Source organism: Moschus berezovskii, chromosome 2 (genome assembly GCF_049115385.1).
Source record: "Moschus berezovskii isolate FMDL1 chromosome 2, NW_MosBer_1.0, whole genome shotgun sequence".
Classification (NCBI taxonomy): domain Eukaryota; kingdom Metazoa; phylum Chordata; class Mammalia; order Artiodactyla; family Moschidae; genus Moschus; species Moschus berezovskii.
The window spans coordinates 67,517,482-67,637,958 of NC_142461.1; the positions used below are offsets into that span (position 1 = coordinate 67,517,482).

At 44.2% G+C, this 120,477-nt stretch overlaps 1 protein-coding gene and 1 pseudogene across 5 annotated transcripts; both read left to right on the forward strand.

The window, feature by feature from the left end:
- Positions 1 to 7,986: 7,986 nt before the first annotated feature.
- On the forward strand, positions 7,987 to 113,866 carry CCDC93 (CCC complex scaffolding subunit CCDC93). Of its 4 annotated transcripts, none has more exons than XM_055398932.2 (25): positions 7,987 to 8,184; positions 12,642 to 12,755; positions 14,727 to 14,821; positions 22,362 to 22,473; positions 26,361 to 26,459; positions 27,211 to 27,267; positions 40,058 to 40,158; positions 40,747 to 40,764; positions 46,755 to 46,791; positions 49,020 to 49,112; positions 49,386 to 49,436; positions 50,320 to 50,406; positions 80,292 to 80,408; positions 84,181 to 84,243; positions 92,427 to 92,500; positions 93,288 to 93,369; positions 94,172 to 94,243; positions 95,488 to 95,541; positions 97,141 to 97,203; positions 100,369 to 100,477; positions 102,446 to 102,528; positions 104,939 to 104,976; positions 106,599 to 106,683; positions 108,902 to 109,015; positions 113,463 to 113,866. In XM_055398932.2, the coding sequence occupies exons 1-25, from the start codon at positions 8,143 to 8,145 to the stop codon at positions 113,514 to 113,516; spliced, it is 1,914 nt and encodes a 637-aa protein (XP_055254907.1). In that variant the 5' UTR covers positions 7,987 to 8,142; the 3' UTR covers positions 113,517 to 113,866. The 4 variants fall into 4 exon arrangements, with proteins under 4 accessions (XP_055254907.1, XP_088685057.1, XP_055254908.1 ...); XM_088828931.1 differs by having other exon boundaries at positions 7,988 to 8,184; positions 49,389 to 49,436; XM_055398933.2 differs by lacking the exon at positions 40,747 to 40,764 and having other exon boundaries at positions 7,988 to 8,184.
- On the forward strand, positions 51,345 to 84,196 carry LOC148778545 (large ribosomal subunit protein eL42-like; annotated as a pseudogene). The gene is made up of 4 exons (XR_016035256.1): positions 51,345 to 51,375; positions 56,320 to 60,925; positions 80,292 to 80,408; positions 84,181 to 84,196. The product of XR_016035256.1 is annotated as a large ribosomal subunit protein eL42-like (transcript).
- Positions 113,867 to 120,477: the final 6,611 nt, after the last annotated feature.

The window sequence follows — 120,477 nt, forward strand, 5'->3', positions numbered from 1 at the left end:
CCCCTATTAGAATTATAATTTTTAGGATGGTATTTATAATTTAAGATGATTTAAGTGCCAATCAATGACTTCTATGTCATTCCATTTGTAGGTGGAGCAGATTTTTGTTATTTTAACAAATCCAACTAAACAATCCAGAAACACAGCTGCAATCTTTTGTCTTTTACAAGAAATGTAAAGGGTCTTAGGATAAAATTTCAGAAATATACAACATAATTATGACTTTCACTTGTAAATTATTTCCATTTTATTTTATTTCAAGATAATGAAAGCATAATATATCTCTACTTAAGACTATTTAAGAAGTCTCTCCTACTGACCCAGAAAAACTTATTTTTTGGTCTCTCTTCTAAAGTAATTTTGGATTTTCTCATTTAGCTACACATGGAAACTTGACAGAACTGTCATTTCTTGGAAAATGTTATATAAATGCAGTTTATTTAGAAGTACATTTCCTGAGTCAGTTGTTTCCTCTCCTACCATTTCCAGATGGTGTAAGGGTTGGGTTTCAGCTATTGCTGTTTACTGGAATCCCCATAACATGAATGGCTTTCCATAACATAAAATGGTAGGAGTTTACATGAATAATCTTGCCACTGGGGGACATCTGAACCTCAGAGTCCATCTCTGTAGAACAAGAGCTGAACTGACTCTACCGATAAGATGAACATGTTTATGACATACTTTTCTTCAAACCTTCTGATACCTGTCCTTGTGCTTAGGTGAAATCCAAACACCTTGGGGATGGTCCACAAGGTACTGGATGGGTGGGGAGCGGGGCCCCTCCACCACTGCTCTCGGGGCTCCAACCCTTCAGGCTCACCCAGCTCCTCCCTCCTTCACCCGCACAGGTCCCTCAGCCCAGAGGCTTTCCCCTGCTGTGCCCCTTACCCTGCCCAGGCTTAACTGGATGTCATTGGAGTAATTCTCACTGACTTTCCACTTCAAACCATTCCTCCTGCTCCTTTGCATTCCACCTTTAAACCTACCATCTACCGCACTTATTTCACCTACAGTCATGTAGTTTTGATGCGATTAGTTGTTGACTGTGCACGGTCATCTTCATTTTGTTGATTTTATGTATCCAGTGTATTTCTGTCAGAGATTTTGGGTGCTTGTGACATCTGGAGGGACAGTTCCTCCTTGTGTGGTGAATGAATCAGACTACACTGTGAGGACAATGTTAGCAAACAACCTCCAAATCTCATTGCTCACTGCAAATACTGACAGCTCTCTCAGGGAGTTGGCTGGGCTGGGTTTGGCAGGGTTGGGTCTCAGGTCCTCTCCCTTCTCTGTTTCTTGTTCAAGAGCCCAGGCAGAAGGAACTGTGGCTGCCTGGGTATATTCTCATGACGGACAGAATGAACAGAAGGATTCTTAGTATCTCTGCCCAGAACCGGCACAACCTCATATCCTCCCACATTCTTCCAGCCAAATCAATTCTTTTGACTCAAAGTCAATACAGGACATTTGACATCCATAGTAGCTGGATGCTAAATTGTTGGTAATCCCTCCCAGTCACTGTGAAAACTGCAAATTCTCCTTGGGTGCTGATCACGCCCCCTCACCCCCACTGAGAGCCCTTCTCAGTGACTGGCACATAAGCAGACATTCAATGGATATTTGATATCCATTGGGGACAGTTTGCCAAACTTCCCTCCAGAACCCTTGAAAATTTTACTCAGTGATGAGAGAGTGTTACAGCAATTAGTTTAATGTCCTTACAACATTATTTCTTCCATGCAAAGGTTACAACTTTTTAATGTGAAGCTTTGGATTTTTTTCTTTTCATATACTTAGTGACAATTGCTTTGAGTATTTCTCAATTCAAGTCTTCCGCTCATTTTTCTATTAAGTTTTTCTTCCTCATTTGCAAGAACTCTTGTCAAGGGTAAGGAATATTTTCCTAGTTTCTCTTTTAAATGTTTTAATGATTTTCTTATGGGCAGACATTGCTAATATTTACATATCTTCGTCTCTTATCCTTTTCCTTCCTGGTCTGCTGCAGTGAACATTTTTACTGACAACATGGTGTTGCACCAAAAGCGTATGTACTATAATTTGCCCATTCCCTTTTAGTGGGCTATTTACATGGTTTCCAGGTTTTTCTCTTATAAATAATATTATGATGAAGACTACCTTTTTTTAAGGTTTCTTTTTAATGTGGACCATTGTTTTTTTTTAGTCTTTATTGAATTTGTTACAATATTGTTTCTATTCTGTTTTGGTTTTCCATCTGGGAGGCATGTGGGATCTTAGCTCCCTCACCAGGGATCGAACCCACACCCTCTGCGTTGGAAGGCAAAGTCTTAATCACTGGACCACCAGGAAAGTCCCATGATGAAGATCTTGTACTTAAGTCTTAGTAATGGAAGTATCACATCCAACGATATTTTTTCAGTTCTTGATACAGTTTGTCAAATTATTACTGATACTCTGCTTTCTAGGCCCCACACTCTAGATTCCCCCACCTGAGAATCAACACTTCAGATCTTCACCTCCTAGTGAGCCACACCCCAGGCCCTGCTGATGAACCCTTACCAGCCAGCCTTGTACGGCAGCAGGCAAGGTGAGGTGGGATGGGGGTGGGGTGGGCAAGAGTGGGTCTGGAGGGGCAGAGGTTTCCAGAGCATCCCAGATGCTCCTTCTGCCTGGAATGCTCTGCCCTGAGATCTTCCCATAGCACCTTCTTGAGACTGGAGTCTTTCCTCAAATAGCTCCCAAGAACACTATCCTGACCCATTTATCTAGAAGATGTACATGCTGTTGGATCTAAAAGAGCCTCTAACTCCAACGCATTATTCCCTATTACATTACACTGTTTCTTTTTCTTGAAGACCACTCACACCTATCCAATACTAACTTATTAATTTACATACTTAATTGCTGTCACTAATCATCTCATCTGGTTTGCTAACTGCAGTATATCCAGCATCAGGAAATAGTCTCTGGCACAAAAAGAGTGGTTCTCGGATTGGCTGCTCAAGTGAAGTTTTAAAAATTCACTTCCTCCCCCAAATAAGAAATGTATAATGTTAAATAATTGGAGAAGGAAATGGCAGCCCACTCCAGTATTCTTGCCTGGAGAATCCCAGGGATGGGGGAGCCTGGTGGGCTGCCGTCTATGGGGTCACACAGAGTCAGACACGACTGAAGTGACTTAGCAGCAGCAGTAGCAATGTTAAATTATTTTATCAAGAAAAAGTTGGATATCATTTTCTACAGGAGATACAGAATATAACAGACATTCTCAAGCATTTATTCATTCCTGTGTAGCTGGATCTTTGTCAAGTCCTTTCTAATGTTGCTAATAGAGTGTGGTTGTGAAAATGATGGAAACTGTTGGAATTCTTTAATAAAAGTATCATGTTTGGAAAGATGCAGTAGAACTCATCCAAGTGTGTGTGTGTGTGTGTGCATGCACATGCTGGGTTGGGTCTGAAAGCAGAGGGGGTTATGCTTGCTTGTGCATAAAATAGAGTGCGCTAATGGTGCACCATTGGTGCCTCTATTTTTTACTATAGAAATATGACATGCTTAATATAGGATGTGTGTTATAAAATTTTACTGTGTGAGAACAGATCAGCGTACAATTAAGAATTTTCAAGAAGAACTCACTTAAAGACTTTTAACTTGCTTCAGTTCAGTTCAGTTCAGCTCAGTTGCTCAGTCGTATCCGACTCTTTGCGACCCCATGAATCACAGCACGCCAGGCCTCCCTGTCCATCACCAACTCCCGGAGTTCACTCAAACTCATGTCCATCGAGTCAGTGATGCCATCCAGCCATCTCATTCTCTGTCATCCCCTTCTCCTCCCACCTCCAATCCCTCCTAGCATCATACTCTTTTCCAGTGAGTCAACTTGTTGCATGAGGTGGCCAAAGTATTAGAGTTTCAGCTTGCTTATGGATCTTCAATTTTGTGTGCCACAGTAATCTAAAAAGAAACCTAACAATAACAATGTAGTCACTAAATACTATCATGTTGCCCAAGTACCTATACCTGCATTGTTTTGTGTATAAACAATATATTCCAAGGGAAAAATTCAATACTCATGTTTCCTTCCAGATCAAGTAAACCAGAATTTCTGGAGGTGGAACCCAAGATATTGGTAACTTTTAAAACTCCCTTGGTGATTCTAAATTGCAGCCAAGTTTGACAGCCACCGATATAAAAGAAACTCAGGAATATTTGTTGGATTGATGGTTGGATGGATGAATGACAGAAGGATAAAAGAACACTGTGAATCAGGAATCTGAGGCTCTAGTTCCAGCACTGCCAATAATGTGCTATGCATCTTAAATTGTCACTGTACTTTTCTAAACACCCATAGCTGCCTTCTAAGTTCCTGCTTCAAGACTTCACAATTCCCCTTCTTGGTTACAGCAAGGGGCCTAGAGTGGAAAAGCTGCAAGAAACATGAGGACAGCATGTTTGAGGCTTTATAAAAATGCACCCAGAATAAAGATGATCCTAACAGAAAGCTCTTTACCATGGCAACCTTTTACCTAGAAAAGGAAAGCATTTGCAAGGTTCCTGAGAATCTCACACTTAGAAGAACATCACACATCTCTGTACTGGATGTGCAGAGGAGGGACAAACTGATCCCTAATCCCCAAATATCCCAGTTGGGAAGTAAAATGTGTGTATGTGTACCCTGAGCCAGAAGAAGGGGAGAAATGCATTTATCTGAGTCCCCACAAACCTCCTTCTGATATAGTCTGTTTGAAGCCTTCTCCAAGGTAAACATGAGCTACTCAAACTTTCTTGACTGCTGTCTTGGCTGACTTGCTGAACCTTTGAAAAAAAGGTGGGGGTTGGGGGTACACTGCCACCCTGACTCTGCTACTGTTAGTCTACACAGACAGCAAAACAGTATGGTTTCTTACTGGGAAAGATAGCTGCTCATGTTTACTTAAAGCATGACAAAGGCATTTACAACAAGGAACTCCTGTGTGGCCTACCTGATTCCTGTTAATTTTCAGGCCCTATTCCCCAGGCTGCTTTAAGTAGAGCTTTCTGCTGTGGGAGTTAGCGCTATCAGTCCCTTGGCATCAGTACCTGCCTGGTCATTCAACAGTGGCTACAAATTATCCAGCTTTAGTCCCCCTCATCCTATGTCATCTCAGGGAAGGACAGTTTTAAGACTACAAAGATAACTTTCACACCAGTAAAGTAATACTCAAAATTCTCCAAGCCAGGTTTCAACAGTACGTGAACCGTGAACTTCCAGATGTTCAAGCTGGTTTTAGAAAAGGCAGAGGAACCAGAGATCAAATTGCCAATATCCTCTGTAGCATCAAAAAAGCAGGAGAGTTTCAGAAAAACATCTATTTCTGCTTTATTGACTACGCCAAAACTTTTGACTGTGTGGATCACCACAAACTGGATAATTCTTAAAGAGATGGGAATACCAGACCACCTAACCTGCCTCTTGAGAAATCTGTATGCAGGTCAGGAAGCAACAGTTAGAACTGGACATGGAACAACAGACTTGTTCCAAATAGGAAAAGGAGTACGTCAAAGCTGTATATTGTCACCCTGCTTATTTAACTTATATGCAGAGTGGTCATGTATGGATGTGAGAGTTGGACTCTGAAGAAAGCTGATCGCCGAAGAATTGATGCTTTTGAACTGTGGTGCTGGAGAAGACTCTTGAGAGTCCCTTGGACTGCAAGGAGATCCAACCAGTCCATTCTAGAGGAGATCAATCCTGGGTGTTCATTGGAAGGACTGATGCTAAAACTGAAACTCCAATACTTTGGCCACCTCATGCGAAGAGTTGACTCACTGAAAAAGACTGATGCTGGGAGGGATTGGGGGCGGGAGGAGAAGGGGACGACAGAGAATGAGATGGCCGGATGGCATCACTGACTCGATGGACATGAGTTTGAGTGAACTCCGGGAGTTGGTGATGGACAGGGAGGCCTAGTGTGCTGTGATTTATGGGGTCACGAAGAGTCGGACACGACTGAGCGACTGAACTGAACTGAACTGAGAGTACATCATGAGAAACGCTGGGCTGAATGAAGCACAAGCTGGAATCAAGATTGCCAGGAGAAATATCAATAACCTCAGATATGCAGATGATACCACCCTTATGGCAGAAAGCAAAGCTCTTGATGAGAATGAAAGAGTGGAAAAGTTGGCTTAAAACTCAACATTCAGGAAACAAAGATCATGGCATCTGGTCCCATCACTTCATGGCAAATAGATGGGGAAACAGTGGAAACAGTGACAGACTTTATTTTGGGGGACTCCCAAATCACTGCAGATGGTGACTGCAGCCATGAAATGAAAAGACACTTGCTCCTTGGAAGATAAGTTATGACCAACCTAGACAGCATATTAAAAAGCAGAGACATTACTTTGCCAACAAAGGTCCGTCTATTCAAAGCTATGGTTTTTCCAGTAGTCATGTATGCATGTGAGAGTTGCACTATAAAGAAAGCTGAGTGCCAAAGAATTGATGCTTTTGAACTGTGGTGTTGGAGAAGACTCTTGGGAGTCTCTTGGACTGTAAGGAGATCCAACCAGCACATCCTAAAGATCAGTCCCATGTATTCACTGGAAGGACTGATGCTGAAGCTGAAACTCCAATCTTTTGGCCACCTAATGCAAAGAACTGGCTCATTGGAAAACACCCCAATGCTGGAAAAGATTGAAGGTAGGCGGAGAAGGGGACGATAGAGGATGAGATGGTTGGATGGCATCACCGACTCAATGGACACCAGTTTGGGTAAACTCCGGGAGTTGGTGATGGGCAGGGAGGCCTGGCGTGCTGCAGTCCATGGGGTCGCAAGGAGTCGGACATGACTGAGCAACTGAACTGAAGAAGTTATGAAAGTGGGCACCTTAGACATTGTTTCGCTGGCTTCTCAGTGGATAAGAGAAAACTGCCACACAACAGAGGCAAAACTGGTCTCATAACACCATAATTTGCATATTCAAATTTCTCAACTTACTGCTAAATATCGTTAGCAATATTTTCTAAGTATATTTTAAAAGGAAATGGCCGTTCATACGATGCTTCCAAGCTCTTGTATACTCTGGTTCCAGAGAAATCTCTCCTCTGACAAGAAAACGCCCAGGAGTGCAAAAGGCGCTGAGAATTTCTTCAAGGCAAACATTAACTTAGTACCTGCTTTTTAAGACGCTAGGGATGCAGAGAGGAACATGCACACACACAACCTCTTTGAGTTCAAGGGACTCACAACCTCACACTCCTCATTCGGCCCCTCCGACCCAACACACTCACAGAGGAAACTTTTCAACAGGAAAAGTTTTCACACGTCACCTCTTTCTTCATCGCTTAAAGAAGAAAAAATTAATTATAGAGCTGGTGCCCAAGGCTTATTACATAACTCCTTTATAGAAATGCCATTCTCTGGGACAGACAAGGTGTGCTTCAGGTAAATGGTGTAACTAAAACGACATCATTACAGGAGTTGCATCCACATGAGATGACTTTCCTCTCACGAAGAACATGAAACGGAGGGTGGTTAGGGTGAGTGAACACGATGCACTCACTGGCTGGAGGGAAGGCAGCGAGCCTAACAATCCTTTTTTGGGGACTCGGTTCCCTGGTCCGTATATCAAGAAGTTTGCCCAAGTGCGTGTAACTCAGGGAACACCCCAATTCTGAACTAGAACCAGCCCGGGTCTGAATCGCCAAGTTGATCATTGCTCAAGCCTTGATCCGGGAGCAATCGGGCTTCCGAAGTCCGGCTCGCGGAGAGGACCAAACCCACTTGGGGCATCCGATGCCCGTGAGAAGCAGAGAGAGGAGGCAGGATGCAAACCTTCCCCAAGATTGAGGAATAATCCTTTTATAAAGCACCTCGCAGGAACACGCAGATCCCCGGCGCAGGGCTACGTGCGGCCGGGACAGCACCTCCTAGCCGCCTAGGGTCCGGGCCTCGCCCGGGGCTGCCCTTGCGCAGGCGCAGTCGCGCAGCGCTGCCTCCCCAGCGCGCATGCTCCGCCGAGCCGCGGCGCTCCGGGCTCCCCGCGGCGGCGGCGGAGGCGGCGGAGGAAGTTTCCGCTCTGCACTCCACCCCGGTAGCAGCTTCGGGGCCGGGGACAGCTTCCTCCGGACGCGCCGCGGGCTTCGCAGCCGCCGCAGGGCGGTCGGACGGGATCATGGGGTTGTCAAAGGGGCCGGAAGGCCAGGGTCTCCCGGAGGTAAGGACCCCCTCCTCCCTCCCTGACACGTCCGGGTTTCCGAGCGAGGGCCGAGCCTGAGGGGTCGCAGGCACGGGGAGACCCGGCCGCGTTTAGGGCTCCCCGCCTCCTCTCTCAGGTTCGGCCGCTTCCCCAAGCACCGGCCCGTCCGCTGGGGGCCGAGCTAGTTCCCCAGTGCGGACATGGGCGGAGACCAGCTTCAAACGGTGCCGGGTCTCCGGGGACGGAGGGAGCCTTCCCTGGCCAATACCTGCCCCGACGCTGCCCCGGGGCCCGGGGTCCCACCTCTCTGGCTCCCTCCGGCAGTCTCCCCCCGACCCCCGGCGCCGCACGGCTCACCCCGAGGACCGAGTCTCCTGCGCCCAGTAGTCACGAGACGCGCGCTGGGACGGTCCGGGCTCTGGTTGTGCGAAGGGCGGTGACCTTGTCGCCGCCTCCCCGGGCCCACGGGGTCCTGGCGGCCGGCACCCGCCGCCATGGTGTCGGGGGGGATTGCCTCCCTGCGTTTGTCCCCACGCCGGGCCAGGCTGGCTGGAGGAAGTTTGGGAGCCGGGCGCGCGCCAGGTCGTGTCCGGCCGGGTCAGCGCAGCGCGGGGTCCGCGGTGGAGACGCGCTCTCCGTCCGTGCGGAGTGGCCGGGCGGAAACGTCGCTGCTTCTCCAGAAGGTAGAGCTGGCGCCTCTCCTTCCAGAGGTGTTTGTTATTAAGTACTCAGTCGATCCCGAGGGACAGGGTGATCAGCGGTTTCTGGATTTATACACACATTATCTGGGAGAAGAGGGAAAGTGCATTTCCTTTTGGCTGAAAATATCACTTAGCTAGACGGTTTGCATCTGTGCTCTCTTCCAGTTGATTTACTCAAAAACTAGTCTAGTTTACTAGATTCTTGAAAGAAATGGAGTCCATGCTGCGCCTCTGTCCCCTTCCTAAGGTTCCGAAGCAGGTATTTGTCAAAGGGACTGATTCCTTGACATGGTGAGTGGTCCCTTCACACTTAACTGCCTGGGGCCAGTCTTGCTTCTTTGCCTCCCTCCCCAAATCCTTAGTTCTTAAATCTCACTAGTACCGTTTATTGAGGGATCATTGTTCTGTGCATAAAAGCTGGAGATGCAGTGATTGCAGAACAGACTTAATCTGTCATTGTTTGCTCCCAGAATGCATATCCATTTCATCATTTTCAGAAAACCTAGCAAGTGTAATGTCAGAACCCTTCTGTTAGGTAACACTTGACATGCGAGTTGCTTTGATGGACCAGGGTTTGTGAAGACTAGAATCTGTTCTGTGATTTGATTTGATATTTCTTTTTTGCCTTTTTAAATTCTAGGCGCTCGTCAGGTTTTTTGCCTGGCACTTTGCTGTGGACTCTGTCTGATCTCCCAGGTTCTAACTTAAACCCCTTCAATTCTTTGCCTCAGTGTACCACCAGTAGGGTCTTTCTAGAAAAAAAAAAACAACTTGCACCTCCTTTGTCCTTTGTTTAACTCTTCACTGTCAGGAGACTGGGTCTAATTTGTCGCTTTTCCAAGTTCCAGGCAAACAGGAATCACTTAGTTCAAAGACTAGTATGTATGAATATGAATAGTATGTGTCATTAAGCTGTCACTAGTCTGGTTATTTCATTAGATTTAATTATGTTAAAACGTTTATGTATGTGAAGGAAAGAGATAGCTAGACGTGGCCCTGCCTTTCAGCTTACATGAACTATGGTCTAAGACAACTGACAGTTCGGTGTTCCTAGTTTAAGAGCTTACAGCATTCCTTTTTATTAGAATTTTAGTTTTAAGAGTTGGATGTGTAACCCAGCCTGGTGATGTTTTATGGCTTCAAGCTGGAGTATTCTTTCATTCACTGCATATTAGCTAGTGACCCTTTTGCATTTTGTTTTAATGTTAACCTATGAAGTGGATTTGGTGTCTTATTAACATTCACCATTCATTGTCTTGTGCAAGAAAATTACTTCACAAGGTTCATTGCAGAAGTACACTTCTCCATTCTGGGAGTGGGTGGATGGGAAGTGTGGGCCATGCACGCTCCAAGATGTGGGCAGTGGGTGCCCATTAGGTACAAGGTGTGGCAGGGAGGACCCTCCTGGGTTGTCCTGATGTATTGTCCTATTCTTGGAAGTGTCTTCATGATACGTGATTGAACAAATGAAGGATTCCTTTTTTACATCCCAGGAGTTTTAAGAAAATACTTATATTATCTCATTTTCCTTTTCTATTCTATTTTTGTGAACCATAACTGTTCTTTATTTTCTCTTATTTGAATCTCTCGACTTGTAGATGGTTCTCAACCATCACAGACCTTTTGCAAGGAAGAGAAGGTGTGAATAATTAATATTTATTTTTGCATGTCTGCTGGGAATTAGTGAATGCTCACCTTCAGAATCTTTGCTAACCTGGACCAGTGTCATTTGAGAGGGAAGTGAAATGAGCAGTGTCGCAAGGCTTTCCCCTTCATCACCGCCTGTTGCAGGAGATAAACAGTCTCTTTAATAATTCCATGTTCAACTATGTGTTAACATGTGTGCTCTTTCTCCTGAAAATTTGTATTTTAAAATAAACTTGACTTTCCATTATCAGTGTCATGACTATGAAAACATGTTGTTAATACATGACTGGCTTAGGTCGTGAAGCTTATGTGATTGATGGTTAAGCATGTCATTCCATATTTAATAAGTGTGTCTTTGGAGCCTAATGCTGTTCAGAACAGAGAGATAAACATGGGTGGCTAATAGATGGAATATGTGCCACCCCCAACCCAACCAGCTAATAGTCTATTTGGAAAGACAGGCATGCCGCTCAGAAGAGGTTAGTAATTGTATGAATGACAGACTATAAATAAAATAGAAATGCAAAGGAATGACCATTTTAAGCTGCAGAGATGACATTGAATGGGAGCTGGAGTTTGAAGGTGGTGTCTGGGTGGTTGGAGAACATCAGGAGAGCGGTGAAGGAATGAGAATGAGCAGGGCTTGTTTAGGTTGGCCGCAGCTGTGTCTGGATTGTTTTGGTGGGAGGTAAAGGCTGGAGAAGACTCTTGAGAGTCCCTTGGACTGCAAGGAGATCCAACCAGCCCATTCTAAAGGAGATCAATCCTGGGTGTTCATTGGAAGGACTGATGCTAAAGCTGAAACTCCAATACTTTGGCCACCTCATGTGACGAGTTGACTCACTGGAAAAGAGTCTGATGCTGGGAGGGATTGGGGGCGGGAGGAGAAGGGGACGACAGAGAATGAGATGGCTGGATGGCATCACCAACTCGATGGAGGTGGGTTTGAGTGAACTCTGGGAGTTGGTGATGGACAGGGAGGCCTGGCGTACTGTGATTCATGGGGTCACAAAGAGTCGGACACGACTGAGCGACTGAACTGAACTGAACTGAAAGGATGGAGCTGAAAAGAGAGGTTGCAACCCAAGATCTGAAAGCAAAACCAAGACATTTGGAACTTATCTGGTAGACAATGAGTGATGCCTTAATGATGAGGTCTGGGTGCTAAACTAAAGAGGGGTGATGAGAAAGCTGTGATTTAGGAAGGAATGAGCAGGATAGACTATTAGGGAAGAAAGATTGAGAGGCAGTTACCATTATCCTGGCATGACATGCAAATGGAAGATAGGATAAATGTGAGTTGCATAATTAGGGAAGATTTAGCAGGCATCGTTGGCTAAGGGAATAGTCAAGGTGGATATGAGGCTATGAACCAGGGTATCTTGACTGTTTTCTTTAGAGAGGCAATTGTTTATTTTCTGCAATAATGGAAGACAGGAAAGGCACAGTTCAGTAAAGTGTATGGAGGCAAAAGTACTAGTCTATTTAGATGTATTGAACTTGGAGTTAACAGCCTGGAGTGAAGGTAGGATATAAATAAAGAATGTTTCAATCAAATCCCTATTTAAGTATATCAAGTAAATATTATTTTTAAGGCAGCCCTGTTACATGGTAGTAATCACCCTGTAATATGTCTGTGTTGAAAGCCTTCCTTGTATTTGCTGTAGAGATCAAAGTGCAGAGGGGGCCACATGATTGAATTCTTTGTTCTTGCCCCTCTTGTCAGTAACTTCTAGAACCAAGATGAGTGTAAAGTTCAAACAAAACAAACCACCTGTTCCACCTGAAAGGAGTTTATCATCCAGTTGAGAAGCTGCTGTATAAGTCACATGTTAGGGAACAGGGTGGTAAATGTGCTGAAGTCTTCCTTTCCCTGGATTCCTTCAGCACCTGCTGAAGTCCATACACCGGTGCATGTCTTCTCCCCCATCTATGACGATTAACAGCTTGTTGAGCAGGGACCTTGTTCTGTGTGACTCTGGCAGCACTGTGTCCCCACGCTACTGCATGAGCACAGTGATAATTGCCAATATCATATGCTCCCTGGCAGTGAGGCCGTGGTATCAGGGAATATACCTGGTTCCTTTATTCAGGGTGGCTTTGACCAGCCTTTTGCTTTCATTTTAGGTAGAAACAAGAGAAGATGAAGAGCAGAACGTCAAGTTGACTGAAATTCTGGAGCTCTTGGTTGCAGCTGGGTATTTCAGGGCAAGAATTAAAGGCTTATCACCTTTTGACAAGGTAAGAGGAAATCTTTCTAACCATTAGGCTAGTCTTTGTCAGGATGTCATGGTTTACCGTGGCAGTAGGGTATTTTTTGTTAGGACGGCATGGTTTACCGTGGAAAGGAAGAAGAGACTGTATTTTTCTTTCTCTGTATCCATGTTGCATTTCTCCAGGATTCAGATTCATTATGGAAGTGTTTGTTTCCTATTAAAAGGAAATAATCATGTATCAGTAAAATATACCTTCAAGTCCTTGTGTGCACGAAGGTTGAGAAATACAAATAAGAAAAATAGTTTCTCTTTTCAAGGAGCTTAAAGTTTGAGTGGGAAAAAAAAGCTTGTAAGATAAAATAATTTGAGTTAATAGGGAGCTATCCCAAGTTGATAAAGAATCTGCCTACAGTGCGAGAGACCTGGGCAATCCCTGGCTTGGGAATATCCCCTGGAGAAGGGAATGGCTACCCACTCCAGTATTCTGACCTGGAGAATTCCATGGACTGTATACTCCATGGGGTCACCAAGAGTTGGGCACAACTGAGCAACTTTAACTTTCACTTTCATCCCAAGTTGGGATGCTCACAGATAGTTGCCAGGTATTCTCTGGGCTCTGAATGCTAGGTTTGGAGAAGGAAGAAGTCGCTATTGGATGAAGTCATTTAATTCAACAGAACCTTGAATAGTTCTTACACATAAGGAATCGTAGTAGGGTTGAGACCACAAGGAGAAGAACAAAGACCTTGTACTCAAAGAGCCTGACTTCTGAAGAGTAGGGAAGAGAGACAGTAAACCAGCGCATGTAGAATAAATGGCACAATTCATTAAATGCCACAGTGAACTGTACACAGAAGTGAAGCATCCAGATCAACCAGGACATGCCAGGCAAACTTCCTGGTAGAAGGAAGCATTGAGTTCCCCAGTGGGCCAAAGCCCTGTCTGCATGTAACAGGTTCTTTTGTAATACAGATGTGTAGGTCTCAGCCTGTGAAATTCTGGTTTGTTAGGTGTGGGCTGGGGACTGGAATCTGTATTTTATTAGGCATCTCACATGAGTCTACAGTATAGCCAGGGATAAGATTCATTGTTGATCTTTTCTAAGATCAAGCTGTGTCTATAAAGGTTTTGTTTCAAATGGATTTTTAGCCTTGGTCTCATTTGCATCTCAGAGAAGTCCCATGACAAAATAGAGTACAGATTCTCGTCTCCTTTAGGTAGAAGAAAAAATGGGATGTATGGAAATTAAGTAACAAGCCACAGAATGTCCCGCCTGCTACCCACATATCTGGTCCATAAAACTCGTAATTCCTTTGCCGTCTTGCACTTGACTGTAACTGGATTAAGGCTTCTCTCAGCTGAGAGTTAATGTCCGTCCCCATTGGTATAAAGAGAATCTATGCATCATACATCAATTTAGTCTTAGAAGGTAGCTTCTCAGTCCACTAGCCACATGTTTCAAATGCTCAGTAACCATGTGTGGCTGGCAGCACCATACTAAACAGTGTGGATCCAGACTGTTCCTGTCCTGGCAGAAAGCTTTATTCAGCAGTGCTGTTTAGATGGGAGAAGGCAATGGCAACCCACTCCAGTACTCTGGCCTGGAAAAATCCCACGGACAGAGGAGCCTGGTAGGCTGCAGTCCATGGGGTTGCTAAAAGTCGAACACGACTGAGCAACTTCACTTTCACTTTTCACTTTCGTGCTTTGCAGAAGGAAATGGCAGCCCACTTCAGTATTCTTGCCTGGAGAATCCGAGGGACGGGGGAGCCTGGTGGGCTGCCGTCTATGGGGTTGCACAGAGTCGGACATGACTGAAGAGATTTAGCAGCAGCTGTTTAGATGAGTTGCAGTGGATGGAGCCAGGACACATATTGTCTGTCTCTGAGGATACACAATTTTGTATATAAAAACTGTTTCTATTTTATCTGCCTTGCACTTCTTCCTTTCTTCCCAAACTAGGAAGAGAAAATAGGTATTTTTTTATGTCTTGCAGGTGGTGGGAGGAATGACCTGGTGCATCACCACTTGCAACTTTGACGTGGATGTTGATTTACTCTTTCAGGAGAACTCTACAATAGGTCAGAAAATGTAAGTTATTGGGCTTTCCATGGATGAGCCTGAACAGTGAGAAAGGAGATAAATCTTGAGCATTTGCTGTGTGCCAAAGGTTGTGTCAGATGCTTCACTCATGGACTAAAAGAAGCCAAGGTCACACAGCTAACACATGAGAGTCATCTAATATTATAATGTTAATAGGCTATTTCTGGTGTTTTTTGTTGATCAAAATTTCTGTTGATCACTTGAGTATCTCCTTCCAAAGGCATTGAATTTGGATGGAAGTTGGATAGTTGAAGAGAGGGGAATTCCCGCCCTGTTGCCTCTGCATAAGGTAGAGCCTCACTTTGCCTGTGTCCTTACCAAAGGCATCCTGGAAGGATGCCCTGGCTGATCTACTGTAGCTCATCAGAGACTTGGTGATTTCATGAGATCACTGGGATCCCAGTTCTGCCCAGCCCTGCCAGTGGGCAACTGTGTGACCTTGGGCAAGCCTTCCTTTATGTATAGAAAGAGAGTTTGTGATCTCAGATCTATAGAATTCTGTGATTTACTTACTCATTTTTCTGAAGCCTTGTCCTCCCCTAAATGGATTAAAGATGGTTTATGAGCATGCATGGGGGAGCAGTAATAGTGGAAAAGTGAAGCAAAACAAAAAGGGTAAAAAAGGGAAGGAAAGGCAGAGTCGAAGGTAAAGACCACAACTATGAGGAGCCAGAAGGCCCTGTTTTCCTAAGGATGGGACACAGATTTGGCTGAAAAGAAGAAAAAAACATGAAAAGAAGAAAAATTATCCAATTTATACTTTCCATATAGTAGAAGAAAAGCAAATCCCTGGGAATCACCAAAATCCTTAACACTAAGACCAAAAGGCATTCTTGGCTCCTCGTTAAAGACTTCATGCTGTGTGACACAGTAATACTGTCGTCAGTGCCCGGCCACGAACAGTGGGCGCTGCATCCTGACACCTGTGTGTGCGGCGCTATGGCATCATGTCCAGCCACCCACAGAGAAAAGTTTACTCAGAGGGTTGCAATGGAGTGCAGGTGTGTGGCTCTACTCCCGATGATCCAGTTCAACCCAGCAGGGGAGTATATTCTTGTTCTTTTGTTGATTTTTATTAAGGTGTTACATACATGAAGGTACAAGAAACATTCAGATACTACCAAAGGGAGCAAAGCATGCAGCTGATGTCTCTCCCCTTTTCCATTTTACACCCTAGTTTTATTCCCTGGAAAGAGTCATCTTTGACTGTCTAGGTTTTAGATTCTTCATTGTGGTCACTAATATGCCTCCACCTTTGTATACACTGTTTCATTCAAGTCCAATGAGAGGAGGAAGTTGGCTCACCTGTGCCACTTACTACATCCCCTTTGTCTTCCAACTTCCACTCTTAATTATTATCTATCTTTTCTATGATCGCTTGCATAATTTTGCTCTACTTAAGCTTCTGTTTCTTAACCCATCAATATAAAGTAGTTTCTCCTGTTTATAGTGTTCTATAGTAGCAGTTAAGTTGTCCACGCTTTATCTACAGGTAAATTCTAAAAGTAAATCTGTAAACAGTATTTGTAATAAGAACTAAGACTTGTGATGGGGTCAGAAAAAGAATGGTAATTTTCTGGACCATAATGGTGCTGTTTAAAAGAGAATATTCGAAGTATTACAGTCAAAAGCAATCATTTTTCATTTATTCATTGACTCAGCAAATATTTATTGAACCCTTACATTGATAATGTTCTGGATGCATTAATGAAAAAACGCGCTACCCTTATGGAGCTTAGAGTCTATTGGAGGAGACAAAAAAACTAATCTAAGAAATAAGTACAATATGTGTAGATATATGTGCTATGAAAAAAAACTAAACCCAGGAAATGATGTGAGGAGAGACGTACTGTGGCAGGCAGTTGTGGTTTAAGTTGGTGTCTGCTTCACTGCGGAGAAGGAAATGGCACCCCACTCTAGTACTCTTGCCTGGAAAATCCCAAGGATGGAGAAGCCTGGTAGGCTGCAGTCCATGGGGTCGCGAACAGTCAGATACGACTGAGCGACTTCACTTTCACTTTTCACTTTCATGCATTGGAGAAGGAACTGGCAACCCACTCCAGTGTTCTTGCCTGGGGAATCCCAGGGATGGGGGATCCTGGTGGGCTGCCGTCCGTGGGGTCGCACAGAGTTCGACACGACTGAAGTGACTTAGCAGCAGCAGGCTTCACTGAGAAAGTAATACTATAGTTAAGACTTGAGGGATGAGGGTTCCAGGCAGAGGGAACTGCCAGTGTGAAGGCCAATGCAGAAGCTTGCCCAGAGTGTAGTGTGGTGGGGGGTGGGGCCATGGGGAGGGGGCAGCAGCAGATAGAAGTGCAGAGAGGTCATGGGACAGATCAGGTAGCTCTTTGTACATCAGGTTAAGGACTTGGGGTTTACTCTGCATCAGGTGGGAAATCCATTGGTCGGGGGGGCACGTTGAGCAAGGGAAGAACACAGTATGTTCTGTGTTTAAGAAGGACCCCTCATCTGAATACTGAATTAGAGGCGTGAAGGTGCAATCAGGGAGATTCTTGAGCGTGTTACAGTAATCCTCTCCTGGACAGTGGGCCAGTAGTGTTGGCATTCTGGATCTGAAAGGTAGAACCAACAGGATCTCATGGCATATTTGATTTAGAGTGTGCGTAAGAGGAGCGTGGAGGATGACTGTGAAGTATTTGGCCCAAGCAAGTGGAGGTGGTCTCTGCAAGTCTTTGAGAATCAAGCACACTGCATTTTGCTTCATGTTTACAAAGCTTTTTTCCCCCCTTGTGTTTCTGATTGCCTTTTTTTCTTGTTGACAAAGAAGCATGTACTTTTACCTGTAGCTGAGATTAGCCAGCTTCTTAATCAGTCTGTTGACTAACATGAATTCTCTGCCTTCTCAAGTACACTCTTGGTTGAAGCCTCTTTTTGTTCCAATTTGAACTGGTTGCCTCTTACACCTGTGGCACCTCTGATGTTCTTGGATTTCTTTGTTTTGCATTCTTTTTGGGCTAGGATTCTCAATCTGTATTTCTGAAATCTAAAAAACAGTGAAAATGTTGTTTTTTTTTTCTTTTTCTTTGAAGTGTGAATGTAAAATTTTAATTGGAAGCAAAACATGACCCAAATGACTTAAGGTTATTTATGGTCTTTATTGATCCCACTTATGTGAATATTCATAAGTTTTGCTACAGAAGTAATCATTTCTTTGATGATAGGATGCTGCTGTGGATTTCAGTGGATCTTAACATAATACATAGTTCAGTTCAGTTCAGTCGCTCAGTCGTGTCCGACTCTCCGCGACCCCATGAAGCACAGCACGCCAGGCCTCCCTGTCCATCACCAACTCCAGTATATACCCCTTAATCTACTAATCTGCAACATCTGAAGAATTGTGAGTTCTGAAGCACATCTGCCCCCACAGGGTTTGGTTAAGGAGTTGAGGGTGTATTGTTTTTCCTGGTAAGTACTTGATGTGAAAGCAAAACTGGGGACAGGGTTTACTCGTAAAGACCCAGCAGACTCCTAGCAGATTCATCAGGCAGTTGAGTCTTTATTATCTGTAGGAGAAATGTCATAGCCTCAGGGCACTGAATTATCCAAAATCTTTTCTGTTTGGTTTTGGGATGTGTTCTGTGTTTGGGGTCCTCCCACGAAGTTTCAGGTTTGGTTCAGTTCAGTTGCTCAGTCATGTCTGACTCTTTGTGACCCCATGGACTGCAGCATGCCAGACCTCCCTGTTCATCACCACCTCCTGGAGTTTGCTCAAACTGATGTCCATTGAGTCTCTGTTTGGGGACCTCCCACGAAGTTTCTGGTTTGGTACAACTCAGACTAATACTGCTGTGTGCTTGCAGTGCCTCTGTGCATCCCAACTGATGCGGGGGGGCAGCACCATCTCTAAAGTACACACTTGCCTCATAGGGCATGCTTATCTTCCATTTGTGCTCCATTGGGGCACAGATGGGCCCCATCCTTCTTCTTGATCCTTCTTTCATGTGGGTTCCCTGAGCTTCCCCTCTGCATCCCCAGTTTGTCCTAAAATCCATCACCACAGAGTGCTATGTTCCAAGGTCCATGAATAAGATTTTAGGCTTATAACCAAGTTCATTTCTACAACGCACATCAACACACATTTATTAGGCACCTGCGTACAGAGCACTTGCACTTTATTATTTAACCTTCATAGCACCCCTTGAGTAGGCAGAACAGGGATTATCCCACATTTTATGATGGTGGGGTTGGACCAGAAGGACCAGGTGGCTTGCCAAGAGTACCAGAGTGGGTGATGGAGCTTGGAAGTTAGACCCTCGTTTAACTCACTCTCTTTCAAACTTTACAGTGGAGACGGAAACAGTGCACTGAACACTTAGAAAACTAAAGGAACCAAACTTATCTCCAGTAATGAAAAGTGGGTGTGTTAAAAGCATAGACTGGGAAACCTGTCCGGTGACCTCTGCAATTGTTATTTTCCCTGATTTTCAGAAAGTCAGAGGATCTACTCTGAGCTCCAGGGAAAAGCCAAATGGAGACTGGTAGGTTTCTGCAGGAAGTCTTCCTGACTTTTGCCCCCAGGCCGGCCTGTTTTCTCCCACATCTCCACCCCTTTGCAGTAATGATGCCTTCAGCTTCTTCTGCATGCTGCTGACGCTGCACACTTGGTAATCATTTCTGGGAGGCAGGTTTAACAGGGTTGTAAACCGCAAAATGACCCTGGGCATCCTTCCCTCAGGGCCTTTATGAACTGGGAGAGTGGGCCGTCTCTGAGGAGTGGCCAGGGAGAACCTTGCCTGAAGCTGGAGGGTTGGCTGGATGGTGTCCCAGCCTCTGATTTTTAAGCTTCTGAATGGTTATGGACTATCAGTAACCCTCCCTTCGTAGAGCCACAAATCTGTAGCCACTAGAGGGAGCTCACCTCCTGCCAAACCAAAATGTGACTTGGCTAGGTGGTCCCGGTGTGAGCGAATTCTTAGACCTGCCCAAGCAAGGACTGGAAGCCAGAGTGTCACCATCTTCACTTGCTAAGCTTGGAATCTGGGGAGCAGAGCCAATTAAGCACCCATTTCTTCCCCTCACAGATTTCAAAGAAATTAAGGAACAAGTCATGGGAGTCTTATGGACATTAAATTAAAAAGTAAAACTTATCAGAGAGAGAGCTTTAGATAATGTTGCCAAATGAGTGTATCAGTCTTTTCTACCAAACTGTCCCATTTGGACCCCAGGAGGAGCTGGGAAACCTCTGGCTTCCCTACTGGGACAGAGAAGATACTTGTGTCCTGAGGATAGGCTACTCAGAAAGGAGGGCCCACAGGGCCTCTGGGAGTCAGATGACACTTTGCTTCCACGCCTCAGACCTTTTGGATGCATACACCCCGCTTCTGTTTGCAGTGAACATGTCCTCCCGCATCCTCCCCTCCTGGAAGGTGGGTAGTCCTGCCTTCTGTGAGTGTGTGCAGTAAGGGAGCAGACTTCTCTTAACATGTTTTTCTCTTAACATACTGGACTTGATGTTATGATTATGACTGCATTCAGCAGTTTTAAAGTTGGTCCCGCCTGGTGAAGGTACTGTAGATATAAACATGGTTGTGTAGTGTGTTCTCTGGGGAGCCTTCTCTGGGAACCATTTGGCTTCTGTTCCAAGGTTACTTAGTTCCTACCAAGAGCGAGGGCATGCAACGTGCTAAGGGAAATTTAAGTTAGATATTTTCTCTTATCTGGGCCTGAGTTAGGTGTTGGTCTTATGGGTGTCTGTCTCCTGGAAAGGATTGTGGAACTGCAGAAAGACAAAAGTGTACAAGATTTCTTTGTACAAGACATACCTTTTCGGTAGATAGACCCAAAACTTGCTGTAATTGAAGCCTCTAGTAAAAACCTGCTGACCTTGTAACCATGGCCTTTATCTGTTAGAAAGTAGTCTGATACTTGTAGATGAGGCAACTCTGGTTGAAATTTTTTAATGTCTTAGATGAGGATATAACCTAAACTGTCCATGCAGGCTGAGCCAGGAGCCCCCATTTCTCCATATGGCCCCATAAGGCCACAGCTTGGACTATTTCTCAGAGTTCCTAGGCTATATACCATGGCTTTGTGGGTTAGCAAGCCCACTGAAAACCTCTGTTCTCTCTCCTCTTGTATCTGATCCGACTAAGATATAAGAAATAGAAACTAGATAATCAGAGATCAAATAGCAGCTGATCACAGATTTAATCTGTGGTGAAATGAACTTGCACACAAGTCCTTCTTTCCCTTCTGCCATAAAACTGTCCCACCCAGGCCAGGGCTCAGCTGGGCATCCAGTGGGGGTGGGTGCTCATCTCCTGAATAAGGTCAGATATGCTCTGGGCTTCAGAGAGCCTGCTTCCTGCTCTCCTCTAGCCACTTCAGGGGAGGACCAAGCAAGGTGGAGGAGAGAGATCATGTCCCTTGTGAGAAACTGAAAACTCCTCTTCTCTGGAAAAGGAGTGGTTCCTCCAAATCTAGGATTAATTTTAGAGTATCAAAATTAAAGGCTATTGTTTATTTCAAAAATATTTCTTAACAGAGTAGAAACTTCAAATTTTTTCCCCCACAAGCCTGAGATCTCATGTTTTGTCTTAATATTCTGGGCACCTGGCACAAAGTCTGGTAATTAATTTGTTGCCCGGATGATTTTTCAACTTTCCTAGTGGCTCAGACAGTAAAGAATCCGCCTGCAATGCAGGAAACCCAAGTTCAACCCCTGGGTTGGGAAGATCCCTTGGAGAAGTGAATGGCAACCCATTCACTCCAGTATTCTTGTCTGGAGGATCCCATGGACAGAGGAACCTTGTGGGCTACAGTCTGTGGGGTCACGAAAGAGTCAGACACAACTGAGCAATTAAGCACACACGAATGATATTTAGAACATTTTTTTAAAATGTTTAAGACCTAGTGGTTTCCAGACTTTTGGAAAAAGAAAGACAACAAAGTGAAATGTAGAACATGCAGCACTAATAACTTTTAATTTTACCACATAAGTACTCTTGCCTAGAAAATCCCGTGGATGGAGGAGCCTGGTAGGCTGCAGTCCATGGGGTCGCTACGAGTCGGACACGACTGAGCGACTTCACTTTCGCTTTTCACTTTCACGCATTGGAGAAGGAAATGGCAACCCGCTCCAGTGTTCTTGCCTGGAGAATCCCAGGGATGGGGGAGCCTGGTGGGCTGCCGTCTATGGGGTCGCACAGAGTTGGACACGACTGAAGTGACTTAGCAGCAGCAGCAGCAAGGATGTTTTAAAAAAATAACTACTACCTCAAACACCACCATAACTTCATGAAGAAATGCAATATTTTCTTATAAAAAGTAGGATGAACATGATCTGGGAATTAAGGGTGAATGCAGTTTTCCTTATGTTGCCTTACATACACACAGGTCTAAATTGTGCTTATTTTTCTCACTTTGCTGTCAGCCAGGAGAAATGTGGTCCTGGTCTGGTATTGAGAAGCCCTGGATCCCTCTGGAATGCGGCTCAGGTGGTAGAGTTATCTTAAGAGTCACTTAGTGTGTACTCACTCTTGGCTTGTTGTTTTTCTCTGAGCAGAGCTCTATCAGAAAAAATCGTCTCCGTCCTGCCAAGAATGAAATGTCCACACCAGCTGGAGCCCCACCAGATCCAGGGGATGGATTTTATTCACATATTTCCTGTTGTCCAGGTGAGAGTGTCTGAGGGGTTTCTTGTCCTCTGAACATTGGCATTCCTGTTAACGGGTCTGGCTCTCAGGCTCTCTGGCCTAGATCCTGGATCTGATGGGTGTGGCATGGATTTGGTGGCCACAGAACATTACTGCACTCCTAATGTTATCCTCAGAAGTTGCCAGTATTCAGTCTACCTTCATTCCACTCAGCCACCTGTTCTATCTTTGAATGTTTCTCACAAGTAGCTTTTCATTGCCCTTCTGGGAGGCCCCCTACTCTGGTTCCCTTCTGTCTCTCCAGCCTCAATTTATTCTTTTTTCTTTGTTCTTTACATTCTAGCCCCCCTGGCTTTCTTTCCAGTTTCCTCCCACATACTATACTTCTTTCCTGTCACGGGGTCTTTCTCTCAGCCTAGGAAGCTCTTCCCTTCTCTCCTTTCCTTCATCCTTCAGCTCTCAGTTCCAGGTCCCCTCAAGAAAGCTCCCCGACCCCCAGATCTAGAGTAGGTTCTTTTGCTATATTCTCTTATACAGCGTATCCCTACCTTCACAGGGGCTTTCCTTACCATATTTGTGACCATGTGCATCAAAGTGTCTGGTTATTTATCTCTGTTTCTCATGGGCAGGTATCAGGGCTCTCCTGCTCCGTCCTGTGTCTCTGGCACCTCATGGAACATCTGGCACTTTGTAGGCATCAGTCCTTATTTGAGGATTGAATTTCTAACAAGAGACTTATCTCTACCCCAGCTTTTTTCTGAGGCCCCGTAATGAAGTGGCTCATGGTGTACAAGTCCCTGTATTCTGTGCGGTTTTTGTGTCTCAGCCTTTCCTCCGGTACCGCAGAGAGAGGAGGAGTAAAAGGCCTCTTTGTTGCCTGCTATATGGACAGGACTTAGCCTCAGGCCCTAATAGAGTTCCTTGAAGCATCTGTTGTAATCGCAGTCTTACATATTGCTGAAGCCTGAAGTGACTCATAGTGGATAATCAGTTTGCTTAAGGGCAGAGAACTAGTGAGTGGAGAGGCAGATTCCTCTGAATTTTTCCTTGTCTTTAACCCTGAACATTCCCCCTCCACCACCGTGCAGCCACCCAGAGGAAAGCCACACAGCCCCTGCTAGAGAAGTTCAGTGATTCTGTGAAGGTTATATAGTGTAGCAGTTAAGAGCCTGGACTCTGGACACTTTCTGGGTTCAAATCTTGACTCCACCACTTTCCAGCTGTCTGATCTTGGGCAGATGTCTTAACTTCTTACCTGTTAAGTGGAAAATAATAATAGCACCTACATGATAGAATCAAAGTTGAATAAGTTAATATGTGTAAAGCACATGGCTGAAGGGCTAGCCTGTTTCAGTAAGTGCTTTCTAAGTGTTGCGTAGTTGTTTCTGTGGTAGTTACTGCTACTGGGAATCTTCCCCTGAACTAGACTTCAAATTAAATATGATGAAATTTGTACATTTGAGGCTAGTACTTTAACTCAGGATTTGACATGTATGTTCATTAGAGGATGGTACCCCCATCCTTTCGTGAAAATAGGAAGTAGGGACCCTGTGGAAATTCTTACAGAAACCTCCAACGCTATCATGTTGTGAAGTTGTTGCCTTTTCCGCCTCAACCTGGATCTCTTGTGACTAGACTTTACTCAATCCTGTGCTAGAACTTGGAGGACCAAAATGATAGTCCACATATGAGAAGAGTGTGAAGGTGATTTTCTATAGTTGGTTTGGGTATCCTGAGGATCTGATGGTCTGTGTTCTGAATGGAATGCCTGAGGGCTTCCTCCTGTCTTGTTGTGAGAGCCTCAGCTAATGGTTAACCAGCCTTCTTAATTTTGTGGAGCTACAAAATTGTAAAGCAAAAATGGAGGTTGATCTGTGGTTGCCACCTGTATTTTGGCAGGCAAGGACATTGTTTAACAGTTATTTTGCTTTTTCTATCATTTCTTGAAAGAAAGGCTATTTAACCCTCATTCTGAGAATAAAGAACAGTCTTTCCAACTGAATACATTTAGCAAAACTCACCGCATGCCTTTGGTTTTGTTTCCTGTTTTGTTGGACACCAATGAGAGAACAATTGTGGACCAGTCACCGGGACCCGCTGAACAGGTTTCTTGTGTGGGTCGGAGGTCCACCACCCTAGTTTTTGCTGTTTAGCACAGCTATGGTGACTCTGAATGCAGCAGGATAGTGGAAATGGCTTCCAGCTACTTAGTTCCAGGTCACGTGTTTTTCTCCTACATGAGGCATGTGAACCCTGTGAAAGTAGATATTTTTCTCGAAGGCTAGGGGCCTGGGCAGAGCTTGGCTATCCTAGAGGCTCCCTCCGCAGCTCTTCAGGTTGGGACTCCGAGACAGAGCCATGGTGTCTCTAAGGGAATCCTGTGAATCAGTGGGTTTTGCTTCCTCATTAGAGCGTGTTCTCCAGGATCCAGCCAGGTAATAACTCACTGTAGACCTAATTAACAGAGGCAGATTTGAAAAGGCAACAACTGTGAAAGGCCAGAAAGTGGATCTCCAGGTGGGAAGGAAAGCAGAGTGAAATTGAGTTGAGCAGTGAGTCAGCCTCCTGAGATGTCCAGGGTCCATGCTGGGTTGTGGGTGAGGGGCTGGAGTAGCCCCAGATGTCGTCTGATCCTCGGCCCCTGCACCCGTGGATTTTAGTCAGTGCCTGAGGTTACTGTTTGGAGTTGGGGCGGAGTGGACTGATAGAAACAGATGGAGGATTCTAGCAACAAAAGAGTACTCCTAGAGTTACTTGAGGCCACTGCTTTTGTGGGCAGTTGCTTCCTGGCAAGTCCTTTACTTGAGTTGCCCGCCGTTGCTGAGCAGGAGCCCTGTGCTGTGTGCGGCTCTGCCCTCTGGGGCAGCACAACCTCTATAGAAACTGCCCCTGAGATGTTGTAGCTTCCTGAAGAGAGCATGGCACCCCCCCACAAAGGTCTTCAGTAATAACGGGCATGAGTGCAGAGTCAGGAGGAAAAGTGAAGGTTGTCTTTGTATTTGCATTGTCACGCTCAGAGCGCCTGGGCCTTCCACAGGCTGTGGGGTGTGGGTGTGTGCAGGTGTATGTTTCAGTTCCCTGGAGCTGTAAGTCAGCAGACATGAAGAGTGGCTCCTTGCACATGTCAGCTTCCCATGTAGATCTGGGAAACATTGCGTGAAGCCCAGACGTGCCATGTCCTGGTGGTGGACCTTCCAGGTTATGGCCAGCAGCTGCTGGCTATGGATCACTGGACGGATTAATGTTGTCTCTCTGAGCTTCCAGTTCTGTAAAATGTGGTCAAACAACCTTACAGTGTTGTTTGAATGCTGTGAGTGCTAGGCTACACCTGAGGTCTGAGGCTTGTCCTTGGTATACCTGGTCTCAAATCTGAATATCCAAGGGATTTTTTTCACCTATCAGACAAGGGTTACACTAGGTATTCTTACTGGTTCTCTTTCCTTCCTCTGGTCTGTGGCACAAGCAGCCTAAGACGGAGCGAGTTCCATTAAGGTCTGCCATTAGACGCAGGAGGCTTTGGGGGACAGCTGTGTTTGTGTTGGGCTCCAGTGTTTACAGAGCCATCTGGTACTCGTGTTTCATTTGCTCTCGCAGTCGCTCTCTGAGGTGAAAGGAAATGATACTCTGCCCTCCACTTTAGCAGAGAAGGAAACTGAGGCCTGGGCACCTCGAGCAAGGCTCAGAGGTTCCTCTGAGGCTGTCAGCGTCAGTCCCCCTGATCTCAGCATCCAGGTGACCAGTGGCTGTTTTCCCTGCAGGGCAGTGTGTATTGATGGTTGCTTGTTACCTGGTTAGTTCGTGTTCTGTGATTTAGGTTCAGGACCTGTGCCATCTCTGAGTTGGTCTTTACCCTTTACTTCACCGTGTTTCATCCCCATCAGCTCACATTTCTGCACTTTCTTCCCCAGTGGCTGGTGAAGCGAGCTATAGAAACAAAAGAAGAGATGGGTGACTACATCCGCTCCTACTCCATATCCCAGTTCCAGAAAACCTACAGTCTGCCTGAGGTTGGTGTTCTGCTCTTTTCTTGTCCAGCTGAGAGCCTGAGTGCACAGTTAGGGACCCCTGGAAGAAGCAATGTAAGCTCAGGCTCCCCTGTGCTCCTCCCTAAGTGGATGGCATCTCTGCGCCCACCTGGTCAGCACTGAAACTGGACCTCCTGGTTCATTCGAATTGCCCTCTTTGAATGGGCACTGAGTGCCAAGCTCTATAATTTTGTCCTTTTCTCTCAATTTTGGTACTTGATCCAGACCTTTTATTAAATTACAAGAACATGAGCATATTTCTATATAATTATATGAAGCTTTTCAAGAGACCTGTAGTAGCAGTTGAGTAACCATCACAGCAACAGTAACTGCTGATTTCTGTCAGATGCCTGCTACATTCCAGTCCCAGCACACGACATGCCTTCTGCTTGTTGATCCTCATGATTTCTCCCTGTTTTACAAGTGGAGAAGCTGAGGCTTGGAGGTGAGGTAACTTGCTGAGGTCTCAGAACTCAGAGGATTTGAACTGAGAACACTTGTTTTCATCTCTATACTCTGTGGTCCCCTTTTTTCTTACCAGCTGTAGGGATCTGTTTTGGAGCCCTTGACAGAGGCCGTCACTTTTCTCATGCTCAGTGTATTCCAATTTGTTAGAAAATTGAGACAAAGTTGTGATGAGAAGTCCGTTTATAAGACAGATTGCTGAGCAGTCTAATTGAGTTTCAGTCTTTATGCAGGATTTGTTTCATCCCTGTGTATTCTTGTCTTGCAGGATGATGACTTCATCAAGAGGAAAGAAAAGGCCATCAGGACAGTTGCTGACCTCTCTGTGAGTTCCCTGCCCAAGTTCTTCTGTCAGGGAAGATCATAGGGTCATAGCTTCCAAGTAGCCCTTTGATTTAAATCGCAGAAGCCTCTGCCCCCACCCCACCACCACCACTCCCTGAGGTTTCTGTCTGTGGGGATTGCCCAGCAGCTGACCTCAAGTGCGTGAGTGAGGGAGGCCCTGCCTGCTGTGCATGCATGCCCAGTATCTGATGCCAGCATTCAGGGTGGAACGGGCCACAACCACTGCCTGTGTCTTCCTTGGTTCCAGTTTTCCAGACTCAGAGCCCTTCCTCATTTGTGCCAGCGGTGACTATAAACTTCAAACTTCACATAGCTCCAGAGAACCAATGACGATCTAAAAGTGATACAGAGGTGATCACTGCCTTGGTGGCTTTGGAAGGGCCGCTTCTGACCTTTGTGTGGGGAACACCGAGATGACCTTTGTCCCATGTGCAGTGTGCCTCAGCCATAGAGTCTGTATCCACATGCCCAGTTACCCAGCACAAGGGCCAGAGCAGAGCTTTGGGCCTTCTCTAAACACTCAGAGCCAGAGCCCAGCAGAACCTAGTCAGCGCCACCCACTCCTCACCCCTCAACCTTCCTACATGAAAATGAAGGCTCAGTGCCTAAGTTTTCTTTTAGAAAATAATTTATTGAGTTATTTTGCCTTTTTTTTTTTTTTAACTTTAAGAATAAATGTGTAATCTCCCCAGGTGAATACTCTGAAAAGAGTAACAGTAGCTTGATGATGAAAGACATGAAATGCTCATTTAAAAGTCTCGTCAGCTTATGGTTATAATTTGTATCTTCCCACAGTTCCATTTGGGAAATGTGAGGTATGGAAAACCTTTAAGCTACATTCTGAAGCTGGATGTGGTTTTCAGATTTGGTGGCAGTATTAAGTATTAATAATAATACATGATAGAACTGTAGAGTAGTTTTTTTTCCTGGTTGTGAAATAGATGTTCAGTTTAGAACATCTTTAAAGTTTTCTTTGAAAAAGTTAATCGATTAGAGGAAAAAAGGTCAACCTTAATCTAACAATATAGAAACAGCCACTTTTGGACATATTTCTTTTGTGTTTTTAATGTGTATTTTTATAGTGAATTAGAATTATACTTTGAATATAAATGTATAGTTTTTCCCTACTTAACCGGTAGAGCATCATATGCTGTTAAAGATTTCTCCTGATCGCATTTTCATGACAAATAATAACAAGTTGGTTGGGTGTGCTATTACTTTCCCTTGTTTTAAGTGATGCTTCATTTCTGAAAAGAACTGAGAATTAGATGACAGTGTTACCTCAGATACAGGGAGATGGGGAGCCAGGAGCAGGAGAGGAAGGGAAATTCTCTTTTCCCCATAAACTCTGTCCTATTTGAATTTTATACTAAATCTCTTATCACCTATTCAAAAACAGTAAAGTGAAAAATTTGTTATTTAGTTGCTAAGTCGTGTTTGACTCTTTGCAACCCCATGGATTGTAGCCCACCAGGCTTCTCTGTCCATCAAATTTTCCAGACAAGAATACTGGCGTGGGTTGCCATTTTTTTCTCCAGGGGATCTTCCTGACCCAGGGATCAAATCCAGATCACCTGAATTTGCAAGCAGATTCTTTTCCACTGAGCCACCAGGGAAGCACAAAAGTTAAAAAAAAAAAAAAGAAAAACCATTTAATGTTTATTGAATATCTTCGAGTGTAAATCTCACTTGGAGCCCTGAAAAGAAAGTGAGAAACATTACATTTTTTGACTGTGTCACCAAGAATAAAAAGGCCGGTGTAGCTGTTGATTATTCTATCAATGAAACTGGGCCTAATGTCTCTTTACCTATTAAACATTTCAGTCCTCTAGAGACATATTATTTTCTCTTTTCATTTGTAATGGAGTTTTTAAAGAAAATTGTCTTCTGCTTAGCAATGTGTCTTAAATTCTTAATGGAATTTAAGGAGATGATGACAAATATGTAGTGTCCAAACAATGTTCTAAGCATTTGTATGTAACTTATCTAGTCCTCACAACAAGCCTATGAAGTAATAGTATTTTTTTTGACAGTTGAGGAAACTAAGGCACAGATTGGTTATGTAGGTTGCCCAAGGTCACATTGGTGATGACAGAGCCAGGATGCAATAAAATGCTAGATAAAATGCTGTCTGCGGCTCTTTAGAAAGTACAAGATACAGGAAAATCAAGATACAGGAAAATGGAGAAAAAATTGGAGGTCTCCTTTGATTAATAGTTCTAATTGCATACTTTATTTCCTTTTATTTTATGTGTGAACTTACTCCTCAGTTGACTGCCAGTACATTTACTGTTGTTCAGTTCAGTTCAGTTGCTCAGTCGTGTCCAACTCTTTGCGATGCCATGGACTGCAGCACACCAGACTTCTATGTCCATCACCAAATCACATCTGTACATGACCAGTATGCTGTCTAGGCTGGTCATAGCTTTTCTTCCAAGGAGCAAGTGTCTTTTAATTTCATAGCTACACTCACCATCTGCAGTGATTTTGGAGCCCCCCAAAATAAAGTCTATCACTGTTTCCACTGTTTCCCATCTATTTGCCATGAAGTGATGGGACCAGATACCATGATCTTTGTTTTCTGAATGTTGAATTTTTTTTTTTTTGTAATTAATTTATTTTTTATTGGAGGCAAATTATTTTACAATATTATATTGGTTGGCTTTGCCATACATTGACATGAATTCGCCCCAGGTTTACATAAGTTCCCCCTCCTGAACCCTCCTCCCACCTCCCTCCTCCCTTTATCCTCCCACTGGGTCATCCCCGCATGCCAGCCCCGAGCATCCTATAACATGCATTGACCCTGAACTAGTGATTTATTTCACATATGACAACATACGTGTTTCAATGCCATTCTCCCAAATCATCCCACCCTCACCCTTTCCCACAGAGTCCCAAAGACTGATCTATACATCTGTGTCTCTTTTGCTGTCTCGGACTTCACTTTCACTTTTCACTTTCACACATTGGAGAAGGAAATGGCAACCCACTCCAGTGTTCTTGCCTGGAGAATCCCAGGGACGGGGGAGCCTGGTGGGCTTCCATCTATGGGGTCACACAGAGTCGGACACGACTGAAGTGACTTAGCAGCAGCAGCAGCATACAGGGTTATCATTTGCATCTTTCTAAATTCCATATATATGCGTTAGTATGCTGTATTGGTGTTTTTCTTTCTGGCTTACTTCACTCTGTATAATAGGCTCCAGTTTCATCCACCTCGTTAGAACTGATTCAAATGTATTCTTTTTAATGGCTGAATAATACTCCATTGTGTATATGTACCAAAGCTTTCTTATCCATTCGTCTGCAGATGGACATCTAGGTTGCTTCCATGTCCTGGCTATTATAAACAGTGCTGCAATGAACATTGGAGTACACGTGTCTCTTTCAATTCTGGTTTCCTCGGTGTGTATGCCCAGGAGTGCGATTGCTGGATCATATGGCAGTTCTATTTCCAGTTTTTTGAGGAATCTCCACACTGTTCTCCATAGTGGCTGTACTAGTTTGCATTCCCACCAACAGTGTAAGAGGGTTTGAATGTTGAATTTTAAGCCAACTTTTTCACTCTCCTCTTTCATTTTCATCAAGAGACTCTTTAGTTCTTCCCTTTCTGCCATAAGGGTGATGTCATCTGCATATCTGAGGTTATTGATATTTCTCCCAGCAATCTTGATTCCAGCTTGTGCTTCCTCCAGCCCAGCGTTTGTCATGATGTACTCTGCATATAAGTTAAATAATCAGGGTGACAATATACAGCCTTGACATACTCCTTTCCTGATTTGAAACCAGTCTGTTGTTCCATGTCCAGTTCTAACTGTTGCTTCTTCACCTGCATACAGGTTTCTCAAGAGGCAGGTCAGGTGGTCTAGTATTCCCAACTCTTTAAGAATTTTCCACAGTTTGTTGTGATCCACACAGTCAAAGGCTTTGGCATAGTCAATGAAGCAGAAGTAGATGTTTTTTCTGGAACTCTCTTGCTTTTTCAGTGATCCAACAGATGTTGGCAATTTGATCATGGTATCCTCTGCCTTTTCTAAATCCAGCTTGAACATCTGCAGGTTCTCGGTTCACGTACTGTTGAAGCCTGGCTTGGAGAATTTTTAGCATTACTTTGCTAGTGTGTGAGATGAGTGCAATTGTGCGGTAGTTTGAACATTTTTTGGCATTGCCTTTCTTTGGGATTAAAATGAAAACTGACCTGTTCCAGTCCTGTGGCCACTGCTGAGTTTTCCAAATTTGCTGGCATATTGAGTGCAGCACTTTCACAGCGGCATCTTTTAGGATTTGAAATAGCTCAGCTGGAATTCCATCACCTCCACTAGCTTTGGTCATAGTAATGCTTCCTAAGGCCCACTTGACTTTACATTCCAGGATGTCTGGCTCTAGGTGAGTGATCACACCACCGTGGGTATCTGGGTCATGAAGATCTTTTCTGTGTAGTTCTTCTGTGTATTCTTGCCACCTCTTCTTAATATCTTCCGCTTCTTTTAGGTCCATACCATTTCTGTCCTTTATTGTGCCCGTCTTTGCATGAGATGTTCCCTTGGTATCTCTAATTTTCTTGAAGAGATCTCTAGTCTTTTCCATTCTGTTGTTTTCCTCTGTTTCTTTGCACTGATTACTTAGGAAGGCTTTCTTATCTTTCCTTGCTATTCTTTGGAACTCTGCATTCAGATGCATTTATCTTTCCTTTTCTCCTTTGCCTTTTGCTTCTCTTCTTTTCAAAGCTATTTGCAAGGCCTCCTCAGAGAACCATTTTGTGTTTTTGCATTTCTTTTTCTTGATCCCTGCCTCCTGTTCAGCATCACGAACCTCCCTCCATAGTTCTTCAGGCACTCTGTCAGATCTAATCCCTTGCTCCTATTTGTCATGTCCACTGTATAATCGTAAGGAATGTGATTTAGGTCATACCTGAATGGTCTAGTGGTTTTCCCTACTTCAGTTTAAGTCTGAATTTGGCAATAAGGAGTTCATGATCTGAGCCGTAGTCAACTCCTGGTCTTGTTTTTGCTGACTGTATAGCGCTTCTCCATTTTTGGCTGCAAGGAATGTAATCAGTCTGATTTCTGTATTGACCATCTGGTGATGCATTACTGTTGTAATAAAGAATTTTTATGGATGTTTATATTCTTCTTTATCTACTGAAAGTACTTCTTATTTCCAGATGCTGTCTTAGGTTTCTTAGATGAACTCTGTTGACATTAATTTCCTTTCCACTCACCCACCCAGCTCTGCACACACTTCTTGCAACCTTGGAGTGAGAGTCCCAGGAACTTGTCAGAGTCAAGTGCACATCCCTGTTATCTTCTTGTGACCCCTGTAAGACATAGAACATCTTGCTGGGTTTTGTTTCCCATCACTCTCCTTGTAAAAAGAATGAGTGTGAAGTGTAAAAGTTGCTCAGTCATGTCCACCTCTTTGCAATCCCATGGACTGTAGCCTGCCAGGCTCCTCTGTCCATGGGCTTCTCCTGGCAAGAATATTAGAGTGGGTTGTCATGCCTTTCTCCAGGGGATCTTCCCAACCCAGGGATGGAACCCAGGTGTCCTGCATTGCAGGCAGATTCTTTATTGTCTGAGCCACCAGAGAAGCAAGGAAAAGGAATGAAGTCTTTCCTACATTACCAGGGTGTGGTTCTTTGCAAGTGTCAGGTTCTGAAGGATGTTTTATTCTCCTCCCCAGTTCTGCCCTCCACATGGCTCATCACTGTTTCTTACCTGCCCCTTACAGGCCAGTCTATTCCGTAGAATCCAAAATTTAAATTCTGAATGGTAAATTAAGGATTAAAATTCAGTTTAACATATGGTGGCAGGTTTCTAGACCCAGCCTTTTATAAAATATGAATGCAGCTACCGTGTACTGATTGAATGCCTTCTGTGTGCTTGGCATATAATTTGTTTACAAGCATTATCTCATTTAGTTCTCATCAACACTCAGGACTTATGTGTTATTGTTCCATTTTATAAGAAGTTGAAACTGAGAAAAGCTAGTAAAATCCCTGAACAGTTGCAGAGCTGAGAAGAGGCAGCCAGGTTTTGATTTTCATCTGACTCCTCAGACTCAGCAGGTGCTGGCGCTTCTCTGGTTTTCTCACTCTTCACCTGGTGTCTTATTTCTCACATATCCCTGACACTAACTCTGCAGTAATGTTCCTGACTGATTTCAGGACCTTGGGATAGTAGTCATCAGGGTCCCAGAAACTCAAATGAATGCAGAGTGGCTGGGTGCGCTGCCCTTACGAGGGCATCTACTGTGCCTGCCCCACTGAAGACTGTTTGTCTAGCTGGAGAATGGATGCCAAGTGGAGACTGTTGTGTTGTGTTGTCTTTTTTCCCATCTATTAACATGTTTCATTGTGCCTCAACAAGCCGACTTTACTCTTGCTTAGGTATAACATCCTTTCAAAAATAAATATTAAACATTTTAATTTTTTCAAAAATTTTTAGCTTATTCTTATCTTTAGCCATCTTTGTAGGACCGTTCCAATTTTCTGCCTTTGTCCTTGGTTGCGTGACTCATCTGTATTTTTTGGTGCATGATTTTTAATTTTACGAACGGTTGTTTTTCTTATATACTAGTGCTGTAGTAATAATAAGGAAAAGTTAGGAAATGGAGAAAGAGTGCAAAGACTGAATCACCCGTGATACCGCCAGCCAGGGATAACCACTGATACTCCAAGTAGGAGACTGCAAAAAAAAATAGCATGATACTGTATATTCTGTTTTATTGTGTCTTGTTTTGCTCAAGAGTATAATCAAAGTTATATTTCCATGCCAGTAAATAAACCCCCACAGCATTTTTATGGTTGAACATGACTCATTGTGTGGTACTAATTTAACTAGCTTAGTTTGTTTTTTGGGTTTTGTTTTGTTCTTTGGTTTGGGTTTTTGTTTTTTGGGTTTTTTTTTTTGGCTATTATGTAGAACATCCCCATAGCTAACTTTTTTTCTTTTATCTTTAATTATTTACTTGGGTTACATTTCCTTGAAGTGAAATTGGTTCAGAGGTTATGCCCCAGTCTGTAGGACCTCTTGCCAGATTGCCTGGCAGAAAGGCTGTTGTGTGAACTTTTAACTTCTGAGCTCTTTTTGTCTTGGCCTCATTTTTCTTCCTCCTGGGAATTATTCCCAGTACTTCTGCTTCACCTTTGAATGTATTCTTTTCTTGACTTCGCCATATCCCCGTTTTACAGAAAGCTGACTGGTTTGTAGAAGGCCTGCTTGATGGGAGGTGGTATTTTCAAAGGATGTAACAAAATGAAACTGTTGCCACCCAGGACAGTCCCCCACTACCCCTTCCACTACAGCAGTATAATTGCTCCTGTGTCACACCTTATGTGCTATTTTACAGCTTGCTTCCTCCTCTTCTGAGCTGTCAGCCGTCCATATTCATGAAGTACCTGGGACCTGTGCAGTGAGGTCTTTTGCTCCCTCTCAACCTTGTGTAAAGAGCAGCTGTGAAATTTTATCCAGAGCCCCCCAAAATATGTTTATTTACTATTTCTTGGGCATTTTTTGGTAATGTTTAGAATTTTGTATAAGACCAGAGGGGACAGAATTAAAAACAAAAACTTCTTATTGGTCCCCTAAAAGACTATATAATTTAAAACTCCACTGTGCTGTTCCATAGAAAACACCATGAGGAGGACCTTTCCACCCAGGGTGTAAAATGTACATATGGCAAATAAGAAAAAATATGTGTTGCTACATTTTATTAATAATAGCAAAAACACACATGTATGTCTATCTTAACCCTTAATGGGTGTCAGTTCAGTTCAGTTGCTCAGTCGTGTCCGGTTCTTTGCGACCCCATGAACCGCAGCACGCCAGGCCTCCCTGTCCATCACCAACTTCCGGAGTTCACCCAAACCCATGTCCATCGAGTCGGTGATGCCATCTAACCATCTCATCCTCTGTCTTCCCCTTCTCCTCCTGCCCTCAGTCTTTCCCAGCGTCAGGGTCTTTTCAAATAAGTCAGGTCTTTGCATCATGTGGCTAAAATATTGGAGTTTCAGCTTCAACATCAGTCCTTCCAATGAACACCCAGGACTGATCTCCTTTAGGATGGACTGGTTGGATCTCCTTGTGTCAGATATGTTAAATAGATAGATTGACTAATTCTTTTGTCTCTCTCCTTATACCTGTTTCACAGATGGTAAACCTCAGGGGTTAAAGTAATTTGTCCCAAACCAGACAGATAGCAAAGGGGCAAGGATTAAACCCTGTCTTTCTGACTCCATGTGTTCATTCAGTAATAGTATTAATAACTAGGTATGCACTGTGTGCCCAGCTGCATTCTAGAGTGTGAGGTGAAAGGAGGGACTCTGAAGCTGTAAGGGATGCAGGGGACTTTGGGGCTCATCAAGGGGAGAGATGTGATGGGTCAGGGTCAGTAGCACCACAGGCTATATTTAGGCAGTGCTTTAACAGGTTTGCCTGCAGGGTGGGGAGGCCCTCACAGTGTGCAACCATCCTGAGGCCTAAGCACAGGGACCACAGTCCAGAAGGGGAGGAAAGACAGCAAGGGAACCCAGGGCAGGGGTGGGGCAGGAAGCCCCTGGTGGGTTAGAGATATTTGAAGGACAGCTGCAGTCTGGGGTTTTTATAGTCTTGGGCTTCTCCTGTCTGTGGTTGAGAAATGATGGGGCAGTTTTGCAGAGCATGCAGTGTGGACAGGCTGTAAACGGCTAAAACTCTGCTTAGTGAGGCATCTTGTGAATAATTGCGTGTGAAAAGAGTTGGAGGGTTTTGAGCAGTGGGTCTCAGCGTGCTGTGAAGAAATAAACCTAGGAGTCAATATATAGAAGCCATCTTGGCTCATGTATACAAAACAGCAGCCTCTTTCTTACCCACCGAGTTAAGCTGTTGGTACAGTTTGATGGGGGTCTGAAGTGGCACTTAGGCCAGACCTCACAGAGCAGAACGCAGACCTGCACAGCGGAGCTCTTGTAAGAGAGAATAGCTAATGAACAAGATGTAGGGGATGTCTGGAGAAAACCTTCCTCCCCAGCTAACTTTCCTACCCACAGACATGACTACCATCCATCTGCCTCATCATTCCTTCCACTCAGTTCCCAGGGGCTTCGTTTTTGTGGTGGTGGTAGTGGTGGTTTTATTAAGGGAAAAGTGAAGACAAACATGTTTGTCTAAGAATAATTTTTTTCTTAGGGGATGTTTTAGGGCCCTGTGCTTGCTGGTGGGAACATCAACGAAGCCCCTTTAGGTGGAAGGCAGTGTTTGTTCAGCTACTGGTGGGCGGAGGTATCTGTTAGAGTCAGGTTTGGGCTGCCAGGTGAGCTCTGGGAAAATGGGATGTGCTTCCTGCAGAGTATGGTGTGGTCTGGCCCCCTGGAGCTCTGGAGGGCAGTGGCTGTCTGTGGCTGTCTTGCTGCCCACTGGTTATTTCATGAAGGAGTTGCCTGCCTGCTGTAGCTGAGGGGCAGTGACTGGGGCGTTGTTGCAGACACAGCTGTGGAGCTGAACTCTTCCCACCCCTTCCCCGCCATTTGGAATGTGACCCAGAGGAATGGCTCTGATGGGTGAACCTGACTTGTAGCCAGTCCTGTGAAGTGGAGAGCTAGGCCACTCACTGTACACAAGTCTCTGCTTTGCAGAGGGGTCACCTTAACTTTTTAACCCCAACCACACTCATGTTTCCTTTGTCATATGCTGAGCAGATGATCAGAGCTCAGCATGAAGGGTGATCACAGTTGAGGTAGGACACATCATGCAGGTGCTTGAGAGTCTCAGTTCTGAAGTCTTCTCTTTCATTTATTGCGTTTGTAACCATGGGCAAGCTGTTTAATCTTTGTGCCTGTTCCATCATCTGTATACATAAAGATAACTGCCCTCAGGGTTGTGAAGGTCAAGTGGGTAGCACATACAGAGCAGTATATGCCTGACACATACCACACATTCAATAAGTGATAACAATTACTGTTACTACCACTGTTAATGGCCAAAGAGAAATTGATGTCATGTTTTTTTAGAAAGCATAGTTTAAAAATAACTTCTGACTTTAAATTAGTGATGGAATTATGCTACCAACTCATTATCTTTTCAGGGTTAAAAGAACACAAAGAATGAGAGACTAGGAGTCTCCTTCAAAATCTGTTAGTCTAATCCTCATTGTGCACGTATGGAAAAAGGTCCATTGAGGGAAACTGCCTTTCCCAGGGTCATATAGGTTGTTAATGGCAGAGACAGGACTAGACATCAGGGTTCCTGACTCATTTCTTTAAAGGGTGACTTAGTGATAGTTCTTTATACTTGGCCTGGGAACGTTTAGGTCCTTTACTTAAGCAAACCATTGTAATGATCCATGTGGCCACTTCACATTGTATAGTCTCGTGAGATAGCTCAGCTGAAGTGACTAGTGGCTGAGGCAAGTTAGTATAGTAGGAAACCTTGGGACTAGCAACCTGGGTACCTATTCTAGCAATCTTGGACAAATTATTTGTTCTCTGCTTCTTTTGTAGCAAGGTAGAGGTAATATTATCTACTCTGCTCCTGCCCACAGTGTAGTTAGAAAATGCAAAAAGTGAGATGTATATGAGGTGCTTTAAAGTATAAGGAATAATTGCACAAAGGCCAACATTGTCATTGTTTGGCTGAATAAAAGGTCCTTGTGCTGTTGGTTTCAAGTATGCTGTTGGTTTCAAGTATGCTATTGTTTTGGAGTCAGTCCTTTTTTAGAACCCAACTTCCTGTCTGGGTCATTGACTCTATGAATGGTAACTAAGGAAGGTAGCAGTTAAGCTCAATTATATAGTGCTGCTGTAATAGTAGAGCTCCATGGAAATTAAATTGTACACAGTAACTGATGTCACACCAGTTTATTATGGTTTTCATTTCCCCATAAATCTGATTTGTTATTTATAGCTTCCTATTCATGTTCATGTAGGCACCAGCAGCAAACAGGAATACTTGTGGCAGCAAGTTATAACAACCCTCCAGGATCATCCCAGAACCTGTTTCATTTCTTTTGCAGAAAATAGTTGAAATTATAGATGTTACAGAAAGGATGTTTTTCTGTGTTTGAAATGTTTCATAATAAAAAGTGAGATGATAATAAAGTTAACCAGAATTATCAAGAGGGGAACGATTTTGATTAGCCTAAAAGTACCACGGTCTGGAGAAGCCAGATAGTAGTGCTTGTCCTGGAGATGTCCAAGTGGAGATTTTGTGTATGTGTTTGTGCTGAGTCGCTTCAGTTGTGTCCAACTTTTTGTGATCCCGTGGACTGTAGTCCACCAGGCTCCTCTGTCCATGGGATTTCCCAGACTGGAATACTGAAGTGGGTTGCCATTACCTTCCCCAGGGGATCTTCCCGACCCAGGGATCAAACTTGGGTCTCCCACATTGCAGGCAGAGTCTTTACCATCTGAGCTACCAGGCAAGCTCTGCCAGTGGGAAAGAAAAGATCCAGGGACAAACTGAAATACTTTGCACAAACAACTGCCTACTTGTACCTGGAGCCCTGAACAGATATTATTAAGGTATTATTTGATGCCAATTGGCAGTCGAGAAGGACATATATTTGGAGTAGCGTGGTAAACCGGGTTGTCTCAGGGTGACAACCTACATTAATTGAGCACCTACTGCATGCCGTCTGCTTTGTTAGGAAACATATATATGTGCAGTTTCAGTATGTGTCCTACACAAGATGGATCTATGTTTATTTCTGTATTTATAACTAAATAATACTCTAATAATTTAAAAGGCATTGGAAGTTTATAATGCATTTTGTGTTTTATAAGGTTTTTTTTTGAGGATAAACCTCAAACACTTCTGTAAAAATATATATACCTCTGAAGGGTTTATATCAGCTTTCCTTTTTTGGTATTAGAGTTTAAGAATTTGAGATTTCTTTTGCCATGCAAGAATTTTTTTTTTTTTAAGTATACTAGGTTAACATCTATATCGGTGATTGTTGCAGTTTATGTCTCTGGGTAGTAGAAAGGTCTGGATATGTAGTGACTGTGAAAAATTTGTATTTCTTTCTGGAAAATTTTATTAAGGGATGAGAAAGATTTGAATAGAGATAAATCTTGCTTTTCAAGGCAAGATTCAGTATTATAGAGATGTCAGATCTTCCCAAAGTAATCTATAAATTTGGTGTGATTCTAATCCAAGCTCAGCAGTTTTTCATAATGAACTTGACAAGCTGATATTGCAATTCATTTGGAAGAGAAAATGTGTAAGAATGTCCAGGAAATTTGAAAAAGAACAATGGAGACAGGATATTCATTAAACAAGAGGAATTGCAGAGGATAATATTGACACGTTTTATGAATGTATATGTTTGCCATTTTAAATCAAGGAAAGTATAGACTATTAAATTTATGATGTTTAGGATTCTTAATTTTCCATTCAATGAAAAATATATCTATACATACCAACTTTTCACTATACCAGAGGAAATTCTGAATAGATTAAAAGGTTAAATATAATCTATAAAAGTAACGTATAAAACAATCCCTGAGTTAGGAAAAAAGATGATTGATGAATTTGCATGAAATATTAAAGTGTCATAGGATAGAAAAAGCCCCAGCCAAGGTAAAACAAAGTTGACAGCAGTGGCTTGGGTGGAAGTATTTGCTGCAACATAAAAAAAAGGGCAGACCCCTTGAAGGCAGCCACCCCATGCCAGCTGTTTACCTGCAGGGGAGCTGTACACCTGCCACCATATGGGGAGGAAGGCCCGCCCCTGACAGGCCTGGCCCGCCTCTTCACCCTCTGTAATTCTCCGCCTCATCCACTTCTTAGGATGCTTACAAACCTCGTCGGAAATACAAACGCCAGCAGGGAGCAGAGGAGCTGCTAGATGAAGAGTCGCGGATCCATGCCACGCTTTTGGAGTATGGCCGGTAACGAAGGGGACCCAGTCTATAAGTGTCTATTTGGTAAAACTGTTGAAAAGAAAAGCTAATTTAAATCACTTCATTGGGATGAACTTGGCTGGTTTTCACCTGGTCAAGTTTACAGTTTGAGGCCCGAGATTTCCAACACCGAGTAATTTTCCCTCCGGTGTTGAATGAATCCAGTTTCTGTAGGTAGCTTCCCTGATGGTGGTAGAGGCCTGATTTCTGAAGTTCCTCCCCCGCCCCAGTTCTGCCCTCCTCGGGGAGTCAGGGCGTGTGGGGGTGTTCACGGAGGCTTGGGTGGGCTGCCCTCCTTGCCCCTGCCATTTGTAAACGTGTTCAGGGAAACCGCAGTTAGAGCAGCTTTACTTTGTGTTAGATACTAGTTTTGGTTTCCTGTGAAGAATTGTCCTGACCAGAAAAATGAAGAATTTAGAGGTTTGTTTTGTCACTTCTTAAAAATATCTTTAATTTAAAAAAAAATTCTTGTGGCCTCAGTTTTCACTTAAACACACAGAGTGCCTCTCCTTGTTGAATTTTTTTTGCTTGACTCTGGGTATTAACCTTCCTTTATGTCCTGCGTTTTCTGCTTAGGGTCACTGAGTCCTTGATGTGAGTATGTCTCCTGGTGCTTTCCTCGCCTGTCATCTGAGTGGTTGCTGTGTGTTGCTCTGCTCATAACCCAGCCCTCACTGGGGGTCTGGAGCTAACGGCACTGCCACTAGCGTCTCCGAGTGAGCATCTATGGCTTCCCCCTCTAGGATGCTGGAGAGAACCAGCAGAAAATTAAGGTTTAATTGCCTTACTAATTCCATCTCTCAAATGGAATTGCAGTTGCCGCTTTTTGTTTGTTTTTGAGAGTAATGCCAGCTCTTAAGAATGAAAGCTAGTCCGTTTCATTAAAAGGAAGTTGTTAGTTCTGGCCCTAATCTAGATGTGAGGGCTGCCCCATGCTCACCATTTGCTGCTGTGAATTGAACTCCTCTTCTGAATCAGGCACCTCCATACCAGCTCCATAATTTGCAGGGGCCAATATGAAATGAAAATGCAGGGTCCCATGTTAAGAGTTGTGAGTAATGATTAATCATTAAGAATTTCATGACAGCAACAACAACCAAGTTTCGGGTCCTTTGGGGTGTGGGACCTTGTGCAGCTGGACACTGTGATGGGGGCTTTCTAGCTACCCTCCAGCTGCAAGAGGGCAGACAAGGCTGTGCTGGTCCACATGACCCAAAGCTGGAGAGACAGCCTCTGCGAGTCTCACATGTCCTAGAGCCAAAAAGAACTCAGGGAAATGTGTTTTTTGTTAGTTTGTATGGTTCCTAACTTCATTTTTTCCAGTATCCAATATGTGTCTCATTACTCACCTTAGTTCTTGTTGGTAGGGTCATGCTAGCTTCTGATTTCTAAGCCTGGGGCAGCTTCTTGGTGAACGCTGTTCTTTTGTTTTTTAGGAGATGGGGTTATTTTGCTTTTCTATTTTTATTTTTTTTAGCTTTTCTGATAAGGAGGGTGAATTTGTGAAGGTGGGGAATTCTGGTGGTTTATTCAGTTCGTTCCCCTTTTTGAGAATGATGAAGACAGCATTCATAGAGGTTAAAAAGTAACCTGCCCAAGGTCAGCTGTTAACTAGTAAGCCTCAAACTGGAGCTTGAGCTCAGGTGTGTTGGACTCCAAAAGCATGTTATCATCATTATCTAAAAATGTTGTTTGAGCCTCTGGTGAGAATTTGGTTCTTGATCATAGGAAGACAGGCCCAGTCTTTTTCGTTTGCTCTGAGACTGAACAACCAAAGAGTTATTACAACTGACAGAGCAAATTGGATAAAACTTTCAGCCCAGAGAAGTGGTTCATTTATTCCGCTTCCTTGGGAAAGCCCCTATCCTCCTGTCTGGCTGTTAGACTCTTCTCTCAGGGTTCTAGTCAGTGCTCTCCATTGCATGGAGATCTTTCCCATTAGATGAGGGTCATAGAACAGTGTCTTTATGAGGGACTTTGACAGTCTGTTGCATGTAGAAAACAGTAAGTGTCAACTATTAGATGCTGTCACCACCACCACTACCACATCATCATCACCATCATCATCTTCATCACCACCACCACCATCTTCATTATCCTTAGTAGCAGCAGTTGTTGGTTCTCAGACGCTCATAAGTATGACTTTTGGATTCAAATGAGAATCTCATTCTGAGCCTCTCTTTTTCAGTTTTCCTTGTCCCTATGTTCGTATTCCCCCCAGTTCTAGTCCTCCCTCCAGCCCTCTTAAGAGAAGCCTCACCCTCTCTGCTTCCCTTCCTCCTCAAGCAAGGCTGGCGCCTGCTGGCTCTGGGGCTCACTCTGCTCCTCCCAGCCTCTCCCTCACCACTGTGGCGCCCCTCAGTCGCTTGTCCCCACCTAGGAGTCTAAATGCCTCATTTGTTGTCAGTGCTTGTTTTCCTCTTCATTTCTCCTCTTGATGAGAGGGAAAATATTTTGACTGCTAAGAACGCCTGAAAACAGTGTATCCTCTTTGCAGTTAAAGGTCACTCAGCCTAGGTCCACAGAGCATCTGGGTTTGAGGCCAGCATCCCACTTTCTCCTCCCTTTTTTGACTTTCAGTTGCTCAAGGGTCGATTTTGAACCTGGACAACTATGCTGAGGGCCTTAAGGACTGTATGTCTTGTTAAAAACATGTTTAGGTATATTTCTTAAATATTATGTTGTTGGAAAAACAAGACTCATAGTTTTGATTTTAGACTGAAACGCAATGGTATCTTTATAATATTTCAATTATATTATGGCTTCAGTAAACTTTTAGGAGCTAACTTACACACCTAACCACACTATGAAACCGCCAGTGTGAGGAAGTGCATTTTAAGTGCATGTAATATATCTCTCCTAACCTATGTCCCTTCTGAAGGTCCATGATATGTTCACAGAAGGTGTTTAGTAAATGCTCTTTGAATGAACAAACAACAGAATCCATTGTCCTTAGTATTTAGTGCTTTTTATGTCCCTGATTTGTTCTGGATTCCAGATAAGTTGATATCTGTTGTAATGTGCCCCAGGGAAGAAGACTAGAATGTTTGCTTTCTAGAATGATGATGTCCAGTATGGTGGTCACTAGCCACATGTGACTGTTGAACACTTACAGTGTGACTAGTCTGGCTTAGAAACAGAATCTTAATAACGAAGTTAAAATTTTTAAATACATGCTTTAGTTATTTGAGTATGTTTAAATATGTTCAGAATAACTTGGGTAGGTGAATACTGAAGTTGTATGTGTAGCACAGCAGTGGTTACACAAAGTAGTGAAAAACTGCTGAAATATGCATTTTAAAATGGTGAATTTTATGTTGTATGAATTAAACCTCAACTTTAAAAGTGTAGAGAAAAAAAGTGAGTGGAGAAGATTTCCTCCCCTCCAGGGCTCAACGGACAGAGTGCATATAATACAGAATAATTGGACCCTGCGGGGTGAGTGCGAGTGCTTTGTTGGTGTCAACACAGAAGCACATGTCCACCCAAATCTTGTACATGACCTTACTTAGTCAACATCCAGCATCTTTCTATACTGTGCAGGCCAGAAAACAAGCAACTCTATTTTCCTTATTCCTTTGCACCTAGAGTTGTGAATACTATTTAGGTTTTGCCCTTGAGATGCATTTTCTGGAGTTTTGGAAGTGCAACAGAGGAGGAGACGGTGAGACCATAAGGGTGGACAGGCACAGAAGCCTAGTTTGGGGTGGTCAGAAAAGTCTTCCTGAGCCTCTGTCTTTAGGGAGAAGTAGCTTGGACCTGGGAATTGAATTTACTCAGATTTAGTTGTTTACTTCTTTATTTGGAAAATCCATAAAATTCCCAGATCTTTGATAAGGCCTGCCTATCTGAGGGTATGTCTTCTACCCTTAAAGGTCTCCAGAGACTGAAAGCTTGGGAAACAAAAGAATACCTGGGGTGCAAGGACACTTCAAGGAGTGGGAAACTTTGGAGAGACCCTCTGATGGTCAGCTGGTTTGAGTCCCTGTTTCAGGACTCAGAACCTGCCCACTAGTTCCAGCAGAAGGGATTGATTACAGGGGTGGATGGGAAGAGTTAAGGCATGTGACCTGGACTGAGCAGGGTTACTGCCCAAGCATCACAGTAGATCTGGGCTGCCGAGGATGCTGCTGCTGCCTCTGTGGTCAGGAAGCTGGCAGATAGCCTGTGGTGCTGGGAAGCTGGTACCACAGCTGCTGGTAAAAGAGCCACCCGCCTTTTCCAAGATCAGAAAACCACTGTCACAGCTTCTGGCCCAGAATCAGGTTACTTCTACCGTGATCCCCATGAGCACAGTGAACCCCTTATGCTCTCACTGTTTCCTGCTCTAACTATTGAAGATTCAAAACTCCAGCAAATACATCTCATTGATGGAGCTTAAATAGTATTCAGAACTCTGGGTCCAAGGGAATGTGGAAAACAGAGCTGTTTGTTTTCTGGTCTGTACAATATAAAAAGATGCTAAATATTGACTAAGCCAGTTCACAGAATCTGCCATAAGGTCTTGTACAGGATTTGGATGGACACTCAGAATTGAACTTTGATCTCCTACACTATGGGCCTGTCGATCTGTGGATGTGCACAGTGTACCCACAATGACTTCTGGTCTCTCCAGTTATAAGACAGCCTATTGCAAGGACACGTGATACATTTGGCTTCTGATTTCTACATTTTCTTGGAGAAGGATGCAGACATGCAAACAGGCAGCTGGACGTGATTGCTGATCAGAAAGTAGAGGGAACACATACAGGCACAGGGTAGATCAGCCAGGGCAGAGCGCTGGTGTAGTTTAAAGTGTCCAACCCAAACTACACAGCCTGTAGTTTGTGTCTCCTTCTAAGCCTCCTATACCGTCAGTGGTAATTTATAGAAATCATATGGCAGCTGTTTAAACAGGGCTTGAGATCATGTCTATAACCCCATATCAGTGGTACAAAGCTCAGAGGGGTGAAGCAAGTTCCCCCATGTCACAGAGCTGGCTGTCATTAGGGTGAAGAATCTAAACCCAGTGTCCTGACCTTCTACTAACCCAACCTATGCTGTACAGTAGACTCAACTATAAACTCAGCCTGTGATTTGTCAGCCCAGTCCTGAGAAATCCTGTGCCCAAGTGTGTGTTTCCCTTCACACTCATCGCATGTCTGGCAAAGCACTGGTCCTAGATTGAGATTTTCAGATTGAGTGGAAATGACCGAAAGCATCCAAAGTGAAGTCTGGGAATGCTTCAGAGGAAGAGGTGTCTTTAGAGCTGAGATGTGAGGAGTGAATAGAAAGGTAGGAGGAGACAGGAGAACAGCACGGTATATGCAGAACTCTGCTCAGGGCGCCAATGCCCAGGAGCAGGGAAGGTGAGCTGCTGGGGTGAGGCTCAGTGGTTGTTAGATGGGTCCATGGAAAGGAGGCCCTAGTGACAGTGCCCACCAGCAGGGCTTCTGTTCCCTGCCTTGCCAGATGCATATAAGGCCAGTAGGAGGTTGAATAAGGGATTGGGAGGGAGAGTGGAAGTGGAGGCTTGAGACAAGGGCAAAAGCCAGCACACAACCCAGCAAGTGGGGTGAGCTGTGAGTGAGGGCAGAGCAGGATCCCTTAATTTGTTTTTCTTAAATGGCTGGGTGTGATTTTATTTCCTTATAAACCATTTAAAGGTAAGTGAGTTTGGATGTTTTGCATTATGGTTTTTGTTTTAGGTCGAATGGTTTTTGTATTGCTTTAAAAAAATAGATATTAATTAGAACCTGAAAATAAGCTAGTTTAAACTATAAAGTGCATTTGTGAGTGTCTTTGAATTTAAACTTGCGTGAAGTGAGCACACAACATTTTTGGCATTGTGCTTGGGTTGTGTTTGAGAATAAAAAATGGGCTGGATGTGAGGTTACGAAAGTAGTCATTAGAGAGCATGTTAAGCTTGAGCAAACACATTCACATACACAGATATTTTTAAGGCTTCTAGCTTAAACTATGGATCGGTACAGTTCCCGATTCAAACAGTAATAATCACACTTTAAGAGAAAGCTGTGCTTTGCATGGAGAGTTCCCATTTATATTGATAGTATTTATGTGGCAAATTGAATGCTGGGCCCTTTATTCAAAACAGTGGAATATGTTTGTCGTTTCGGCACTTGAAACATGTTCTCCAGTCACCAAATAGCCAAAATTCTCTTTGGTGCTTTTCATATAAAAATGCAACTAAAATTCCTTGGACTGCAAGGATATACAACCAGTCCATCTTAAAGGAGATCAGTCCTGGGTATTCATTGGAAGGACTGATGCTGAAGCTTGAAACCCCAATACTTTGGCCACCTCATGCAAAGATTTGACTCATTGTAAAAGACCCTGATGCTGGGAGGGATTAGGGGCAGGAGGAGAAGGGGATGGCAGAGGATGAGATGGCTGGATGGCATCACCGACTCGATGGACATGAGTTTGGGTAAACTCTGGGACAGGGAGGCCTGGCGTGCTGCGCTTCACGGGGTAGCAAAGAGTCGGACACGACTGAGCAACTGAACTGAACTGAAAATTCATTTGATCAACTTATTTTTTTTTTTTGGAGTAATAATTGAGCTCCTCTCTTTTGTGGCTTGCAGGAGATACGGATTTAGCCGCCAGAGCAAAACAGAGAAGGTAAGAAATGCTTGGCTAATGAGAGAGCACATTTGAGATATGGAAGTATCCCTCTACTTTGCCTCTGTCTAACACTGACAGCCTCCCAAAAGGGATGGGACAACAGGGCTCTGGTCCTTGAGCAACCCCAGTCAGCAGGGGTGTACCAGCTGCTTTTGATCCCTGCATCTCCCTCCTGGCGTTCCCAATCTGCTGCCTCTGCAGGTTGGGGAACTGCGACAACTCCTCATCGTGGGACTGAAAGTGAAGGGTGATTGAAAATCATGGCCCCAGGGTCAAACATGTGGGCTTTAATAACTCTAAAACGGAGGCCTGAGCATCCTCATCTGATGAGAGACACCCTAGATGGGTGTGAACATCCTGCTGGCAGTGAGAGAGAGCACGGTGTACATTACAGGCTGGCTGTGTACTAAGCCTGGAGTGGAAAAAACAGGAAGTCAAGATGGGGTTTTGTAACTTCATAAAGGAGTCTCAAAGTTTTCTCTTCATATATTTTTTTTTGTGTGTGTATGTGTTTATTCATGATTCTTAATTGCCAGCAGCAGGGCAGGCATATAAATCTTATAGTGCTACCCTTTCCTGTGTCCAGGCCCTTTGGTCAGGGCTCTACATATCGTTTTTCACTTATTCCTCTAAACAACTCTGTGAGGAAGATACTTATTCCTGTTTTTCAGATCAAAAAGCTGAGGTTCAAAGAGGCTCAGTGATTTGTCCAAGATCACACAGCTCCTAAAGTGCCATAAAAAGAATCCGAACCCAGGTCTGTGTGACATCAAAGCCTGTGCTCTTACCTACTGCCTTTTCAATAATAACATGCTAATTAAAGTGGCTGGTGACCTCTTAAAGACCTCTTAAAGAGTCCACAGCTTGAGATCTAGTAAACCTGTTTTCTCATTCCTTACCTGACCTCTAGATTTTCTTGAATGAGACACCACTCCTCCTACCATTCTCCTGCCACCCTTCCTCTGTCTAGAGCACCCCATTCCCAGTGCTTCCCGGAAGCCTTCCCTGACCCAGCCTCCCTCTGCTTCCTGTGGTCATCGTCTCAGTCCTCAGAGGGCACTGAGGTGCAAATGTTCCAAAGCCAGACTGGCTGGTTTCAAATGCTGGTTCCTCCCCTGCACTGCGTGATTTCAGTCGGTCCACTTCATTGTTGTGCCTCAGTTTACAGCATCTGTAAAATGGGGACAGAAGTTGTACCATCTCACAACACTTGTGAAGATTAAAAGGTAGAAGATGTAAAATAATCCAACTCATAGTGCACGTTTACTAAGTGTAAACTATCATCACCATTATTATCATTAGTAATCATTTATGCATTGATTATGACATCTTTTTTGGTTTTCTCATTTCCACATTTGTGTTTTCACTCAACCAAACAGTCATTTCCTCCAAAGCAAGGCGTTTCTGGATTAGAGTGTAACGGGGTAACTGTATTGTATATAAGAATTTGATGTGTATGTGTAATATATAATTTTAGGTCTGAAAAGAATGTCTGTGTATATGACTGTATTCTGAAATAAGGCAATTTGATTATGCTTGGAAAAATTATGAGATGTCCATGAAACATTATTCACATTGGGCTTGCCTTACCATTCTCATGTCAAATGGCACATTGGAACCCCTGCAGATATACACAGGTGGGCTGCAGTCCATGGGGTCGCTAAGAGTTGGACATGACTGAGCAACTTCACTTTCACTTTTCACTTTCATGCATTGGAGAAGGAAATGGCAACCCGCTCCAGTGTTCTTGCCTGGAGAATCCCAGGGATGGGGGAGCCTGGCGGGCTGCCGTCTATGTGGTCGCACAGAGTCAGACACGACTGAAGTGACTTAGCAGCAGCATACCTGCTAAATTGCTTTCATTTCCGCTAATGCACCTCAGCTGAAAAAAAGGCAGTGATCTAGTCTTAAAGAAATTAAAGTAAGGGAAGACCCAATCACAGTGCATGGATAAGTCTGGCAAAAGTGTATGGCCTGATAGGAATTTAATCAGCGAGTAGTTCAGAGATGGAGGCAGGCATTGAGCAAGGCCTGCTCCACCTTTTTGGCATGTGGTTGGAGTGGAGGCTGAGGTCTCTGGATTTTGCATCCTTTTCCAGGAGCTGGGTAATTTGTCCAGATCTGTCTGTTTTCTTTCACAGACTTGTGGCTCTTTGCAGTGTTACCCTTTCTCTACTGTCTCCACCTATCGTGCTCAGCTGCAGTTTTTGCATCTTCCCTTCTAGGCTGAGGACAAGAAAACGGCTCTTCCGACAGGGCTGTTGACTGCAGAAAAAGCTGATGCCCATGAGGAGGATGAGCTTCAAGCTGCTGAAGAGGTGAGTGGTCTGTGTGGCCCTCGAGGGCTTCTGCATAAATCTTTTGGGGAGAAATTTCACTTTCATCTCCAGTCTTCCAGAATGGCCAGCTACCGTTGGCTGTTTTTTCACACTCTTTTCAGTCTCCTTCCATCACTTCCCATGAGACTCACCATAAAATGAGACTGGGTAAAACAGCCCTTGGATCCCATTGAAAAGCCCTGTTTACATACCCAGCTTAAGCCTTTTGTGGGCAGACCTGCTCACTGCTACTTCTCCCCATTCCTCTTTTATCAGCGTATTCAGTCCCTGATGACCAAGATGACCGCCATGGCACATGAGGAGGTAAGGCGGGCGTGGCCACGAGGGTGGGCGCGGTGTGGAGAGGCAGACTTGGAATCAACCTGCTCTGCTGTGGAGGGCCCTCTTCCAAGAGTCCACCTTCAGGACCCTCTCTTTTTAGCACTCTGCTTCTTGTTTCCTGGGACTTTCCTTTGGGGAACTTTTTATACATGCATGGTGTTGCCATTCACGGGAACCTCTCAGAGGGAGACCTGAAGGACCTTTGTGAAGACAGGATGTCCAGCTGGATGGCATCACAGGACCCATGCGGGAGAGCTGTGGTTCAGCCCTGCTTGTCCACAGCCACATGTGGCATTCAGGCCACAGGAGCCCCTGTCTCCTGTTTCTTTCCTATACCATCTGGGTAGATGGTAGGGCACCGAATTTATATTCCCTCTTCTGAGAGCTCATGACCTGTCCCGAAGGTTTATCCAGGTGCTTTGAAAGAGAATCCTTCTTTATGGCAGGAAAGACCTGTGATAGTCAGGAGATAGTTCAGGAATTCTGAGATCCCTTTTTCTCTCCCATTTCCACTTTCTTCCTCTGAGTCCTATGCCTGCCAAGTTCCCTTTAGGCTCTTTTTAGTGATCCTCAGCAACAAAAACCATGGGATGGGGTGTAAATGGTGAAGAATGATTTACTAGAGATACCCAGAGTCTGAGGAGAATCTTAACAGAGTTTGCTGAGTGATTCAGGAGGGAGTGAGGTGAGGTAACCTTTGTCCTGAGTCTTGTTTTCTCCCTTCCTTGTTGATGAACACGTGAGGAAAAGCCAAATTACTTTTCCCCCAGGAATGTTATCTGTTTTGCTATAGTCATTCTCAGGATTTCCAATGTGTGAAAGCCAGTGCATGTCCTTGAGAGCACACCCTCCCTTGTGATTGCAGAGCCGGCTGACTGCAAGCTCCGTGGGCCAGATCGTGGGCCTATGCTCTGCCGAGATCAAGCAGATCGTGTCTGAGTATGCAGAGAAGGTAGGTGGGCACCCAGCTGAAGCCATTGCCTCAATAATGCCCAAGAATTTGTCCTTCTGCTTCCCTATCCTTCGCAGCAGTGATGGAGGCAGGTTGTAATTCATCAGCCACGTTTGTCAGAATATCCGCCATGCAGCGCCATCCACATTTACCCATTAACTAAATTCATTTTCTTCTGCAGTGACTATTTTTCTATAAATATAAAGAGAAAACCTGCCTCTTGGAGCAATTATCGCATCTGATAGATGGATGCCTTAGGGACAGCACCCACATTTTTCCTTCTCTAGCAGGCTTCCTATACCTTGGGCACAGTTTGGTGGATGAGGCTAAGGGATGCAGCTTTGCCTCTTAGGAGATAAACCCCATAACTCAGCCAAGCCCAAGGCAAAATTTTGTGTCCTGCTTTATTAAAAGGGTATAGCATGAACAAAAGCCTGAAAGCCATATTTCACCATTAGATTTTTTTTCCATCCTAAGAATAGGCAGCAGGACCTTGAATATTTCAGGGAGACAGTGATTAATCATTTTGCACATAACTGATTCTGGTCTGGCTGAGATGTAGTATCAGTAAAGTCAGATTTACAGGGCCTTGTATCACATCCTCCCTTCCCCAACCCTGCTCCCTCTGCCCCTCTAAAACGTTGATGTCTGTTCAAGCATCCACTTTCACTCTCCCTGTCTCAAAAGCCTTGACGACAAATGAGCTCTGCCCTGACCCTCTGTGCGACGGTCTTCTGAAGAGATTGCACAGATGATGTAGTTGGACAGTGGATGTCACCTGTAATCTGGGAGTTATAATTGGCTCTAAGCACAATAATGGTCATCTCACACAAAGTAAGGGGCTTTCTGAGCAAGACTGAGTAAAATGGTACAGAGTAGTGTTTAGCAGAGCGGAAGGGGGCAGAGGGAGGGTAAAATGGGTAAAGGGGGTCAGTAGTATGGTGAAGGATGGAAACCAAACTTTTGTTGGTGAGCACACTTCCAGAAGTAGAAATAAAGTTGAAATAAAAGTAAAAACTCATAAGTCAAGAAAAAAACAGCATAGAATGTCTAGGGATGGGATTCTCTTGTTTTCCCCACCCCCAAAGTCAGTGCTTCTTAACGTAGGTTTTCTGATCCAACTTTCATATTAGAATCCAAAGTGAAAGAAAGTGAAAATCGCTCAGTTGTGTCCAATTCTTTGAGGCCCCATGGACTATACAGTCCTTGGAATTCTCTAGGCCAGAATACTGGAGGGAGTAGCCTTTCTTTTCTCCAGGGGATCTTCCCAACCCAGGGATCGATCCCAGGTCTCCTGCATTGCTGTTGGATTCTTTACCAGCTGAGCCACAAGGGAAGCCCAAGAATACTGGAGTGGGTAACCTGTCCCTTCTCCAGGGGATCTTCCTGACTCAGGAATCGAACCGGGGTCTTCTTCATTGTAGGCAGATTCTTTACCAACTAAGCTATCAGGGAAGCCTAATAGAATCCAAAGCATCCTCTATTTTACTTTACCACCTAGAAAAGGTGACAGTGGTTAGAGTGTCGTCTGACATTTGACCAAGGATTTAGATAATCCTGATATTACCAGTAGAATCAAAAGACTTGAAGACATAGTTGTGGAAAAGAGTGATTAATTCACTGCCCTGAGAAGAAGTGTCTTGCTTTGCTGTCAGCACACACACACCTGGATGGCAAGGGGGTGAGCCTGTACCTGCCCTTAGGTTGCCACATAGCATCACTGGTTCAGTTTTTACAGAAAGACAGACATATGGGGTACTCACTGCTCTTCCTACGGGGACTCTTGACTTTTATCTTTATACCTGCCCACTGTAAGTAGATAGGAGCTTAGATTATTATAAGAGGGGAAGCAAATAGGCCTCCTTAGTAGACATGTCCTTGCCTGGTAGTCTTGAAGCTAACTTGTCTTCCCCATCAGCTCTGCGATTCCATGTTTCCTGCTGGGTCTCTGTATCCCTGGGCTTCCCCTCCCTCAGCCCTGTGCAGTGATCTGATGGCTATATTCTGTATTCTGTCCCTCTGCTCTGCTCTGCCAGGAAAGAATGAAATTAGAAGTAGTTTTGGACAGGTCTTTCTCCAAGGATGTATATAATTAAAAGACTTTCCTGGTGGCTCAATGGTGAAGAATCTGCCTGCCAATTCAGGAAATACAGGTGTGATCACTGCATCAGGAAGATGCCCTGGAGTAGGAATTGGCAACCCAGTCCAGTATTCTTGCCTGGGGAATTCCATGGACAGAGAAGACTGTCAGGCTACAATCCGTGGGATTGCAAAGAGTCAGATATAACGGAGCACGCATGCATATGTATAATTAAACCTTCTCATGGAATTGGAGCTCACCAGTTCATTGCGTGATTGTGTTGTTTGCATTGGATAGATCATATATCATTAAAGATGAGGGTTTTTGTAATTAAATTGATTTTAATCCTATTCCCATATCACAGTTATTTCACATTTGCATATTTAATCCAGTATTTGTCCCAGATATCCATGGTGGCACCTAGTTGCAGCCATCATGTGTGTGTAAAAGAGGTAAAACAGTGTAGTTACAAATAGAGCGTTGGAGTCCTATCTTGGTTCATGTCTGTCTCCTCAACTTCCCAGCTCTGTGACATTGGCCACTTTATTTAATCGCTTTGCCCTAGTATCTTCATCTATAAAATGAGAATAATATAACTCTCTTGGCAGGGTGGCAGGGTATTGTGAAGATTAAATGAAATGTGACAAAAATGCCCAAAACAGTGCCTGGGTCACATTATAGCCATGCAGCTAATGGTAACCTTTATTTACACTTTTATAAACTGCATTTTTTTTATTTTGATCACATTAAGTCATAAATATTTTCCATGTTTCTGGTCTTCATAATTATGTGAATGCTAGATAATCCAGCACAATTCATTAAACATTTCCCTGTTGTTAGACTTTTGTTTACCATTGTAGATAATCCTCTTGTAAAATCTGAACAAATGGTTTCTTTGGAAAGATTTCCTAAGAGTCTAAAGATTGGATGCAGTCTCCTCTGTGTTGCTTTATAAATAAGTTGTAGCAATATAAAATACTCCCTCCATGAAGGGGCTTCCAGGATGGTCCAAGCGTCTCCCTCTCTGTTCATTTGTCTGACTTGCTGCCTTAGTGGCTATAAAATAGTACCTCTTTGGACCACTGAGTGGCTTGAACATGATTGCATGTTTTTGTTTGCTCTGTTTTCTGCTTATTTGACTGATCTGTTGAAGCCTTTACTCACTTATCTTTCTGGTATCTGATGTTTTCCTTGTAAATTTGATTAAAGTCTCTATTCTGGACTTAAATATTTTGTCACGGTGATGCACATATGTCTCAGGCTGTTCTTTGATTTGTGTATTGCTTTTCTTCTCATGCAAGGCGTTGGTACCCAAATTGATCAGTCTTTTTGTTTCAAAATGGCAGTGTTCTTTTTACATTGATCTGATATTCATTACATTTCAGATCATAATTTTTTATTTGTGTTTAATCCTTTATGCTACGTAGAGTTCATTCTTACTTAGTCCACAATCTGTATCCATCCTAGTTTTCCTGCTCCTATCCACTTACCTTAATACCATTTATCAAATAATTTCTTTATACTAATTTGGAGATACTTTGTTATTTTTTTTTTGTATTTTAGATCTAATTTGAGCTCTGTTATTTCTTCCTTTCTTGGTTTATGCTGCATACCATGATAAATTTGAGCTCTGTTATTTCTTCCTTTCTTGGTTTTTATGCACATACCATGATAAAATCATGTTTGCTTTTGTTTTTCTTAATTTGCTTTGTTTGCTGTTGTCAGTGTCTTCCAGTCAAAGACCTCTGGGAACATACCCATAGTTAGACAAGTTGGGTTTATTGCTGTTTGTAGTGAAGGAGACCACACCACAGTGGAGAATCAAATAGCATCTCAGTAAGGAGGCCTTACGAAAGACTTATGGGATTCAGACTTCTTTTAGGTGATTTAGGGGAAGATTAGAGAAAGTAGAGCTTTGCTCTGTGTTAGATGCATTGCTGCTGCTGCTGCTGCTAAGTCACTTCAGTCGTGTCCGACTCTGTGTGACCCCATAGACGGAAGCCCACCAGGCTCCCCCGTCCCTGGGATTCTCCAGGCAAGAACACCGGAGTGGGTTGCCATTTCCTTCTCCAATGTGTGAAAGTAAAAAGTGAAAGTGAAGTCGCTCAGTCGTGTCCGACCCTTAGCGACCCCATGGACTGCAGCCTACCAGGCTCCTCCATCCATTAAGGGGGGATAATTCGGTGAATGAGTATCTAAAGAAATCTTCTCTATGGGCCAAGGGAAAAGAATCAAGGTTAAAGCTCTATGTTCATATTAGCCAATATAGGGGGATGTTTGATCATTTAGGGGATTTGAACAGTGTTAATGTTTTTGCCCATATACAGACATTACAGAGTGGTCATGTTTTTTTCTTGATCCTTGTGACCCTGTCTGATGTTGATGTCCTCTGGAGTTATTTATATTTAACACAGAATCCTAGTATGAATGCAGCCCAGCTCCTAGCAACACCAGGGCCTTGCTGAGAGTACCAGCTTGGCTCTCAGATGTCAGGGGTTGCTTTTCTCTTTCTCTGTGAATTTAGTATGTGTTGCTACATAGCAATATTACACAAATACAGTGGCCTAAAATAACATAGTATATTATCTCATGGTTTCTGTGTGTGGCACCATGTAGCCTTTGTTTCAGACTCTTACAAAGTTAGTAAAAGTGCTGACCTGGGCAGTAGTCTCATCTGAGGCTCGACTGGGGAAGGATCCACATGGTTCTTGGCAGCATTCAGTCCCTTGACACCTGTTGGCTGAAGTCAGCAGTTCTGGCTATCAGCTAGAGGCTATCCTCAGTTCCTTGCCAGCTGTGCCTCTCCAACGTCACCCCTTGTTTCTGCAAGTGAAACCCCTCCTCACAAGACTGACATTATGGTTTTATGTGACGTATTGATGTGCATGCAGTCACATTCATCCCACCACGGTTACAGAGACCGTGGGGCTCTGTCAGAGCTGTCCACCATGGTGTGTTCGTTTTTCTCTTTAATCTTACTGCCATAAATTGGACTGAAATAAGGCAATTTATCTAAAAATCCATGCCCCTGCCTTCAGGGCCTCAGTAATGAAATGCTTGAAAGTAAAGACGGAATTGAAGAATGCTCAGAAGGAAAGCCTTTTGGTGGCACTTGAAAGAAACCCAAATTGGGCTGAGATCAGGATGAATTTTTGCTTAGTGAAGAAAAGGAACAATAATTTTTGGAGGATGAAAGTGTGAAAATGATATTGTACCTGAGAAATGAATCAAACAGCCTGCTTGGTGCAAGTCACTGGGAGGTCAGCAGGCACTGAAAAATAAAAAGTGAAGTAAAAAACATATGCAGGCTTCTCTTTCACTGGTAAAGTATAACAGTATAATATGGTTAATTCATGTGTTTCAAAGAAAGTCCCTGAGATGTGAATTCAATATGGTTCCTGTAAAGCAACAGGGAAGAAGAATGTAAAGAAGCTTCCATGTACATAATTCATGAGTGTTGACAGAGTCCAATCAAGGAGCTCCATCTCTCTTTGTTTCCAGAACGTGCACCCTTCCCAGAATGTTTTTGCTGAGGCATCACTGTGCCTTGTGGTACTGCTGTCTAACATGTTCACTGCATCTTATCATTCACTGTTACGGGGAAGAGGAATCTAGTACTGTGATTTGCAGAAAACTAAGGATTTGGCTGTCCCCAAAGTATTTCCACTCTACTATACCAAAAGGAAGGGGAAGGAAGCAGAGCCAGGCAAGGGCAGGAAGGGACTCTTACTCAATGCCACATGTTAACCAGCTGTACACCATTTTGACTAATGTGCAACTCCGTCTTTCTTAGTCAGCATCTCTCTGAGACAAGATATGAAAACATTTTGTAGATCACAGGTCTGTTGAGGAATCAGAAGAATCTGCTCTGCTTTTTATCTGTGCTGTTATCGCTCTTGCAAATGTGGTGAAAGTTCCAAAAACCCACCGGACTTTCTGTAAGAAGTGTGAGAAGCACCAACCCCACAAAGTGACACAGTACAAGAAGGGCAAGGATTCTGTGTACGCCCAGGGAAAGTGGCATTATGACAGGAAGCAGAGTGGCTGTGGTGGGCAGACTAAGCTGATTTTCCAGAAAAAGGCTAAAACTACAAAGAAGATTATACCGACTCTTGAATGCATTGAGCCCAACTTCTGATTGAAGAGAATGCTGGCTGTTAAGAGATGCAAGCATTTTGAGATGGGAGGTGATAAGAAGAGAAAGGGCCAAGTGATCCAGTTTTGAGCTTCATATTTTGATTTATTATGAAGACAATAAAAATTTGAGACCATTTACTTCATTTAGTTTCAGTTGGTTTTCTTGGAAGGGAAATAAAAGTGCCATCAAAAAAAAAAGAATCTACCCTAAGTGCCATCTCATTGCCAGGTATTTTAAAAACAATTTATTAAATATAGTTAATTTACAATATTACTTTCAGGTATACAGTGTAGTGGTTCAATATTTTTATAGACTGTTCTCCTTTTAAAATTATTACAAAATAACGGCTATAATGTATCCTTGATATACAGTGTATCCTTGACGCTTATTTATTTTATACATAGTATTAATAGTTTTGCCAAGAGAAAGCACTAGTCATAGCAAACACCCTCTTGCAACAACATAAGAGAACTCTACACATGGACATCACCAGATGGTCAACACCGAAATCAGATTGATTATATACTTTGCAGCCAAAGATGGAGAAACTCTATAGAGTCAGCAAAAAGCAAGACCGGGATCTGACTGGCTCAGATCATGAATTCCTTTTTGCCAAATTCAGACTTAAATTGAAGAAAGTGGGGAAAACCACTAGACCATTCAGATATGACCTAAATCAAATCCCTTATGATTATACAGTGGAAGTGAGAAATAGATTTAAGGGACTAGATCTAATAGAGTGCCTAATGAACTATGGACAGAGGTTTGTGATATTGTACAGGAGACAGGGATCAAGACCATCCCCAAGAAAAAGAAATGCAAAAAAGCAAAATGGCTGTCTGAGGAGGCGTTACAAATAGCTGTGAAAAGAAAAGAAGTGAAAAGCAAAGGAGAAAAAGAAAGATATAAGCATCTGAATGCAGAGTTCCAAAGAATAGCAAGGAGAGATAAGAAAGCCTTCCTCAGCGATCAGTGCAAAGAAATAGAGGGAAAAAAATAATAGGAAAGACTAGAGAGCTTTTCAAGAAAATTAGAGATAGCAAGGGAACATTTCATGCAAAGATGGGCTCAGTAAAGGACAGAAATGGTATGGATCTAAAAGAAGCAGAAGATATTAAGAAGAGGTGGCAGGAATACACAGAAGAACTATACAAAAAAGATCTTCACAACCCAGATAATAACGATGGTGTGATCACTCACCTAGATCCAGACATTCTGGAATGTAAAGTCAAGTGGGCCTTAGGAAGCATCACTATGAACAAAGCTAATGGAGGTGATGGAATGCCAGTTGAGCTATTTCAGATCCCAAAAGATGCTGCTGTGAAAGTGCTGCACTCAATATGCCAGCAAATTTGGAAAACTCAGCAGTGGCCACAGGACTGGAAAAGGTCAGTTTTCATTCCAATCCCAAAGAAAGGCAGTGCCAAAGAATGCTCAAACTACCACACAATTGCACTTGTCTCACACGCTAGTGAAGTCATGCTCAAAATTCTCCAAGCCAGGCTTCAACAGTATGAACCGTGACCTTCGAGATGTTCAAGCAGGTTTTAGAAAAGGCAGAGGAACCAGAGGTCAAATTTCCAACATCCTCTGGAGGTTCAAAAAAGCAAGAGAGTTCCAAAAAAACATGTTTCTGCTTCATTAACTATGCCAAAGCCTTTGACTGTGTGGATCACAATAAACTGTGGAAAATTCTGAAAGAGATGGGAATACCAGACTACCTTACCTGCCTCTTGAGAAACCTATATGCAGGTCAGGAAGCAACAGTTAGAACTGGACATGGAACAACAGACTGGTTCCAAATAGGAAAAGGAGTGCATCAGGGTTGTATATTGTCACCCTGCTTGTTTAACTTATATGCAGAGTACATCATGAGAAACGCTGGGCTGGATGAAGCATAAGCTGGAATCAAGATTGCTGGGAGAAATATCAATAACCTCAGATATGCAAATGACACCACCCTTATGGCAGAAAGTGAAGAAGAACTAAAGACCCTCTTGATGAAGGTGAAAGAGGAGAGTGAAAAAGTTGGCCTAAAGCTCAACATTCAGAAAACTAAGATCATGGCATCTGGTCCCATCACTTCATGGAAAATAGATGGGGAAACAGTGTCAGACTTTATTTTTCTGGGCTTCAAAATCACTGCAGATGGTGACTGCAGCCATGAAATTAAAAGACACTTACTCCTTGGAAAGTTATGACCAACCTAGGGAGCGTATTAAAAAGCAGAGACATCACTTTTTCAACAAAGGTCCGTCTAGTCAAGGCTATGGTTTTTCCATTAGTCATGTGTTGTACTATAAAGAAAGCTGAGCGCCGAAGAATTGATGCTTTTAAACTGTGGTGTTGGAGAAGACTCTTGAGAGTCCCTTGGACTGCAAGGAGATCCAGCCAGTCCATCCTAAAGGAGATCAGTCCTGGGTATTCATTGGAAGGACTGTTGTTAAAGCTGAAACTCCAATATTTTGGCTGCCTGATGCGAAGAGCTGACTCATTTGAAAAAACCCTGATGTTGGGAAAGATTGAAGGCAGGAGGAGAAGGGGACGACAGAGGATGAGATGGTTAGATGGCATCACTGACTCAATGGACATGAGTTTGGGTAAACTCCAGGAGTTGGTGATGGACAGGGAGGCCTGGCGTGCTGTGGTTCATGGGGTAGCAAAGAGTCTGACTCGACTGAGGGACAGAACTGAACTGAACTGAATATTAATACTTTGTATCTCTTAATCCCATACCCCTATCTTGTTCCTCCCCTGACCCCTTTCCCCACTGGTAAACACTAGTTTGTTTTCTGTATCTGTGAGTTTATTTTTTAGATTCTACATATAAATGATGACATAAAATATTTGTCTTTCTGGCTTCTTTCACTAAGCATAATACTCTCCATGTCCTTCCATGTTGTTTCAAATGGCAAAACTTCATTTTTTATGGCTGAGTAACATTCCTTTGTGTACATATGTATATGCACTGACATCATTTCCATTCATCTGTTGATGGACACTCAGGTTGCTTCCACATCTTGACTGTTTTAAGTAATGCTGCTGTGAACATTGAGGTGAATGTACCTTTCTGAATTAGCATTTATGGTTTTTGGGGATATATACCCACAAGTGGAATTTTTGGATTATTTAGTAGTTCTATTTTTAGGCTTTTGGGGAACCTCCATACTATTTTCCATAGGTGCTGCACCAGTCTACATTCCTGTCAGTTAGTGTACAGGGGTTCCCATTTCTCTGCATCCTCCCTGATAGGTGTTATTTATAGGCTTTTTGATGATAGCCATTTTGACAGATGTAAGGTGATAGCTTTTTATGGTTTTGATTTAGTTGGTGATGGACAGGGAGGCCTGGCGTGCTGTGATTCATGGGATCGCGGAGAGTCGGACACGACTGAGCGACTGAACTGAACTGAATCGTTAGTGATGTTGAACATCTTTTCATGGGCCTGTTAGCCATCTGTGCATCTTTTTTGGGAAAATGTCTGTTCAGATCTTCTGCCTGTTTTTTAATTGTTTTTTTTTTAATATTGAGTTGTATGAGCTGTCTATATATTATGAACACTAATCCCTTATTGATTGTATCACTTGTAAATATTTTCTCCCATTCCGACAATTGTCTTTTCATTTTGTCAGTGGTTTCCTTTGCTGTGCAAAAGCTTTTTAAGTGTAATTAGGTCCCATTTGTTTATTTTTACTTTTATTTATTTATTTTGCCTTAGGAGACAGATCCAAAGGAATATTCTATGATTTATGTTTAAGAGTGTTCTGCCAATGTTCTTTTCTAGGAGTTTTATGGTTTCAGGTCTTACATTTAGGTCTTTAATACATTTTGAGTTTATTTTTGCATGTGGTGTTAAGGAATGTTATAATCTCATTTTTTTACATGGTGCTATCCAGTTTTCCCAGAACTGCTTGTTAAAGGTTCTTTTAAAAGTCATTATATAGTCTTGCCTCCTTTGTTGTAGATTAATTGATCATTCAGTTCAGTTCAGTCGCTTAGTCGCGTCTGACTCTTTGTGACCCCATGAATCACAGCACGCCAGGCCTCCCTGTCCATCACCAACTCCCAGAGTTCACTCAAACTCATGTCCATTGAGTCAGTGATGCCATCCAGCCATCTCATTCTCTGTCGTCCCCTTCTCCTCCTGTCCCCAATCCCTCCTAGCATCAGAGTCTTTTCCAGTGAGTCAACTCGTCGCATGAGGTGGCCAAAGTATTGGAGTTTCAGCTTTAGCATCAGTCCTTCCAATGAACACCCAGGATTGATCTCCTTTAGAATGGACTGATTGGATCTCCTTACAGGTGTGTGGATTTATTTCTGGGCTTTCTGTTCTGTTGCATTGATCTATGTGTCTGTTTTTGTACCAGTAGCGTGCTGTTTTAATTTCTGTAGCTCTGTAGCATAGTTTAAAGTTGGGGAACATGATACCTCTAGCTTTGTTCATTTTTCTCAAGATTGTTTTGGTAATTTGGGGTATTTTCTGGTTCCATATAAATTTTGGAATTATCCGTGTCATGGGTGTTTTGAAAAGGATTACATTAAGTCTGTAGATTGCTTTGGGTAATATAATATGGTCATTTTAATAATATTGATTCTTCCAATCCAAGAGCGTAGGATATCTTTCCATTTAAATCATCTTCAATTTCCCTTTTCAGTGTTTTATAGTTTTCAGCATTCAGGTCTTTCATCTCCTTGGTTAAGTTTATTCCTTGGTAATTTTTTGGATGCAGTTTTAAATGGGATTTTTTTAACTTTGTGATAATTCATTATTAGTATATAGAAATGCAGCAGATTTCTGTATATTGATCTCGTATTCTGAAACCTTACGGAATTTACTTACTGGTTCTAATAGTTTTTTGGTGGAGACTAGGGTTTTCTATATGTAGTACCATGTCATCTGAAAATAATAACCATTTTACATCTTCCCTTACAATTTGATCCTCTTTCTTCCTTTCCTTCTCTGTCTTTGTCTCTGTCTCCATCCCTTCCTCCCCGTTTCTTTCTCTTTCTTGTCTGATTGCTGTGGTTAGGATTTCAATACAGTGTTAAATAGAAGTAGTAAGAGTGGGCGTTCTTGTCTTCTTCCTGATTTTAGGGGAAAGGCTTTCAGCTTTTTCCCATTATGTATGATGTTAGCTGTGGGTTTATTATAACTGGCCTTAATTGTGTTGATGTATATTCCTTTTATACCCATTTTGAGAGTTGTTATCATGAATAAATGTTCAGTTTTGTGAAGTGCTTTTTCTGTGTCTATGATCCTGTGATTTTCATCTTTCCTTTTGTTAATGTGGTTTTTAACATTGATTGATTTGCAAATGTTGGATCATACTTGAAATCTTGGAGTAAATCCCACTTAATCATGGTGTATGGTTCTTTGTATATGTTGTTGAATTCAGTTTCCTGATGTTTCATTGAGGATTTTTGCATCTACATTCATTAAAGATACTGGTTTGTAATTTTCTTTTTTGATAGTGTCTTTGTCTGGTTTTGATAGCAGAGTAATGACGGTTCAGTAAAATTAATTTGTGAGTGTTCTATCCTTGAATTTTTTTGGAATAGTTCAGGAAGGATAGATATAAGTTCTTTGTATGTTTGGTCGAATTCTCCAGTGAAGCCAGCTGGTCCTGACCTTCGTTTACAGAGGTGTTTTTTTTTTTTTTCCTATTTCATATCTAGTAGTCTGTCAAATTATTTATTCTTGACCTAGTTTTGGCAGACTGTATGTTAGTAGAAACTTGCCTGTTCTAAGTTGTCCGATTTGTTTGTATATAACTGGTTATACCATTCTCTTATGAGTTTTATATATCTATGGCATAATTTGTTATTTCTTCTCTTTAATTTCTTAATTTGTTTATTTGAGTCCTCTTTCTTTTTTCTTCCTTATGAGCCTGGCTAAATGTATTCAGTTAAGATTATCTTTTAAAGAAAAAAAGACTGCTCTTAGTTTCATTGATTTTCCCCCCATTGTTCTTTTGATCTGTGTTGTTTATTTCCTCTCTGATCTTTATAATTTCCTTCATTCTGCTGACTTTGGACTTTGTTCTTTTTCTGATTCCTTTACGTGCTAGGTTGTTTGTTTGAGACCTTTTCTGTTTCTTGAAGAAGACCTGTTTTTCTTGTTTCTTGTAAACTTCCCTCTTAGAACTGCTTTTGCTGCAGTAAAAGTTGTATTTCCATTTTCTTTTGTCTGTAGGTATTTTCTGATTTTCCCTTTGAGTTTATCATTAACTCATTGGTTTTTTAGTAGCATGTTGCTTAGCCTTCACATGTTTGTGCTGTTCTTATTTTTCTTTCTATAATTGATTTCCAGTTTTATACCATTGTGGTGGGGGAAAAAAAATGCTTGTACAATTTCTGTCCTCTTAGGGTTGTTGAGACTTGCCTGTGGCCTAGCTTGTGATCTATCTTGGAGAGCATTAGATGTATGCTTGAAAAGAATGTGTATTCTGCTGCTTTGGGATGGAGTGTCTTGTAGATATCTGTTACATCCAATTGGTTGATTGTATCATTTAAGACCACTGTTACCGTAATGATTTTCTCTCTGGGTGATCTGTCCGTTGATGTAAGTGGGGTGCTAAAGTCTACTGTTATTGTATTATTGTTAGTTTCTTCATTTATGTCTGTTAATGTTTGCTCCATATAGGATGTGTATCTGTTAACACATATCCTCTCCTTGTATTGATCCCATTATCATTATACAGTGCCCTTCGTCATCTTTTGTCAGAGACTTTGTCTCAAAGTCTGTTTTGTCTGGTATGAGCATTGTTACACGTGCTTTCTCGTCATTTCTGTTTGCATGAAGTCTTTTTCTCCCCTCACTGTTATAGTCTGTATATGTCTCCAGCTGTAAAGTGAGTCTCCGGTAAACAGTATATAGATGAGTCTTGTTTTTGGAGGGATTTTTTATCCAGTCATCTACCCTGTGTCTTTTGATTGATACATTTAGTCCATGGATGCGTGCATGCGTGCTGTCACTTTAGTCATGTCCAACTGTGTGTGACCCTGTGGACTGTAGCCTGCCAGGCTCCTCTGTCCACAGGATTCTCCAGGCAAGAATACTGGAGTGGGCTGCCAGTTCCTCCTCCTGGGATTCTTCAAGACCCAGGGATCGAACCAGTGTCTCGTATATCTCCTGCATTGGCAGGTGGGTTCTTTGCTGTTAGCGCCACCTGGGAAGCCCCAGGCCATGGATATTCAAAGTAATTATTGATAGGGATGTACTTACACATATCTGCTTTATACATACATAGCTCTTTTATAACTTGTTTTCCTATTGTCTTTATAGTTCTTCTCTGTTCATTTCTTCCTTTGTATTTCTTCCTGTGTTGTTCTTTAGTGGATGCTTGTGTTTCCTTCTAGTTTTTGTGTATCTATTGGAAGCATTTGGTTTGTGGTTACCATGACCCCATATACCTTGGCTTCTAACGGTATCTACTTGTTTTAAACTTACAGTCACATAAGTTCAGACACATTCTAAAGCATCTACATGTTTTCACTCCGCTCCCCAACATGTTGTGGTTCTGATGTCACATTTCGCGTCTTCAGGTCTGTCCCTTCACAGCTGACTGTGGTCATAGTTGCTTTTGCAGTTTTTGTCTTTTAACCTTCATCCTAGCTTATTATTAAGCTAGAGTTATATATCCCCAGCCCTCACTGTATATTTGCCTTTCCTAGTGGGATTTGTCTTTTTCTATGGATTCTCACTTTTTGTTATAGCCTTTTGTTTTCCATCTAGAGAAGGCACTTTAACATTTTAGGATAGGTTTGGTATTGATGAACTCTTCGTTTTTGCTTGTCTGAGAAGTTCTTTATCTCTCTTTCAATTTCAATTCTAATTTATAAACTTGCTGGATAGCATATCCTAGGTTGTAGGATTTTCTCTTTCAGCATTTTGAGTATATCACACCACTCCCTCTATCCTGCAGAAAAATCGGCAGATAGCCTTATGGAGGTTCCCATGTATATGACTCTGTTTTTCTCTTGCTGCCTTTAAAACTCTCCGTTTAGTTTTAATTGTTGCAATTTGATTATGCTATGTCTTGGCTGGGTCTGATTGAGTTCATCTTGTTTGGGACCCTCTGTGCTTCCTGTACCTTGATATCTTTCCTTCTTCAGGTTTGGGAATGTTTAGCTATAATTTTATCAATATATTTTTAGTTCCCTTTTCTCTCTCTCCTCTTGAGGCCCCTATAATGCCAATGTTGGTAACCCTGATGTTATCTCAGAGATCTTTTAAACTGCTTTCATTTTTCCATATTTGTTTTTTACTTTTTGCTGTTCTAACTGGATTATTTCCATAATTCTTATCTTCCAGATCACTTCTGTGTTCTTCCTTATCACTTAGTCTACTTTCATTCTTTCTGGTGTGTTTTTTATTTGTTATCGTATTTTTCGTTTCTGATTCATTCTTCCTTATATTTTCTAGTTCCTGATTAAAATTTTCATTGTGTTCATCTATTCTTTTCCATAATTCAGTCAACATTTTTCTTACTAATGCTTTGAATTCTTTTTTTTTTTTAAATCAAACAATTAATTTTAATCCTAACCTGTAGTTACAAAGTTACTAGGTTTTTAATAACAATTTATTGAGTCGGTTCATTAACTGTCTTATAGCTACTAGCCGATTTTTTTAATTTACTCTAAAATCTGTTATTTGCCACAGCAACTAAATATTTTTTTTTTATTTTATTATTTTTTTTCCAATTTTATTTATTTTTTTCAAGTTGAACAGACTAAATTTCTTTAAACAAACTTACTTATACTCCAGAGTCCTTTAAAAACTTAATAGCATTTATACATTGAAGGTATTTGATTTTCTTGTAACTAGCACTTCAAATGCAACAAGCATTTGAAGCAACAAGCATTTGACCCAACAAGTAAAACTTTCTACAGTTCATAACTTTTATAAATAAAATAAATTAAATGTACAGTGAATAAGTTCTCTGAAATATTTCAATATTTCTGCAGGTTTAGTAACATCGTAAAATACATTTCAACTAAAATTCACAAATCTAAAAACCTGTTAGGCATTTTTAGGCGTTTTAAGATGGAAATGAAGACCAATGTTACATCGTAATATGCCAAATACAAATAGTACTTCAAATAGCAAATACTACAGTTTGTCCCAAACTTTAAAAACTATTCATGAACTCAACACTGAACTATTGATGGCTATGAGAATTGTTTCCTAGCCTTTTTGAAAATTTCAACCCATTTACGTTTAAGGTAATTATTGATAAGTACGATCCCGTAGCCATTTTCTTTATTGCTTTGGGTTCAAGTTTATACACTCTTTCTGTGTATCCTGTCTATAGAAGATCCTTTAGCATTTGTTGGAGAGCTGGTTTGGTGATGCTGAATTCCCTCAGCTTTTGCTTGTCTGTAAAGCTTTTGATTTCTCCTTCATATTTGAATGAGATCCTTGCTGGGTATAGTAATCTGGGCTGTAGGGTATTTTCTTTCATCACTTTAAGTATGTCTTGCCACTCCCTTCTGGCCTGAAGAGTTTCTGTTGAAAGATCAGCTGTTATCCTTTATGGGAATCCCCTTATGTGTTATTTGCTGCTTTTCCCTTGCTGCTTTTAATATTTGTTCTTTGTGTTTGATCTTTGTTAATTTGATTAATATGTGTCTTGGAGTATTTCGCCTTGGGTTTATCCTGTTGGGGACTCTCTGGGTTTCTTGGACTTGGGTGATTATTTCTTTCCCCATTTTAGGGAAGTTTTCAACTATTATCTCCTCAAGTATTCTCTCATGGTCTTTCTTTTTGTCTTCTTCTTCTGGGACTCCTATGATTCGAATGTTGGAGCGTTTAACATTGTCCCAGAGGTCTCTAATATTGTCCTCATTTCTTTTAATTCGTTTTTCTTTTTTTCCTGTTTCATTTATTTCTACAATTCTATCTTCTAGTTCGCTTATCCTGTCTTCTGCCTCTGTTATTCTACTGTTTGTTCCCTCCAGAGTGTTTCTGATCTCATCTATTGCATTATTCATTGTATATTGACTGTTTTTTATTTCTTCTAAGTCCTTATTAAATCTTTCTTCCATCTTCTCAATCCTTTTCTCCAGGTTATTTATCTGTAACTCCATTTTTCTTTCAAGATTTTGAATCATTTTCACCATCAAAATTTGAAATTCTTTATCAGGTAAATTCCCTATATCTTCTTTTGTTTGTGTTGGTGGGCAATTATCTTGTTCCTTTACTTGCTGGGTATTTCTCTGCCTCTTCATCTTGCTTATATTGCTTTGCTTGGGGTGTCCTTTCCCTCTTCTTGCAGTTTGTGGAGTTCTCTTTATTACGTAGTTTCTTCGCTGTGTGTGGGGTTGGACGGGTGACTTGTCCGGGTTCCCTGGTTAGGGAAGCATGTGTCGGTGTTCTGGTGGGTGGAGCTGGATTTCTTCTCTCTCCTTTAGAAGACAATGGGCTGCTTTTCTGGGAGCCTGATGTCCTCTGCCAGTATTCAGAAGTTGTTTTGTGGACTTTACTCCGCGTTCAAATGTTCTTTTGATGAATTTGTGGGGGAGAAAGTGGTCTTGCCATCTTATCCCTCCGCCATCTTGTTCCTTCCTCCCCAGAACACTGGATTCTTATATTCCACTTGGTCGTGGAGTATCTCTTCCCAGCTGCTCCAGCAAGGCGCAGCCGCTGTACCTTACCTTGGATGAGGGGTATCTCCTCAAGGCCGCGCCTCCTGCTTTGAATGTAGATCAGCTCCTCTCGGCCCTCCGGTGCCCAAGCAGCCACCGCCTCCTGAACGTGGTACAGCTCCTCTCAGCCACCGCCCTAACCCTGGGCGCGGGGTAGCTCATCTCAGCCACGATTCTGCATGTGGTCAGTTGCGCTGGAGTCAGGCGTCTCCCGCGCCTGCGCCGCCGGAGCCGGGCGTCTCCCGCGTCTGCGCCTGCGCCGCTGGAGCCGGGCGTCTCCCGCATCTCTGCTTTGAATTCTTTATCTGGTAATTTGTTTATTTGTATTTCTTTTTTTCCCAAGGATTTCTTTTGCTCTCTCAATTGAGACCAGCTCCTCTGCTTTCTAGTTTTACTTAAGTTTCTCTTCTTCTATGAATTTACATGAAACAGTTACCTATTGCAGTCTTGAAGGGTGTCTTTATGTGTGTGTCCCTATACAGACTGCATGTGCCTACTGCCTTTGGTGGGAGAGCTGGATTTGACATCAGAGCAAGTCACGTCTTTCCTCAGAGGTATGCTGGCAGCTCTCACCTTGGCAGAAGGTGGGGCTGTAGGTGGAGGGGCTTGAGTTGGAGCCAGTTGTAAGCTAAAGCTTCCTGTCTGCTCGGTGCCCATTCCTGTTGTGTCAGGAACAGGAAGAGATCCCCAGTTGCTGAAACAGAAGCCCAGAGGGCTGACTCCAAGCTAACTGTTCCCTTTAAGTATGTGCTTTCCCCTCTCTTGGTGCTGAGACCCATGCCCCAGACAGGGGAGCAGTGCTGGAGCAATAGGAGCCTCTGTGGGCTCTCAGCTCAAGATAGGTTGCAGGCTGTGGTGGGCCAGCCATAGACAGAGGCCAGGGCTGCCTCCCAAGTGCCACCTGCGCAAGCACCACCAATGGCTGCCCCCACCCTATTCAGACAGCTTTGGGTCCAAGTCTTCTGTTGTCCCTTATAGCCAATCACTGCCCCCAGCCTCCCCTGCCATGTCATAGAGCCATGTCACAGGACAGATGGGGGACCCGCATGGGCTCTCAGTCTTGATCAGGCTGTGGGCTGTGGGGCCTGGGTGCCGTCAGGGATTGGGGCTGCTTCTGATGCGCTGCCTGAGTGAGTGCCAGCAGTGGCTGGGCTCTCACCTCAGTCATGACAACCCTCAGCCCCTTATGGAGCTGTGAGATGAAATGAGTGAGGCTGGGGCATTTGCTTGTTTCAGGCTGGGGCATATGCCAGGACGGTTGTAGGAAACCTGGCTGCCACTGGAGCAGTCCTCAGTCTACCCTCTGCCCTTCCCTGAGAGCAAGCAGATGTGCTTCTCACAAGCACAGTCTAGGCTTGCCACGGCCCTCCTGTTAGTCCCACTGGCCCTCCAGTCAGCTCAGGGGGCTCATCTTCCCTGTGATGGACCCCAGACCACAGGGAGCCCAACATGAGCTTGAAGTGCTCCCTCCCTGGGACGGATCTCCACTTGTGTGATCTCCCTTTTTCTCTGCGTTCCCTTCTAGGGGACCTGACCTGATAACTTTTCTTCCCTTCCTACTTAATTTGTTGTTGTTGTAGTCACTAAGTTGTATCCAACTCTTTTGTGACCCCATAGACTGTAACCTGCCGGGCTCCTCTGTCCATGGGATTCTCTAGGCAAAAATACTGGAGTGTGTTGCCGTTTCCTTCTCCAGAGGATTTTCCTGACTCAGGGATCAAATCTGGGATTCTTTACCCCTGAGACACCAAGGAACCCCTCCTATCTGATTACATGTGGATTTTTCTTACAGACCTTGATTGTATAGGAGTCTTTCTTCCACTTCCCAGTTAGTTTTCAGTAGGAACTGTTCCATATATAAGTGTATTTTTGACAATTCATGGAAGAGGTAAATTCCATGTCTTCCTGCTCCAGTATCTTTATCAATTTCCATTCCAGATACTTTTTATACTATTTTTTTATTTAATTTTCAAAAGAGCATGTTGCCTCTTTGCTTATAATCCTCTGCCTCCTTCCATCATTGTTCTGACTCAGTATGCAGTTGAAGTTAACCTGTTTATGTGTCCATTGTTGTGGTTGCTTAGAGCCATGTCTCACTCTTTGCAGCCCCATGGCCTGCAGCACGCCAGGCTCCTCTGTCCTCCCCATCTCCTGGAGTTTGCTCGAACTCATGTCCATTGAGTCAGTGATGCTATCACTGACTCATCCTCTGTCACCCCCTTCTCCTCCTCCCTGGTGGCTCAGATGTTAAGGAATCCACCTGCAATGCAGGAGACCAAGGTCGATCCCTGGGTCGGGAAGATCCCCTGAAGAAGAGAATGACAACCCACTCCAGTATGCTTGCCTGGGAAATCCCGTGGACAGAGGAGCCTGCTGGGCTAATGACTAACACTTTCACTTTTACCTATGTAGACTGGACCACATTTTACCTGTCTCTATAATGTTGGAGCCTCACCAAGCACCTGGCAGTATTGGTGCTCAGTACATAAGCATGTGACATTGTATCTGTTTAGGAAATGGAACTAAGATCAGTGGAAATTTGTCCACTGCTGCTGCTGCTAAGTCACTTCAGTCGTGTCCAACTCTGTGTGACCCCATAGATGGCAGCCCACCAGGTTCCCCCGTCCCTGGGATTCTCCAGGCAAGAACACTGGAGTGGGTTGCCATTTCTTACCATGTAGCTAATAATAAGTCCCAGATTTGCGTACATGCCTGGCTGACTTTGAAACCAATCTCTGTGACAGGGTAGTGTCCTCAGAGGGCAGCGTGACAGCCTCCTTGGCCATCCTTAGTGTCTGCCTCCCAGGCTTTTTTCAGTAACAAAGCATCTTTAGACTCTCCCAATGTCTAACCGCTCACCTTGGGCTGAGTGGAGTGAAGAGGTCAGGTCATGTTGGAAACTAACCACAGGAACAAGTAAAAAGGAAAATGACGCAGCCCAGGCACTCACACACAGTCGCACCTAAGCTATTGAAAACTGGAATTTTCTGTTTGGAGGATGTGGTTTTTCATATCACTGGAAAATGCCATATTGAAATGTTCTCATCCAGCTCTCCAGAGTGTAATATCCTAGCCAGAAGACTGTCAATATCTCAATCTTATTTTAAGATGAGGCATTTTAGGTCATCAGGAGACTTATTTTTAGAAGGAATTCTTGGTAGGTTTTGAAATTTTTTCCTGTCCAGTGATTAAGAAATTCTGACACGAATTACTTCTGACCTTTTAATTCTGTGAGTGGTTCTCTGGCAGTTCATCAGTAGCCTGTATTCTGTCCTGAAATTTTGTTTTTCAAGAGCATTTGGGGCATCTCATTAGGTGATTAGGACCTGGGTGTAACCACAGAGAGGTAATGGCCATGGTCTGCTCAGGGATGCACATATAAAAACCCAACGGAAGGAAAGACTCTGAAGAAAGCAGACAGCCACATTGGTAGGTATGGTCTTATTAGAGTAGGTTTTGTCCCCCCTCAGCCATGGAGAAGGCAATGGCAAGCCACTCCAGTACTCTTGCCTAGAAAATCCCATGGATGGAGCAGCCTGGTAGGCTGCAGTCCATGGGGTCGCTAAGGGTTGGACCCGACTGAGCGACTTCACTTTCACTTTTCACTTTCACACATTGGAGAAGGAAATGGCAACCCACTCCAGTGTTCTTGCCTGGAGAATCCCAGGGACAGGGGAGCCTGGTGGGCTTCCATCTATGGGGTCACATAGAGTCGGACACGACTGAAGTGACTTAGCAGCAGCAGCAGCAGCAGCCATGGTCATGTTCGCTCTACGTGATACAACCAGCTGAGAAAATTGCCTCAAGTTCTGTCATTCATTCACCTTAAGAGTAGCCTTCTAGGAGCCTTTTGGTTGCAAGTGATAGGAAGTCTGCCCGGAATGATGGTATAAGCAAAAAAGAGCCTTTTTCAGCTTTCATAACAGGAGGTGGGGGTGTCCTTGAAGGCAGGGGTCCCAGGGACGCACCTTCCTTGTCATCTCTCTTTGCCCTTGAAAACTCGCTTCACTCTGCCTCTGTGTCTGTCACCTGGGGGACCTCACCACAGACTGTTTCAGTCTCCATCACCCTCCCTCATCTGTGTGCAAAGTCCTAAGAAAGGGTTCTCCTTTGTTGGTTATAGGCTTCCCTTGTGGCTGAGCTGGTAAAGAATCTGCCTGCAGTGCAGGAGACCTGAGTTCGATCTCTGGGTTGGGAAGATCCCCTGGAGAAGGGAAAGGCTCCCCACTCCAGTATTCTGGCCTGGAGAATCCCATGGGCTGTATAGTCCATGGGGTTGCAAAGAGTCAGACACGACTGAGGGACTTTCACTTTCACTTGTTGGTTACAGGTCAGGTCACTTATTCCTCCTCGGCCATTTGCTCTGGCCAGGAGGTGGGCTTGCTGATCGGCAGCCACTCTGGAACAAGAGAGAGTGGGAGACAGTGATTCCCCAAAGGTAGGGGGTCGCTGTTATTAAACCAGAGGGTGCTGGGCGTTCCTGATGGCTGTACTGCCATGAGCCTGTGTTCATAGAAAGTCCTTAGGGATTCTGTCTAACTACACTGGATGGCACTGACCTGCGAGAATCAATGGCTAATATGTCATCTGCCCTCTTCATGCTCTTATTTCTCTGCTCTGGTGTTGTATTTCCAATTAGTGTTACAAAGTCTTCTTAAAATAAAGAAAATTGCTACATTTTAGAGGTATTTTAAGTCTTCAGCATTTCTTTGCTGCCAGGCACCTAACAGAATTAACCCCTTAGATGGAATGATCTTTTTCTTCAGCAAAAATCTACTGAGCAATACTACATCCCAGGCAGTGTCAGGTATAAGGACAGGGATAGAGTTATACATTCTCACTGAGGCATGGTGCTCCCCTGAGGAGCTCCTGGGTAGGAGTCAATCAGCCTGTAAAAAGAAGAATTACAGAATAATGTAATTCATATGTTTTTAAATGGATGCCATTTGCTACTTGATTGGTGTTGCCGCTCGAAATGTCAGTATCTGCCCAAAGAGAATTGACAGTTGGGTATTTTTGATACTGAACTTTTCTCCTGTTAATAGACAGAATGGATGACTTTAAAATTATACCCAACTGAGGTGAAAGGGAAAGTAATTGTTCAAGAGGGCTAGGGACTGGTATCTTCACCTAGAGTCAGAAAGTCATGGGATGCTAAGCAACCAGAAGTCCCTGACTCTTCTAGAGAATCTGTCTTGAGCTAGAGCCAGTGATTTCTGAGAAGCTTAGGTGTGAATTTTTCTAATCTCATCACCCATGCCCACCCCCCCAAAAAAAAAACAACATTTTTCTAGCAACATTGGCATGCAGGATGCAGGAGAGGAGCTGTCCTCTTGGGGCCCTACTACTGTGACACAGATAGAAAAACCCAGGTTGGGATCAGGGTGATGAAGGCTGGGGAGGGATTTTTTAAACCCCTTCCTCCTAGACTCCATTTCTTCACATAAGGTCGCAGGTACTAGACAGGTCATATTCTAAATCTGTAAACTTCTGGAAGGCCAAGATTTCACCTTCCATCTCTGTGTTTCTGTTGCCTAACACATCATGTGTGTATGCTGTGCTCAGTCGTGTCCAACTCTTTATGACTCCGTAAACCATAGCCTACCAGGCTCCCCTGTCCATGGAATTTTCCAGCCAAGAATACTGGAGTAGGTTGCCATTTCCTTCTCTAGGGGATGTTCCTAACCCAGGGATCAAGTCCACATCTCCTGCCTTACAGGCTGATTCTTTACCACTGTGCCACTTGGCAGATCATAACACTCAGCAGAAGCCTCTTCCGGTTGTCCATCAGCCTCGGTGGAGACTTACCCATAGCCATTAGGGTAACTCTCCCTCCTGTGGTTCCTCTGATGTGTGGATCAGCTCCTGTTGTCTTCTTCGTAGCACTGCTCACAAGGCACTATTTCATTTGTCTCTGCCTCTTTCCCAGGACTAGAATGTATACTGTCAGTCAGAGCTGGGAGCATTGTATATCACCTTTGCCATAATGGGGTTTTCATAAACATTTGTTGGAGGGAAGAAAAAAGGAAGGAAGGAAGAAGAAACCAGAAGACCATGCAAAACTCTCTCTTTCTCTGAAACAGTGAAGGCTTGGGGAGTAGGTGGCAGGTATAACACCTTTATTTATGAATGAGCAGGTGTTACCTGACTAGACCATGAGGGTCCAGAGGTGAGGTTTGTGTCTTTTTCTACTTTCCCAATGCCTAACACTTTGTACCACGTGTAATAGGATCTGAGTAAAGGTTAGTTGATGAAACAAAGGAAAGTGGTGAGAGAGATTTAAACCAATCCGAATTTAGAGATGAAGAAATTTCCCAGGTGGCTCAGTGGTTAACATTCCACCTGCCAGTGCAGAACATCCCTGGGTTGAGATGATCTCCTGGAGAAGGAAAAGGTAACCCACTCTAGTATTCTTGCCTGGGAAATCCCATGGACAGGTTACAGTCCATGGGGTTGCAAAAGAGTCAGATACAACTTAGCAACTAAACAGCAATCAAAAAAAAACATATAAATCTGGAAAGAATAATGCTAATAATATGTTTGTGTCTCAGAACTGCTCCAAGATTTCCTAAATTCTGACTAAGTTATACAATATGCAAAAACTAACAATACAGAGAATGGTACTGTGGTATTAGCTAATGAATTGGCCTGGTGGGATTGTCCCAAGCCACACAGCCTATATAGCTTATACCTTTTCAGGTTCTTTAGCAGTTTGGATGAAGACATAGGAATTAGCTTCATCCGATTTAAATGTCATTTAAAGCTAGAAAAGAAAAGGTAGCTAATACATTAGAGAGTAGAATCAACATTCAAAAATATCTTAGATTGAAATTTTAAGCCCAAACTATTACATTTTTTTTTTAAAGTAAGCATGAACTCTTTTATTTCATAAAAATAAGTTATGCCAATTCAGGATTTGATGAGCATGCCATCTTACCTGACATTAGCTTGTGTGGGTGAAAGTGGGATGTTTTGGGTTTTGTTCATGCCTCTGCTCACACATTGGAGAAGGAAATGGCAACCCACTGCAGTGTTCTTGCCTGGAGAATCCCAGGGACAGGGGAGCCTGGTGGGCTTCCGTCTATGGGGTCACACAGAGTCGGACACGACTGAAGTGACTTAGCAGCAGCAGCAGCAGCTGCTGCTCACCTTGGGGCCCAGACTTATGTTTCAAAAACTCAGCAAGGCTGCATGAATATGGGTCTTTGAAATTCATGGGATTTCATTAATGGGAGTTAAGAATATTGAAAAACACATTTATGTCTGTTGTTTCATTAATGGCAGTAGAGTGTAGATAGGGAAAGTGGGTGGTCCCATCCCTGTCTGCCATGCTCAGATTCCGTCAGGAGTGCTTGAAAAGGATTGTGAGCTAGGGTATGTCCAGGGGAGAGCAGCCAAGATGGGGAAAGGAGCTGACATCTTCTTGTAAAGCTTGGGATGCTGCTGAAAACTTGAACTGTTATATGAGAGTGATTATACATCCTCTGTGGCTTCAGGGAGAAATGAGCATGTATATTTGAGTTTGCATGTCTGTTTCTGCTCTTCGTTTCTGCTGACTTTTGCTCATGAAATTGTGTGTGCTTTTGTTTTCTGACTGTGAGTTCATTCTGCTTGGAAATTTCTCTATTGAGGGAGCTCTGTTCCTCCAGAGAGGATTTTCTTTTGCTCTTATGTGCACCTGGGCATACCCAGCTCAGGCCCATTGTGCATGTAGTAGGTTTTTGGTATCGTTCAGGTATTATGTACATTTAGATTATAGAACTGCACAAGGGCAAATCCATTCTAACAAAATCTCATTGCAGACTTTTTTCCTTCCTACATCTGTGCCAAGGATTATGCAAAGCAGTTGTTGAGTTCTAAAAATCAAAGCTTGGGATCAATTGGTTTTGGCAAATACTCCCAAGAAAAAGGGCTTCCCTGGTGGCTCAGACGGTAAAGCATCTGCCTGCAATGTGGGAGACTTGGGTTTGATCCCTGGGTCAGGAAGATCCTCTGGAGAAGGAAATGACAACCCATTCCAGTACTCTTGCCTGGAAAATTCCATGGAGGAGGAGCCTGGTAGGCTAGAGTCCATGGGATTGCAAAGAGTTGGACACAACTGAACAACTTTACTCACACACTCAAGAAAAAAGCCAGCCTCCACGGGTACACCTACCTCCTGGATTCCCACTTTGACTTTTTGGCTTTCTAGGATTTCTTACATCCTTTCTAGCTCATAGATTTTTTTAAGGTTAAAAAATAAATATTTTATATTGCCTGTTTACTTGTTTTCACTGGGAGGGTTCATGAGGGTCCAACAACTGAAATTCGTCTGCCCAGTATGGAGAATTTGTGGCATCCTCTTGATATAGGGATCCCTTGTTTTTTTTAGGGATCCCTTATTATTGACAGCTTTAGTGGCCATATTTTAATGGGGGGACATAGGAGAGATTCCTATATTAGGAAGGTTCTGTTCAGTTCAGTCGTGTCCGACTCTTTGCGACCCCATGGACTGCAGCAGGCCAGGCCTCCCTGTCCATCACCAAGTCCTGGAGTTTACTTAGGAAGGTAGATGTGTATATATGACCCTTTGGGTGTCTTCCATTATGAAAGTATATAGTTTTAGCTAAAGTAATCATTTTTTGTTTCTCTTAGGAATTTACTATGTTGAACTGGACTAATATTATTGAGTGACATTTATATCTGGTTCCCCTTAGAGTAGAAGTTGCAAACATCTGTCAGTTATTAGAAAACATTGAATCTGCACTAGATGCCATCTTAATCCACCCTGTCGTTTTGAAAGCACGTTCTTAATCTGAAATTATTGAACAAAATTAGATTGGCATTTTAGCACTTGCTCTAATGTAAACACAAATGAAATATTTATAGGTGGTTGGCATTCTTTAAGAGACATTGGGCTTTTCAAGTAGAAATCAGTTGAGTTACCCCAAGGACTTAATTTTTTTCTGTCAAGGATTTACTCTAAAGCCCCTTCGATTCTCCATCTGTCCAATGTAGTCTCATCCTTTAAGATCCAACTTGGTCAGTTCCAGTTTTCTTCTGAGAAAACTCAGTGAACAGAATGTCAAATGAGCCATACTGTTTCAGAGACCTTGGTCTAGTTCTTTTGGCTTTGAGGAGGGTATTTGAAAGAAATGAAAATTTTCAGTTACTTAACACAGAAAATATGTTTCAAATAGAGAACAATCAGCTTTCTGTTGACTAGATTAAGAACTCTCTTCAGTTCAGCTCTAGAATAAATGATTTTTTTCTGTTATAAAACTAACTTCCCATTAAACAAAGCAGTTTGCATAGCACCATCTCTAGACTTAGGCAAATGAAGGCATTTGCAAATTTATGTGTACTGTGAGCTTGTTCATGTCCTTGTTGTTCATTTTAATTGCACTGGAGAAATGTCAGATGTGGAAATGGCACTTAATATCCTGACATTAATGTACATGAATACTTTGCAGATGCAAATTTAAGGGACTGCACAGAGCAATGAGAATTGCTACCTAGCAACGAGAGAAAGGATTTTGAAAGCCCATGTTTGCTTGGAACATGTACTGTCGTAACAGAGTTGTTTAACAGTAAGTTTATGTGGAGACTTGAACATCCTTTCTGTGAACTACAAATGTTTTCTCTCTGGTTGGTTTGAAGCAGTTGTCTAGTAAAAGTGGAATCAGAAAACTATCCCCTCTTGGTGTTACGGATGGGCCCACTGCACTGGTAGAGCTGTTAGTGAAGCTGTCCCAGTCGGTGAGTTAGCTAGGCCCCTTAAAGTAACAATGCTCAAAATTTTTAGTTTCAAGAGCCTGTACGAACTCTTAAATCTGCATGTTCATTCACTCAGTCGTGTCTGACTCTTTGTGACCCTATGGACTGTGACCCACCAGGCTTCTCTGTCCAGGGGATTTTCCAGGCAAGAATACTGGAGTGGGTTGCCATTTCCTACTCCAAGGAGTCTTTCTGACCCAGGGATCAAACCTGCATCTCCTTAGTCTCCTGCATTTAGTAGGCAGATTCTTTCCCACTGAGCCACCTGGGAAGCTAAAAATTACTGAGGAGGTCCCAAATGCTTACATATTAATTCACTTGCAAATAATAATGATAAATGTTTTACATATAGCATCAGAGCAGTGATACCATCACGTGTCATATAGCAGCTGGAAAATTTCGATGTATGAGCATGAGAGAATGAGAGAAAAAAAAATCGTATCTTAGTATCATTGTGAAAAGGATTTTGACCTCAAAGAACCCTGAAAGGATCTTAAAGAACCATGTGACTAAAAATTTAAAGTGAGAGAGAGCAGGAAAGCCAGTGAGCCTGGAAGTCCTCTTTCCAGATAGCAGGATAGCTACTGATTTTCCTGTAAGAAAGTTTCTTGAAAGTGTCAAAGGCACATTTTCCAACAAGGCTGTGTTTATTGCCAGGTACACCAATAAGAGGGTGTGAAAGCTAGGTGGAAAATGCAGTCGGGACCTTGGCCATAAAAGCAGTTTACCAGCAGGAAAGCATGCTGAGAGTTGGAGACATCATCCAACTCATGCCAGGTACAGAATAGCACTGAATGTGTACATCCCTACCCCCTCACCCCTGCAGCCTGGAGAAAGCCTTGCTGGGAGGTGACTGAGATGGGGATACCCTGCAGCCCACTTGCTCATAGCTTGGCCTGATCCAGAGGCAAAAGGACAGTCGGAGGAGGTCAGGACAATCAAGACATCCTGACGTCAAACCTAGAGACACACCATGGGAGTAGTCCCTGTGTTGGGGAGTTAATTCCATTTCAGATATCAATTAACCATGAGATAGAAGGTTTATGTAAATCTGCTAGTAAAGTACTGAGTAAAATGCTCCAAGGATATGCCAGTGACATTTTGGAAATCAGTATCAAGGAATCTAAGATGGAGGTTAAAACCCAAATCTGAAATTAACTATAAGAAGAAAGCTACTAACTATATAACAAACTAAGTGGACAAATTGATAACATAGTTCAGGATGAGGCAGTCAAAGTGGAGGAGATATAACTGGTGAGACTGCATGTGTACATGCTCAGTTGCTCAGTCACGTCTGACTCTGTGTCTCTATGGACTGTGTGCCCTTCAGGCTTTTCCATCTGTGGAATTTTCCAGGCAAGAACACTGGAGTGGGTTGCCAGTTCCTTCTCCAGGGAATCCCTGACCCAGGAATTGAACCCCTGATTCCTGCGTCTCCTGCTTTTTCAGGTGAATTCTTTGCCACTGAGCCATCTGCGAAGCCCAAGATATAATTAATTATAATTATGTTTCTGACAAATGGCTTGAAAATCAAGGAGTGCTCTTTCCTTCCCCCTCCCCTTTTTTAATACTCTCAAATAATTTTCAGAAATAGTTCTTCTTCCCTAGACTACAGGTGGTAAATATCTTGATGTGCCCAAAGTTACATTTTTAAAAGTTAACTCCAATTTGAAGAAATTCAGATAAGCTGGAGTATGTTAGTTGACATTTTCCAAAAATTTCAGGTGTCAGGGCTAGCTGTGTTGTAATACCAAATGCTTATTTTTTCTGTTTCCTTTACGGCCTCCCAGATCACAAGATGGAAAATGATGTTTCTTGCCATTTTAGGCAGCCACATCCTGCTGGTTGTCTCCCACCTCCAGAGTTGTTGAGCAGCAAAAACACTCATCTTCTGTTAATGGTGCCTCTGTATTATTCAGGGAAATTCTTAACCAATATAAATGGTGACTATACCATCCAATTCCTCCTTTTCACATTTCTGTCTCTTCCCCATAACTTTCAAACTTAGGATCACTGTTAAAACATGCACGGAGAATCAAATATTCAAGTAGTTTTGTTGCACTTGAGCTTTAGACCAGTGATCAGCTTGGAATTGGGATGTTTCCAGTAAAGAAGGCAGTGCGGCTATGATGGGTGTTCATTGGCAGGTGAATGAAGCTGTCTATTCTGTGATCACCCGAGACAGGTTTTAAGGACTCCTCTTGGAATAGGGTCATCTTTCTTGTTTCTTCTTCCTGGGGCTTCCCTCTGGTGTCTTGAGGCAAGTGTTTGTTTTCATCATCTGCGCCAAGCTGCCTCCAAGTGGCCATCTGCCTCCTTGTTTGCATGGTTTCTTGGTATTGTTGCCACATTCATCTCATCACCCCAACCAGAACTCTCTCCCTTCCTCCCCTCCAGTCCTGACAGTCTGTTTCCTGTCCAGCCCTTCTTCATCCCCTCATCATTTTACACAGTTTCAGGACCTTTCTCCTGGTCTCTCAGCAACACTCACCCCTTTCAAATCCATCCTCTGTGAACACCAGAAGAATAGAAATAATAAATTGTCCCATGGATGGGGGAATACTTTGAAATGCTGTTTCTTTTCAATATAAGTGCTGCTGCTGCTGCTAAGTCACTTCAGTCGTGTCCGACTCTGTGTGACCCCATAGACGGCAGCCCACCAGGCTCACCCGTCCTGGGATTCTCCAGGCAAGAACACTGGAGTGGGTTGCCATTTCCTTCTCCAATGTGTGAAAGTGAAAAGTGAAAGTGAAGTCGCTCAGTCGTGTCTGACTCGTAGCAACCCCATGGACTGCAGCCTACCAGGCTGCTCCATCCATGGGATTTTCTAAGCAAGAGTACTGGAGTGGCTTGCCGTTGCCTTCTCCGAATATAAGTGCTACTGAATAGTTAAACTATTTAACCATATACTTATAATACTTTGATGAAAGTGAATCAGCTCATCATTTTTGATATCTCCAGAATAATCTCAAGTAGATATTAAGATGACTATGTTTTTCTTCATATTTGAGATTCTATTACTTATGTGATTATCAGCCTAACCCATTATATGTCCCTGCGCTTCTGCACATGCTGTTTGCTTTGCCAGAAATGTAGATTCTCTCGATATGGCCTTTGGTCCTTGTATCATGGTCTTCTCTGGAGTGAGTTTTACACAGGATCCCAGGGCCCCATGGGCTTGGTTGTGGCCACCTGCCCAGCAGTGTTCCTCCCAGATGAGGTGGACTAATTAAATCCTTTGGTTCTTCTGTTTGTTTCCCACAGCAGTCTGAACTGTCAGCTGAAGAAAGTCCAGAAAAGTTAGGAACCTCCCAACTACATCGGCGAAAAGTCATTTCCTTGAACAAGCAGATTCTGCAGAAGACCAAACAACTGGAAGAGGTTGGTGTTTTCTTTTCATAATTTCATTCTAGTAAAATAAAGCCATTTTTCAAGAAGGGAGAAACTAGCAAGGAGTCAAAATCTCTGCGTCAGAAAGATCAAAGGAGGTTGTAGAACAGGGGATCGATGCAATCTGGCCCTTGGGCAATCCAGCCTCCACCTATTTTTGTAATGCAATCACTCAGTCATGTCCAACTCTTTTCAACCCCGTGAATGGTCGTCTGCCAGTCTCCTCTGTCCGTGGAATTTTCCAGGCAAGAATACTGGAGTGGGTTGTTGCCATTTCCTACATCAGGGATCTTCCCAACTCAGGGATTGAACCTGTGTCTCCTGCATTGACAGGCAAATTCTTTACCTCTGAGTCACCTGGGAAGCCTGATTTTGTAAATATTAATAGTTTTATTGAAATATATGCATATGCATTCGTTTACATATTTTCTGTGGCTACTTTTCAAGCTACAGAGGGGGAATTGAGACCTACACAACCTAAAATATTTTTCTACCTGGTCTTTACAGAGAACATTTCCCAACCTCTGTTCTAAAAGAAGATCACAGGGCAAGAAGAGCATTGATTAATTCACACAGATTAGCTGAGCACCGCTGTGCTGAGCACTGAAATAGGCCATGGTGGTGAAAGAAGAACAGGTTATGATCTCTGCCCTCAGGGTCTGGAGGTAGTGATGGGAAGACATATGCCATCACTTTTTTCTGTCTTTATCAATTTAAATGCTTCAGCCACCTTTTTTCAGATTATAGGGATAATCCAAGTTCCCTGTAAATAAACCAGCTACTATGGAACTGTGTGAAGGTAAAAATGAGACTCTCCTGGTACTCGTCCAGTCCCACTCCTTAAAGCAACCCACTTTTCTAGGCTTTGCAAGCTCTTAGGTCTGCTCATTCAGCTGGGGAAGAGGGGTTGTTTGGTTTTAAAAACCGAGTTTGGTTTTCACGTATTTTATCACATATATCTCTCAGTAATAGTAATGGCTAAAAAGGACTTTTTCTTAGAGTAATTACAAAGTGCTTTTCATAATTAACTCACTCAGTTCACGTAACATCCTTATGAAGGAGGTACTGTTATTATTCTCATTTCCAAGGAGCCTGAGACACAGAGCAGTGAAGCAGTCTTGCCTGTGGTCACACAGCTTGTTAGCAGTGGAGCCAAGACTGGAGCGTATAGATCTACCTCATTCTTTCTGATGCTGCCCAGTGTGACATAGGATATATGTGCCATGGCTTATTTAACCTGTTCCTCTATTCATAAGGGTTTTTCTAGGATTTTTTTCCCAGTTGTAAGTTTATGCTATGATGAACATCTTTGTACAGTCATCTTTGTGCAAATATATAAATATTTCTGTAAAATGGATTTTAGGAAGTGGAATTTCTGGATCAAAAAATATGTGCATTTTCAGTTTTTCTAGAAACTGTCAAATTATTCACCAATTTTTCTACTAGTTTACACTTCTACACATAATAGTATGTGAGAAAATCCAGACTCTTTAAATCCAAGATGATCTCCTGTCAGGTCATGTAGATCAAAGGCAACTGGGATACCCCTGCAGCCTTAGTGATGGGAGCCACAGAGAGAGTCTTAGGCCACAGAGAAGTGGGAGGAAGGGAGGGAAGGAGTGGGAGGGAAGGGAAGAAATGAGGAACATCTCATGGTCCAACAGGGGGATATGCTGTAAAGGCAGAGAACAGGAAGGCAGCTAGTAGCTAGCTGACAAGAAACCTGAGATTGAGGAAAGAGGAACCAAAGGAGGTATTAACCAGTGGGCTAAGTGTTGTGGGGGTCAGTATAGGGGTTCATGATGAATAAGAGGATGGAGGTGGGAGAATCATAGAAGACTCCAGCAAGACAAAAACTTAGCTAAGCTACTGGGACAGTTCCTGTTAGAGAAAAGATGAAGGAGGCTCTTGTTAGTTTAGTTAATTAAGGAGAAGAGAAGAATCTTCCCTTCCTTAGCAAGTTCCTACTTCCCTGCCAGGATCCAGCCCCCATGCATCTTTGTTGGTGAAGTCTTCCTTGATGAGCAAGCTGACTCTTTCCTTGGCTTCCCCAGGCCTGTCTCTGACCAAAGTCTTCTCATACTTTAATCCTCTGCTTACTGGTTTAGCAACTTGAGGGGCAAGGTTTGTGCTGTGTTCTTTGTCTTCTGCCGTACACTTCATTTGAGCAGAGCCTTGGGTAAATGTCAGATGGGTGGGTGGGTACAGGGTTAGGGGGTGGTGCAGGAAGGTGGGTGAAACAGTTGGGAAATGACAGGATCTCTTCCTGGAGCTTCAAGAGTTAAACCATTAGGATTTCAAGAGAAAAACAAACTTTCTCCAGAAATACTGTCATCCACCGTGATACAGATAGGTTAATAGGAGTCCTTATTGCACAGATGACTCCCTTTGCAAAGTGAGAGGCCAAAGCTCCCAGATTCCCCTGCCTTTCTCTCTCCTGCCCTCTGCTTGTGATGGCTTCCTGACAGGCCTGGCTGGAAACGCATCAGTCATGAAGACTGGTAACTCAAAGCGTGGTTTAGGAGTAATGATGGTGTAGGTGGTGTAATTCTAACTACTTCTGTAGATGATGTAATTCTAATAGGTCACTTACAGGCTCAAACATGGGCCAAGTTGAAAGTTCCCTGGAAGTCCTATGGGTAGGACTCCTTCCTCTATCTTCTGGGGCCTGGGTTCAATCCCTGGTTGGGGAACTAATAGTCTCACAGGTTGCATGGTGCAGCCAGTAAATAAATGAATATATATTTTTTAATGGGCTGAGTTATTTTGAAATAATTGTTGAGACATAAGATATAATTTCTCATTGTTAATTTGTATGCAAGTAACAACCGAAGTGTTTGATGAGTCTAACCGGTTTTCTACCACATCCCCTTTTCAAAAGTAGAAATGTACAAACCCTTTGAGCTTTGAATACAATGTTTTCAGATATCTAAAAGTTCACAGACAGCATGTGATATACCTTTTTTGGTAAAGAAAAGGGAAATGACATTTTTGAGATGTTAAGTTTATGATTGTGTGATTTTGAGCAGTAAATGTAATTCACCTTCTTTTTCTTCATTGAAGTCCTGACTCCTTTCTCCAATCTGACATTATTTGCCTTCCTGTCAGATTTTATGCTAGGGCTTCCCAGGTGGCACAGTGGTAAAGAATCCCCCTGCCAATGCAGGAGACATGAGAGATGCAGATTCAGTCTCTGGGTTGAGAAAATCCCCTGACGTATGAAACGGTAACTCACTCCAGTATTCTTGCCTGGGAAATCCCATGGACAGAGGAGCCTGGTGGGCTACAGTCCATGGGGTTGCAAAGAGTCGCACTCTGAGCAACTGAGCATGCACACACATATTCTGTGTTGGATTCTTGAGTGCTTCAGTGTAATTTGTATCCTATGAACCAGCAAGTTCATTACCTGAATTGATTGTAGCCATATAGTAAACTCAGACCTGAATTTGAATCTAAGCTTTATCAGTTATCAACTCTGAAACTTTAATGATTTACCCCTTCTGAATCTTTACTTTCTCGTTTGTTAAATAAGAATAATGTCTTCTTCCATTGAATTTAAGAATTCATTGTTAGGATTCATGAAGAATACCTAGTACATTATCTGACACATGGTTGATGCTAATTGAATCTAAAATGTCCACATTTGCTCAGCTGAAATCTTTCTGAGCTCCCATTTCCTCATCTGTGAAACATGGATACCGCCAGTATCTGTGCTGTCGTGAGGATGAAATGAGAGCAGGTGTCTTTTATCTTTCATTTACAGCTTCAGGCAAATCATACTGACCTACAAGCCAAATATGAAGGAAAAAAGAAAACCCTGACAGAGGTGAGCAGATTTCCTTCCTCCATGGGTCTTGTTGGGAATTGTTTGACCTGCACTACTAATGGGACACTCACATCATCAGTCTGGGTGGAGGGGTCACGATCTCTTTCTCCGGGCTCAGGTCCATCTGGACAAAGGACAGTCACACAGCACGTCTCAAGCCATGTTTATCCATGCTACCATGTTCTAAACCAGCAGGCTTTTGGGTGGAGGGGAAGATTGCCATGAGCTGCCAGGGTCAGGAAGTCTTCCTGAGGCCAGAGGGCCTGACAAGCAGGGTAGCCATGTGGAAGAACACAGAAGATCATTCATGGTTAATGACCCCTGCTCCTCAGGCCACAGGCTGGAGAAAGTCCCAGAACACTGGATTCCTTGAGAGTGAGAAGGTCTCTTTTTGTAAAATGACACAACTATAGAGGGTCTAATTTCTTGTTCAGAATTGCCAGTGATCTCCTGGTAGAAAGGGGGAGGGAGTCTCTGGAGGAAAAGGGGGCTGTAAGTCTGTTTTGACCCCATGATCCATTTCCTAACCCAGATGGTGGTGGTGCTGGCCTCCATTAGCATCACAGCATAGCCTACCCACCACTTCCAATCACCTAGGAAACCAGGCGAGAAAAGCAAACACACAAGATGCCAGCTCTGGCATGAGGGGAGTTTAGGTCTTTCTATTTCTGTCCCTGTTTCTACAGAAAGCTAGTCCTCATCCAGGTCTGAAAAGCTCTCCTCCCTGTGACTTTGGTGCTCAGGCAACAGCTATCCCTGTGAGGTCCCCACCTAGTACTTTCTGGACCATGTGGAAACGGGACTGATCTTCAGAGACATTTCTGAAGCCAGGCAGTCCCTATTTTTTTATTTTTTTAATTTCATATAAAATTTGCACTTTTGAAATGGTAGTTTCTCTAGCAGTATGCAGCACTTACTTCCCTGACTTGTTATAAACCTGACAAAGCTTTGTAATTCTGACCTGGACTGGCTTCTTCAGTTATTGTCAGAATGTTTGAGAAGGACAGGCATGAGGGTAACAAATTAGAGGAATTTTTAAAAATTCTTTCTAAGGATGCCCGTGTTGCATTTGGACACATCAGCTTTCTTTACACTGTTCTGTAACTCCATTCCTTTCGGATTAGATGGCAAGCTCTGGTGGAACCCCTGCTGCTGTCTTCCTGTGCACACTCCACAGTCCTGGCTTAAAGGGTGCCAAGTCGTAGACCCATCTTTGTATAACAGTCTGGAAAACATTCAAGGCAGAACATCTTGATAAAATCCTAAGTGGCTGTCAAGCCACTTTTGGTACTAAACACTGAATCAAATATTGTTTGAGCTTTAGTTTCCAAGCTCTTCTAAGACTCCAAGCTCTCAGTATTTCTGTTTACCTTCTAAGGGCTTGTGGCTCAGGCTGGGGGCAGGGCAGCGGTTCCTACTGAGTCAGAGTTCTCCATTGTGTTCCTGTGCACTGGCTTTTGGAACTCAAGTAAAGGCCCTTTCATTCTGGGTGAAATTCCTCTTGGTAGATTGGATCTAGGCTGGCCTTTGGAGAGAGATCAAGCCCTGAGCCTTTGGAGTGTGAGCGCTGACTCCAAGACCGTAGGCAACCGGAGAACTAACCCTAGGGAGTATCAAATAATGAGAACTCACACAAAGGAAACCACTTGAATACAAGACCCAGCATTACCCAACCACCAGTGCAGGACACCTCATCTAAACAACAAACAAAACAAAAATACAAACCAAATCATCAGCAGACAGGATTACCACCTCACTCAGAGCTGCCCATCAGAGGAAAAACAAACAAAAACTCAGTGCAAATCTCACCCTATATGAAGCTTACACAAACCACTGGACCAACCTTAGGAGGACAGAAAAAGGAAGAAAGAATTAAAGCCTGGGAAAATAAGACCTCAAACACTATCAGTTAAAAAAAAAAAAGAATGAAAAGGCAGAGAAGTATTACACAAATGAAGGAACAAACTAGAAACACAGAAGTTTAAATAAATGAAGAGGAAATAGGCAAACTGCCTAAAAAATAATTCAGAAAAATGATAGTAAAGATGATCAAAAACCTTGAAAACAAAATGAAGAAAACTCAAGAATCAATTAACAAAGACTGAGAAGAATTAAAGAATAAACATGCAGAGACAAACAACATAATTACTGAAATTAAAAATACTCTAGAAGGAATCAATAGCAGAATATCTGAAGCAGAAGAACAATCATTGAGCTAGAAGATAAAATGGTGGAAATAACTTATGAAGAGCAGAATAAAATAAAAACAATGAAAAGAACTGAGGATAGTCTCAGAGACCTATGGGACAATATCAAATACACCAACATTCTAATTATAGGGGTCCCAGAAGAAGAAGAAGAAAAGAAAGGGTATGAGAAAATTTTTGAAGAGATTATAGTTGAAAATTTCCCCAACATGGAAAATGAAATAGTCAATCAAGTCCAAGAGGCACAAAGAGTCCCATATAGGATAAACCCAAGGAGAAACATGCCAAGACACATACTGATCAAACTAACAAAGACTAAACACAAAGAAAAATTACAAGGGAAACCCCGTACGCTTAATAGCTGATCTTTCAACAGAAACTCTGCAGGCCAGAAGGGAATGGCAGGATATATTTAAAGTACTGAAAGGGAAACATCTACAACCAAGCTTACAGTACCAAGCAAGGATATCATTCAAAATTGATGGAGAAATAAAAAGCTTTTGAGATAAGCAAAAGTTAAGAGAATTCAGTACCATCAAACCAGCTTTACAACAAATGTTAAATGGACTTATATAGTCAAGAAATACAAGGGAAGAAAAAAGATCTACACCATGATCAAGTTGGGTTTACTCCAGGAATGCAAGGATTCTTCAATATATGCAAATCAGTCAATGTGTGTATGTGTGTGTGTGTGTCTCTGTGTGTGTGTGTCTGTGTGTGTGTTAGTTGCTTAGTCGTGTCTGACTCTTTGCAACCCCATAGACTGTAGCCCACCAGGCCCCTCTGTCCATGGGATTCTCCAGGCAAGAACACTGGAGTGGGTTGCCATTTCCTTCTCCACAATCAATGTGATACATTATATTAACAATTTGAAAGATAGAAACCATATGATAATATCAGTAGAGGCAGAAAAAGCCTTTGACAAAATTCAGCACCCATTTATGATTAAAATTCTTCAAAAAATGGGCTAGAAGGAACCTACCTCAACATAGTAAAGGCTATATATGATAAGCCTACAGCAAACATTATTCTCAATGGTGAAAAACTGAAAGCATTCCCCCTAAGATCAGGAACAAGACAAGGGTGTCCACTTTCACCACTATTATGCAACATAGTTCTGGAAGTCCTAGCAACAGTAATCAGAGAAGAAAAAGAAATAAAAGGAATCCAGATTGGAAAAGAAGAAGTAAACCTCTCACTGTTTACATATGACATGATACTGTACACAGAAAACCCTAAAGTTACTATGAGCAAATTACTAGAGCTAATCAGTGAATTTAGCAAAGTTGCAGGATACAAAATCAATACACAGAAATCACTTCCATTTCTATATACTAGCAATGAAAAATCAGAGAAATTAAGGAGTCCATCCCATTCACCACTGCAACAAAAAAATAAAGTATCTAGGAATAAACTTAGCTAAGGAGACAAAAGAACTGTACACAGAAAATTATAAGACACTAATGAAAAAAATCAAAAACAACATAAATAGATGGAGAGAGATTCCATGTTCCTGGGTAGGAAGAATCAATATTGTGAAGATAACATATTACCAAATGCAATCTACAGATTCAATGCTACCCCTATCAAAATACCAAAGGAATTTTTCACAGAACTAGAACAAAAAATTTCACAATTCGTATGGAAACATGAAATATCCCAAATAGCCAAAGCAGTCTTGAGAAAGAAGAATGGAGCTGGAGGAATCAACCTTCCTGACTTCAGATTATACTAAAAAGCTACAGTCATCAAGACAGTCTGGTACTGGCACAAAACAGAAATACAGACCAATGGAACAAGATAGAAAACCCAGAAATAAACCCATGCACCTATGGGTACCTTATTTTTGACAAAGTTCAATTCAGTCGCTCAGTTGTATCCGACTCTTTGCGACCCCATGAACCACAACACGCCAGGCCTCCCTGTCCATCACCAACTCCCTGGGAGTTTACCCAAACCCATGTCCATTGAGTCGGTGATGCCATCTAACCATCTCATCCTCTGTCATCCCCTTCTCTTCCTGCCTTCAATCTTTCCCAACATCAGGGTCTTTTCAAATGAGTCAGCTCTTCGTATTAGGTGGCCAAAATATTGGAGTTTTAGCTTCAACATCAGTCCTTCCAATGAACATCCAGGACTGATTTCCTTTAGAATGGACTGGTTGGATCTCCTTGCAGTCCAAGGGACTCTCAAGAGTCTTCTCCAGCACCACAGTTCAAAAGCATCAATTCTTCTGCGCTCAGAAGCTTTCTTTATAGTCCAGCTCTCACATCCATACATGACTAATGGAAAAACCATAACCTTGACTAGATGGATCTTTGTTGACAAAGTAATGTCTCTGCTTTTTAATATGCTGTCTAGGTTGGTCATAACTTTCCTTCCAAGGAGCGAGCATCTTTTAATTTCATGGCTGCAATCACCATCTGCAGTGATTTTGGAGCCCAGAAAAATTAAGTCTGCCACTGTTTCCACTGTTTCCCCATCTATTTGCCATGAAGTGATGGGACCAGATGCCCTGATCTTAGTTTTCTGAATGTTGAGCTTTAAGCCAGCTTTTTCCACTCACCTCTTTCACTTTCATCAAGAGGCTCTTTAGTTCTTCTTCACTTTCTGGCATAAGAGTGGTGTCATCTGCATATCTGAGGTTATTGATATTTCTCCCGGCAATCTTGATTACAGCTTGTGCTTTATCCAGACCGTGTTTCTCATGATGTACTCTGCATATAAGTGTTTCTCTTGATGTACTCTGCATATAAGTTAAATACGCAGGGTGACAATATACAGCCTTGACGTACTCCTTTTCCTATTTGGAACCAGTCTGTTGTTCCATGTCCAGTTCTAACTGTTGCTTCCTGACCTGCATACAGGTTTCTCAAGAGGCAGGTCAGGTGGTCTGGTATTCCTATATCTTTAAGAATTATCCACAGTTTACTGTGATCCACACAGTCAAAGGTTTTGGCGTAGTCAATAAAGCAGAAATAGATGTTTTTCTGGAACTCTCTTGTGAAACTAGGCCACGCTGTGTGGGGCCACCCAAGACGGACAGGTCGTGGTGGAGAGGTCTAACAGAATGTGGTCCACTGGAGAAGGGAATGGCAAACCACTTCAGTATTCTTGCTTTGAGAACCCCATGAACAGTATGAAAACCACCATATGACCCAGCAATCCCACTCCTAGGCATATACCCTGAGGAAACCAAAATTGAAAAAGACACATGTATCCCATTGTTCACTGCAGCACTATTTGCAATAGATAGAACATGGAATCCACCTAGATGTCCATCAACAGATGAACGGATAAAGAAGTTGTGGTACATATACACAATGGAATATTACTCATCCACAAAAAGGAATGCATTTGAGTCAGTTCTGATAAGGCGAATGAACCTAGAATGTATTATACAGAGTGAAGTGAGTCAGAAAGAGAAATACCATATTCTAAAGCATATATACAGAATCTAGAATAATGGTACTGAAGAATTTATTCTCAGGGCAGCAGGGGAGAAACAGACATAGAGAATAGACTATGGACATGGGGAGAGAGGGGAGGAGCTGGTGAGACATATGGGAAGAGTGACATGGAAACTTACATTACCATATGTAAAATAGAGAGCCAATAGGAATTTGCTTTATGGCTCAGGAAACTCAAACAGGGGCTCTGTGTCCATCTAGATAGATGGCATGGGGCAGGAGATGGGAGGGAGGTTCAAAATGGAGGGGATAAAGGTATACCTATGGCTGATTCATGTTGAGGTTTGACAGAGAACAAAATTCTGTAAAGCAATTATCCTTCAATGAAAAAATAAAACAAATATTTTTTGAATTCCTTGCATGTGGTAGAAAGGTGGAAGGTTCGAATTAAGTTAATAATAGGAGATACTTTCCCTATCCTCACATGATAATAGCAGCCAACATTGCGATGTGCTGGCTGTGCTGTGGGCACATCGTTTGTGTTATCATTGAATCGTCCTGTCAACACTGGAAGCACACTGTTAATATCCCTGCTCTGCTGCTGGAGAAACTGAGGCAGAAAGGCCATGCAGATTCCAGTGCTGGAGACCTGGCACCATGACCTCTCAGGGAGCTTACCATCTAGTCAGGCAGTCAAACTAATTCTTATCTAGGAAAATGGGAGGCTGTGCTGAACAATGTAGGAGAAGCCTGATTTAGTCAAAAGACTGACCAGGACCCCGAATCAGTAATGAGTTCTGCCTTTGGGCCTCAGTCTCCTTATGTGTTCAAAGCAAGGACTGGGCACATGAGCACCCTGAGCCCTTTCATGCCAGTGCTCCAGGTTTTACCTCTTCAGCAAAACCTGGTGGCACTGGAAAGCAGGGAAGACCTGCCTTCCCTGGAATATAGGACAATAAAGCAGGGTGTGGAAGGTAGAGGGTGGATGGCAGCCCTGACATGTGGGGGAGGCACTGCAGGCCCCTGCATCAGTGGAGGGCCCCTTGTAGCCTGTGCACTTTCTAATTTCAGCAGTCACAACTAATTTCTTATGTGGAGGTTGATTCTTTTTTATATATTGAGGATCCTCTCCCGCCTAAGGGCATTGACTGTATCTGAAGTTTTCCTTGATCTGCAAACTATCCCTTCAGATCAGAATTCATTTGTTTAGTTGATACCTTTTTTACAGTTTTATCTTTCTTAAAATACATGATAATTCTTAATGGTGTGCTTATTTGTGATTCTGAAATTTTCTGTTATCAGCTGTGTGGATTCTGTATTCCTTTTATGCAGCGTGCTCCACATAACTGTTTTGGGAGGGGGGTCCTACTGTTTGGTGGGATCAGCCAGTGGTAACTGATATTTGGGGGTCAGGACACTGTCCCTCCTCCTGAGTCTTGCCAGCTCTCTGGGAGCTTCCCTGCCTCTGGGACTCCTGCGCCAGCTCTTGGGTTAAGGGAAGCAGGCTTCACTGCACAGCGCACTGGCTGTTCCTGACGCAGACCCCAGTCCTGCCACCCAGTTCTTCCCACATCTGCCAGATCCACACGGTGGCCCTCCACTGGCCGGTCTTACCTGCTACCATCTTTCTTGTCCCCAAGGTGCCTGCTCCTGCCATCAAACAGAATCACCTGAACTTCCCAGGACTTGAGAAAGAAGGGCTTGCTGCCACTTGTTCTCAGCTAGAACTCTTGGAAGTTCTTTAACTTTTTTTTTTAACAGGTAACACTTTCACATAGTTCAAAAAGTGCAAATGGTGTCCACCTGTAACCCAAGCAGCTACTCTATCTAGAGGGTAACGGATCACTTGTGAATCTTTTCAGAAAATTTTTGTGCATATACAAATAATGTGTGGGTTCTTTAATGCATGTGTATAAAAGATGTTCACATGTATACTTTCCTTGATGCACATTGGAATAATGGTTTTGTATGTTTTCTTCAACTTACAGTAAGTGTTTGAGATCATCATAAAAGAACTGTTTATTCTTTTTTAATAGCAGCTTAATAGTCTATTGTACGGTAGATGTACACACCTTAAAAATTAAAATCTGAGTTTCCTTAAAGTTTGCTTTTTAAAGTCTCCACTGACTCAGAGAAAGAAAACGGAGTTTTTCAAGATAGGAGATTTAACCCTGCCCCTGTGAGTAGCCCCAATAGTGGTATCCTGAGATTGAAACCCAGGTCTGTCTCTCATAGCTGCTGCTTTTATTTACCTCTTCCCACTGAAAGGCACCTGCTGTCAGCATTACTTTGGCTTTCCACCCACTTGCTGCTGTGATTTAAAGGTATTGCCAAGGTTTCTTTTACTCACAGCTTGTGTCAGGAAGGCTGTGGTTTTGATCTTTCTGTGCTGTCTTTGCAGCCCCATCCTGTTCCTCTCGTCCACCTGTTTCTCAATATACGGCCATGTCCAGTGGGCTGGGCCACCTGTCTAGAGAGGGCACAGGTGTGGGCCAGGAGGGGGAATGGAAGCCCTTGCCTCCTGTCCTGGCAAGTCTCCAGCAACGTGCCTCCTTCTCTCTCATAGCTCAAGGGTCACAGTGAGAAACTGGACAAAGAGCAGACAGCTCTCGAGAAGATAGAGGCCAAAGCTGATCCGAGGTAGGAGATTTCAACACGTGGTATTTATTTTCTCTGTGAGTGTGGCTGAGGAGCCCAGGTCATGGCTGCTGGCACCATTCTGCCAGTTACTTCACCACTGATCCTGATCTGGGGCTGCCGCCTTGCTCTTCCTCCCACTTCCCCCTGGGTCAGGAGCAGCTATGTTTTGTATTTTGTCTGTTTTCTCATTTTTAGGAAGTAAGTAATATATGCAAGGTTTAAAAAGACATACACTGAAAAGTCTTTTCCCACCCCTGCCCCCAGCTACCCAGTCCTCCTCCCTTGGAGTCAACCATGGTTACCAGGTTTTAACAGCACTGATATTACCCTGTCCTTCAAGAATGAAAATGTTGTCTTTTTTTGCCAAGACACTGGGTTTGGTTTTTTTTTTTAATTATCTTTAGACAAGTTAAATATAAACATTTACATTTAAAATTTTAAATGGGAAATAAAATTATGATTCTATCTGTGCTTTGAGTCTTAAGTTGTTGGTATCATTAAAAGTTTACAGGAATCTCAAAACACATTGATGTTTCTGCAGTTGATATTTTAATTCTGGTTTCTATAATATTTGTTTCAATGTGACCTGATGGACTCAGCTTATAGATGAATAATATTGTCTGCTAAATGGTGGTCGTTATCATTGGTAGGAAGCCTATTAGACACTCTTGGGAGAGACAAAGGAAATTAAGAAACAAGTTCATTTTTTTCTGGAGTCTTGGTTTTAGCTGTAATTCATAAAATCTTAGTGGTTTGTTGAAAGTCAGTTGTTTTTTGGTCTTTCCAGCATCCTGCAGAACTTGAGAGCACTTGTAGCCATGAATGAAAATCTGAAAAGTCAGGAACAGGAGTTTAAAGCACATTGTCGAGTAAGTGTTGCTTGGTGTCATCAGATGTTAACAAAGATTCTCATACAGTCTCCCGCTTTCCCTCTGCTTGTGCTGCTGCGGGTCCTATCCAGGTGTGATAGGAAGAGGAGGTTCACCAGGCAGGTACGTGGCAGTGTGCAAGAGGAGTAAAGTGCTGTGATAAGCAATCAGAGGACACCAGAAATGACTTGGATGAGCAACAGTGTTTTCTCATTTACAAATGTATTTAAAAGAAAAGTTCTACAAAAGGAGTAGTATCTTATGAAACCGGGGCCGCCCTAAAATCCTAACATGTCTGTGTGGCACGTGGTCCAGCAGTGGGAGTGATGGGTGCACAGGTGACCATGAGGGAGACAGGAGAGGAGGGCTGAGTTCTGTGAGTCTAGGGGGAAAGGCCACTATGGTGTAGGAGCCATCTAGAAGCTGTATCTGACTTAAGCAGATGAGGGGGACAAGTAGAGGAGGGCTGGATAAGGCAGGGCTCCAGGCTGGAAGGTCCCAGGAAAGGTGGAGAAGAGTAAAAAAGAGGAGGCAGCTTGGGACTGACTAAGCCACTCATTCGTCCCATGTCCCGGTGATTACTGTGAGCCTCACCTGCCCTTTGGGAAGAAAGACCCCTTCTGACTGAGATACGGCTGCCGCTACCCTCCTAAAAAGACTTTCCCAGGCTGAAAATCAGGGGCCTGGGGGCTAGTTCTTTATGGACTTCTTGTCCCCACATAAACTCACAAAATGTGAGTAAATCATTACATCCAGTTACTAGCCTGTCCAGATCTTGTAAATGTTCATATTACTTTTAAAGGAGGAGATGGCACGGCTGCAGCAGGAAATCGAAAGCCTGAAGGCTGAGAGGGCGCCAGGCAGAGATGAAAAGGTACGGGCTTTGGAGGGGTGCTCCAGACTGCTGGGGGCTTTGTGACATCCACCATGAAAGTGTTTCTAGAGGATTCACCAGCTGAGTCTGGTGCTGAAAGGGACCAGACTTTTCCTCAGTCTTGTCCTCTGAATACTCATTTCTCAAGTGGTTTTCGTCGATATGTGTCCCTGAACTTTGTCTTCTTTTTGTGGGTTAAAGCAGCTCTGAGTGTGGATGGCAGCAACCCCGGGGCAAGCATTAACCGGTTTACAAGCCCGGCTGCCCCTCCAGTAGGGATGGGTGTTTCTAGGAACTCCCTGAGCGCTGGTCCCATTTGTCCCATTTACCTCTCAATTGTGTACCAGTTTGCTGATTTCGCCCTGCACTCCTGCCCCGGGACATGGATGCTGCAGAGAGCAGCTCGCTCAAGATGTGAGGTTGGGGCTCTGGGCACCTGGGAGCATACCTGGCTCAGAACACGTCCCACTGGCTCTCTGAACAGAGGCCTTGATCTTCCAAGGAACTGGTGTGGACAAGGATGGAAAATAAAGTCTGTTTCTCCACCAAATGAGATTGTAGGGATCACTGATTTGTTTTCCCTTCTCATACTCCATTCAAAGCTTCTTTGCTGAGGCTCTCTGTGCTTAGGTCAGGGTATGGCCTCAGACCTCATTGACTGCACCCTATTGCTTGGGGAAATGGGGAACTTGGGGCTCAGAGAAGGGAGGGGACTGGTCCAAGCAGCCAGGGCCTTCTGCCAGGGCTGGGCCTGGGCCTGTATGGACACTGCCCCACTCATCAGGGAGACAGGCCACGGAGGTGCTGCCCCCTATTGTGACGGGTTCTGTCACTTCAGCCACAGCCATGAGGACTGGTGCAGCAACAGCAGAGTATGGCTGGGCAGTGGGTGGTGAACTGGGACCACCCCATAGTGGGACTACCCCAACTTTCCAGTTTTTTCCAAGGCTGAAACTCTGAGTTCAGCTCAGCCAGCCTCTGGGTTTGTATAGAACTCAGACTTTAAGGGCAGCATTCCATCACACCTTGCTAGAAGGATTGACTTGCATTCAGAAACAGAGTTTAGCTTGTTACTATGTGACTGATGGACATTTCAGAACAGTTTAAAATCTAGGACTCATGTATGGTTGTTCCCTGTTCAGACATGATTGGCAAACTGCCAGCCCACCCCTTCCTACTTCTGGACCCTCAGCTTCTTTCCTCAGAGATGTTTTCTTTTTTTTTTTTACTTTTCCTCATTGCAGACCCTCTCTGGGGGAGAGTCACATGGTGCCTTAACCTCTGCGATGACGCACAATGTAAGTACCTGCCCATTCTCAGGACCAGTACTGTCCTCTGTGGGCGTGGTGACCAGCTTTGTGTCTTCAATAGCTTCTCATACCTCCTTCCATCATCTCTATGGCCACCTTCTCGTCTGCGGGCTCTCAGGGCCTGGCTCCATCTTGCACACCACCCCTTGGGTGGAGCACAACTTCCCTGTGGACAACCCTGAGGCCCTGCACCTGGCATAGGCATTCCAGCTCCACCCTGGCCTCTGAGCTGGGAAGGGGAAAGACTTGTAAGGGCCGCACCTGCCAGTCACAGCCCACAGGCTTTGAGGGGTGGGCAGTACACAGGGAGAGAGCTCTGTCTATGGGCCTGCATTCCGAGGTCAGGGGATGTTAAAGAGCCAGGTAGTGAATATTGTTAACCTTGTGGACCAGCTCCACTCTGGTCAACAGAGTCAATATATAAGTGAAAGAACATAGCTATGTTCCAATAAAACTATTTATAAAACTAGGCACAGAGGGAGGTTCAGGGGGGAGGGGATATGTGTATACCTGTGGCTGATTCATGTTGAGGTTTGACAGAAAACAACAAAATTCTGTGGAGCAGTTGTCCTTCAATGAAAAAATTAATAAGCTAAAAAAAGAAAACTAGGCACAGGCAAACTTGGCTGAAGGGTTGTTGGGTTTAGCTGCTAGGCTGTGGTTTGCCAACCCCTGTTCTTAGTTAAAGCAGTGCTTCCAGGAGAAAGGAGCAGAAAAGGAAGAGGAGGAGGAAGAGAAAAACAGGAAAGCCTCTACCATTTACCTCCTTTAGGTTCCTCTTCCCTTCATGCCCTCAGAGGCTCCCAGAGAGGGAACTTCAGGACTCCCACAGTGAAGGCTGTTGGGGTTTGCCTGCAGCTGAGCCCCATGGAGGAGCTGGCGGGTGTGTGTGTGTAAAAACACAGGGGGAGGGGGCACCTCTGATGCCTTTAGCTTCCTCTAGCACAGTGAGCCATCCAGCCACGTCTCTTACCTCACTGGGTTCAGTGAGGGGCTGGTTTCTGTCTTTTAATTTAATATTGTCCAAAAGGCCTTTCTGCAGTGGTGGAAGTGTTCTTGATCTGTGCTCTATCCAATGTGGTGGCCACTAGCTATGTATGGTCGCTGAGCGTCTGAAGGTTGGCTAGGACAATTGAGAAACTGAATATTTTTCAGTTTTAGATAATGTAAATTTAAATAGCCACATGTGCCTGGTGCAATCACATTGGACATTGCAGCTCTCAACAGAAACGTAAGCAAGCCAGCATCATCTAACACAGCAACACAGAACAGCAGGCTCTTTAAATATCAGTTATCTCCTCCTCAGTGATTTTTTGTTAAGGGAAGGAAAGGCACATGGATTTGGGGGATCCTTGACTTAAGAACCCTGGATTCAGCCTGGGTCCCAGAAGAAGAAAGAGTTGTTCCAAAGTGATGTGAAAGAGTGTCAAGGGTCTCACAGGATGTAGGACTCAACCCTGAACTCAGCCATTTCAGAAATTCGAAGCCTCACGGTGAAGGAGATATACAAAAACTGTCAACTTCAAAACATTTCATCAAAAAAGTAAGAATTTGCAGATAATTGTGGGGTATTTTTTACAATTTCAGGAAGACCTGGACAGACGGTATAACGTGGAGAAAGAGAAACTTTACAAGATCCGTCTACTGCAGGTGAGTAAAAGCGAGCTGATAACCCATCTAACTGGGCTTGCATGTCCTATAGCAGAACAGGAGCATCTCAGTATCTAAGAGCTAGAGAGGCTCGGTTATAAGGCTGCTGTTTGCTTTCTGTCTGGAGTGTGACTCTGGATTGAGGTGTTGGTTTATAACACCTCACATTGGTCTGTTATTTCACCAGCATCTCATTTGACTTGATTATCACCTTTACTGGAGAGTAGCTATCAGCCTTATTTTATGTATGAAGAAATTGACTCAAATCTGTTAAATACAAGCAGCTAGAAAGGCCAGAGGCAGGATTCAGGGTCTAATGTTCTTGTCAAGTACTTTTCTTCAAAAATTAAGTGCCCATTTTAGCTGTTAGTTGATAACCTGGGGTGGTGGTGGAGTGTAATGGAAGGCGGTGGGTGGGGGGTGAGAAGGCCATCAGATATGGGAAGATAGGCTTCAGAATTGGCTTTAAATTCATGTAGAGTCAAAATTACATTGTAAAATCTCTTCTGTTGCCAGCTTCTGGCTCATGGACACTTAAAAGCCAAGAGTTAACTTGTGTTGCACTTTGGCCCGGAACTTCTCTCTGCTCTCTGGGAAAGGAAGGCCAGGTTCTGGTGGTAGTGGCCAAGGGGCTGCAGGGGTCAGTGCTGAAGCCCAAGCCAGGGCTGGCTCATTGAGGGTGGATGGAAGTGAACTGGTGGCCAAGAGGCTGAGCAGCTATATCAATGGAACTTGGGATGGGTTAGAGAAAAAAGCAGAGTCCAGGATGGTGGAGAATTTCCGACTTGGGCCCTCGCGTGGATCCTTGTGTTATTCACTGAGAAAAAGCCTAAAGGAGAAAGGATAGGGCTGAAGGGAATGGGACAGTGAAAAGAAATGTTCATGAGATCTCTGTGGGGCTTTTAAAGCTTAGGGTACTCCAAGTAGGAATAATCTGGGCTGGAGGTCTGGGGGGTCTGCGCTCTGTAGGTGGTAGTGGAGGCTATGAAGAGGGGAAGAAGGACTCCACCAGTGAGGCTTGAGACCAAGCGGGCAGCTCAAGGCCCAGGGAAAACAGGAGTCGGAGGTCTCCTGGCAGCTGAGCGGAGGGCTCAGTGGAAAGGTTCAGCGTTGCCAGAAGTCAAGAGAGCTGGAGGCTGAGAATTGCCACAGGTGCACAGAGGAGGTCTTTGTGACCTTGGCAGGAGTATTTCCAGTGGGTGTTTGGAACAGCCAGTGACAGTTGAAGGGGAGGGGAGTCACGACGTCAGAGCCACTTGAGTACTTGGTTTTGTGGTTTCCTTTTGTCTTTTCTTCTTTTTTGGCAGTCCTGGGTCTTCATGGTGGTGATGGGCTCTAGTTGCAGTTCAAGGGCTTGGTTGTCCCACAGCTTGTGGGTCTTAGTTCCCCAACCAGGAATCAAAGCCACATCCCTTGTATTGGAAGGCAGATTCTTACGGACTGGGCCACAGAGAAGTCTCTGATCAGAGTTTAAGGAAGGACCTTAAAGGGATGAGGGACTTCAACATATTTAAATACCAGTAAAAAGAAACCGTATTAAAAAGCGGAGACATTACTTTGCCAACCAAGGTCCGTCTAGTCAAGGCTATGGTTTTTCCCGTGGTCATGTATGGATGTGAGAGTTGGACTGTGAAGAAAGCTTATCACCGAAGAATTGATGCTTTTGAACTGTGGTGCTGGAGAAGACTCTTGAGAGTCCCTTGGACTGCAAGGAGATCCAACCAGTCCATTCTAGAGGAGATCAATCCTGGGTGTTCATTGGAAGGACTGATGCTAAAGCTGAAACTGCAATACTTTGGCCACCTCATGTGACGAGTTGACTCACTGGAAAAGAGTCTGATGCTAGGAGGGATTGGGGGTGGGAGGAGATGGGGACGACAGAGAATGAGATGGCTGGATGGCATCACCGACTCGATGGACATGAGTTTGAGTGAATTCCGGGAGTTGGTGATGGACAGGGAGGCCTGGTGTGCTGTGATTCATGGGGTCGCAAAGAGTCGGACACAACTGAGCGACTGAACTGAACTGTAAAAGAAACCAGTAGAAAAGGAGAGGTTAAAGATGCAGTGAAAAGAATGAATGATTGTATCTATAAATTCCTGGGTGGGAGCGGGGGAGGCATAGACATCAGAGCCCCAAGCACCTATGGGGAATATAGCCTTGGCCAAAGGGAGAAATAAATCTGTCCCTCTACTGTAGCTCAAGCCAGAGACCTGATTTTGGTTTGGTCACCAGAAATGGTAGTGGGTTTTGCATTGGGAAGGGTTTTGCACCCAAATGAATTAGAGGTCCCCATCTGCCACTGTGATAAAGTAGCTGGGAGAGGGAGGGACAGGGAGGCACAGGAGAGGGCAACATTGAGACTGGATGTGTTGGGGAGCTGGACAGCCTTCTCCAGCACTGCCCATAGGAAACTCCCCACCTCAGAGCCTGAGGTCTCCCCTGCACCCTCACGGCTCTGTCTCCCAGATGCAATCAGAAGCAGTTTGACTGATAGAGACCAGTTCATTTCATGGGAGGGGGCAAATGCCAGCAAGATGTTTTAGGAGCTTTTCAGGCAGGCTCAGGGATTTGGAAGTTGTATGGAGCAGCAGGGTGGCCATCAGTCTCTCGTCATCTGGGAAGTGCTTCTGGCCTGACTCTGGGGAATCAGCTGCTCCAGAGTCCTTGGGAGCCTGGTGGGCTGGCCAGGGGTACCGTCCCATTCAGAATCTTCCTTCTGGATCTGTTAATTTGATGCCTCCTGTGGCTTCTCAGGTGATGCTAGTGGTAAAGAACCCGTCTGCCAGTGCAGGAGACTTAAAGAGATGCGAGTTCGATTCCTGGGTTGGGAAGATCTCCTAGAGGAGGGCATGGCAAATGACTCCAGTAGTCTTGCCTGGAGAATCCCAAGGATAGAGGAGTCTGGGGGATACAGTCCACAGGGTTGCAAAGAGTCAGATACGACTGAAGCAACTTAGCACACACGTACACAGGTCACTCCAATTCACAGCCACGCCTTCTCTCTGTGTTGCCAGGTGGGAGTCAGAGTCGGAGCCAGCTGGTGTTGTGTGCCTGCATTCCAGGGCTGGCTTGCAGGCACAGGGTGAGAGGGGGCAATATTTTGTGGGAACAAATAAGGCTTTTCATCAAATAGTGTTGTCTCCCCATCTCTTTTGCATTTAGGCTCGAAGAAATCGAGAAATAGCAATTTTGCATCGCAAGATTGATGAAGTGCCCAGCCGGGCCGAGCTAATACAGTATCAGAAGAGATTTATTGAACTCTACCGCCAGAGTAGGTGCATCGACCACATACGCTCCTGAGGCTGGCCCTGGGAGGGGTGGGGTACGAGGGGCTCTGGCCCACTGTAGCATGGTGTTTCTGTCCATGGAAGCCAGCCCTGAAAAGGGCGTTAGCTCATCATCAGGCCCTCATTCCGTGTAGCCCAGAATCCCAGGCACAACACTGTGGAGCCCTGATTCCCTCTCCCTGGATAGATGACTCAAGCTGATTGAGCTCTTGGAGTAATGCTGTCAGCCCATCCTCATCCACATCAGCCATCGGGCTCCACTTTCCAGCTTCGCATGGAACCTTGTGACCCCAGCATCTCGAGATGAGTCCTCACTCATTGTCCTTATTCTCTGTGAACCTGCTTCTCATGTGATCCTTGCCTTTAACAGCATCGTGTTCATTCAAGACTGGGTATCCCTCAACCTAAATCAGGGACCATATCTCATCAGGCTCAGAGTGATCCTCAAAGCTGTCCTTGCCTTTTTCTTCGCAGTGCTCTGCCATATCTCTTCTTCCTTATATCCTAACCCAGTAACCAGTAACCAGTCTGCACCTCCTTCTCTGGATCCCTCTCATCCACCCATCCAGTCGTCTCACTTCTCTCCTGTGACAAATCCTCACGCGCTCCCTAGACTGAAGGAAAGCTCTCTCATTCCAGGACCCTCCCAGTCTAGGTGGCCTTCCAGGCCGCCTCTTCCTGCTCTCAGTCCTCCTCTTCCTCCCCAGGCCACACGCTGCTCTTCCGCTCACCGTGAACTTTGACATCCTAGGCCTTGGCTCCTCCTGTCACCTGCACCTGGGACCCTTTCTCCATTCTGTTAGACAAAACCCTTCAAGGACCTCCTCACTTACCCTCAATAAACAGGTCCTGGACCATCTCCCCTTCCTTCGGCTCCACTCTTGCATGTCTCCTGGGTACCTCAGACTCGGCAGGTACAAGACTTTGCCTCCCTCCCATCTTTCCCCTCACTCACTGTGGTCGCTGTCGAGCCCAGCTAGACCCCCTGTCTTCTCTGACTCATGCTGCTCTGCCAGCTCGTTTCTGCATAGTATCATGTCCGTTTCTTCTGGACTCCTGCTATAGCCGCCTTCTCCTCACTCCTGCCTGAGAGCTCTTTCTCACATAAATTTCATCATTTTACACTCTTGCTTTAAAAGCCTTAATATTTCATAGCTCCCCACAACTGGATGGACAGTCCTCAGAATCCTGATCAGAGTCCTGCCTCGCCTGGGCCAGCTGGGCCCCTGCAGTCCCTGTGTCCCTCACCCCTGTGAGCTGGTCTGCAGGTCCAAGAGGCCAGAGCCCTACAGGTCCCACTTGGGAAACTCCCAGTCTTCTCTAAAGTACACCCAGTTTTCCCTTGAGATGTTGCCCTCTCGGCCATCCTTCCTAGTTCCAGCTGGAGCACTGTCCCTACTCAGAGCGTACATGCTTCCTTTCATGTTTCACCCCCCACCCAGATGTTTTAGTCCTCACATTTAATTCAGGTGATCAGGGTAGGTGGCAACAATGGCAGTTTCTCAGCAGAAAATAGTTTCTTCCCTAAGTTAAATCTTTCCCCTTAAGCACAAGGTTTACAAAAGTGAGCCGACTATGCCTCCTGCTCATGAGGAGTCTAGAAAGGGAGGGAACCACACAGACAGGAAGAGCTGGCATGGGGCTGCTTCATCCCTGCCCCCATTCTCCTGGGACCCTCACTTGGAGGACTTCAGGGAAACGCCCCATCCTGCACGCTGGCAAGGAGCTTCCTCAAGCTCCTGTCCTGGCAGGGCTGTCATGGCTGCCACGTGCTATCAGCCCGCAGCAGCCCCACACACATGGCCTCTGTGCACCATGGGGCTTCCTCGCAAATGAGAGTGAGCGCCAGCCCAGCAGGTCCCAGTCCTGCAGCGCCTCAGCGGGGAGAGGGCACTTAGGATCATTGACACATTTTCTCACCCATGTCCTTGCTGACTTCTCTGCATTTACAGTTTCGGCAGTGCACAAAGAAACCAAGCAGTTCTTCACTTTATATAATACCCTGGACGACAAAAAGGTTTATTTGGAAAAAGAGGTAAGAGCCTTTGTAGAAAGAAGATAACATAGATGAGTGTGTGTCATGTGCCCAGTGCTGGGTACAAGGTCAGAAAGTGCATGATTCCTTGGGGCTGTCACCGTGCAGAGTGGCCAGCAGTTGTCTGGTGCCCTGCGAGAGGCACCATCCTAAAAAGAAACATACTGGAAGCACAAGAGGTACATATGGAGAAGGGCCTGGAGTTGGTGAAACTTGAGTTTGAGCTTTAAATGAAGGAAAGAACCAACTAAAGGAAATGGGGAAGGTGGGCCATCCGAGTTGACCTGGGGAAATGGCTGTTTAGTCGTCAGCGTCAGACAGAGGCATGAACTGAAAGAATTGTAAAATTGAAAGCAGGAGTGGCAGGGGTGACCGTGAGCAGCCGCTCCATATTGCTCTGACTCTCACTTAGGTCAGGTCTGCTGGTGATTCGGAGCTCCCTCCATGGAAAGCAGTGGCTCGGGGCGGGTGTGCAGCTGTATTTAGAAACAAGCAATGGCGTCTTCACAGCTGCAGCTTGCAGCACAGTGTGGTGGCGGGGGGCAGGCGCTCTGGAGTCGTTTGGGTTTGGGGTTTAGTCTGGCCTTCTTCTCCTCACCCTCACCACATATCCTACAGTTATAGAGAATGAATGAAGTTCCTAGCACACAGTGATGTGTATTAGCTCCTGCCATGGATGGAGGAGCCTGGTAGGCTGCAGTCCGTGGGGTCGCTGACGGTCGGACATGACTGAGCGACTTCACTTTCACACATTGGAGAAGGAAATGGCAACCCACTCCAGTGTTCTTGCCTGGAGAATCCCAGGGACGGGGGAGCCTGGTGGGCTTCTGTCTATGGGGTCACACAGAGTCGGACACGACTGAAGTGACTTAGCAGCAGCAGCACCCCTCCCCTTGAGGGTGACAGAATCTTTTATTATTTCGTATCATCCTGCAACCTGCACTAACTGCCACTTTAATGAGAATACTATTACAGATGTATCCTTTACCTGGACCCAGATGGAAGCCTCTGTGGCTGTTGTTATCTTGACTACCTATTTTTGTTTTGGGGGTTTGTTTTTTTTTAATTGAAGGATAATTACTTTACAGTATCATGTTGGTTTCTGCCATACATCAGCATGAGTCAGCCGTAGGTGGACATGGGTCCCCTCCTTCTTGACCCTCCCTCCCACCTCCCACCCCATCCCACCCCTCTAGGTTGTTTTATAGCCCCAGTTTGAGTTCCCTGTTGACTACCTATTTTTGTCAGTTAAACCCGATCAATTTCTCTCCTCCGAGAGGCACTCTTTGAGGAGGGGTTAGGTTCTGTTTTCTCTGTATCCAGGGCCTTACACAGTGATAGACACGTAACAAACACTTGATCAGTGTTTGAACAGATGAGTCCATTTGGGGGATTTTCCTCAGACCTGGGGAATCGCTCTGCTGCACACCCTGACCTGGGGGTCTTCCCACCTGGTAAGGGGAAGACTTGTCCCCTGACTCAGGGACAGGCCAGCTCCTTGTGAGAAAGCCTTAAACCCCATTGACTTCCCCTCATCAGCAGTGTTTAAGGTTATTGAATTCCTTTAGGAGTATGCAGGGTGGTAGGGTCTTTTTAATTCCAAGCCATATTAATGCAGTTAGAACTTTTCATTTCGGTAAATTGTACATTTTATTCCAAATCTATTTATACTTGTGATATTTTAGCTTTCAACATGCCTGTGGAGTCAAGGACAAGAATATCATCTCCGTGTTTCAGAGTGTGAACCTGAGTCCAAGTACAGTAAATGCTTAGTTTTGGGCTCACAAGCCAGGTCAGTGACAGAGCTGGAAAGACAACCTAGGTTTCTAGACTCCAGACTCAGAGCCCTGCCCTGGACTGTCATCAGGGCAGATAAAGGGTCTTGTGTGCGGGCCACAGCATCTCCACGGGGGAGGGACCTTGAATGGGGCACATACCCTTGGAGGCTCTCAGAGCTGCCTGGCAGCAGACACATTGGCAGAAACTGTGGGAAGGAGTAGGGCGGGCACAGTGTTCTCACCTTCTCCCCACCCCCACCGCTGACTCTCAGCTAGACTGTGATGGCCCTGAAAATGAAGTTCAGTGTTTGGTGAGATCAAGAGGACAGTGGTGCAGCTTCCCCAAGGAGCCCTAATGTTGGCTTAGATGTGTCTCAGCTGGGGTTTAGGTCCCATCACGGAGCCCTCCTCCTATGCTACCAAGGTCATGCTTGTTACAGCTGGAGGTTCTGGGGAAACTATGAGACTGAGAACACGTTGCTCTTGTCTTCGTGTTACTTTTCATCTGCATGAGCAAGGTGCATTCCTTTCAGAAGCAGTATCCAGAGACAGGCGCCAGGCTTTCAGTGGCTGGGGTGGCACAGGCGTCCTTCAGCCTTTGCTTATTGTTCTTGTTCTTCCTTCCTCCCCAGATCAGCCTGCTGAACTCCATTCATGAGAACTTCTCACAGTAAGTGCTGTCAGTTCTCTTCCAGTCAGTATCCGTGTGCCCTGCGCTGTCGGCTCACCTCCATCTTGCAGCAAGGCTCAGTGCCCAGGCTGGGATTCTTATACTTCCACCCCTGTTGCTGTGTGCAGATGTATCTTGGTTTATGCAGACCTTGAGTTCTTACAAAAACATAATGATATTACAGCAAATTTTAAAAACACCAAGGAATAGCTTAGGGGAAAAGTTAGCTTTCAAATAATTTGGCTATGCCTAACTACTATAATTTCTTTGTAGATTATTTTTGTCCTACTAAGATTAGATTAATAACATTTGTTTTTGCACACATAGAGATGCTTTAAAATTTAGATCATGAGGGAATTCCCTGGCCTTCCAGTCGTTAGGACTCCGTTCTTTCACAATGGAGGGCCTGGATTCAGTCGTTGGTTAAGGAAAAAAGTAAATTAAAAAACTATAGGTAATAAAATAATCTATATATTTTTAAAATAGTTTTCAAATTTTGTGGTAGATTTTAAGTCATGTGCATACTCTAAATTACTGTGTTCAAATATAAATATGTTCTCTAAAAACTGAACAGCAAAGCCCACCTCTACTCAAATCATTCCAGCCCTCAAAGATGACCATTCCCTTGCCTGCCATCCAGGCAGCCCCAGGCTGGTTCTCTGTCCAGAAGACTTCCTCTCTTACCAGCACAGACTCTGCTGTGACCAGCAACTAAGATCTGAATGGATTACAAGCTCTCGACTTTAAGTTTCACTTATAATTGAAAACAAACAGCTCCATTTAATATTCAGATTCAGCTAGTGACTTACAACCTTGTGACATTTCTAAAAATGATGCCTTCGTCTGCATTCCCTGATCACTGAGAGAAGCTGAGGTTGGAGTGTTTTTTGCGGAAGTGCTGCTGTCTCTTGGCCCATCCTTTGAAAGATTTCTTCTCATCCTTGTATCGTGTGCTCTGATCCTTCTGTCAGTCCCTCTGCAGGACTGGAGGTGAACAGGCATGTTCTAGGTCATCACTTGTTTAGCTGCTGCCCCTGGAAACAGGACCAGGTTTACCAGCCTGGTTTTAGGAAAATCTCAGAAAATGTTTTCCAGTCTTGAACAGTGCCTTTTTTTTTTTTTAAGTATTTATTGAATCTGTTGCAGCGTTGGTCCTATTATTTATGTTCTAGTTTTTTGGCATGGGGGATCTTAACTCCCCCACCAGGTTTCAAACTCAACTCACTGCATTGGAAGGTAAAGTCTTAACCACTGGACAGCCAGTGCCTTGATCAGTGCCTCTGAATCTGCAGATTTTAAGAAACTAAGTGAAATTCATTCCTTAAGCAGTACCTATCACCATTCAAAATTTTTTTTAAATTGTTAATTTCAGTCACATTTTATTTGTAAAAGTACCTATTAGTAAGAAAATTATAGAGAGGGTTGGGGGGAAAACAGATTAATATTCATTTATAAGACAAGTTAAAATCTCTGGCTGCCTGGGATCACAGGGGCCCCATGGATCCTTCCTGCCTTGCAAAGGCCTGTCTGCCTCCTGGGGCATTATCTGGACTGACTCCTCGATTCCTCCCCTTTTCTTGAATCCTGTTTGCTGATCATACCTCTGCTGGTCTTTCTTTCAGAGCCATGGCCTCCCCTGCTTCCCGGGACCAGTTTTTACGTCAGATGGAACAGATCGTAGAAGGAATTAAGCAAAGTCGAATGAAGGTCAGATGCTTTTTTTCTGTAATGTGGCCAGAGTTTTACACTGGTGATGGGAGAAGGCCCTGGAGAAAGCAGGTCTCTTCCAGTTGTCCTGGGGATGTGCTCTCAATTCTGAAGACACATCCTCAGTGTCTCTGCAAGGGGTCCCGCTAAGGTCTCTGACCCTACAATGGGCAGGCCAGCTCCATAGGCTGCTTCGGTCGTTCAGACTCTTAGCAACAGCTCTGTGGATGTAACACCTACTGAGTGTCAAGCACTGTGCTCCTCCTCCCAGAAGCCCTCTTAAGTGAGTGTGTTCCCCCGTTTGACAGATGAGGAAGCTGGCTTTTACCAACAAGCCTTCTCTCTTGCCCAGAATCAAGTCCTCACTGGCTCTCTGGTTCCTGATATTCCTCCATCAGGGATCCATTCCTTAACATCTCAAGTGCATTTTAGTTTCCAGGAGTCCCCTATAAAAATGCAAGTAATTGCTGAATTCTGCCAAAGTGAGACGACACTGAGCCTCAGAAGAGAAAAGAGGAACTGAAAGGGATGTGGGGGCTCCAGAGAGAGCTTTGCAGAGAATCGTCCAGGCTAGGGGCAGTGTGAGCATTTCTGCACTCTGTGGCTCCTCTCATGCACAGTTTGTCAGGAGAAAAGAAGACTTGCTGATGGTCTGGAAGCCAGACATGCAGCCATAGGCTCCCACTACCACAGCAGACAAATCCTAACTAATACTTCCAATGTCTCTCTCTCTTTGTCCTGCTTTAGAAATGTGTCACACACCTGGTCCTCAGGCATGGCAGTGAAACCTTCTGGGGACAAAGGGCATCTCCTTTCACAATCCTGGGATGGAGTAGTCCAGAGAGTGTGGCCAGAATGAAAACACATGAAAGAATTGCCTTAGGACCTGCCCTAAAAATTCACTCCTTCAAGCTGCCTTTAATCCCATATCACCAGAGGGACTTCAGACAAAAGCTTGCCATGTCCCTTTCCCTCTAGCAGAATATTCATCTCCTTATTAAGGATGTCAACAAAATCATGTCAAAAGAGGGAAAAAAAAGTGTCACTGGTGACAAGACTATTCAGCCACAAAAATGAGGGCAAAGTGAGACAGCAGCTGTCCATGTGTGGGGCCACTTACCCAGGGCAGGCAGGCTGTCTTGCAGGAGGGAGTGGAGTCCCTTCTTGATGATCTGGGGTTAGAGGAAGGTGGGGAGCAGAGAATCTGGCCAACCACAGGCCTGTAACAACCCAGCCTCAGTGCAGGGACTTTCCACTCACTATGCTCATCCTTGGGGAGATAGCCTTGCTCCTAGTAAAAAACAAGAGGAAGTTATTGCTATCTGAAGCATTCCTCAGGAAGGAAATGGGCCTGACTCCTTCATTCCCTCCGTTCTGCCCCAAGCTTCATGGTGAAGGCACCTTGGTGCTGGCCAGCAGAGGAGGCTGCTGCTGTGTCTGTCCCTCACGAGGTGGCTGGGCACCAGGAGGGTGCTCAGGTCCCTGAATGGGGAGGGCTGTCTCCTCTCATGTCTGTGTTGCTGGTGACCGGCACAGCACTTGACCCGTGGTTGGCACCAGAGAACTCTTTGTTGAACGAGTGAATTCATTGAGTCCAAAAGTAGTTCTCATTGAGGGTTCCAGGTAGACTTTGAATGTTAATTGGCACTGGAATGGATTAAGTCTGTCTGCTCTGCAGAACAGCACTTATTTGAATGGATGTCTTTTGTTGTGTTTGTTTAAAAGAAACAAAAACACAGCCCCCTGTATCTGGGTACCATGATGGGTTCTGCTTAGATAGAGGTGGCAGAGGAGTGTCTGTGCCTCAGAGCACAGGTTCCCCCAGAACCAGCAGGTGCAGGGTGTACACAGAACAGACCAGTAGGGAGTGCAAGTAATAGAATAGGTGTCTGTGGCCTGTGGAAAGGTTCCTGAGTAAAGAGGAAACTGCCTACCTGTTTCTTGTGAAATTGTACTCACACATACACACACAAACACACACACAAAGAAACAGTTAAATGAAGCAGTTAACACCCAGCGATAGGAGAATTGGTGAACAGATTATAGTTCCTATGCCGAATCATGCAGATAAATAAAAACAACCTCAGAAATGATGCACAGAAGGAAACTGCTGGAAGCAAATCGATGAAAAGTTAGTAGCATTTTCCTTCTGGACATTGTCAGCCACCCTTGGTCAGAACGTGGCTTTTCGTCACAGTTTCCCAAAATGTTTCAACAGATGGAGAAGAAGAAGCAAGAGAACAAGATGAGAAGAGACCAGCTGAACGACCAGTACTTGGAGTTGTTAGAAAAACAGAGGCTGTACTTTAAGACCGTGAAAGAGTTCAAGGAGGTAAGAGGGGGATGGGGCGCTCGAGGCTGGGCAAGATTCTTGTTCAGCACCACCCCCCGAGATGAACCTCTGCAAACCAGAGCATTTCTCTGGTTTTCCACTGGTCTGAAATGGAAATAACAAGTGGGCAGTGGACGTGATAGTAAAGTGTGCATCCAAGTAGTTCACGATTGTGTTGTTTTGTGGCCCATCTTGAAGCTCTAACTGAACTTCAGTCGTAAGAAACATCAGTTCGTTTTCCTGACACTCTGTAACCACATTGAACTCACAAGTAAAATGGCATCGCAGGGCCACCTGGAAACAGTGTTTGTTACAGATTCAGGTCTAGCGTTTCCCTGCCTCCCAGTCTTAAGCTTCGAGGACCCTTGAGAAGCCGTATGTGAGGGGAGTGAACTGAGAGTGTGACAGGCTTGGGGTCACAGCCCGCCACTGGCCTGCTGCACGCGTGGGTAGGGACCCGCTGTGCGCGTGTCTGGCACCTGACACACCCACCCTCTGCCGAATGTTGTTGACCCTGTCTTCTCTTGCATTTGGGCAGGATTACTGTCCATCATTCCATAAAGGAAAGTGCCCTTTTCTTAAGAGATTTTCCAGAAAGCAGGCTTCATTCTGTCACTTGCCAAGATCTCATCAGCTTTATTTTCTGGACTTTTTCCCCCCTTTCTAATATAAATCTGTGTGGTTTTAGTGAATTTAGAGATTGCTGAAGATACAGGGAAACTAAAGGTAGTTGTATCCTGGCATGTGGTCAGTGGAATAAAAAATAGTCTTTCCATACCAACATTTTTGTTCTTACATGTTTTCTGTGGCTCTTCTCTCTTCCTTCCTCCCTTCCCTGTTGTCCTTCTCTGCTGCTGCTTCCCATTATTGTAACGTAACTTTTGAGAGCCACAACTGTAGACATTTCAGAATGTCTCATCCTTTCGATAAACGAGTAATAACAAATCAGAAATAATTCCAGCCTTTGCCTTGAGGGGACTGATGTAGTGGGTGTGGTCAGGGAAGGCCTCTCCCCAGTGAGAACTTGGCCTTGGGCAAAGTGACCAGGTGAGCTGCTCTGCATCTGGGAGCCTCTGGTCAGCAGGGGTTGGAGCCAAAGGGCCAGCAAGAGAGCTACAGAAAGTAAACAGGGACCCACCGCTCCCCACCTGAGCTCTTTTTCCCAAATAGCACACAAAGAGAAAAGGCCCAGAGGAGAAGAATTACACTTAAACGTTGCTTGGACACACCAGCACTGCCATTTTGAGAGTAGAAACAAAGAGCAAATGAGTTGGGAGGATAAGTATAAGCTGTCAAAAGTAAAGCAAATAAAAGTGAGGTGGTAAAGCTCGTTACTACACTGCAGGCTCTCGGAATGAAGGCTGGGGGTCATCTCTGAAGGAAGCAGTTCCCTCAGATATGTTAAGGTCAAGATTTCCATGTTCCCGCCTCCTTGGCACAGTTACTGTCAGTCAGAGACTGAAGGTGGGTCCCTCAGAACCCATGAAGACCCCAGACCAGACCAGGTGCTGGCCTCAGTGTCCTTCAGTCCAAAGCAAGATGGAAAAAGAGGAAGGAGAATGTAATTTTTGCTGCAGATGACTACATGTATTTCACTTAAAGGACTCACCTTTTTTAAAAAAATTACATCTTAGTTTTTGATACTACAATTGCCTCTCTCTTATAAAATGATGGTGACAGTGTGTACTCCCTTTTTTTTTTTTTTAATCATCTTACTTGGTAAAAATTTAAAACCATGAGTTACCATTCTAAAATATTAGAAATTTTTTTCAAGCTCCTCTGAGGTAAGTTGGGGCCACCTCAGGTGTTCAGGCTTCCTTGCTGCTCCCTAGCTCCAACCACATCCTTCCAGTTAGAGTAATTCTGCCATTTTACATATTGAAGTTTCATGTAAGATCTCATTTGTGGGAGAAAAGCAGTTTGAAAAATCAGATTTTCATTCCAGGATGGAATCTTCTCCCAGAACCCTCTGTTCTGTCTCCTCTGCTTGTTTTTCCCCGACCTGCTTGGTTTTCTCCCCAGTTCTGAACTCTTACTGCATCCTGGTTCCAGCACCATGCTGGGTAGTAATTATTCATGCAGAGCAATGTCATCCAGAACATGGTCTTTGACCACCACTTGGCATGCATGTGCGCTTAGTCATGTCTGACTCTCTGCAACCCTATGACTGTTGCCTGCCAGACTCTTGTCCATGGGATTCTCCAGGCAAGAATACTGGAATGGGTTGTCATTTCCTTCTCCAGGGGATTTTCCCGGCTAGGGATCAAACCCGAGTCTCCAGCATATCCTGCATTGGCAGGCGAATTCCTTACCTCTGAGCCTCCACAGCTTCCCTTTGACCACCCCAGTCATCACTTTATGGGGTACAGTTGACTCCACATTAATTGAGCTCCTGTGACCCCGTAGGCTCCATGCAGGCACTAGGTCATGCCCTCATCCTGACTCCAACCTCCTCTGGAATCAGGGCCCTTTTGAGTAGAGACATTGAGTTATCTCTAAAATTCCATTGATTCACTTGCCCTGGGAGGGTTTGTTAATAACAAGTCTGCCAGGAAAAAAAACACATACTCTGAAAACACCTTAATGGCAGTATTACACCAACTAATCGTGTTTCTCAAAGCACAGTTTCTCAAAAGTTGCCCAAACTAAGATTTAGATCTTGCCTGGCTCTGATGAAGGCCAGCCATACATTTTTATGATGCTGAGTTTGTGCACATAATCTCAAGTGAGTGGAGTTTGCAGTGTCTGGCACATAACAGGCCCCATACTTTCTTCAGCAGAAGAGAAGCAGACGCAAGGAAAAAGACCTAAAGGACTCTGTATTTGCTTTGAACTGGCAGACAGTATCATTCTGTCATCTCCTGAAAGGCTTACAGGAGATTGCATGAATTAAGTAGTGCTCACACACCAGGCACGATGGCCTGAAATGTCTTTACTGAAAAGTTGAAGCCTCATCTCAGTGTGGTGTGATGAGAAGAATGACCCCTGCTGTGGATTTTGCCATAGCAGGGTTTTGATGCTTCCAAGGTTTTTTGTTTTGGGGTTATTTTTTGTTTTTTCCTCCTTCATAAGGTGATGTGGATAGCAATTAAAACTTACTTATTCCTTGTTATATTGTTTTATCTTTTTTCTTATGGAAATTTTCAAAAACACGCAGAACTAGAGAAAGCAGTCTACCAGTGTAATAGTATGCCTCTCTGCCTGTTTTATTCATCTTTACTGCTCCCCACTTAGGTTTTTTGGTTTTTTTGGTACTGGAGGCTTTTCCCCCAAGCAGATCTCAATAACTCATTTTAAATAAGAAAACTTTCTTCTCAACTTCTCTAACACAACAAATGTTATTCATCTTCACCTTCTTTCTCTTCCCACCCCCTAGAAGTTATCTCCCCCTCCAAAAACATGTACTTAAAAAATGTCAGAGGATCTTGCTTCTGACAGAACAACTCAGCATCACGCCCACCCAGCCCTCCCCAGCTCTGAATGGAAGGTATACAGAAACCCTGCAGGTGAACCAGGGTCGCTGCAGCTGAGAGCAAAGGGCCTCCAGAAAAGTGGGAGCATCTGGCCAGGCCCAGGGAGGTGGAAACATCTTTGGGGACTTTGGGGGTCTTGGATGTAGAAAGGACCAAGGGTGACCAGGTTTTTCTTCCACTCTAAGTGGCAGCATAGTGACTAAAGGCTCGGGTTCGACCCCTCGAGGTCCTGCCCCTTCCACGCTCACCTCTCACTGTAAACAGGGCTCCTTGCGGTCCAGGGAGGAAGTGGACGTGATGTGCTAGCAGACAGAAGTATCCTGAGCTATCAAGGCCATTGCAAACGGGGAGGAGGACGCACAGTGAGATGCTTTGGAAGAAGGGGATTCAAAACAACACAGCGATGGCCTTGTACCCTGGATGCCAGACTCTGCACACAGGGGATGAGGCCAGTGACCTCGTCCACATCCTGCAGCACCCTCAGTGATGGGTTTCCTACAGCTCACTTTATGGGAGAGGTGTCCCTCGATATGTTTCTCTCCCTCTGTCTGCTGTGGGTTTCTCTGTTAAAGCTGAGGTTATTCTTAACCTTCACTCTTGTGGGGTAAGAGCTCTTCTACATGCTCCATCTGCTGTCTCTTAGGACTCCTTGGGCCGTGGTGTCCGAGACTTTCCTCTTCCTCACTGGAGGCATCCAAGATCAGCAGAGAAGTGTCTTCTTTCTGCTTCTGCCCCTTGGGGATTGAAGTCTTGGGGGTTGGCAGTGCCTAACCCTCCCCTGTCCTAAGTCTCACAGTCAGTCTCTGTGCCTGTTGGGCCTTGAGGGTCAGCATGTGGCCAGGAACCTCCCCTATGCTGGTGGCAGTGGAAAAGGAGGCCTGTCCGCTGATCCACAGGCCTTTCTGGGGACAGGGAAGCATGCAGAGGTGGGCGCTAACACGGCCCCTACCTCTCTGCTCTCTCTTCCCCTGCAGGAAGGCCGCAAGAACGAGATGTTGCTGTCCAAGGTGAAAGCCAAGGCCTCTTGAACATTCCCAGACATCATTGCACGTCATTGATGTCTTCATCTAAACGCCGTGTATCAGCTCCGAGATGGTGAAATGGTTCCGGACACTGCAGCAGAGATGTAGGTGTGATGATCTCAACACGGGATATTTCTTTCCTCCTGTTCGCTCACATTTCGTCTCCATGGTGGTTGTTGTCCATGGGATCGGGCGGTGCAGACATTGTGGCTTGGATAACACCCATCCTCCAGTGAAGAAATGTGGGCAGTGTTTGTTCTCTGTGTCGATTCTACTTTTATTTCTCCAGTAACATTGCACATATGAAGGTACCTGTATTTGAATGGACTCTGAATAAAGAGGAATTCATTTGTTCAGTAATGTTAATTGAGCAACTGCTGAGGAGGAAGCACTGAGCAGGGGGACACAGACCCTGCACCCAGGCTCCTAGCACGTGGCCCCAGAGCTTGACCACTGGGACATTTTTTTTCTTAGTAAACAAGGCCTTTAGGTGAACTACCAGCACATGTGAATACTGGTCACTTGGGCCTCTCGTTTGCCGTGATGCCTTTTGTTCCTGGTCCCTTGGGGGCCGGTCAGCAACCTTAATAGTGTAGCAACTAGAATGAAAACTCAGTGTCTGTCCTTGGCTTCATCACACTCACCCAAGTTCATCTCACCAAAAATTAAAAAAAAAAAAACCTTAGCTTGACACATAAGAATGACACCTCACCGTGCCCTGCTGTCCTGTGAGTCTCAGCCAGTCTGTGGGTGGTCTTGTGCATCCCCCTTACTAGGAGTACATCACATGCTCCCTGCTGTGCACAGGTCAGGGCTGGACCCAGAGGCGGGCTCGCCCACAGTCACCCCCATCCAGGCCAGTGTGTAAATCCTGGAGGGACCGGCCTTGAGCTGGTGCCAAGGGTGTCCGAGCAAGAAGAGCAGCCAGGTGTGCAGATCCAGGGGTTTTCACGGAGCCGGCTGGGTTGGGCAGGATCCGAAGGCAGAATCAGAGTTGAATAGAGATTAGTGGAAAGCCATTTTGGATAAAGTACGGATGTGATTAAAACTCAGGAGTGCAGGGAGAGTACAAGGCATGCTTGTTGGGAGAGGGGTGGGTGGCCGGTCTCTACAGGGGGCTTGAGACCAGCCCGGAAAGGTGGGCAGAGACTCACCCTTTGTGGAGCCTTAAATGAAAGACAGAGGGCTTTACGTTCTCCCCCAGAAGAAGTCCATCCAAACTGAGCCACTCCTGCCCCGGCCCTCAGGAATCATTCAAGGTCAGTGAACCCAGCACGAGCAAGGCTTGCACATCATTCCACACGAGCCTTGCAGGTACCAGTCAGCAGGTTTGGGCTATGAAACATAAAAGCTTAAACGTGCAGTGAGCATGCTACATGCAGCTGCAGGGACATTATGCTCGTTTTTAGTTCCCTAATGTGTGCGGTAAGCAGGGCTGGTGTGTACAGACTTAAAGAATCTCATGCTGGATCAATGGCCCTTGGCTTCTGTGCTGGTCCAGCAAGGCCTGCCCAGTGAGGAGGCTGCTCCCAGTGCCCCCTCGTGCTGATGGCACTGTTCCTGGTCATGTGCTTCTCCGCCTGGGTGAGTGCTGGTAACCTATGGATTTTGAAAGGACTCAGTGAGGCTGAAGCCAGCGGTTGCCAGAGTGCAGGTAGAGCTCCAGGGGCAAGAGAAGGAGGGGACAGTAGAACTGTAAACTACCTCAGGTTCGGGAAAACACCTTGGTGATCTTGCTGAGACACTCACAGGCCTGACGAACAACTTGTGCTCAGGTAGACTATTCGTGTGCTGTCCCCAGGTGGTGGGAGGAGAGATGGGTGATCCTGGGGATCATGGTGGCCCTCCTCTCTGGATGACTGAAGAAAGTCGGGGCATGGCTAATCCAGAGGAGCTGATGTGGGGTTGTTGACTTTGGGCTGTGTCTCCACAGTTGCGTTCGGTTTTGCTATAGGGAGGTATCAGGAGATGTTGTTTCCATTTTTCAGTCCCTTAGGACTAAGGAATAAGGCCTGAAAAAGATGATAAATCAGTTTCTGTTCCTTGAACACATCTTGAATTAAACTGCAGAAGCCAGTCTTGAGAATTCTGTTTGCTGCAGATAACCCAGAGCACGAATAGTGCCTTTGTGAGTAAAGAAGACATTAAATGTGCTTTATAGTCAGGCCTCAGAAGTCAGGGGGCCTCCCAGGACCCGTTCTGTATGCCCAGAGGTTGGCTGGCTGATCTGCTGAGCCCGCAGGCTTTTCTGGAGGTGAAAAATCCATCACAGTTGTAAAACATGTGCTACCAGGAGAAAAAGGTTCCCCAGGAGCAGTCTGTCCTCCCTGTTCGGTCAGGGCAGAGAGCTTGCTGACGGCCGGTGCCTGAGCTGGGCCCCCATCCCATGTGCACCTTAGGGAGTCAGAGCTGCTGTGAGCAGGACAGACCGATGACCTCCAGACATCTGAGAAGACACTCAGGTTGTGTTTGTTACCGTCCTTTGCCTAGATTCAGACTCCTGGGTCACTGCTCAGCTAATTGCACCAAGGGAGGAGCTGAGCTTACTTGTCAGGGGCCTGAGTGGGCACAGCCCAAGTTCATCAGGCCTAAGCTCTCATTAGAGTCTGCAGAGTGTGGTTTTAAGTGGGTTCATTGCCCATGTTCTGTGGAGAGCTGGGTGTCCTGCCAGCAAAACCAGAAGGCAGAGGGGCTGGTAGACAGGAGACCTTTCCCAGGCTGAGGATTCACTCCCTGATAATCCCTGCAGCTCCTGGGCCTCCTGAAACCAGGTGCAGGAGACGGGGGGGACATCAGGCTGTCACACTGACCAGAGCAGTCCTGCCTGAGGGCACTTTGGGCCCATGGCCTGCAAACCTATGCCCCTGATCCCTGTCACCTCAGCACGGCCTCATATTGCCCTCTCTGCAGGTGATCAGGGAAGTGGCCTTTTAGCAACAAGTTACCCATGGCTGAGCCCAAGATGCAGTTAATTGACTTGAACGAAACTGAGGAAGGAAGTGCTCTGAGTCATTCGTGGCCACTGGTGGCCTTAAGCACAACTCGCTGCACAGCTGGACAGTAAAGAGCCCCCGTAGGGCGAGGGCCCACCATCTGTCCAAGTGGCTGGCACTGACCAAGAGAAGGGCCTTGTGTGATGTGTCCTCAGAGTCCCCAGGCCTTCTCTTGGTCCTTTGCCCCAGCCATGACAGTTCTGTCTCATAGCGCACGGTGATAGGCTAAAAATGCTATGTAAAAAAATAATGTTATGGTCTCCCTGTTCTCACAGTAAATGTGTAGAAACGTTAGTGGGGATTTAGCAGCTGGCCTGCGGCCTCTTTGATGACATGGGGAATACGATGGACTCCCCACATCAGCCTCAGACGTGCCAGGCTCACACTGCTTTGCCTCTGCCTGGACCGCTCTCCCTCCAAGACTATGGACAAGGGCTTTCCCAGACACCTGATGCTCACACAGATGCCTCGGTGTCAGCCTGCATCCCTGACCACACACTGCCCTCTCCCCTGCTCTCCATCTTGACGGCACACATCACTGTTTGACGGCACACTCCCTTAGTCCTATGTGACATCTATTAGCTGTCCTCCACTCTGGGGTATAAGCAGCAAAAGCAGGGACGTCACCTGTAGTCTCCCTGGCATCTGACTAAAGTGGATGATCAGGAAACTCTGGCTGGATAAAATAACTTCTCCAAACTGCAGCTATGTATCCTCGTATTAGCAGAGTTTAGATTGAACCTTTCATCTCATTTGTGCTTAGCTTGAGAGTGAGGGGGTGATTTTATTCAGCCACTTTAGAGGGTCTCAGAGTGTTTGTTACACTGTAACCTTGATGCTGAGATGAGAAGGGTGTCCGAGGTTTCAGACTTTTCAAAGGCATTACTTTTGCAGATTTTTTCACCCCCATGCAGATGGGGGGAGTGGGGGGAAAAGGGAACATATTATTGTCAGAGATTAGGTCAGGAGTATGTCTTGGTTCAGAGTAAACCATGCGTAAAAGTAACCTTGCTGGTTGAAATGACTGAGCCACATGAAACCCAGCAGTGAGAAGCACCCTGGGATGCTGTGTTGGTGGAAGTAGGCATAGTACAACCACATGGAGGACGATCAGACAGTGTCTATCAAAAGCGCAAATGCACAAACCTTTCAAGTCAGCAATGCTACATCTAAGGATTTTTCCTATATACAAGGATTTGCATTTCAGCATTATTTGTAATAGCAAGAAGATGGAAACTGCCACCAACATAGGGCAATGGTTAAATAAACTGTAGCAAATCCATACAATGGCATATTTAGCTATTCTTTATGTACTACCATGGACTGATCCCTAAGATGCATGGTTAAGTAGAGATAAAGACTTGGCTTACTAGTGTTTATTTCTGAAAATAAAAGGAAGAGGGTGGGGGAAATGTGGCTGTATATATACTTCTGTGTGTGTGTGCATAGGTAGAGAATCCCTAGGGGGATCCACAGGAACCTGACAGCCTTGGCTGCCTCTGGGATGAAGGGTGGGGGTTACTTTTCATGGTTTACGTTTTGTACCTTTTGAATTTTGTACCATGTACGTGTGTTATCTATTCAAAAAATAAAGTTTTTAAATTTTCACTTTGTTGACATTTTTTAAAAAAGAAACAAGATGTCAGATTTTTGGTCAATAAATCCGCTTTCCTTAGGAATTTAAAGTCCTTGAGCCCAAAGGAGTTGATCTCATTTTCTCAGGTCTCAGGGAAAACAGGGAAGTGAAGAGGGAGCCTCCCCTTCTGGAAGAACAACTCTGGGGAGACGAAGCAGTGAGGGTGGCTCTGCTCTCATTGTGTGGGTTGAGTGGCAGTATGGGGGACAGGGTTGGGGGGATGGACAGTGAAGTGGCTGCATTCTGGGACAGACCATGGCTGCTGCACAGTCACCTCCGTCTCTTGAGGATCACTGCACAACCCCTGTTCCCCTGGCTTTGGGCTTTAATAACTGAAGATGGCACCTCTGAGCCATGGTCCAAGGGGAGCCCACCTGTCTCCATGGAAACCTACTGTGGGTGACCCTTTCCCATCCCTTTGTTTTACAGATGGTTTTTACAGTACCAATTTTGTCCAGCTTTAGCTGGCAATGTGTGCAGCGCCAGGAGAGGAATCACGACAGCTGTTTGAAAACAGTCATGAATTCTGTTTGCCAAGAACTGGTTTACAGATGGGTGACTAACCCAATCATGGCCAGTACAGAGGAGACCTTCCCACTGATAATCAACTTGAGATGGCAACTTCTGCTCTGGCAGCTCATTGGGGAAGGGCAAGGGGTTTGGAAGAGGCTTCACCATCTTGAGAGCATCAGAAAGGACCTCCCAGCACCCTGAGCTCAGCAGAGTGAAAGGCTGAAAAGAGCCTGGCTCCCTGAAGGCATGACGCACTTCCAAACCAACCTGGGGACCACTTGTCTCCATATTTCTTGTTCTATGAGAAAAATCCCCGTTCACTCACTCATTCAACCAACAAATATTTGAGGTTCTGCTCTGGGTCAAATCCCTTATGATTATACAGTGGAAGTGAGAAATAGATTTAAGGGACTAGATCTGATAGAGTGCCTGATGAACTATGGACGGAGGTTCGTGACATTGTACAGGATACAGGGACCAAGACTATCCCCATGGAAAAGAAATGCAAAAGAGTGAAATGGCTGTCTGAGGAGGCCTTACAAATAGCTGTGAAAAGAAGAGAAGCAAAAAGCAAAGGAGAAAAGGAAAGATATAAGCATCTGAATGCAGAGTTCCAAAGAATAGCAAGGAGAGATTAAGAAAGCCTTCCTCAGTGATCAATGCAAAGAAAGAGAGGAAAACAACAGAACAGGAAAAACAAGAGATCTCTTCAAGAAAATTAGAGATACTAAGGACACATTTCATGCAAAGATGGGCTCGATAAAGGACAGAAATGGTGTGGACCTAACAGAAGCAGAAGATATTAAGAAGAGGTGGCAAGAATACACAGAAGAACTGTACAAAAAAGATCTTCACGACCAAGATAATCACGATGGCATGATCACTCACCTGGAGCCAGACATCTTGGAATGTGAAGTCAAGTGGACCTTGGAGAGCATCACTACAAAGCTAGTGGAGGTGATGGAATTCCAACTGAGCTATTTCAAATCCTGAAAGATGATGCTGTGAAAGTGCTGCACTCAATATGCCAGCAAATTTGGAAAACTCAGCAGTGGCCACAGGATTGGAAAAGGTCAGTCTTCATTCCAATCCCAAAGAAAGGCAATGCCAAAGAATGCTCAAACTACTGCACAATTGCACTCATCTCACACGCTAGTAAAGTCATACTCAAAATTCTCCAAGCCAGGCTTCAGCAATATGTGAACTGTGAACTTCCAGATGTTCAAGCAGGTTTTAGAAAAGGCAGAGGCACCAGAGATCAAATTGCCAACATGTGCTGGATCATGGAGAAAGCAAAAGAGTTCCAGAAAAATATCTATTTCTGCTTCATTGACTATGCCAAAGCCTTTGACTGTGTGGATCACAATAAACTGTGGAAAATTCTGAAGGAGATGGGAATACCAGACCACCTGACCTGCCTCTTGAGAAACCTGTATGCAGGTCAGGAAGCAACAGTTTCACGTAGGAAAAGGAGTACGTGAAGGTTGTATATTGTCACCCTGCTTATTTAACTTATATGCAGAGTATATCATGAGGAACGCAGGGCTGGAAGAAGCACCAGCTGGAATCAAGATTGCCGGGAGAAATATCAATAACCTCAGATATGCAGATGACACCACCCTTATGGCAGAAAGTGAAGAGGAACTCAAAAGCCTCTTGATGAAAGTGAAAGAGGAGAGTGAAAAGGTTGGCTTGAAGCTCAACATTCAGAAAACAAAGATCATGGCATCTGGTCCCATCACTTCATGGGAAATGGATGGAAAAACAGTGGAAACAGTGTCAGACTTTATTTTTTTGGGCTCCAAAATCACTGCAGATGCTGATT

Excerpts from the sequence above, each read along its gene's own strand:
- CCDC93 (XM_055398932.2), top strand. The coding sequence starts at position 8,143 with ATGGGGTTGTCAAAGGGGCCGGAAGGCCAGGGTCTCCCGGAG. Across the intron at positions 50,407-80,291 it reads TGTCTGAGTATGCAGAGAAG|CAGTCTGAACTGTCAGCTGA; the intron begins GTAGGTGGGCAC and ends TGTTTCCCACAG. Across the intron at positions 95,542-97,140 it reads CCTCTGCGATGACGCACAAT|GAAGACCTGGACAGACGGTA; the intron begins GTAAGTACCTGC and ends TTACAATTTCAG.